General features: G+C 31.7%; 11 protein-coding genes across 12 annotated transcripts; 2 read left to right on the forward strand and 9 right to left on the reverse strand.

Moving 5' to 3' along the window:
* Positions 1-1909: 1909 nt before the first annotated feature.
* Positions 1910-4098, reverse strand: LOC110998774. The gene is made up of 4 exons (XM_022267554.2): positions 3862-4098; positions 2712-3385; positions 2146-2488; positions 1910-2020 (listed from the first exon to the last, which is right to left on the reverse strand). Exons 1-4 carry the CDS (start codon positions 3976-3978, stop codon positions 1952-1954), a joined length of 1203 nt encoding a protein of 400 aa, XP_022123246.2. The 5' UTR covers positions 3979-4098; the 3' UTR covers positions 1910-1951.
* A 651-nt stretch (positions 4099-4749) lies between these two features.
* Positions 4750-12596, reverse strand: LOC110998775. The gene is made up of 14 exons (XM_045630242.1): positions 12546-12596; positions 12174-12320; positions 11074-11162; positions 10485-10566; positions 10170-10251; positions 9500-9704; positions 8790-8919; positions 8015-8183; positions 7788-7884; positions 7104-7167; positions 6690-6748; positions 6460-6559; positions 5306-6106; positions 4750-4845 (listed from the first exon to the last, which is right to left on the reverse strand). Exons 1-14 carry the CDS (start codon positions 12555-12557, stop codon positions 4750-4752), a joined length of 2133 nt encoding a protein of 710 aa, XP_045486198.1. The 5' UTR covers positions 12558-12596.
* Positions 12597-14115: 1519 nt separating this feature from the next.
* LOC110998771 (acyl-CoA Delta-9 desaturase) lies at positions 14116-23001 on the forward strand. Its single transcript, XM_022267552.2, has 6 exons — positions 14116-14304; positions 17343-17595; positions 19219-19349; positions 20902-21107; positions 21742-21924; positions 22719-23001. Exons 2-6 carry the CDS (start codon positions 17352-17354, stop codon positions 22945-22947), a joined length of 993 nt encoding a protein of 330 aa, XP_022123244.2. The 5' UTR covers positions 14116-14304; positions 17343-17351; the 3' UTR covers positions 22948-23001.
* A 126-nt stretch (positions 23002-23127) lies between these two features.
* On the reverse strand, positions 23128-29273 carry LOC110998767 (cytochrome P450 4C1-like). The gene is made up of 10 exons (XM_022267548.2): positions 29132-29273; positions 28151-28240; positions 27858-27968; positions 27209-27394; positions 26366-26562; positions 25910-25976; positions 25463-25655; positions 24810-24961; positions 23917-24096; positions 23128-23444 (listed from the first exon to the last, which is right to left on the reverse strand). The coding sequence occupies exons 1-10, from the start codon at positions 29271-29273 to the stop codon at positions 23290-23292; spliced, it is 1473 nt and encodes a 490-aa protein (XP_022123240.2). The 3' UTR covers positions 23128-23289.
* Positions 29274-31438: 2165 nt separating this feature from the next.
* On the reverse strand, positions 31439-40913 carry LOC110998776 (MICOS complex subunit Mic60-like). The gene is made up of 17 exons (XM_022267556.2): positions 40839-40913; positions 39954-40135; positions 38947-39143; positions 38405-38443; positions 38086-38219; positions 37343-37469; positions 36741-36904; positions 36124-36249; positions 35802-35874; positions 35603-35691; positions 34916-35026; positions 34590-34707; positions 34016-34153; positions 33654-33757; positions 33222-33323; positions 32721-32809; positions 31439-31631 (listed from the first exon to the last, which is right to left on the reverse strand). Exons 1-17 carry the CDS (start codon positions 40881-40883, stop codon positions 31454-31456), a joined length of 2016 nt encoding a protein of 671 aa, XP_022123248.2. The 5' UTR covers positions 40884-40913; the 3' UTR covers positions 31439-31453.
* Positions 40914-41433: 520 nt separating this feature from the next.
* Positions 41434-85391, reverse strand: LOC110998758 (cGMP-specific 3',5'-cyclic phosphodiesterase). 2 transcript variants are annotated; one of them, XM_045629980.1, is made up of 20 exons: positions 85244-85391; positions 72275-72903; positions 64149-64262; positions 59174-59291; positions 55630-55756; positions 54477-54595; positions 54011-54276; positions 53438-53614; positions 52803-52973; positions 52037-52162; positions 51675-51792; positions 51130-51221; positions 50182-50505; positions 49542-49695; positions 48867-49026; positions 48260-48480; positions 47716-47887; positions 47123-47233; positions 46171-46203; positions 41434-45932 (listed from the first exon to the last, which is right to left on the reverse strand). In XM_045629980.1, the coding sequence occupies exons 2-19, from the start codon at positions 72818-72820 to the stop codon at positions 46185-46187; spliced, it is 3135 nt and encodes a 1044-aa protein (XP_045485936.1). In that variant the 5' UTR covers positions 72821-72903; positions 85244-85391; the 3' UTR covers positions 41434-45932; positions 46171-46184. The 2 variants fall into 2 exon arrangements, with proteins under 2 accessions (XP_045485936.1, XP_045485937.1); XM_045629981.1 differs by having other exon boundaries at positions 47123-47243.
* A 5767-nt stretch (positions 85392-91158) lies between these two features.
* LOC110998762 (golgin subfamily A member 7) lies at positions 91159-93204 on the reverse strand. The gene is made up of 3 exons (XM_022267541.2): positions 92870-93204; positions 92524-92676; positions 91159-92298 (listed from the first exon to the last, which is right to left on the reverse strand). The coding sequence occupies exons 1-3, from the start codon at positions 93020-93022 to the stop codon at positions 92122-92124; spliced, it is 483 nt and encodes a 160-aa protein (XP_022123233.1). The 5' UTR covers positions 93023-93204; the 3' UTR covers positions 91159-92121.
* A 3786-nt stretch (positions 93205-96990) lies between these two features.
* On the forward strand, positions 96991-98322 carry LOC110998764. The gene is made up of 3 exons (XM_022267545.2): positions 96991-97516; positions 97715-97861; positions 98052-98322. The coding sequence occupies exons 1-3, from the start codon at positions 97039-97041 to the stop codon at positions 98228-98230; spliced, it is 804 nt and encodes a 267-aa protein (XP_022123237.2). The 5' UTR covers positions 96991-97038; the 3' UTR covers positions 98231-98322.
* A 2831-nt stretch (positions 98323-101153) lies between these two features.
* Positions 101154-127504, reverse strand: LOC111002437. Its single transcript, XM_045630198.1, has 11 exons — positions 127391-127504; positions 112402-112958; positions 107356-107568; positions 106755-107008; positions 106273-106418; positions 105414-105511; positions 104595-104694; positions 104198-104291; positions 103560-103715; positions 102464-102636; positions 101154-102031 (listed from the first exon to the last, which is right to left on the reverse strand). The coding sequence occupies exons 2-11, from the start codon at positions 112856-112858 to the stop codon at positions 101887-101889; spliced, it is 1836 nt and encodes a 611-aa protein (XP_045486154.1). The 5' UTR covers positions 112859-112958; positions 127391-127504; the 3' UTR covers positions 101154-101886.
* Positions 127505-134343: 6839 nt separating this feature from the next.
* On the reverse strand, positions 134344-136585 carry LOC111002436. The gene is made up of 2 exons (XM_022272596.2): positions 136003-136585; positions 134344-135560 (listed from the first exon to the last, which is right to left on the reverse strand). Exons 1-2 carry the CDS (start codon positions 136544-136546, stop codon positions 135277-135279), a joined length of 828 nt encoding a protein of 275 aa, XP_022128288.2. The 5' UTR covers positions 136547-136585; the 3' UTR covers positions 134344-135276.
* Positions 136586-138927: 2342 nt separating this feature from the next.
* Positions 138928-141477, reverse strand: LOC111002439. Its single transcript, XM_022272599.2, has 2 exons — positions 140972-141477; positions 138928-139483 (listed from the first exon to the last, which is right to left on the reverse strand). Exons 1-2 carry the CDS (start codon positions 141453-141455, stop codon positions 139233-139235), a joined length of 735 nt encoding a protein of 244 aa, XP_022128291.1. The 5' UTR covers positions 141456-141477; the 3' UTR covers positions 138928-139232.
* Between the last annotated feature and the right edge of the window lie 2702 nt (positions 141478-144179).

A 144179-nucleotide genomic window follows, 5' to 3' on the forward strand; every position in this document is an offset into this window, starting at 1 on the left:
AGTTATTAAATGGTTTTATTATTACCATTTTTTTAATACATAGGAGTGTACATTGTTTGTCTGATGTTTATTATTATAAGTGAATTGAAAGCTTATAATTTAGCGGGTGCCTGCATGATTACTTATTTGTTAGGCTCAGAAAAGTACTAACACTATGACATTATGATTAATAATTTTTGGGTAGCATTTGAAAAATATAACAACCTGATAATATTGTTACGTTACTATTATAACGTAACAATTTGTCAACATGAGATAAACGGTAACTAAGCACTGCAGAGCCCAAATCATAAGACGCTACTGCAGTATGCTCCTACAAATTATTTGAGATAAACATTTACATCATACATTTCAAGTGTAACCCTAGCGGTTTAGGCAGCGCACGCTAGATTAGCTCGCAGAAGCCATCTAGGTATTTTTTACTTACTAAATAAAAAAGATATTTTGGACAATTTAAATAATAACTTTCTTAATTTGTAAAAAAAAGTACGTTTATTATGGAAAATAAAGAAAGACAGGTATCATTTATTCCACGTCATTAAATTTGAACCTGTAGGCATAGGCATTGAGTAGGGACTCATCGGCAAAGAACAGAGGGTGTAGGCCGAGAGAAAAAGCCGGCGTAAAAAACTCTCGGTACTCTTAAAAAAGCAAATCATCAAACAATACTTATTTTAAAACAAATATAGCAGTTATTACGTGAAAGAGTAACAAACATCCATCCAACTTACAAATTTTCGCGTTTATAAAACTATTAGTATTCAATTATATATTAACTGTTTATTTTTAATATAGCGTTAAAAGTAGCTATTTCTCTAGAGTTTTTTCTTTAGCACCTATAGAAAGCTAAGACAAATTTATTTAAACATTGTTTATTAAATCAACAATAAAGATTTTCAAATAAACATTCAAATAACTTTTGAATAGATAAATATATATGCTTAAATATAAATCAATTATTGTTATTGTTCAAACTGTGTTTTACTAGAACAAATTGGTATAATATAGGAATTGTAAATAACCTACTTATAAGAAGTGCTAGTATTTGATTGAAATATTACAAGAATACCGGTCCAGCTACAAACATTTCCCTATATTCCGTAAACAAAATGGATACCTACAAAAAAGCAACAGTTAAAAAGGATTTTAAAATAAGGTGCCCACGAAGTTAGCATAAAAATAAGTTCAATAACTGCCGTGCTTAGTGTCTGTCTAGTGTCTATAAGTGCTAATTGTAAATTACTTTCATGCTAATTAGACTAAGCAAATGTTTAATTTCGTTTGTATCGAATATCTTAATTAATAAGGAGCTGCTTTTGGCTTTCTGAGAGTTTTAAGTAGTTGTTATATTTGAGTGGCGGTATATATAAAACTATTGTTCATTAAATAACTGAAAATTATGTCAAATCAAATCAAATCGAAATATCGTTATTCATCTAGGTAAACAAGTACACTTAAAAAAAATCAATTAATTGTAAATTTGCATTTACTACCAGTTAGCAAGTCAAGGATGTAGAGCGGGCAAGAAGAACATATGGTATAGTGTACCTAATTTCTGGCTTTAATAAAGTTTTGAATTTTATTTAGATTAATAGTATCGTTTAAATGCAACAGATACGTAAATACCTAGGTAATATTTAAAGTTGAAACGAATAACCACTCAAATATCTAATGGAGCAATGTTGTTAGCAGCTTCTTTTATTTACTTTTCTATATTTTATTTTAAACGTGGATTTGTGTATCGACATAGATTTATAACATATAGCTATCGTAAGGTGCTGGCCAACGTAAGTAAAATCTTAATAAAATTTTGTGTTTTTATTTCCCTTTATGTATAACCGATGTTGACTACGAAGGGCAACACATTTATTATTATTTATTATTATAGTTTTGAGGTCCATGATTCTATATAATTAATCGATGGAGATGTACGAATTAAATATAAAAACTGTTAGTCTTCTATAACAGATCTGGAATTCGTCGTTGACAATTCTGATAACTTTTGCTTTATTTCCGTAATCTGAAATTAAAAATATGCTTAAAAATGTTTAAATTTTAATTATTATTTGGCGTACTGAAAGTTGTCTGTATCTTTGTTGATTAAAATCTGCATCTTACATATTATAACAAGGTAAGGTTATATACCTTTTTAATTTCATGCAAAAGAATCTTCTGTTCAGTACGCGGGGTCATTTCATTTGTCTGTAAATCGATTGCCTCCAAATTCTGAAACAGTTCTTTTATCTTCATTGCCAAGTGTACATCGTTATTACTCTTTCTAGGCACGGTGGGTTTTGAACGTCGAACTATTTTTTTCCTAAACTTATCCGGCAAATCTTTCTCTATGTCCTCCCTCGTCAAAAATGTCATATACTCTGGGTTAGTATCATAAGGGTATATTGGGTCGGTGTAGTTTGTTGTATCGTTAGACATAAAAAATTGTCTGGTTTTGTAATTTTTTCGCCAGTTGCGGAGGAGTTCCATGTTCCTAGGAACATCAAAACTATTTTAAAGAAAAATTGACATAATAATTATTTTCTATTTCAGATTTTTATTATGGAAAGACGTTAATAAATATTGTGTGATATTTAGTTTTGCAAATTCGTTTTATTCACCTTGCTGCTGGCAAGACTAGCCGGCAAATGCAAAAGTAATGTTCAGATGTTAAATATTTTCTCTCAATTCATTGCAATGAATTTCTGTTTACTTACTTCTTTTCCTGAATAATTTTATCGGCGCGTGCAATAAAATCCTTCCTCTTTTGCAGGGCTTGGTCTTTCAGATAGCTTTGCAGAATCCTCTGATCTTGCACCACTTTGTTCGCAGTTCTGATCGGCTGAAGGTATTTTGAGCTTTGTGTGTGCAACGTTTTTTGACGAGTTATAGCCAATTTTGGACATTTACCTTTTAGTTTATCATAATATTCGCTTGCATCTTTCTCATTAAAGTGAACTTTTAATCTGTTCTTCATTTCATTACTATCTAGCACCGAGTTATAACTTCGAGCATTACCCAACTCTTCTGCTTCAAATTCGCTTGTTTTATCCGAAATAGAATTCTCATCTAATAATGTACTGAGAAATTCATTATAAAGATGCTTAAGGATCTTATTTGTTCCTAAATTTATAATTTCTTTTGGAGGGTAGACTAGCGGATTTGCGTTCAGTTGCAACACTTTTAAAGTCATTACAGTGCCTAGTTCGTTTGGTAGTGATGATATTTTGTTGTCTTGTAATAATAAATGTGTTAGACTCGGGTGATTTTTTATCGATGGAGGTATACATTCCAGCTGATTCCCACGTAAATCTAGCCATTTTAGGTTAAGAAAAGTGTGAAAAAAATCATCAGGTAATAATCGAATTTTGTTGTTTTGTAAGTAGATCACCTGTAAACGTAAGTATAATTATTAGAAATATAAATACTACTAAGCATATAATACAGGATAATTATAATAATTCTTTCTAATTTTTTATCCTTAAGAAAATTATTTAAATATTACTTTCGTCAGCGATGGCAATTATGATGTAGGATAATGTTCGATCCCCGGCCATGCCCCTTTGGACTTTTTTTTATTTACCCATCTAATGTTTATACGGCGAAGTAATGAGTAATCGTGAGGAATCCGGCATGTCTTAAATCCAATCGACATGAATACCTTCCTGTCTTTGAAATAAGATTCAATTATGAATTTAAAAGATCACAGAAACGTATGCAATCTGAAACCAAGCGACTTGAAGCGTTTTAGGCCGGTAGATTCATTCACTTATTATTCTCGCCAATGATGCTCTGCGTCAAGATGCACTTTTAATTAATATAAAATAATATTACATAAAATAATTTGAATAGTTAAACTGTACTTACAGTAGCTGATTTATTATTATAAATCGAATCTGGTAAGTTTTCTAAATCATTCGAAGATAAGTCTATCGTCGTTTCACTATCGAAATCTTCGTAAAGTTCGTTCAAGTTAGTGGCCATAACACAATTTCAAAATAAAAGTATTATACAAAAGAAAGAAAGCATGTAGACAATCGTAGACAAGTGACAATGTTTTTGTTAAATCAATTACAACGATTGCTATGGTTTCCACAGAATGGGTAATTGTCACTGAAGGCTGTCGACATTAATAAGGTTGGTAGTGGTTTTAGTCAAGTCAAGTTAAAATAATGAAATTTGTACTGAAACGATCAAGTCGTTATAATTTTGCGGGTTTCTAAATGCAGCCGTTATTAAATATGAATGATGATGATTGCATTATGTAGCGCGACTGATAGTCAAATATCCAAAAATCTGGTATTTTGGTGTTTAATGTATACGTATCGTAATCTATATATTATAATCAAATTCAATCCCGGGTACACCTACACATATTGAGATTCAGTACTACTGGGTTCTAAGCAGTGTCACCTCACATACTGAGAAAGTATTCACGTAACCAAAAGCATTACAGCATCGCCTTTTCAATAAAATTAAAAAAGTACCAGTCTAAATGCACAATAACCTAAAGAATAGTATCGACGTCTGTATTTAGCGTAAATACGAATGGAAATTGGAAAGGAACTTAAGAGTAGGTTAAACTACGAGTATTTTAGTTATAAGTGTAAGTCTCTACAATAGCTAGCTTGCTTCATGGCTAAAAATACTTAGTTAATAATCAGAAACTATTGATATTCATATAAACATATGATCATAATTTATTATATTTTTTAATACACAATTTTTTATTAAAATAAAAAATAAAACCTTGCACTAAAAGCCATGTAAAAATCGGGCTCTATCAGGCAAATAGAACGAATTATCATCTGTTTTTGCTGGTCTGACAGGTCTTAGTTGTTCTTTTTTTACCTGCAAAAGAAATTTTTATTACTAATGACTAATATCTATCTTCTCGATTCCTACCAGGCACGTGATTCATTGCGTGGACACAAAACATTCCCAATCGTCTGTTGCTCACACATTTCAACATTCTATTATTTAAAAAAAATAAGTCAGAATAAAGCCATATCTGTCAATTGCGTTGGTAATGACAGGTAAATAGCAAAAGCGTTGGCGTTGACAATGTTTGTTTATTTAAAAACAAAGTTTTTTAAGCCTAGCAATTCCAACATCGTCCTTACATATCATTACAAAGACATGATTTTAAAATATTGGTATACAATAAAATAGGCTCTTTTCCATTCCGTTATATACCAAAGGGAATGTGCACAGGAAACTAGTCGTAAAAATATATTTTTATTTATATATCTGTTTCAATATTTTATTTCAATACGTTGCTTTAATATTATGTTATGTAAGGCATACTTACTGCGTTTTTTCGCTGATAACCGTGACTCATACTTTGTAATTGTCTTTCCAGATTGTCTAGTTTATCCTGATAAAATTTTCTCCTATCGTTGCTTAGATCACCTACACTATCTTCCCTTAAATAAAAGTTTTGCCGGATATCACCATTTCTTCTGTATACATCTTTGTTCTTTCTTCTGATCCCATACATGTGCCTATATTTTCGTTCCAATGCTTTATTTTTGTCTTTTTGTTTCATAGGGTAATTAAAAAGAGAATTTTTATTAATTCTATCTTCATTTATATTAAATCTGTTATTGATTTCACTATATCTAGAATATCTATCGAATGAATCCCGATTTTCTTGTAATGAATGATTGTTTATAGTTGGCATCTTCAAGTTTCTATCTAAAGAATTGAAAATTGATCGCAATTTAGCATTAAATATTTCTTTTTCTTTTCTATCGAATCCTATGTGTTTGACCTCTTCTTGTAAATTATCTAAAATATTGATTAATTTGTCTTCATCGTTTTCTTTGTTGAAATTATCGAAGTTATGGTCTTTTAAGTATCTATTCAGAGTAACATCAATTGTAGTGAGCTTTTCAGTAGTTGTTTCGTGAAGAGAGTTATTTAAGTAATCGACCTCATTATTTCCATTCCGTCTTCGTGTTAAATAAGTCGTAACAAGTTTTTTTACTTTAGTGAAATCTTTTCGAGGTACCACATCCTTTTTTATAGTTACAATAGTTTTAATAGAATTTTTCTTTGTGGGTAAAACAAAGACAGGAGTTCTTGTGAAAATGCTCGGCTTATTGGACTTCTAAAAGATTTTATTGTATTATTTTATAATATTTAACTCACAAAATATTGTGTGATGTGTTTATGTTTTTAGATTTGAATAATTTTGTTATATAAACATAGATGAAACGTGAGGGCATTATATTAGGGTTTTATATTTAGTTTAACTAATTATTTTTACGGCTAGTTGTTGCTAAGTTATATGAAACTACTGTTTCGCCAGAAGTTGAACCCAGGATCTTAGTTGAAGAGGAATAATAATTTAATTTCATTTTCGTTTCAGCAACTTATGGATCCTACATGGATAGATTTCTGTATCGAATACTAATTTGTATGGTAAACTGTGTATGGTAAACAATATTACATAAAGCTTACTTTAACTTTAGACGGGATAATTATTCGACTTGAGCGTGACACATTTTGCGGTTTACCAAAATAACGTCGACTGACATCGAGCCTCTTCGGCGTAAAGCTTCTGAAAACAATTTTAATATGATACTCGAGTATGTACTCTATACTATTTTATTGTAGTACCGTCTTGTAGTTTTATTAGTTATTTTATGGTATAAGTGTGTGTTATATTGTATAAAGTTTAATAGACTCACCTTTCAGTAATAAAGGGAGGCTCAGGTCGAGATAAATCAAAAGCTTTACGCGATTTTTCCTGAAATGTAATAATTATATAAAAAATTAAAAAGAATGACAAATGCACAAAGTCTCTCAAAGAACCTATAAATGTTGCTATAGTTGTTCTACCCATAGATGTCCAGCATATTATGACGCTACCAGTCTCAGATAAATGTTTTTGACCTACAGTGTAGGTATATACTTAAGAAAAATTGTCATAGAAATCACAGTGACCGCCATTACTATATATTTTATTTTATTCACCACAATTTTACCAAATATATTTTTTCCCCATTTTTCTATTTAATTAAATTTAGGTCCATAGTTTTGCAATCTCAAACCTCTTTTAAACATAAAATCCTTGGTACTAATTATTAAGAAACTCAAAATACCTTTTTATCCAATTGGTCCAATAGTTCAAATGAATCGTAATACTTGAGTGACTTGTTTTCTGACCTGAAAGAATATAGATAATAAAAAACAACGGAAAATGAGTAAAATATATATTTTCCGACGCACGTTAGGAAGTTTTGTTTTTGTTAGTAAAAAAAAAACTTTTAAATTAAAAGTAACACTTTAGAAGACTAACGGGCTACGTCACTGTTATACAAACGGAGTATTTATTTTTTAATATACAGAGCAGTGAACTCTTAGAGGATATTAAAATTGTCGTTTCTTAGGGAATGAGTCCCTAGGTCTAAAATCAGCAATATTTTCCAAATCCTTTCCACTCTTTCGAATTCTTCGCGATTTTAACGGGCTGAACAGTGCTTATCGGTAGTGGGCTGATCGCTTTTAGAGATAGCATCGTTGGGTGCCTTTCTCGAAGCCAATTCGCTGTTTTTCTGAACATATTATTAAATTATAATCAGAACATATTAGAAATTTTTTTTTGTAATTTTACTTTATTTCATTGTGTGTTTATTTTATCTTATATTGTATAGTTTTAATTGTATTTTTTTATAAGACTTTTGTTAACTTCAACTGTCGTACATTTCAGATGGAAGATTTTGTTAAAATATGCCGAGATTTAGTACTATATGTTGTGGTAAACTTAATAAATAAATCAATATTACCCTTTGTGTATCATTTTGTGCGCAGGCGCATCTTCTACTGTAAAAATTGGCAGAAGTACTACTGAGGGCTTGCATTTATCCCCCTCACAGGTGTTTGCTGAAAAGAAAATCGCCAGTATATTATAAGAAATAAAACATTAACACTATGTAAAGTTTCTAAAAACTTCAGCGAAAACGTCTTGTATGAAGTTGTAAGAACACGGCATGTATAAGTGTGCTATACATACTAAAGCTCCTATTAGTCTGATAGCAAAGACAGTTGTAATCTTCGTCGTATCCCACGGGACATCCACAGCGTACGGTGTAGCCCACATCATTTTCAGTGGGAGGCTTTGTGTTGTACAGTTTCTCCCCCTTTCGAGGTTTCGCGGAATAGTTGCACACCACGTGTACGTTCTGGAAGAAATAATTCAATTTAAGGTGAATAATTCATATTCATATTATATGAGTGATGTAAGTACGTTTGGAGTTAGCAAGGTTTTTTATTTATATATAAAATTTTGCCACTGACATTTGCTGTCGAAACTCAAATATCTAAGTTCTTGACGCTGCATAATTATAGTTGGTAAAACACAAAGCGAGGTTTTTAAAAGGGTCACCTAGTAGTTATAAATATTTTACTAACCTATGCATAAACTGTATTAAGAATATCATATGTCACAAATCGTATTTGTAAAAATAAATAAAATAGACTGCTAAGCAATGTATCATTTAATAGAGGAATTGTGCTCTATTTAGAAAACTTATAATGAAAACTTCTTATAGATCTAGTTTATGGAATTGATTTTTCATCTGTGTATAAAGCCGTTTTAGGACCTACTGGTGAAATACTGGTTTAAATTTGGGGATTTATTGGACATTGTTTATAAATTACCAGGGTTGATTGCAGATCTTACATTAGTATTATTAAAAAAAGAGATAATCGCGTAATACGAATATAATAAGAATATAATACCATACGAATAATAATATTACTTTTGTTTATTTAATTACATTACTTACATTATAGCTCAAATCCGCATTATTGGCGTGGTAAGCATATTCCGCATATGCGGATATGCCACAACCCATGTGAGTAGCTTCACCAGCGATCATCTCTAGATACAGTTTCCCAGCGACTTTATCGATATGACTACAAAATTTTCATTAAGACCTTATTATAGATGTCAAGTAATACAGCTTTCTATTTCTTTCTACTTAAAATCTATTAGGTCATGCCTACCATGTCATGCCAAAACTGACTAAACACCGATAAATATTTGTATGTATTATGAGTAAAGAGTGGCGGAGAGTTTCTTGCCTACTCTATGTCAATTTGCAAACTGGTAGTAAACGTAAATTTAGAATCAATTTTACATATTTTCTGAAGGCGTTCATAAGTGTACTCGGTTACCTATAATAAAATAACTGTATAATTTGAGTTTGAGTTTATTATGTGTTGATATATTGATTGGTGGTCATTTATGAAAATTGTAGTTACATACATTTTCACATAAGTAAAACTTTTAACTATAGTATTTTTAAGCTCACACACTAACTGTCACATTGTATTTAAGCGGTAATGAAAGAGAACGGAAGAGTGCTTCTTAACCTTTTTATCTATGGTCTGACTGAGTTACTACTCATCTACATCATAGATAAAAAGGGTTATTTAATAAAAATACTTCACGGCGGTACAATCTCCAGCGCAGGCGAGCGAAATATATACTAACTCTGGCCAGTTAGGATACTGATTCACCATCTCGGGAGTCACATAACTCTTTTGATCGTACCACGACCGCATGATGTGCCTGATGCTGTATAGAAGTTTTTCTTCAGAAAGGCCAGGCGGAAAGACGTCAGTACCACCTATGCTATACCATTCCGGGTAGCTGAACCTTACAACGCCAGTGGTTTGACCAGGGTCAGGGTATTTGCCTGAAAAAATGCAGCACTATTTTTTTTTACATTATACTAAGTTTCTAACTGATGTATATAGAAAATGTAAGATACATTTTCTATATACACAGACTCTTTGTGTATATAGAAAATGTATCTTACATTTTCTATATACACAAAGAGTCTCATGCCAAGAAGTACTTTCACATGTTTCTTAATTCATTATCATAATAAAAAAGCATATAATTTGAATCGTTGTGTTAATGAAATTTGTTTAAAAGCTAATAATTCCAGCTTTAGTAAGCTTAGTAACTTAGTCATTCTCTGACAAAAAGCAGGTCCTAGACCTATAGTAAACATTTACGGTGATTTAAAAAATTTTACTTTGTCTGTATAAAAGGCACATATAATTATGTCACACGGCTTTTATTATTGATCTCGGTTTTTTTTTATAGAACAGGGGTCAAACGGGCAGTTTTGTTTGGTTTGTTCTTTGGTACTTACTTGTAGCTCTACAGAGGTCATGCTTTAATAGACATGAATTTGCCAACACTTGCGCAAATGTCGCTAACTCTTCATCCCATTCCTGTAATCAAAATAGTGTAATAATATTTTAATCATTACAACTATCAACGAACATAACAACTATTTATTTTATATGTCAAAATACGTAACGTTATTATGGATATGCAGAATTTAATATTACAAACAAACATATTAAAAATCAATTTATTTACATTTGAGTTTCGTGAATATATTTTTTGTTCACTAACTACTGAGAGTTTTTTTTAAATTATATACGAAAAATGATTAAATTACCAATCTATACATGCCATAAGCACGAGGTAGAGGCTCTTCACCTCTTCCTGTTTCCTTTCCTCTTGCCACATTCCCTCTTATCCTTTAATAGATGACAGTAAGTTAAAAAAAAAAACAAATTATAATAATTATTAAGATGACTTCTTTTCTTTATCTGTGTTATATTTAATAAGATATTCTATGTCTATAGATTCCTGAAATTGCATATAATATGGGCAGCTCTGTAACTGTAAGATGTATTTCGATCAATATCCATAGTGATGTCGCGATACAAAAACTTATTTCCGAGAGAGGAAACGCTGTCGCTATTGCAAATTCCAGCAATGGAGTTGATTAATTTTATCCTACAGTCCTGCGTAGATTGTTATTTTAAATTCAATAAACTTTTATGTTTATAAACGTTATTTAACAAAATAAACAATAGTTCTTTTTTATAATATTACCGAAGAGTTATTCTAATAGATATCATTAACATTACAATAATTAGCCATTGTAAATGTAAATTAACAGAATGATAATTACATTTCGTTGTCATTGCACGAGATAAATTAACGCTAATAAATATTAGAAAATTCTTTATAGCACATACATGTTTGCTATATCCATTAGTTTATCGGCTTCGGATCGAGTGATTTGAATATCTTGAGAATCATGGCACTGCTTACTCATGCGTTCCCTCTATAACAAAATAAATTGCTTATTGATTTTTAACGTTACTCAAGCGATGATTACAGAATGACATTCCTTCATCTTAGAACTGCTTTTTTTTCATATTACAGCGTTTTTTTGGTTAGAGAGCAAACTTAAAGCGTCTTTTGACAGTAACTAAATGTTTATTTTATAATCCACGTTTATCTTCTATCAATATAATGTGGAATACAGTTCAAAAAAATTAAGTGACGAAATTTAATGAAGAGAAGTGCTGTGACTCCAAAGTACTGGACATTTTCCAAATAAGTTATGATTTAAAGGTCTATGTTACCAGGTCATGAAATAAAAAAAAATTTGTGGTGGTGAATATTATGTTTTAGAGAACAGGGTTATACTAGGGCACTAGGATTAGCTTGAGCGAAATTTAGGAGTCTTGTCTATGTAGTACACTCGAATGAGGGTCGGGCATACACCGATATGCAGTCCTTCTATATGTGCTTACTCAAGGTAAGACATATAGAAGGACTATATATATATATAGTCCTTATATATATATGTAGCTGCCTACTGAAGTATTTCCGAACCAATTCGACTTAGGGTCCTTCAAGAAAAGAGCGAACAAATTCTTAAAAGGCCGGCAACGCACTCGCGAGCCCTCTAGCATCGAGAGTGTCCATGGGCGGCGCATGGGTGGACTTAACATCAAGTGAGCCTCCTGCCCGTTCGCCCCCAGTTCCATAAAAAAAGGTACACAAAGTGGTTTCAATCAAACCAGCATACCTTAGACCAGTAATCAACTGCGTGCGTTAGGCACAGAAGGGTGATCACCAATTTGCCTATTTGAGCTATTTCTGAGTAAATGCTATTTCTTCAAGTAATATAACTTTTCAATGTATTTCAGAAAATTTTTAAATCGTATCGCACACGACTGAGTCCAGTAGTTTTGGGTGACATTTCTCCATAATCCGTACAATTCGCATTCCTTAGAGGTTTCTGGAATTCATACTTCAGACCTCCAAACATCTTTGAATAACATACCGGGTTATAATACATGCACATAACATGCGAACCTTCTTCACAATGTTCAGACTTTGGACAATAATTTTCGGCAATTTTGTTCTTGTCAAAGTGGGCATCGCGAACGTAGGAGCCTTGTACTATTGCGTAGAAGTTAATAATAATAATCTGTGGAAGATAAGCTTTTATAATGGGTGAGCGTTGCATTGGTGGCGAAATGAATTTTCAATATATAATAGTTTTCCAACGCCCAGAAACTACTTACTGTCCTAAGAAAAAGCTATCACAGACACAGTAATCACAGATAATACAATGCTTATTAATGCGTAGGATACATGATGTTTCAATAAACAAAGTAGAGGCTTAGCTATACAAATGTGACATTTTACTTACTAATTTATTCATACTATGCCTTAACACTTCATCATTGTAATCACTAACACAATACTTATTTCAACCACATAATCTTAAAAAATCTTAAAATAATAAATATGCCTGTTTACTAATAAATTGTACTACTGAGTTTTAAATATTTAAAAACACATTAACGGTGCTGCTTATTTCTCACAATTCGTGAAAAAATGAAAATGTCGATGTACAAGGAACAATGATGTTTATAGTTTGTTCCTTGCACAACGACATTTTGACATGATGTTTATACTTAGATTAGTTGCTTGTACTGTTTAACATTTTCGTAACGTTTTTTATCTAAATAATAATGAGTGTTTTTTTGTAGTGAATTTAAAAATGTTAGTAGGTTAGTTGTTCCTAGTGAAAAGTCTCATGATAAAGCAGATAGTCAGCATGTCAGTGAATCATCGTAATAATCATAATCATTGCGGCTAACCGTAGGTTACTGAAATAAACATTTAAGGCTGTATATTTAAATATATACTTAATTAATACTCCTTTTTAATCAGTCCACAGGCACATTAGAGTGATAAGTATAAAACATAGCTTTCTAGCAAACGTATTAAAAATAATGATAATAATACAATAAAAATGAGGTATTCATTTAATACGTCTGTATCAATTTTGATATCCCTTTCTGTTGATCATTTTTAAAGGTAAATTAGTTATACGTAACACTGCAAATGTTTAGAACTGGCCAGAAACATTGCTAATGAAAACTTTTTGAATTTCAAATTTAGAACTCTTTGGTAACCTAATTAAGTATATTGCATTCATTTGTCATTTGTTTTTGTGAAATGGCGGTAAATCTCGCGAGAAAATTTTCGGTCAATGATTTATTATTGAGAGACTTTCGTTGTGGGTTTATTGAACAACAAAGCTTTGATAGGCTGCGATTAGCATTTCTTACGATGTGTAGAAAGGAACGCAGATTACTTCGAAAAACAATTCGAATTAGCAACTTTCTACATTAAGCCGTTTATCATTTTCTAAACATTTTCAGTGTTACCTAGGTATCATCTAAAATGTCACTCTTGCCTCTGTCAATCTTTCAACTATTTTGGAGCCAACAGGGGTCGCTGGAAACGGAGACAAGCGGCCGCATGGGATGTCTTTGATTCCTTGGAGACGAGATTTGTTTTGGAATGCTACTTGTTGTGGAGTGTGGACACATCAGACCCGTCTCGTATAGTGCCACAAGGATTATTTTTTAAATTTACTTTAGTTTTCTATTCATCTATTTTTTAATTACTAGTATTATTATGTACGTTAAGTATATTGTAAATACTGTATATTTGTGTTTTAAATGACACGTTTCAATCGAGCGAAAATAAAGTTATGAAATCAAACCTCCTCTTTTGTGTTTCATGCTACTTCAGAAGTACTAATCAGCAGCCACTTTTGCAATAATTGATGCATATGTGTATATATTAACTAGGCCTAAACATAGCAACTACAATCACTGAAATAGCTAACATGATCATCGCTAATATGGGCTTCGGAAAAGTCACACACGACATCTTCGCAGAACAATCTCAGAAATATACCTACAACAAGAACTATAAGAACGATGTTATTACACAAGAAGTTTATTTAGCACGTACCAATGTTACGTGCGGACTAAGATCACATTTTTATTATATCAGTTTCATCAAAAATCACGAATCAATCGGCCGTTTTAGTTTATTGTGTTAATGTGATAATAATTAGGTAAGTTCAGCTGTAACAGATATTTCTTAAGGTAAGAATATGTCATTAGTATAATTCAGTCATATATGTATTTTCATTATTATTAATAGTCTAGTATTCTACTATTTAGTACCATTTGGCAATATATAATTTAGAGAAACATCACTTATTATTACTCTAAAAATTGTTTCAGATTTAAAAGTTTTTTCTATATTTATTATTAATTAAAGCGTTTATTAGAAATAATTTGCCAATATATATTATTTCTAAAAAGTCTGAATATTTTAAGCTTATTATATTATATATTAAAAGTACTATCAACTCCTTTATTTACTAGAATTATTTACCCTCATATGCTCGTATATTATACCAGCTTTTTGGTCCTTTATTTAAGTTGAGAAAACTATATATTTTGTTATTTTTAACCATCGCGACTGGCTAGATATTCACGCTAGAATTTGTTGTCTTTGAGAAGGGAGAAGATTGATATTTCCCGATAAGAAATTATTTATTTAATTAAAAATTATTAATTATTTCTAGGCTAATATATAGGAACTTGCTACTAATTTTGCTATAACGTTTTCTTTTGTTTACGAGATTTTGATAGATCTCTAATTGCATACACATGTTTGTCTTTGTATAGCACCTAAGTGTCGTCTATAACCTTCACAAGTTCGATTTCAACAAACTTTCATTTGACCACGCTAAACAAGAAACTGTTTATTCTTACTCACTGCTATTTTTCGAAGGTAATATACAGGGTAGCCAGAATAAGATTATTTTAAACCAACAATGTGTGTCAATAATTTAGAAATTAAAAGGACGAATAAAATTAAATGCAAATGAATAAATATTAAAAATAAATTAAATTAATTATATTAAATAATAATTTATTTAAAGGTTGAAAGCTAATCCGCTAATAGTGACCTCACCGGTTCTTTGAGAAGCAGAGTAGTCTGGTGTGGGTCTTGGCTCACATATCCCTGTAGCCTTGGAATTGCGGTTCAAATTTTATTTCTTCCTATTTAAACTAAAAGCCTTGTGGACACGGTAGCCATCTTATATTTTAATGTAGCTTTATTTTATAGTATAACCGTAAAAATATGAACATTTATTTACAGAGTTGCATTTCAGACACCATAAACACAAAATAAATATCAACAATAATAATATTATCAATTAATGTCTTAACTCAAAATTATACCATCTCCTTAAAAAGTCATTATGTAGCTAATAAGAATATCATCTGCCTATTTTATAGTCGCCTAACGCCTAGACCCAATATACCTATCTCAATCCATTTTCGACTATCTGAGATAGACATCAACATATAAAAGCGTGCCAATAACCAATCGACGGATTGTAATAGCCATCTGTCGATGCAAGCTATCCATGGTAGGTCGGATAGGTGTAGGTGGACCTTTGTATGACAGTTCAACTGTGCCAATATCCTAAGCTTCAAATACAGATGACTGTAGACCGTAACGGCCTACAGGACATGTTAATAAAGCACAGACCGTGCCTGGAACGGTTCTGCGAAAAAAATCATTCTTTACATAAAGGCGGCAAACAAAACAGAAAGAGCGGGTCTCGCGGGGAATTGCGCCCCGGCTCGCCCATGAATATTGTTAATAAAAATATTACCGATGTAGTCGGGGCGTAATTCACGACGCGTTAAATAGTAGCAGTGATACATAAAGTCCTTGGACACTATGGCAGGGGAGTAGAATGAAAATTTCAAAAAGAAAAAAAAAATATCCTAAGCTTTTAATTTACACCAGTTTTTAAAATAATTAAAAAGCTATTTGATACGTTTTTAACATACACATGAATATTTTAATATTATTTGTACGATTTTATATACTTAATTTGGTTTATATTGATTATGAAATATGAGTGTAAATAGCGAAGACTATCCGTCGCAAAAAATGGATTATCTTAGTAGGGGTCATGGCCCATCTCAGATTGTTTTAAATCAGATATTGTGGATTAATTATTGGGTTCAGGCGTTAGTGCATAATAATTTCGGTAAATGATTTGACATTTACACTTTTACTAAATTTGTCACATTTAAAAGGTGTGAGTCTTGCGTCAATAAAAGATTAATCAATTGAAAAACTGATATTTACGTGATATAAAAATAGCTCATCAAATAAAACAAAGGCAAATATTAGAATACACTAATATCCGGAATATTAACTATGCATTTTTTATTATTTTGCGGCTTCGTATAAATGAAACATTACAGTGTCTGTAATAATTCATTTGTTCTAAATTTATATAGCTACGTGAATTGTAGTTCATTCTCGCAACTACTGTATAAGGCTTGCAGGCGATACAAAGTTATCATTACATATTAACGCATTATATATAATATTTAGTCAAATATACATTTCCATGTATTTGTGTTTGAACTTCTATTTCCATTGGAGTTATCTATACTTCTATTTCCATAAAACTTATGAAAAGTAAACGACACACATATTGCGCCTGCAATTATTTCAAAGTAAAATCGGGACATATAATTTTCATGCCGGTTTGTAAACATGGTCATCATAAAGCCGAACCAAAAAAGATACGTTCACAACTCTATGGAAATAATCTCAAGTTTTTAAATCTGGGGACTCCGATATAGAAAGAAAAGAAACTAGCTATTATTACACACTAGCACAATTAACCATCATAGATACTCGTAGGAACCTTTATGTTAAATAGATATATATTAGTGTTAATTTTGACTCATTCAGTTTGCTGTGTTTGGACACTAGGGCAAGCATTGTGGCCACAGCACTGATCTTTATTGAGACTATTTAGGATATATAGATACAGAAGCATATACAGATAATATATGGCATTGGAATATACACAATGTTTATTAAATATGTATATTACGGAAATAATTATATTATTCGTATTAATTATAATAAAAAAGCATCCATAGAATTTATATTGTAAAAGAAGCGCATTAAAATTACATCTATTATTTCAATGAATATATTTGCATAAATTAAAGCTTTTAAACTGTTATCAAGACATTTTATTGACTGATTGATATAAATCAATCTGTGTTTACGTTATTAATAATTTCAGATATTCGTAATGGTCACCCAAACCACCACGATTCAGGAGAGAAAAATGGAAGAAGACTTTTATGATAGACTCTTAACAGAAGAACCCCGATTTTTAGCACCAATTCGTCGTTTAGAGAAACGAGTGGGATTTATAACACCATTAATATGGTCAAATGTAATCTTTATATCATTATTCCACATTATTGTACCGATTTGTTATATACACCAAATATTTAGCGGCCAACACTGTTCTATAAAAACAACTATTGTTCGTAAGTATTTTTTGGATAATTTTGCAAGCAAGTATAATTTATGGTTTTCTTTCAGTTAAAATAGTTTTAAGCAATCTACAGACTTACTCTGTAATAAATAAGGGCGACGAAATTAGGCTTCGTGGTGACTCTATAAATTAATCAGCTATAACTTGATTTTGAAAGAATATTTTCAAAAAGAAATTCATCGTAGTGATAAATCTACCTACTCACCGCCATATGATACATCTAAAATCACTTTTAATTTTATCAAGTTACTAAGTACTTGCCGTCTCCTTTTGTTAAATTATGTTTATGCTGTGTTGAAGCGATGACTTGAAATTGAAACGGTGCAATTTTTTTGAAATTCAGTTTCATTTTAATAAAAGTGGCGTAATAGCGTAATTTAAGCAAATTCAGGTGTTAGGACTAAGAATGTGTTATAACAATTACTCTAACTATTCACAATAGTCACAATAAAAATAAACTATTATTAACATCTGATTTCTATATACGAGGCCTAGTTAATAGTAGATTTCAAGAGAAATACAATAAGTAATAATCAAATTTATAAATCGAATTATTGTTTACAATTTGGCAAATTATGCAAACGTTCATATGGCATGTAGTTAACATTTATCACGTTTCAATTAACATTCAGTCCATATTCGGTTAAAATCACGTAGCTAAATCAACAGCGTTCGACAACATTTACTTACATCGTTCAACATGAATTTATATACAGGTACGAGTTTATTAATTGCGGAAAATATTAAAAACTATTAGTACCGTAATCTATCTGGCATCGAGAGTCTCTATGGGCGGCGGTATCACTTAACATCAGGTGAGCCTCCTGCCCGTTTGGCCCCTGTTCTATAAAAGAAAAAGTTCTATAAACAATTAAACTAACATTTTTAAAGTATATTAAATTCATTTACTGAAGTACTACGATTGTTGCCACAACAAAGCATAAATAAAACACAGCACAGCTGGGATTTATACGCACTATTAAATATTAATAGTGCTACATATACAAAGAGAAAGACAATACATAATAATTGGCTAAAATATCTGTTGTCTTTCCTCCAACTTTGTTTTTGCTTCCTTTTCAGTAGATAAAAGAGGCCCAAGGGGTGAGGTTTAAGTGCACAGGCCCCAATTAAATATGTATTAAGAAAATTCTGCCATGCCACAGGGCATGCACACATATCTTTTTGAATTTGTTTTAATTTTCTATGTATCAATTTTATGTTTACTATGTAGGTTAAGAATATTATCAATCCTTTATTTATAGGTGTTAAAAAATAATAAATCAGTGGTGCTACAACCTCTTTAGGTGTTGGCCTCAGATTTATGAATCTGTTTCATGATCATTTTTTAAATCTAATAGGCAAGTAGGAGATCAACCTCCAGTGCCTGACACACGTCGTCGACTTTTTGGGTCTAAGACCTAACGATTAACCGACATGGTTTCCTAACGATGTTTTCCTTCACCGTTCGAGCAAATGTTAAACGCGCACATAGAAAGAAAGTCCATTGGTGCACAGCCGGGGATCGAACCTACGACCTCAGGTATGAGAGTCGCACTGCACCCACTAGGCCAACACTGCTCATTCTTGGTTGTTATTTATATTAATTTTACAGAGTGCATATTCGGACAGATGGCAGGATTTGGTATAACTGCGGGTGCGCATAGATTGTGGTCCCATCGTTCTTATAAAGCAAGGATGCCTTTAAAACTCATTTTGTTAATGTTCTACGCCAGTGCTGGTCAGGTAATATATTAAAATATAGATTTAAAATGTTAACCTGCTATTAAATCTAAAGTGTGTCTGGTTTAGATGCGGCAGAGATCTTGGATTTATATCTTATAAGAGTTTGATTCTGTATTACTTGTCTAAAGCAGCGTTCGTAAGAAATGTTTTAGTTCGCCAGTTTTCTTCCGACATACAAACTTTCCGAGTTGCATGAGTTTTCATTTTTTTTACCCGGTAAATGTAAACATTAAAAATTTATCTCTTTATAGCAGTATTATACAAATACTAACGCTAATAAAGTGTAGTATAAATATTGCAAATAGTCAAATATACTTAAAGCGTAAACACGGCCAATATCGGGGAAGTGGTAGTGCTTGGATTGGCCCCAGGAGGCCTCCTAGGTCGCCTCGAGTATAGACAAATGGTACCTACCCTGATTTGTTTTAAGGGTTGATAATAAGTCAGAACATCACAACAACTTATTAAACAAATTATTAAACTGTGTGTTTAATAATTTGTCGTTCTATCGCATTAGTGATAACTGTAAGGATAGAGTAATGATGTGAAATAAAAAAATATATAAAGTCGGAAATTAGTTCGGGCGAGTTCACGATTTATTTATTTATTTATTTAATTATTCTAATTCTGATTTAGGGCCGATTATCGTCTAGGAAATTTTCCGTTGATAAATAATAAGTGCATAATATATAATAAACTTTATTTGCGACAAACGGGTTGTGACAAAATTCATTAATCGCTAGTCCCCACATTAGGTAGTCTGTGCTTTGGGTACTTAGAAAATTAGAATTAGTCCGTGGTACAAGTTCAATACAGTTTTAAAAAAAATTGTTAGTGTTATGACTATTTCTTATAATACATTAAGTATGAGTGAATGTGGTAGTGTGTGAATGGGTTTGTATGCACATTTGTGAGTGTAGCTGAGAGTTGTTATGTCTGTGTATCATCGTGCAGTGTCTTTGTTAGTTTTTGGAACCTCTAAGTAATGTCAAGATACGTAGTAAGGCTTCTGTAGATTCAAAATCCATTTGCCAGGTGTATGATAAAAACTTAAATAAATAAACACTAATAATTGCATCATATATAAAACGAATGCATTATTACTCTGTGGTTTGACACAAATATTTATCAATGTGCTAATGAAGAAAAGAAACGATGTATGTAGAAGGTTTCTTCAAAGAATATTTCATGTCAAGGCCCCTGCTATAAACTAATATTTGATACGTTGGCTAATCATTCAACTGTCACGAATGCACTTTTATTCTATAAACAAAAATTTTGATATGAAAAAAATTTATTATTAGATAAATGATTTTAATGTAACTATACATTTCGATTAATTCTTTCATTAGATCAATGAAAGAGTGAGTTATTCTATCACTATAGACATGTGAACTGGCTACCATTTATTCCCAAATAGTATAAAACCTAAATTATATTTAACCGTTAGCTTATATACCTTTTCACTACGTAATAACTATTGAAATGTACTCAAAACATAATCAGAGTTTGATGGTTCAAATATACGATTTAAAAAAAAATCCTTTAACAGAACAATCTTTATAACTGGGTCCGCGATCATCGCGTCCACCACAAGAGGTCTGAAACACCAGCAGACCCCCACGATGCTAAGCGAGGGTTCTTCTTCTCACATGTTGGATGGCTGATGATGAGGAAGCATCCTCACGTCATTAGAGAAGGCTCCAAGATTGACATGAGCGATATAACCAGTGATCCCGTACTGGTTTTCTTTAACCGGTAAAAAAAAAGTTATAATTGGTTTTTATCACATTTTTAAAGAATCTTTTATGTTTGATTCCTGCATTTTAAACTATTTATGGTGTGAAGAATAATTAATAGAATATGTTAAAAGGCTGGCAACGTACTCGCGATCCCTCTGTCACCAAGAGTGTCCATGAGTATCACTTAACATCCTCCTGTCCTTTGTCAAAAATACGTTGGTAATATCGCCCGTCGCGAACTAAATAAACAGGACAAGCTAGACAAGCAAGCAATGTGCAAGGTGGAAGGCTAATAAGTAAGACCCTATTGGGTTGGGGATCTGCCTCGCGGCCAAGTCACGACTCTAACAGTAATAAAGGAAACGACTTAGAAGAGTAAATTTATAAAAATTTAAAAGAAAGAAGAAAAATAAAGAACTTCGAATTAGGTTTTTCATGAGTTCGATAAACCTCTTCAGTTTCTTCATCCTTTTCAGTTTTACACTTAAGAAAACGTTTATTAGCAGGAGGGGCAACGTAATCTATTATATTAACAAACAAAATATTACGTATCGATTACATTTATGTGTTTACCTACGTATAATTTTTTCGGAGCTAATTTAATTACCACTGTTACAATAACATTTCATAATACATTTTTCCGTTTTCAGATACTTTAACATTCTGAAATTCCTTTTCTGCTTCTTCATACCAATTGTACTACCAATTTGGTGGTTTGGTGAGCCAGTTTATCAGGCAATGGTGGCTGCAATGGTTCGATACTTCATTACACTAAATGCCACCTGGTCGGTAAACAGTTTCGCACATCTTCATGGGTTGAGGCCCTATGACAAGTAAGTGGTCAAATAATCAACACCTATTTAGTATTATAATAGTTAATCAAAAAGGAGGTCAACCTTATCGATTTCGAGCGACCTCTACCAGGCAACAACTGTAAGATTTTTTTAAATTAGATAATGTGAACACAAGAAGTGCTTACCTACATAATACATATAGTTATTTAGACAAAACAAATCGGTTAGTACGAAAGTTAGGGCATGTGGACAGGTAATGGCTGTACAGTAGATAATTAAAGGAAGATAGAGAAGGAGCTAAGCTGGTAAGGACGGCAAGTGAATTCTATAGCCTCACTACTTGAGTACTTGAGATCTTAAAGAATTAGCCAAGAAAGGAAGAGTAATGATATAGGATTTTAAGGATAAAATTTTCGGAAGAGCGTAGACTGTAGCTATGGACAAATTTGAATTTTAAAAATTTGTAGCCATTCCTACTCATAATGTTAAAAATACAAATTATTATTATTATCACAGTGGCTTTGAAGTGTGAAGACATTTGCAATCTAAATAGAAGGTTTATTATTGTAACATTTGACGGTTAACTCTTGCTTCATACGTAGGCAATCGAGACTTCATCTAAAAGCAACTCTCAATTTCGCTGGATATTATGATGTCTCGTACAAATATGCATAATATACAATCAAAAGGATTTGATTGGTAATTGTTTTACGTATGTTTTATTGATTTTCTATGAATAAATTGAAGAAACATAGTCGTAAATAAAATTATAGACAAAGCCGGACAGCCATTTAGACTGTTATCGCGTCTTCATAAGTCAACTTTGCTTTCAGATCTATTCTACCGTCAGAGAACCTAGGGGTTTCTATCGTTGCAATGGGTGAGGGATGGCATAACTTCCACCACACATTCCCCTGGGATTACAAAGCAGCTGAATTACCGTACTTTGTGAATGCCACCACAGTATTTTTAGATTTCGCCGCTTATGGCGGGCTCGCGTACGATTTGAAAACTGCGACACCGGAACTTATAAAGGCGGTTGCGGAAAAGAAAGGGGAATAGAGAAATTAATTTTAAGGCAATTTTTTGGGATTTTATTAAAATAATTTTATTGTACAACGATCTTTTATTAAAAGTTTCGATAAAGTATAAACCTGAGTTTATATGTTTCTTGTTCTATTCTTAATCGAATAATTCATATGACATGAGTCATTTAATATAATCTTACATACTAATATAAAAAATTCATATACAATTTTATTTAAAAATAATTGTGTTTTCATAGAATTAAACAGGAATTCTTTTTACAACAACTTCTTTTTACTTCGGGCCATTTCAACAATCATGATTTATGTCTACTACCCTTGCCGGATCTTTAATATTGAGAATATTAAAGATCTACTATCAAGATCTCTTCTCAATGCTAATATGATGTCCTGCTTCCGGCTTCAGCATCACGTCTATCTTCAACGTGAGTTTTGTGTGGTCTCCCTTCACTTTATAGTGCCGCATCAGATGCGCCAGCGTTGTCTTCATTGACATGTAAGCGTACGATTTACCTGAAATATACACGTTTAAATGGCTTCACACAAAGTTCAGTCATGCTTAAAATAAAGTATTTTCCTTTCTTTCTACCTTTTCTCTTTTAAACAAAAATGATTTAGGTCGTATACTCATTTAAAGTTTTATGTTTTAAAAAGTTAATTTAAATTTAAGAACTTTTGAACATTATATTAGGTACAGTTTTGTATTTATTTATTAAGTCTGTCATCATACATAGTACTAGATCTCCGGATTATTTTACTAAATCTTCTATCAAAAATGTATGACAATTAAATTAAACAAAATTTTTACAAAACAATGAAATAAAAATTAAAAAAATACAATCAAAACATATAACATAAAATATATATACATATTTATTTAATATATTTACAACTATGTTGGATCGTAGGATTGCAAGATGTCACTTCTTCATATATTTTGAACTTATCGTTCAGACCTCTGATTTTATAATAGCAATGGACTCACCAATACAAATCCTTCGTCCCATATTAAAGGCGGCAAATGCTGTGGGACACTCAGGCAATCTTGCTGGATCTAACCAGCGTTCAGGCTTAAATTCCTCACGATCTTCACCCCACATGGGATGTCGATGAATGCCATATACGAACATAAAACACGTTCGACCCTTTGATAACGTGTATGTCTCTGAAAATAATAGTTTTATGGATGCATGGTCGTAATGTTTTAAACAAATTCCAGAAATTTGCCACGCTTCACTTTTTTGACGACAGATGATTTATTTCAATTAAATTTGTTTTGGATATTGTTAAGTATTTCTATGAGTGCGATACTTGCGAAAAAAATGTAAACCTATGTATACTACAAATGTTTTGTACTAATTAAACCAAGTAACAACTAAATTAGTCGACATTTATTTTTATATATGTTATGTGATTGTTCTCCTTCGAGGGGGGGAGATATAAAGAAAATAACGACTCTCATTTATATGAGACTATCGAATCATCTCTATGTTTGAATTTGCCGCGTTTCGCACAGAGTGATAGACTCGGGTTATCGATGGTAAAACATGAATACTCGATGGTCGGAATTCTAACCTAAAAATATCGAACATTGAAGATTTCAATTATTGGTTTAAAGGTTATTTAATTAATTTTAATAAGGAATAATAAGTAAATCACCTGGAGTAAAAACTTTTAATGTTGTTTTCTGTTTTTATTGCAGGTAAGACTATTTCTAAGTGTCTTTTGTAATTTTATCTTGTAAACAGAAAATAAATAAATGAATCTGTTTTTATTGCAGAAACCCAACTGAGTTTTTATTTCGAGAAGGAGTGGTATATAATAACCTTATTACATTCATATAATGTACGCGTCGAGAGATAAATGTGCCTTACTTACTCAACTTTAGGTCCCTGTCAAGTACTCTAGCGGTGACTGGTACAATGGGATAAATTCTCATACTTTCTTTTATAACAGCCTCTAAATAAATCAGCTGGGAGAGGTCATGTTTTGTGACGTCACGGTCATCGTCGCCAAATACATCTTTAATTCTGTTAAAATATAAAAATTTACGTTTAAAACCTCAAACCACACGATTTTAGAGGTGATGTAAAACCTAGAACTTATAAATACTATAATAATTGTTATTAAATATTTTATACTATTTGAGTATTTTATTGGTTACTGTCGTCATACTTAAAAATATCTGATAATTATCAAAATACGAGACGTAAAAGTGGTTTCAGGTTAGCGATACATTTTCAAGAAGAATTTTACATTTTGAAGATTACACTTTAGAATATTCATTAATGTTGACTGTTATATAAAACAAATAATCTACAGCTATTTATAAAACAAATGGCACCACAACCTTCTAGGTCTAGATTACTGTATCAAATTCGCGTTTTTTTTTCTTGATACAGGTCTAAGATCTGCGCCTGACACACGTCGTCGACATTTTTAGATTAAGGCATGCCAGTTTCCTCACGATGTCTTCCAGGGAGTGTTAATATAGCTATGTAGTTTCGTTTTAAAACAAGGTAATAACTCACTCTTCGACTATCTTGTCCTGGACATCGGGGTGTGAGCCAATAAGCAGTAGTGTGAACATGAGTACGCTAGCTGATGTGTCGTGCCCACCAACAATCATCGTGTCTACATGTTCTTGTATTTCACGGTCATTAAACGCACCCTTTTCCACAGCCAACTCCAGCAAAAGGTCCATAAAGGGCTTGAATTTTGTTCCTGTACAAAAGACATTACGACTTTTATTGCACAACGTTTTACGTGTTGATTTTTATATAGTTTTTTTTTTCTAATAAATGTTATATTTTAGAGAGTAGAGTTGCGATAAGTGGGACTCTCGGATGGCAAAAACACGACTTGATGCGGACGAGTCATCTTTCTTTCAGTTAAGTCTCAACTCCAAATGTTACATTACCCAAAGACTTTTCGTAAATTGAAAACTACGCAAATAGAAGAAAACAAAACTAAATTACCGGTTTTTTCCTCGACTTGACCTGTTTCTAGACGTTTCAAATAATCTGCCTTTCGTTTTTGTAATACCTGAAACAACGAATGAATATATAATTAAAATACTTTTCAAATTAATATCACGCGGGTTAAAATGTTATTATTCATTTAATTAAGTTTAGAATGAAAACCTGCACTATTTGAAAATAAACTGAAATATTTTATTGTAAATATATGCTACAATAAAAATTAAAAATTAAAAAAAATTGGTGACAGCGTTTTAAGCTTGTTATTGAAAATGCCGCATCGTGTTTATAAATGTTTTTTTAAAAGTCTTAATAATTTATAGTTTGCATTCACCAATGATGCATATGAGCTTGTACGCTTCAAATATTGATAACGTGTCCACTAAATCTTGGTATTTTGTTGGTTCTTGCATCCTTACACCACTTAATTAACAGAAATAAACGTTAAATACTTACGGTATATGACATATTATGTAATATCTCCAACAAACTGTCCTGTTTCTTTCGTAAGCCGGACCATTGGTATATATAGTCGTTATGAAGCCAGAATTTCTGGAACCTCTCAACAAATACATTGAATATCTGTTCGGTCGCTTTCACGTATTGAGTATTTAGTACACCTTTCTCTGTAAAATCTATTCCCAGAGCCGTTACTGAAATGAAAAAGCCGTACTTGGCTATAGAATACGATTTTTAATATTAAAGCTATGCGGTACTTTGTTAAATCACGGTACTCTCGTAGTAAAGACTCAGAGGAATTTTTTTTTAAATGTATAAGTCATAGTATAACTTGTAGTTATAAGGATAGTAACCCTAAGGGTTTCTCAACTAATTTTAGCTCGTTTATTGCTTTGTTTGATTGAAATAGATAGTCGAATAAAATAAGTTTATTGTTACCCATCCATTCAATTAATGAGTACTTAATTATATGTAAAGGTTTGTTTAAGGCGTAAAAAGTACTTTATATTTAGTGAGTAAATAAGTTATAAGCTGTCAATCCTTCTTAATAAAAAATATAAGCACCCAGCTAGCAAAAGATTTAATCTATGCTAAACGGAATTATGAACAAACATCGTTTAAATTGAATGTGTATCTGATACAATTTAATTGATTCGTTCGAACTGACAAAATCTTGTACTATCTTATTAGTTTGTATGGATACTAAGGGTACCTACAGAGTCACAGGCAATGTAACTTACAGGATTTTAATTAATATATATCTTTATCTGTCTTGTAACACATTTAGAAATAAAGAGGTATGAACCTAAAAAATCGAATATAATATCAGAACATACTTACAGCATATAGTTTCTAACGCATTATGCCGAGTGTATACCCAATGGTCGAAGGGTCCTTTACCGACCTCCTTTTTCAAATCGTCTACCAAACGCCGTGACTGACTGTTGAATACTCCAAGGAAGCTGTCGAGTACTACTTGGCTGAAAGCTGGGTTTAACAGCCGACGGTGATGACGCCATATTGATACTGGTGAAAATAATAGCAATTAAATTTACACGAGATTGAGCCATGAGAGTTTCTGTCTGTTCACATTTAACACTTGCTGGTACGGTGTGTGATACAAAGCCAGGATCACCACCTTGACTATCAGAATAAGCGAATGATAACGAAATACACATCGCCACTGGTTTATTTTTGAACATAATAAGAAAAAATAACAAGCATGCGATGTTATGCATATTTAGGAATTAAATATCCATCTCATCCAGGCAGTATGAAGTATACACAGTAGTTTAAATCAGGTAAATATGTATGTGATAAAACACATTACTGTAAAATGTCAAAAAAATTGTAGAGTAGTCTAACCCTTCTTAAATTTTACATAGTTAAATAGTTGTAACTAGTATAATTTTATAGCAAATTTATTACTTCTCTAAAATTTTGTTATATATAGTTCATCTTATCTGTTATAAATAAGTATTAATCTTACATTTTCCTGTAACCAAGCCCTCTCCAAGCCAACATTTGGCGAATTCGTAAAATGCATCTTTCTGTAGACAAGTATTTGCTACTGTCAATGCGTCCTCGGGATCTGTTAAAACTAAAAAAATATTTTATAAATTTAGAGTACATATTTAAAATTATACATATTTAAAATTATGTACATTAAACATGATTTTAAGTTACTTCAGGTTAGGTCATATTTTATCGCTATTTAATTTGGGCTAGTATAAATCAATAATTATTGCGCAAATAAAAGACTAGTTCTTAAAAAAATCTCACCATAAATAGTCCTAGGGCCGATAGCGGCTGAAAGAACTCCTCCTAAACGTAAGCTATCATACGAAAGGTCTACCACAGACTTCCAAAGTTCTGAAATAAATAAAATACAAATATTAGTCTAATCTAATCTAGTCCAAAAAATACCTAGTATGTATAAAGTTTGCCTACTTGACTTAAAGGCCTGTATTCATTCCTTTGATTAGTGCGAGTGCTAGAGATTAGTAATTGACATTTAGTGCAGGTGCGTAGTACAAGTAGTGTCCAATTATTTTAGTTGTCATATCGCAGTGTCGCACGCGACGCCACTACTCGCAGTTCACTCGCAAAAAATAGAACTCGCTTCTAATCATTTTACTACGCAGCCGACTAATCACCTGCACTAATCAGTTGCCGTCCACACGTGTTTTCTCCTCATCACTAATTAACTGCACCATACTAATCACTAATCAAAGTGAATACAGGCCTAAAGACATGCCATTACTTGACTGAGTCTAAGATTCAAAGACATGCTTCTTGTGAACTAGAACGTCTGGCAAAGTATATATGAACGGGAATCTAACACTAAAGTAATAATGTATTAAAAATGTTACAGTACAGCCATATATATAAGTCTGATATATAAGTCTGATATTCGTACTGTTATAATAACGCCTTGTTCAATTCGAATACTTAAAAGTACTTTACGTCTACAACAAGACAGGAGTCTTACCACTTTTGCTTATAAAAGTCAAACTTTACATCACCACTTTCTTTCCATTTCATTTCCATCTATATATCTTGCCATCATAATTTATCTTTCATTTTTTATCAATGAAAAGACACGTTTCTTAGTCACGACCAATGAAGGGATCAAATGAAAGATGACAATCTTTCATTTGATCCCTTCATTGGTCGATTTTTAAAATTATGTTTTGATGGACATTCAAACATTACCAGTTTTAAGCTAGCATATATAAAAATAGCAGTAATACATGTACTAACCAACACTATCTCCAATGAGCCGATGAGCATGTCCAATGAGTGGTAAACCCCCAGGGATGGAAGGAGGTTCATTTTTATTCCGGTTTAAGTGTGACCACGCCCATAGTGCACAGATAATAGTTATTAGGATTAAACCTATCATGGCCGAACATTAGTGTTTGTGTATCCTGGGAGAGAAAAAGATACTTTATCGATTTTCTTTATCTAATAATTTGAAATTTTCCACTGTGTTACACGTAAATACACAATACGAAGAACATAATTATTAATACAGTAAAATGGTTGTTATAAATTATAATGAATAGTTTAGCCGCGCTCTTCCTTTTTATAAATTATATAACAATCCTGTTTTTTTGTTTGCGTTGACATGTAAAATACAGCACAAAGCGATAATTTTATTCACTTCTTCACAGTAGGTACACTACACTTTATATTTAGGTCTAATTTATGATATTGATTTTTGAGTAATTAAAAATTACCTATATAAAAAAGATAGAGTACACAACTTAAATGTTTCAAATGCACAGGATTTGTGATTTCCGCTATTAATGTTTTATAAATACGAAGTTTTGTGTTACCCTTGGGGCGATTTCATATTGACTGGGTGTCACAACTCATTACAAGTGCGAGGAAAAATTATGAAGTATTATTATACCAACCGTGACCGATACATGTTTTTCAGTTTGGTATTTAAAAAAGAAACGATTCAATAACATACAAGAATCAATTTCAATAAAAATTGCAGTCGACATGGCTTATTATATCAAAGATAGATATTAAAACTGTGTTGCTGTAGGCAGCTGAATGCAGTTTCAGGTAACTCGACAGAAGATACAATAACGGGCCGATATTTTTTATTTTCTAATTAATAGTAGTCTACCTTCTCAGAACTTCATTACTGTTGAATACATTTTAACAAATCCTCCGTTCTGTGTGAAACGTGCTTGACACCCTTACGAAATAAGAATATTGATTCGATTTGCGTCAATATGAAGCCACTTCCTTTGCTACAATAAACTAGAACAATTGCCCTATCCGATAGTTAACACTGTCTCGGCCGCGGTGGCCTTAACAAATCACCTTTTTATTGAAATCCTTTGTAAATTCTCTGACTTGGTTTTGAAAATGCTCTTTTAGAAGTCTAATTGTATATGGAGTAAATACCTGAACGTTATGTAAAGAGAATGTTTGTGTGGGTTTACATATTTATTAAATTCCTAAAATTTTCTGAGTAAAACAGGTACAGTCGACTCTCGTTAATTCGAAATTAGAGGGACTCTTAAAATATTTCGAATTATCGAATGTTTGAAATATCACATGGTTCGAAATTGGTGAGAGAAAATCAAGTGAGTGTCATCAGAGTCATCAGGGTACATACATAAATCTATTCATAATGTGAATTAATTAATGTTTCGAAAGAACTCTGTTAAATACTGGTTTGCTTCAAAACACATTGCTGCTGCTCAGACTGCTCAATAACTTCAATCAACAATCATTCGACCTCTTTCTCTCTGCAACTTTGAATTGTCGAGTGTTGGACGCCGATGAGTTCGAATTAACGCGTCGTTTTATTATATAGCAATGATTTTTTCGTTCGAATTATAAGTGCATAAAAATGTATTGATTTAGTTCGAAATATAAAGAGATTTTGTAGGGCACTCGTGATAACTTTCAATTATAGAGAGGTTCGAATTATCGCAGGTTGGAATTAACGAGAGTCGACTGTACATATTTCATTGGGAAATATCGGTGTTTTTTACACGCGAACGAAGCGGGCAACAGCTACTTATGTTATAAATGTGAAAGTGTTGCGTATACACGCAACGTAAGTTATTTTTTCTCAATTCGATTCCACTTTGGTGGCTGTCTTGTGAATTAAGACTGAGGTTTCCCGGTCATGTGCAGTAACTGCACAGATACACAAATGTCCGATTATAACATAACCCTTTTATTGATAAGTTGGTGGTTGGTGGGACAAATATTAATAAGTTCTAAGTTAGGAAAAACATTTAAAAAATTGTATACAATATACATACTACAGTAAAAATCAGTCAGTTGTTTTTTAAAAAAACGGAGATCACAAGGCAAAATGGAATTACTGTTGTATTAGTGTACACCAGAGAAATTCATAAATTTATGCTATGTATATGATCAATATATATGTTTAAATATGTTCATATAAAACCTCAAATGTTCCTTATAGACAAAGAAAGCTTAACTGTAAAAAACGTTGAAAATTATTTTTTAAAACTCCGTTTAAATTTACAATTTTTATTACACTAGAATTTTTAACATCATAATATACATTTGTAACTACATTAATTAGATGTATTGTAGACCCAAGGCTGCGGCATGTGCTAGCACAGCCTCCGCAGCTTGTCGTGTTTCGAGATATGCGCGCGCGTCTTCAGTCCATGTGGCAGCTGCAGCCCGCGAAGCGCCCTCTAGTGCACTCACGTAGCGAATTGCAGCGGCCAGGTTGCCGCGTTCCATCCAAAACCTGGAAAAAAACTAAAAGTCTATAAAATAAAAGTGGATTATACTCTTAATATCCACCCCACTATCTTTCTTTAAACAGGGCAGTATACGTCTTTAAATATTATTTTAATCTTCGTCATAAGCAGTGCGCTCTTGACAAACCCTGCAACAATCATAAAGTTAAGGTGCCTTTCTCGTGGATTTATCGGGCCTGATTTGAATAAATCGGACCACCGCTTAGGCAGTAGGTATACCGCAAGCTCTTGTCCCTTCAACCCTCCTCTGCACCACTAATCTCTCTATGGATTCCTTTCTCCATCAGGATACTAAAGAAAGTAAGAATTTGAGTTTGAACGTTTAAAGATAGGAATTTCTTAATATGAAAGTATTCTTATATAATACAAAAGAACTCCTTAAAGAATATAAACTTCAAACGTATTAAAAAAAAGAAGTTCGAATTAAATGAAACAATCACAACAATGCATGCGCGACCACACGTGATGAACAACGTCCTAACCCACATGCGGTCATGCGCAACGACATATTACTACATACTCTCATGGTCGTGTACTCAATTATAATTTTCCTCGCGTGAAAATTGGGTGAAGCAAAATAATTATAGTAAAGTATACACGAATGCTAGAAGCGCTGAAATTATTCGTACAATATTGTATTGTTAGTATTCTAATACGTTAGCGATTGAAGGCTATACTTATGGTATTTTATTCAAGAATATTTTAGAAATACAAGTGATATGTATAATATAGACTAAAATATATCCTGGTGCAACTTTACTTTCTAAACCAAATATTATATATATGTATACATAAATATATAAACATAAAACACCAATTAGAATACAGTACAAATTTAAATTGTAAACTAAAGTAATCACAACCCAGGTTAGCCTTAATATATATAATTAAAATACGTTTTAAGGTAAGGTTTGCACAAAAACATGCAATTTTCGTGTGCTATTTTAATATATTTTGAGGTTGTCCTTCTTCAGTATACAGTATTTGCGCGGACTGTACATAGCCCTGTACTCAGGACGTCAATTATTGTACTGGTATGATTTCACTGTATGATAATATATCAAATTATATTATACCTGGCACGTTGAAGTAAATCAAAAGTGTCCAAGTTTTGAAATGGCTCTTTAGGAGGCTTATCGAATTCTTCTTGAGGTATTCCAGAAATCTGAATAAGGTGGATCAGAAAAATGCTATTAGAAAAAAGGGTCTTACGGAATTCTATGATTATATGTAGGGAAATATATTATTTTTATTATTGACAATTTTTATTTTATATCTCGGAATCTCAGATTAAGGCAAAAATTAAAAAAGTAATTCCACTCTCTCCCTCTTTTTAGTCGGTATCACGGTCACGTCTAAACTTTGTGGTCAATAAGGAAGCATCTGGAGCGGACTATCTGTTTCCATCGGTTTCTGTCTAGATATATGAGCAATCAGGTTATTACCGGCTGGGCAAACAACAAAATAACTTGAAAAATGTCTGGAAGTGGAAGGTAACGGGAAACTACGACTCCAAATCTTCCAAGAGATTCTCCCTGACATGTAAGTCATTCCACAGTTGATAAAAATTTATATACCTTCATAAAGAGAAGCGCCGATTGCACCCATGACAGAATATATACGGGTAATGGAGCGCCATCATGTTCTACTAAGGCTACTTTGAGCGCCAAATTCTCCATCTGAGGATTTATGGATATTATTAAAATAGCTTAACCTATAACAGACAAAAATAATAAATTTATCAAAGCTTATCTCTCTATACACCATCTATAACACACGTTGTACTGATCTAATGAGTCAAATTGTATTATATATGTTACTGTAAATAACACAAATGTAGAAATTTGGAAATGTAAAACTGTGATAATTTACTGAATTTTATTTAGTGAACAATGCATTTCCTAGATAAAGTATTTCCAAACTTTACAATGCGCTTGCACTTTCATATTTGTGAATTTAAAATTTTTCTCAATTAAATAATGTAAGGATTTTGTCATAATACAGCTTACCCGATGATATCTATCACGAAGAACACTTTCTGGTACAATGCCCTTCTCCCTGACTGATCCAGGTATTGCTTTTAGAACTGTTTCCACGAGCTTGTCACCATCACCTTATGAAAATATTTGAAAATGACACCATTTACCAGCGAAAATTTTACATATAAACACAATTATGGTGCCAATACGCTTTTGTTATTTATTTTTTAATCTCTCCTGGTCTTCATATTTCATAAGGCTTCCCAGCCTTTAAGAAAAAGGCTTTCGGCTGTGACTACCTTTTTAAAAATTAACTTAATTATTTTGTCCTTTGTGATTTAAAGGGTTGGTCTATAACCTGTATGTAAATTAGTTATTTATGTTAATAATACCAGATGCCTTTTGAATAGCATTTAGCTCTTTATTCACGTCAACATGGGGTGTGCCCTTCTTGGTAGCGGCTAGCAAAGCTGAACCAGCCACCCACAATTCCTGAGATCTTCGCGTTTCGCGCTCAGCTTTCAAATGAGCTAAAATCAGATAAATGAAAGCAAAACACTTATTGGTAAGAAATATATATTACCATCAAAAACATAACTTGTAAGAAATCAAGTCTGGAAACGCAATTCTTCTACCGTAAAAAGTTATGAGAAACATGTAGTCTACTTAAGTCCGAAGGAGGATCTGTTTAAAGTTATTTCGTAAATAGCTAATCTGACATCTTATACGCAAATGGCCTGAAATGCTTCAAGAAGATGAAAGCACTTGGCTGATGAGAGTAATTTCTATCTGGAGGCACGTTAGTGAAATATAAGTTTTTAAAGTGGGTAGGCAAAATGTATGGTGATTCAAAAGCGAAAATCGCACATTTACTTTTAGTATGTATTTGAATAAAACAACAATTCTTTGGGCAACAATTTCAACAAATTTTATCTCAATCTACATCAGAAACGAACTTGAAACTACCATTTAGTTTGTCCTCAACCAATTTCAATTTCCCCGCCATTTCCGCAAGTTGACGCGCAAAAATACTCTTTTCAAATGCCACCTTCTCAGCAACCATTTTATTCAAAGTTATTGTTGCCTGAAATAAGATTATTATAATTTAAAATCAAGTAAAAACTAAAAATAATAAAAACATTCAGATGTAAATAAAATGTTGTTTAATTAGATTGAACAATAATATTGACTTGGATTTGGTACTTTTTACAACGGTGTTACCTTAACAAACACTTATATGTATACCGATGTTTTTTAGCGAATAACAAAATATATTTTGAAATGAAAAGTACCTCTTTCTCCTTTTCACCAAGCCGTCTCTGCAACGTCTCATGATGTCTGTCCAGCTGTTTCTTCAACGAATCCTTTAGAATTTTGTCATTGTTTGCTATTTGGTCGGCGTACTAGAAACATTGTTAGGTATAAAACGCTAGAATCATAGAGTACCTTGATAATAGGAATGAAACTTTTAGGGCCTGTTTCACAATGTATGGATAAAGTGCCAAATAGCTATGCAACACATAAATTATTTGAAAGATAAAAGTTCCGAATAAGATACTTGGCATTTCATGACAAATAGCACTATCTGACAGTCGTGAAACGCAAAAATACTGTTATCCTACAAATAAGTAACAAATAGCTTATTTGGAACTTATCCGGACATTGTGAAACAGGTAAAGTTTTAAAATGTTTAACTTTACTTAAAATTTAAAAACCTTTTATTTATCAACGAAACAAATATAAATGAATTTACTACAGTCTCTTATTAAAGGAGTATCTTAATTTTTTTATTTGTCATCCTCTAAGACCCGAGAAAGGTTGAAAAATACTAAAGGAGGTTATAAAAGAAATGTACTTATGATGGTATTTCTAAAATAGGATTTATATATCTATAGTTATCACCACCCGCCAATTTGACGTGCCAGAAACAGTTATTAACAAAAAATAGTTATGCGTCTAGAAAGTTCATTGAGATTTACCCGTTTCTGAAATTCCCTATCTAGGTCTGCTTTTTTCTGTCTGTATACAGCGTCAAGCTTGGCATCTCTTGCTTTATTTTCTGGTAGTGCTGGGACGTAAAGGATTGTTAACATATAAAAAAAATCAATGTACAAGTGTAACAAAACTGGTAAATTTATCAACAACGTAATTCAAAATAAGAATTGAATTTGAACTCACTCTCCATTCCTCTGTTAACTCTGTCTGTCATACCAACTACAGCATTGTCCAGCTCTCCTCGTAACTTTGATGCCTAATATTAATAAATATATAGATACATTTTTGTAAGTATTTTGACACTAGGAAATATTTTTTCACAGAAAATAATTTAATGAATGTTTAAGAAAATTATCTAATTATTAAGGCCATTCATATAATTAACCAATAACAGACACAGGGAGACAAAACAAATGATGAGAAACAAAGACCATGCCCGATTTTAATATAATATGTCATAGGAAGGCCCCTTCCTTATAAATAAAAATTTGCTTATATAACTTACATATCTAAAAGTATGGTAGAGTAAAAAGTCGGGGTCATTCTGTAGCTGGAGTTTGTCTTCCTCGTATTTTATTTCTGGGTACATGGTTTGATTCTCAACTGTATACTTGTCTACGGAATTTTCTACCTAAAAAAAATTAATATTATTGTACAGAATTTACGATATAACTTAATAGAAGCACATTCTTGAATACATACAAACACACACACACAGACACACTCCCACACAAACCATTTGGTTCTCTTATATATAATTATTTTGTTTATGTTGCAGCCACTTACGAGTATGCATGAATAATAATAATTGTTTACTAAACAATTATTTGCTTATCCTAACTTTTGTGAGAAATAAATATAATATCTACCTATCTATACATTGTTCTGTTCCTATACTGATAACACATGAGTTAGTTGTATTTTAGAAAAAAATATTACACTATAAAAATAACGGAAATAATATACTTGTATAATATAATTCTTATTAAATAAGTAATTGGTAGGTATCGATAAAACCTATACATTTTTTTAAATTCTATTTTGTAAAACCATTTCCCGACGTAAACCACTCGCCTCTAATTTTTATAACGGAATTGTTCCCTTGATAAATATTTTATTTACCATTTGCCAATGCATATCCATAGCCAATGCTTTGTCATTCTCCCATTCATACTGCATAAGACTGGCTGTTAGCTTCTGTTGATAATCATTAATTAAACCACGCGTATTCGCTATATGCTCTGGTGGGGCTTTTACTCCACATTCAAAATATTGGATTAGATCATCTGAAATCAGTAATAGTTAATCTAACATACGATGTGTAGTTGAATACGTCACAAGTCACGCGTATGTAAAGTTAGGCGGCCCGTACTTGCTATACCATGCTTGTACAAAAATTATGATTTTTATACAAGCATTTGAGACGGTCATGCATGAGAGCCAAACATTTAATTTGTCTCATTCATGGTAAATCATGCAATGTGCTAAACTTAAACTAGAAATTGTTTTAGAATGATCACAAATGGGGAATCTATGACCCTGATTTAAGTGGTATTGTAGCTAGTTTTCTAGTTGTAAGAAAACTTGTTACAGATATGTTATTAATTGTTACGATAGTTTAATTGATATACGACGATATGCACAATTTAGCGAAAAAATATCAAATGTTTTAAATTGGTGTTCTATAAAGATATTCAAAATCTAATTTAAAATTAAATTCTCACTAAATTCAGCGAGTGCCTCATTAGCGTTAGCTATTGATGTATTGACAAGTTTGATTCTCTCTGCCAACTCGCCGTGTAGTTTACGCACAGTAGGTATTGTGAAGTTCTGCATTGCTTCTTCCACTACCTATAACATTAGATTGTTCCATTAATCAGATTCTAAACAATTATTAAAACACTTTTTCATTATAGCAATTATTTAATAGGTTTTAAATATTTGGAATTTTATGAACAGTCATGCTTCTATATGTGGAAGAAGGATGGTGTTGGTCTTCTACAGACCTAGAGGAAGTATCCTCTATCAGTCCAATCACTGGCCGACCCCAAACGTAAACGCGATTTTGCCTGAATAGGTTGATAGCGGAGTTCGGGCTGTTTTGACAAATGTAGCTCGGCTAGAATGGGCATTTTCTCGCGACTAGTGCAATGGCGTCTCATGCGAGACTCGGAACTCGGCCTGGGCCGCCTATTGGCTAAGGTCGAAAGGTCCCTTGTAATTTATATGTATTGTGTTATTTGTGTTTCTTTCTAGCAACGAAGTGTGAATAAATAAATATATCAGGGTAACACGTCTCCCAGTGATTGTAGCTGCATAAATATTCCTATTTTGTGTAAAAATTGTTGGTACGCCGAACCTAATTTAATTTTTCACTCAAATCTTTGTGACGCAGACGAAAACCTTTATATTATCACAGTTATAACTTTCCATATTTTTATCATGACTTTTATTAAATAGAACTTACACTGTTATAGTATGCGCAAGCTTCTTTAGCGGTGTAGTAATTGTTAAGAGCATCTTCAGCTCGATCTTTAACACATTCTTCTATTTCACAGATGCTCTTTGTGATAACAGGCGGCGGTATAATGACGCATTCACCTACAAAAGCATTATAATTTGTTGTTTATTTAATAAATTATTATTTTATGTATGGTATCAAAATTTCGCTTTAAACTCATAGAAGACTGAGTCAAGGAAGAGTGTAATGTAGTTCGTAAATGTGTTACGGTCAGAATAGGTATTTTAAAAGCCTTACTACACGTCAAGATAAATTTGAAATTCACCATCTTTTTTCGTTTCCACTTCATGTTTTTGGGGTACAGCTGTAATAATAATTAAAAATTAATATCTTTACGATTCATGATCTTTTGACAAAAAATAGACATGACGTGAATCAGGTATTTAAATATTTAATTCAGTGGTTAGACTTTTTATCGCAAGATCGATACATCGAGAGCAAATAACGTATATGGCGAGAGAACGTTGCGGTATTTGCTACCGCGGCAAATAAATAGTGTACCCAAGCAGATAATAGATAGCCTAACACTAACCAACATAAACTCTTAAATTAAAAAACTACTTTTACTTGCAATTATCGCGCTCCTAAATTTGCCTGCTTTGGTTACATTAAATCTCCAGAGGTTTTCGAATGTAACATTTTGTGATGTATTACATTATTTTGTAAAATAAAGAAAAAAATCTACTTCTAAATTATTATCATTAAATGCAAATTTAATAGTCGTCAAAATATAAACATCATATTTCAACATATTTTAATTAGACAGTGTTCGATAGTTCATTTGTATGATCGAATGTAAGAGTTTACTTATAATCGGTTTGCCATCCAAAGAGCAATTTTTGGGTTTGTCTTCAGTTCCGATTTTTGCGACATAGTCCTTAACGTCTTCAATGCACTTTTCGGCATAGTCTCTATAAGTCATGTTCTCCTCATACATAATGGCGATGAAGTCGTCAAACCAGGGTGCGTGAATCGTCAACCAGTCACGTATTTCTGGCGATCGTCTAGAAATTAAAATGTTCTGTCATATTTAGGCTGAGATTTAGAGACGTTGTAACGAGTCCTGGATAATTCCTGACTAAGCCCTGACCACAATTGTATTTAGAAACACTACAAAGTTTAGTTTCTACAGATTTTAGTTTGATTGATTTTAGAAATCTGTTTAGTAATATGTAAAAATGCGAAAAAAATACAAAATCAAAGTATATACTGTAAAGACTACAGCCATAAGTACTGTTACGAATGAAAATGCATTTTTTTTTAAATTAAGTAATTGTATATTATTAATATTTATAAATACAAATTTATTACAGACTTAGCAAAAAAATCTGTGGACAGTGAAAAAAATTCATATTCGGTTTCCTTAAATAGAAAAGGACAGTAATTTTCTATTTAAGGTTGAATATTTAATATTTTAAAATAAATGTAAGTACATTTGAAAAACTATTATAAAAAACACGATTATCTGATGACTATTCTTTAAAATTGTCTATTGATATCTAGATAACAACAAACTTGAACTCCTGGAACAATTAAGCCGAAAATAAAAAAAACTTCAGATCGCTTCTCACTTCACGTCATGGCCTATTCTGGAGTCATTCAGAATTCGTGGTGTCTCGTTACTGAATCTCATAGGAATCATATGTATGTTATGGCCTATATAGGCCAGGTTACATAAAAAATCTTATTACCGAAAGAATTAAGTGAAAAAACAAAACTGACAGTGACGAAAAAAGCTTAGCTTACTTCCTGTAATATCTGTAAAACCATACATAAATGAATTTGAGATATTTTTTATAGATAAGAGTTCTTACTGCGCAATTACAGCGAAACCTGCAGCGACAAATACTAGAGCAAGCGTGCCCCAAAATGCCGAGTCATCTTTGGGTTTTGGAGGAGGGGGTGCAGGTGGTGTGGGGCAAGTTTCCCTCTCCTGTGGCTTGTATTTGTGGAGTAAGGTGTGCTGAACAACCTGCACGTCGATTGGCTGACGACGCTATATATAAAAAATAACTTTATATCAGATTTCAAACCACTTAAAACTTGTAAAATATGTTTGAATTCGTTATTATTATTATGTTCATTTTGTTATACGCCAAGCTACGGGAATGACTAATAAGGGCATACAATATTGTGTCGGTCACATTTAGAACATGTCCGCATATTATGTATGGTGACACTAGAGACACTATTATACATAAACATAGACCGCAAACGTAGCTATATACGTTAAACCCTCTAGGTTTTGGCTATACAACTTCATTTTTTTTCTATTGAGGCAAGTAGCTGATCAGACTACGGTGTCTATCAGTAGATACACGCTGATGATTTAGTCTAAGGCATGTTGGTTTCACTCCAATCTTGCCTCACCATGAGTGTGCAGTATTAAATAAGAACATAGAATGTAAAATCTATTGGAGCCGTGATTCGAACACACATCTTATTGTCCCTAAGATGACAAGGCAGAATTCCTAATGTTTGTTTTTAATTTGTATTATGATTTTGGATAAATGCTACGACTCCTAAGTTTTTGTTAAATTTGAAACATATTTTACTATTTTAGCCACTACAATAAAATTTGTACTACAATGAAATTAGTGTTTTTCTATTTAGAAAGCAAGAATCAATTCTACGAAACAGAAACTATTTTATTAGCTTTATAGTAATGTCATATATGAACGTGAATATATAAAGCTTACCAATAAACGTCTGATAGTAAGTAACTGTCCTGTTATTCTAAACATTTTTGTGCTATTTTGTGAGATTGAACTGACATTTTGTGACGATTTATATAAATTGTCATTAATTATTCTTCTGTAACATTTTGACCTCTTTTGTCCTTTATTTAAACCTGTTAATGTATATTATTATGTAAGTAGATAGTTTTCTAAGGGTCGACTCGACCAAACAAGAGTAAATCTTAATCTTATAATAAATGGTCAGTTAATCGAGAGTAAATCAATTTTACGTTTTACCGCCGTTTCGCACGAAATAACGGAGCTATTCCTAGAATAATGAAATGGCGTCTGAGATTAAAATCATGGAATAGATAATTCCTGGTATAGTTACTCTGGTATAGTAATTCAACATAAATAATAAAGACTGTGAAATTACTACACACAAACAAATAAAATATCAATCCTAAATATTATAAATTTGTAACAATATAAAGTATATATATTAATTTGTGCCTATATGCACCTATTTCTTCGGGCATTGAATACAGAACCTCCACGATACCAGGCGCGTTAAGCAGCCAGGAAGGCGATAAATTTGTAAAATAATACACAGAGGTAGAGAAATCTCAAACATTTTAATACAGTAAAGATTTACATAGACCTAATAGTAATAAAACTACGTCACAACACCAGAAAATCTAGTTCGTCTAAATTCTAACAGTGAAAATGATACTAACAGAAATTATGGAAGACGAAACATTAAAATTCATAAATCCCTTTAGACCTAATAAATGCGAGGTTTTCAAGCGACATTAAAGAAAAAAGTATCATTTTGACTACTAGATGATTATAAATTAATTATATATTATAGAATTGCTCAAACTTGACGTAATATTTTAACAAATAACATTTTAACAATAATAAGGAAACTATTCATAAAAATTGCGGGGGTGTGTGAAAATATAGAAATTTAATGAACGTCAGGTAATATAATAAATTTTATGGCTTAGGTACTATAAATAAAAGATTTTAATGATAACTTTAAAACTCTCGCGGACTTCCACTATTACGTAGCACAAAAGTGTAGTTACATAAATATTGTAATAAAAACGCATATTATATTCGTTAAAAAAGTGTTAATTAACGTGTCTCGTAATACAATATTGCCTATTTTCAATATGGTTATGTTTTAGCATGTATTCCTGTGAGATTTTTCATGGCTTGCTCATTAAAGGACTTAAGTTGGAATCCCTAGACAACTGAGTTGAGACAACTAATGTTTTGTTACATACGGGAGTTCTAAGGCGAACAAAACATTAAAAAAGTACTCCCGTTTCATCTAACAATTAAAATAAATAGAATTTAAACAATAATTTAACATTAAATATGAATAAATGTCTGAATTATATTTAAGTTATTGGCTAAAAGATGCGAAATAATTAACACATTGTCGATATATTTCCGAGATTTTTTTGTAATTAGAAAAACAAATACAGCGATATATTTTCATTTACGTCGCGTAAGTATAATAGCAGCAAGTTTAACAAGTAAACTCAACGTTAACGTTGAGTATAACGTTGAGTTGTATTTTATATCATTGGCGAATTATAAATCCAAGGCAATGCTAAAACAATAGCATTAACGTTACGTGTGTTAAGTATGTGTGTAACATTGCGTGGTAAGATAAGCAAGAGTGAGATACGTGAACCATACTGGTATAAAAGAGGGAGAGGCGTGAAAGGGAATTTGGCCATATGAATCGCCATACAAGGTAACTATGATGATCGGGTCAGGCAAGGGCACAAAATCCAAGTAAACATTGGGTAGGTCAATTGTACTAATAACGAGCTTGCAGGAATGTCATTTGTCTGAACCGAGAGTATGTTATAGCCGTAGCAAGTGGAGATCAGTAGTCTTTACAAAGGCGTGATTATTGCAAATTTGCGTTACGGGTACTGTCTAAAATCGATCTTTTGTTGTTGATAAAATTTGTAATTAGAAAAACACGTAAACCATATTCATATAAGCTAAATAGCAACGCTGCTTTAACAAAACGAACAGTTTAATGTGGTTTAATTAATGTTTAATTGAAATAAATTAGTAGGTATATTAGTAAAAACATTGATTTACACACAACATAAAACTCTTTTAGTTTCGATGAATAAGGGGGTTATAACTTATTAATCTATTCATTTAACTTACTACATATATACAAAATAGACTCTGTAATTAAATTAAATATTGCACTTACATGGCTTTATAAGCGGACGTAAATTTTGCGTTGGTAACACATTTATATTTATACGACTAGCATCATAATACTTTTGCATTTAATAATAAATTATAGCGTATGATAAAAGTTAAATGTGTGTTTACTTTTTCTATGTATTTATAAATAAAAATACAAAAAGCTTGAGCAAAAAGCAAACAAATTAGAATACCAATAAATAATACGACAGAAGACTATGTACGTACGTCTTACGTCTTAGTGTGGTAAAGTTTGATTGTGGCCACCAAACAGCCAGTGGTTCAAAGCAACGCGATATGAATCGTATTTCCGTGAGACCAATCACAATGAAACAAAGTGAGTTATCGTTTCGTCTTTTGTTTATCATCGATAGGTAAGCGCCATCCTGAAGGAACTAAATTTAAAATAGGAAGTTATACAGATGTTTTAAATTGTGGAACAGTTTAGAAAATAGTTTTTAGTTATAACGATAACAATAGTGACTAAGATAATTCGCATTGTGTACAGAAATATTGTTATCAATAACACATCTACACATCCAACAATATGAATAAGTCTCGACACAATATTAGATGATTTTAAAAGGAACAATAAAAACTTTGTAACGTATACCTAATACTAAATGGAATAATTAATACGCGGTCCGCAGATGTAACCAACTGAACTAATTTGTGCCTAAAGTAGAATGTATAACGACTACTGGCGACGATAATTTTTAAAGATATTGCTAACTGTCTGTGCAGTATACTGTCATACCATGACCGTGCTAGGAAAAAAAATCTTTGTATAATCACCGCTCGTTATCGCTAATGTCCTTTGGTATTTCAATTTAAAATTTTATAAAAAAAGCAATATATACATTGATATTTGCATCTAATTTCGTGTTGAGACCTAGAAACTTACAACAAGATTTTATTTACAAATTAGAGTGAAGTAACACTAGATCACAGTCTATAAATACATTACACTATAGTTAATAACTAGTTCCTATATTTTACTTTGGGTAAAGCTTCAAATAATTTACTTATACGAATTAAAATAAATATAACGGTATAAGATAATAGATAAAGATGAAAATTAAATTATATTTAGGTAAGTTACCTACACTTGCCTGCAACCACCTTGAAAGATCAATGAAATTCCGAAGACTAAAAACTTGTCTCTGAATACACTTAATTCATCATTCAAGGATCAAAAAGTTTAAGCGCAATGCTCTAACAAATCCTGATTATAATCCTGTCAACCTATACTATTCCTGTCTCTTTTCCTCATAGCGTAAAGAAAATATGACAGAAGAGGACGACATAGTCAAAGAGAACTTTACAACGTTGTTGTTTTACGTATACAACAAAATGTTGTCTCTGATTCTTACGTCAATGTCAACATGCGAGGAGAAGTTAGTGCACATACATCACTTCTGCATACGTTATCCGTTCTAAATACGGGAACTAGTCATTATAGAAAACAAGAGCGTCAAAAAGACGTAGTAACTAGTTATTACAAAGATTTCAGAAAATTTTTTCACTGCGTTCTTGAAGCACTGTGTAGCTTTCTATTGCCAATGTTGTATTACTACGCGACCAAATGATTATTTGGTTCAAAGCTAAATTATTTTGCTACACTAATATGCATATAGAGTATCATCACTAGAGTAGTTTTATATTTTAATTTGTATTTAATATTTCGTGTAGGTAACATAACATTTCTGTAAGGAGAGAAACGCGTGCCATATGTCACAATTTTACAACCTTCATTTTTCATTTTAAATGTGTATTTAAGTATGGCAACAAAAATTTAAAGAACTGTAGTATTTGACAATCTACAGGAATTTTAACTCTTTTTGTAACAAATAAATAAATCAGTTAAAAAGTCACGAATGCAGTGAACAAATCTTAAGTCGAAGTACATATTAAAGTTAACATTTATCAAACTATTTTAGAATTTTTATCTATAGTCTTGGATTAAATATCAAAGACTATAGCTGATTTCAGTCACAATAAACTGTTAATATATGTCAATACCTCATGATATTGGACGTATGAGGAAGAAATTGTTATTGAGAGATATCTGCAAAAAACATGGCTTTAAAAACGTTATAGATTCAAATAACTTGTAAATAATTATTACTTTTAAACAATAAATCATAGTTAAATAATAATAATATGGCTTTGTCTGTCTAATACTAATACTATCTTGGAATTTAATTTCGTCGGAGACTGTTTTTGATCATAAAATAATAATGGTATTTGTGTAAAATAAGATTTAAAATCATAACATTGTTTACTTCCAGTTCCATTGTTTTTTTATCAGCGTGAAACGCCATCTTATCTTCATCTTACCTAAAGAGAAGAAATTATTAATGTTTTATGAATTTTTAGAATTAAAAATAACTATATGTATGGGTAATATATATGTAGTAGATAAACTGAAAAGGTTTTAAAAATGAAATAGCCAATTCATAAGAATTGGTTAAAAGTTTTCTTTTGTAACTGACATTTAAAATGTCGAAGGTCAACGTTTGGTATATTCTTTGACTTTAATGTTATAATGACAACGACAGCTGACACTAACACTATTGCTCCGACATTAATAATTTTTCCTATAAATAACTGATATTATAGACAATAAAATAGTCCTTACTTTTTACTCGAATCGAATGAACAACAAGTAATAACGGTTATCAACTGATTAGACTTTAAAGTTTAAAGTGGCATATTATGACAATGGTGGCTGACACCAGCACCTTTGCTTCGACTTAAATAATTAACAGTTTATTTTAAGTGAAACCACGTTAAGGACACAATTATTAATCGAATGACTGGGACGGCTTTATTATGTCCTTCTTGTCTGTGCTGTTTTCACTGCCCCTGAAAAGAGAATTAAAAATAAAGCGTTAGAGTAAGTAAACATTTGTGAGCATTTAGACTCACAGAGACACACTCAGAATAGTATTACAAAAATTAATATAAATATAATTATTCACCAGATATTCGTATATTACGAGAAATATAACTGTTTAATAATCTATATATACCAATAAAGTATCAAACAAAGTTTTGTTGGTTTCCGGAATAGGAATAAACAAAGATAAATTAAGTAACTCACCAGTTCAAACTTCGTCACAACATATGACACAACCTGTAATGGGACAAAATGTAGAATTAGTAACTGATTCCGTTTTATGAATAGTAAGAATATTAAACTACTTTCGAAAAAAAATATTATTCTATTTATGATTATTTGAGTGCAACATTATAATAAATATCATTTTAATAATATATAATGTTATGATTTTGTGAAAAAAGAATATAAGAATTGACTATAATGATTTGATTGATAACGTAATCTTTACATCTATGTAAAATTCTACCACTTAATTATGTAAGACACATTTGTGCCATTATGTGTAGCAGAATATTTGAAGTGTATCATATTCTTGCTAATAAATTATTATTATTAAAATTTAATGTAGTAATCAAATTCTATATATTAGCTGACTCGGCGCACTTCGTACTGTTACAGTTTAATTCAATTAAATTTATGATTTTATGAAATTAATGTCTGAACGTACGCATAAATATTTGACAACCAATACATAGTACAACCAGTATATATGCCAATTCATTTTCATTACAGAGATTAATTTACTTTTTTAAAAACGGAAATACGCCATTATTCAAATATTATGGATAGTCCTTGTTGTTTCGAAACTTTTATTTAAATACGTTCTTTTAATTTGAGGGCACAGTTTACGGTATCGACATCGAACATTCAATGGTTGAGTTGCGAAACTACAGATTTTGTATTGGATTTTTTTTTTAATTTTCCAACGTTATAGTACCTATTCTTCTACGACAAATACATCAAAACAAGGTCAGGAGGTCTAGCCGTTTTCGAGGTAGTAAAAGACTATGCTTAATACTCGTATATTCTGATAAAATAATTTCAATCAATACCAGATGAATCGCGTGTGACTTATCGGCCTTAAAAGAATTGGTACGATTCACTTTATGATTGGACCTGCGTTAAATATAAATTAATAGTATCAATAACTAACCTTCCTTTATGTTTAGATGTCTTGGTTTGCGGGAGCTGTGGCTGCGTCGGCGGGATCTCCTTCGCTGTTGGATCTTGGTCTTCGCGATTGTTTGGGGCCGCGTAGAGAGACCTGGAAGAAACTTTAATCTCACACTTTTTATATCATTCTAAATAATGATTATTAATAAGCCAAATATTTTGCCAATTAATTACTTATGGTTCAATGTTTTATGCAAAAGTGATAAATCTATGTAAGTACTGTTTGTACTGTGCCTTCAAGCAAATATGTTTTTTGGTGTTTATGTGCTCTTAGTTTATTTATTTATCGAGCAGACTGTTTTTTTAATTTTTAAAAGCAGAATATCGCCTTGATCCTTTATATGCCTTTTACCATAGATAAAATAAATTCATAAATGAAACCTTGTTAGTATTGTATATAACTTTTATTTAAAGTAATTTTACCAGTGGGGTTCAAATAAAATTTGAACGACAAAAGTTACGAACTACGTTCAGTTGCATTAACTGATAGTTGACACATTTTTTTAATGTTTTTTTTTTATTAGTGACATAATAGAAACACAAATTAATGGGTGGTTATTTATATGAACTTACCTCGTAAGTTTATTCCTCGAAGGTCTGACGTTAACACTGGAAGTCTTCCCTCGTCTGAGGGAGTGGAATGGGGTTTTGAAGGGCTTAACCAGGGCCACAGTATCTGATACAGGTCGTTGACAATTGAGAGTTGTGACTGTGAACTCAACATCTTTAATCGTGTCGTTCGAAGCTGAAATATTAATTTAAAATTTTACTACAATTTTTAAAATATTTAGTTTACTAGGTCAAAGGCCATATATACCTATTAGTTACTTAATTAATATAATTTTAAAATAATTTAGAAATATGTAAACCATTATTTTTATTTGAAAATAACGTCGTATCAATGAAAACAAATACTGTATAATCTTTTTAGTGTCGTTTCTTCTAGCCTCTAAAATTAGGAACAATTTGTTTTTAACAACAAACAAAAAGAACAATTTTTGAATTTGGAATTCGAACAAATTTGAAAATAGAAACTGTCACGTTGCTGCACCAAAGACCATACAAAGGCCATAAATAGGCTTATATTGAATTGGTTCGAGAAATTTTATGTACTCACTAGTAAACTCCTCAATCGGTTTATCAATTGTGTCATGATCTATCCAAGTGAGCCCCATTTCTACCTTCTCTGCCAGGTCCTGCCACCTCTGACGGTTCTCGAAGGTGCCGCTATATAGAGGCTGGATCCAGGGGAACGTGTCTGACAGCACACGGTAAAGCGGAAGACAGATCATGTCGATGAAACCAACTTGCATTTGAGGTAACTCGTCCTTTTTTTCTCTGAAAATTGTTGATATTATTCACTTTATTTACATCACAAACAATATCACGGAGCAGGTAACTTTTATGTCACAAGAGGAAAACGAACACTGAAAGGCTTGGATTTAATAAAAGCGTGGAATTGATGTTGGATCTTCAAGACCTTCTTACTTGCAGAGCAGCTTTTTACAGACAACTCAATGGGCAAGTTTAGATTTTACAATTTTTTTAAGTAAAATACACTAAAGTTTAATTCACTTTTAATAAATTTAGATACATATATATAAATATATATAATATATATATTTATTAAAAATTAGTGTGTAAGTGGACATGCTCGGATTATTTAGCAGAGCTATTAGCATAGCAGAAAATAACATCATAATTTCTCAATTAGCTTAAAATACCTGTCCATCATGGCGATCGGCTGCTGATTGAGCTGAAGCTTTTCAAGGTCACCCTGGTCGAAGAATTCATCAGCCACTAGTTTCGCCACCTTGTGTTGGACTTCCCACGGTTTAGCGATCGCTGACACATCACATGCTGTCATCATCATGCCACATAGCACTAAAATTGAATTGATAAATACGTTGTTACAGCCATTAACACTGTTTATTTTTGAAACGGTTAGCTTATTTAAAGTATCATTTATTACTAAAGCTAACTTTTGTTCTACAATGCTTATAACACTACTATGAACGTCAATAAATTTCAAATGCTTTATATATAAGGTATAATATAAGGATTAAAGTTAATACACAGTATTCAAGAATGTTGCACCAACTTAAATCTGCTTTCAAAATGTTTTTAATAACTTTTCCATATTTGACAGTGCCTTATTTTATTAAAAGAAGGGTGTAGAATGGACGAGAAGAATTCAAGAAAACTGTTTAATCGCTTAGTAGTAGAACGTATATTTTATAAATAAGATCTCGCGAGTGCGATAGCAGCCTTTTAGGTTGAGCCTTTAAGGTACACTGCCACAGGGACCAAACTATAAAAACTTGATTTTATTTTCTTTTGTTTTTATTACTATGACGGTTAAGAAAATTTTCAAAATTATAATATAAAAAGGGATTTACATTCTTTTTTCTCGGGACTCTGCCAGTCGAACTCTCCATTATCCACTAGGTCTAGGAACTTAGACTTCTTCTTAAAGTACATAGCAAGGTCTGTGGATAATATAGCAGTCTCTACTACGCGCATCACGCATTTATAATCCACTGGTGATAGAGCCTTAAACAAGATATAAATTAATGCTTCGAAAAATAAACTTAAATTAAAAGGAAACGGACGGCCAGGTTCGTAACAAATTCCAGGCAACCAAGGAAATAAATTAAGCGAGAACTCCTTCAATTAATAGTGAAAATAATCAGCTAATTTATTTTTTGCTGATTTTTATAGAAGAGTTTATTGGAATTAAATTATAATATTATTGAATGTTATATAATAGATAGGCTTATATTAAACAATATTGCAAATTATTATTTACTACTAATATAATAATTCTATAATATTTCTTTTTTTTATTAATGATCTAATTTATCAGCTTTAAACATATTCTCTAAACATAGATAATGAACCATTGTATTAGTAAATATTTTTTTTATCGATTGAGAAATTAGGTAATCCATTTAATATAAAAAAGACCCAAAAATGTTTTCTTAAAATGTTGTTTAGCTTATTAGCTCGAAGTTGCACATAAACAAAAATAATTATCACCTGAAAAATGTTGTTGCTCTCACTATTTAAAATCATGACGCACTGATCGAAGTGATGATGTTCCATCGTCGACGTCGAATACAAAATCGCGAGAGGACTTTCGGTTTTCGTCTGAAACGCGTTATTTGTGCCTCTATGGTCCAAATCGTGGCATAGACAAGCGACAAGGAGGCCCAATATTTCCAGATCTGACATGAAACGTTCCATTTTGCCGGTTTTCATCATAGCGAACATAGTCTGGGCTACGTTTAGTGCGTGCCTCCAGTTGTGATATTTTACTGGGCGGTAATTCTTTTTGACGCTTAAAGTCCAACGACAGAGAACCTAATAAATAATAAAAACTAATTATACAAAGTCTTATACGTAACTGTCAGCTATCATGTAATATATACAGCTTATGAATGAATATCATATCTTTTCAAACCACTACAACTAGTGGTTTATTTGGTAGTTCCATTCATGCCAGATCTATAAATTTCCGACAATTTGGTCGATAGTAATAGCGACTCCAGTCAATATGAGTAAAACTTAAATAATAAAATTTTCGATCAATATCAAAGTTCTCAATATACAAACTTCTCTCCGGAAGTCATTCCACGTTTCGCTAAATGTCTTGTGAAGCGGACCGTGGAAGACCTATATCTAGATCAACTTATGCCGAAAATATCTTGTAACTAATACTTTACTACAAATTATACTTTTTTTTCATGTAGATAACATAATGTACACTTATGAACATCAAAAAAAGAAATATACCTTACTAAGGGGTAATTATGTTAAAGTAATTACGTTTGATAATGGCAACAAAAGGACGTATACGGTATCGCATGTCAGCGCGTAATGGATTGGAGATGCTGTTGACCAATCACAATTGAACGAAGGGTAAGATGTCACTTGATTTACTATTACTTAGATTTTTTTTATATTAGAATAAATGCAAATACGTACGTCGTATGGTATGTGAAACTTTTCGACAAGATTGCATTCAAGAAACATCCGCAAGGTGGCTCTACATGTATCCTCATCTGATAGATCAAAGTCTGAAAAAAAATAATTTTCAACAACTTTTCTTAATCTATGTTATTTTCTGGCCTTAAAAGGCTAAAAAGGCCTAGTACATATATGCAAAAAAAGATATACTAATATTTTATTTAATACATTGAAACATTAGGCCATAACGAAAAAAAATTAAGTTTTAATGTGAAAAACACTAATTTTAGGCCATCACGAAGTGAAAAAATCAATAAAAGAAATTATAAAAATATTAAAAAAATGGAGTGAGCAACTATCTATGGACATCCAGAATTCTTTAATCAGAATTCTTGACATGATGCGTTTTGGCTACAACGTGATCGAAAAATGGGACACGTTATTTAAATTTATTTAAAAGGTAATTCCAACTAAGTGTGAAAAATGATTACTTTAAAGTTATTATTGGAGTTATTTTAATAGATTATATTATTATCTCAAATATGTCAAAATTATTTGCTTACCATGAAATTTAAAGCTATAAAGATTGTACGTTTCCGCTGAAGGAATAACATCTTGGCACAACTTGGTCGTATCCTCTGAGGACGCTGTCGCATGATATGAGAGACACTCAAGAGCAACCTGAAATAATTAAATAAAAAATCGCATTAATTATTTATTTATGTAAGAGCCGCAGACATAAATGCAGGAGTAATCACAAAAATGTATCTGAAAACTAATAATTGTCAACATTAATGAATGCTGACGAAGAATATTTTTCTAAAACACTTATAGAGGAATATTATTATTGGGCAACATAGTGGCTTTATAACTGAATTATTATGATGTGATAATTGTAAATAATAGAGGAAATAAATTGATTAACCTTTTGCTTTGCCATAAGTTTGCAGGCGTTTTCATACATTTGCGTATTGTGGATTCCCAAACCACAGAATATAGCAAACGCTTCAAATATTGATATATCACCATCAGTAAATTGAGAACCATTTTCCTGAAATACAAAAATATTTGAATGTGAATTACCGGTATATGTTATTAAATAAATATTAAATTATTCGGCGAACAATTTTAATTCTCGACGTTGTTCAAACTACGTCTATGCACCAATGGAAAGTCCAGTGTGTATTTAAGACTCGCTGGTACGTGAAGAAAAAATATCGTAAGAGAGAAGTAAAATAAGAAACCATGCTTTAGACCTGCTATCACCTACTTGCCTATTAGAATAAAGACAATTATATCTGCGGTTAAGATTATGTGTAATGCCATTGGTTTTCCTGGGGTAAGTTATTTGTTCATAAAACGAGAAAAAATATCTTTTATAGTAATTATAAATAAAAGTAAGTCAAATTTGAAAAAACCTATTTTTGGGTTTATTTAAATGATAGCGGAACAGAGGACAAGGAAACTTTTTCACATAACACAAATAATGAAGGAAAATTAATTTCTACTCGTATTTAATGAATTTATTATCCTCTATCAATTTTGTTTTTATAAATAGCTTCATGTAGAGCGTATTGCCACAGACAAAAAAAAAACAACTTCTTTCAGTCTCGAATCAGTCACATACGCGTACGCGTGAAGGTGCTTGTTCATATACGCGTACGTAAAGTACGTACTCGTTGCTCGTATACCTTGTTAATCAATTGTGCGACTCCAATGACGTCCTTGTTAGCATTGACAATAGGCATACAGAGCATGGTCCGAACATTGACTGCATCGTCACACTCTTTGTCAGTCATGCCGTTATCCTGACGCCAATCATCCACATTTGATATGTTTAAAGCCTTATTTGATTGGGCTACCTGTAATTGTGTGATTTTAAATATATGGTGAAATTTAAATTGTCCACACCAAAGTAACATGACATTTCTTGTTGTAGATAGCTCTATATGTAGATTAAAAATCTACAATTGTTAAATTTATATATAGTATATTTTTATCACCCAAATTGGTCCAATACGACCCGGGGAGTTACTCGGGCTTCCGTCCCGGCGAAAAAAAAAAGAAGAGTTGAAGCTTACGAATGAAGTACACGCGGGTGTGTCTGTATTCTCTGGGACTTTACTTAACAGTCATGCTACTTAATTTTTTATTTATGTTGTATTCATATTTTATAATAAAACATAAGCAAAAACCCAATGTACTTTTATAAAGCAAAATTATTAAAATATAAACTCTCCCACAAGCTCTATGCAATCATGAACATGTCTTGATTTGGTCGGGTAGTAAAAAAAAGTATGTGAATTAGTGTTAAATGAAAACTCACCGCCAATGCAATAGATGCCAACGTCGACTTTGTGTCGTGTCTAGGAGTCAATGTTGTTCGAGAGTGATGAGCGCCTAACTCGAAGAGGGTATGAAAGCGGGTTGGGGCGGGCGGTGGTAGGGCTGGATAGCCTGGAGGCCGCCCGCCCGGACGTTGTACAATACGCTCCAAGTGGCTCTGGATAACATCAATGTTTGATATAAGACAAACTAAAGTTTAAGTAATCATTGACACTATATTAAAAACGTAATCAACATAAACCTTTAGCTTAAGCTTTTTACGTTGCCATACAAGGTTGAGGTTTGATTCCGTAAAAAAGTTTACTCAACTCGACGCTAACTGGTGGTTAAAGTATATTTTATAAAAGTAGGAAACAGTTTACTAAAATAGTATTGTCTGTAAGCTGTTATTATAAGTATACTTGAATACTAAAGGTAGAAGAGAATATCAAATGTATAGCAATAGAAGTGACTAGTTAGTTAACATTTTTTGATAAATATAAAAAAATTATATTGTATCAATAAAAACTTTTACATAAAACTGTAATATTAAATCCTGAAGGAAAATTCTTACCGATTCACAATGATCTGTGTCTAATATGAATACAGCGCATCTTTCACACTTCAACAGCTCCCGCGCTTCGGTCATTATCTTCGTCACTAGACATTCCAAATTATTCTGTTCCTCAAATATACTTCTAGCTAGTGCTAGAAGGATCTGGTTCCTTTTATACTCCAGCACGGAAGACTCGAATAGCTGAGCGTTTTGTATGCCAATACCGCAGAAAGTTAGATACCGGCGGAATACTTCTACATCTCTAGCGGAAAATTCTTTGGAACCTGGAAAACGAAACACTGTATAATAATGGATCCTATTTACACTAAGTACATATATTGGATTATGCTGCACGCGATTATTGTAATAATTTTGTAAGTTGCCTTAACAGTAGCGTTATAGGGCACAGTCTGTATAGCGATACAGGCGACTATTTAAATTACTTAAAACTGAATAATTTTATAAGTAGAATAAATGGTATTACCATCGGTTTTATTTATAATCTGTGCCACACCGACGACGTCACCTTCATAGTTACATATGGGCATACAGAGTATTAATTCCGTCTTGTAACCAGTTTGGGCGTCGATTTCGCTGTTAAACCTGAAAATTATTTGAATGCTTAAACAATGTTTTGTAGGTCCGAAGAACATTGGCTTGTATAAACGGTTATTCTCTATGTACATGTATATGACATATCGAGATATTATAGCAAGAAAAGAATGAAAATTAAAGCTCAATATAAATAAAAAATGTGAGTACTTATTAAAAAAAATAACCGAGAGTTTTTTCATAGTAAACGTATTTTATTTTTTTATATACAGGCGTATCTTCTTTGACCCTAATACGATAAAAATCTTTTTAAACATTTTATTTTCCGTTTGTGGAAAAAACGACATTAACAAAAGAGAAAGGTATTTAATATATTGAAAGTTTTATTATAACGATATTATCCAGTTAAATGAAATTTATTTAAATATCACAAAATAACTAAAATGTTGACTATAGCTAACTTCAGGGTGTGTTTGTAACATAAATAAAATTTATTCTCATAGTTTTTCCCTAACGCGCCAAAAGAACTTTAAAAAAATATAGAAGTCGTGTTAATTTGGCTTCACTCAGTACGCTCGCTGCGAAAACTCGCACAAACTACAGAACTGATTATGAGTGAGACCATTGACTATATATGGATAGGAACGTACAATGGAATGGTTAAATAAATGAATATATACATGTTATTAAAATAGGCACAATGTATATTAAATATTTAGGTGAATTATTAAATACCTAGATTAAGTACATATATTAAGAAAGTATGACAGCCTAAAGTTTTATATATAGTTATATATATATAAGATTATACATTGTGCACAAGTCTATGCACGAAGACACAAGTGCGCTCTCCCATACTTCATAAAATGAAAGCTCTAGACAACCATCTGTGTTGGACATTTAAACTACTAGGAATGAGACACTTCTGTGCATTAAAAACATCACTGTACACATAGGAAAGATGTTTTACAATATATGTTGCCATTTATTAAATGAATTTAATTAATTCTTAACCTCGGCGTCTACGCACAATTAGTTCCCGACTATTATTAGGAATTCTTTTAAATAACATTAATGCACCTTACCTAGGATCTGCATAAGCATTTTTAATATTAATCGGGTGTTTGGTCTGAGCAGCCAAGCCTGCCACTCCAACACCAAAAGGTATCCTTATTTCTTGCGTCCTTGCCATTCGTAACGCGTCGGTTAACTCTAAAACATTCATTTTATTTTAAATAATAAAAAATGTTAGTTTTTATTACAATGCTTTTAAACAGCAAGTGACAAACATCAGATCAGATATCCGGACGAATATTAATAGTTGTATTTTTTTATTGAGTCGTTCTGATAAATCTATAAGCCTTGAGGTACGTCACCTAAGGAGATGTTTTTGTCACCGCATATAAAAGTATATTTATTTATTTAAATTCACTTTCTTTTAAACGCAATTTAAGATTAGAGGATTTTTAAAATTTTCTCTTTCTCAATTTATGAAACTCAATTCAATATTATCCAGTAATTGTCCAATGCATTGGGTGAATTAAGTTTCAAAATAAATCGCCAAGTTTTTCTACACAACGATTGTAAGGAGCTGTAACCATTACACCATGTTCCATATGACATCTTGAGTAATCAAGAATAATAAAATAATTTAAAAACAAAGATTTGTCCTCTATCAGCAGGAGGCATGGTCAAATAGATGCACGCACTTACATACTCGTGGGAACAACACGCAAATATGTTGTAGAAACAACTAATATCACCGCATACACGAATTCAAGTACGACCAATGCATTTTAAATAGGAAAGCAACTATAATTTTGTATTTCATTGTCCACGTTCTTTATTTTTTCTATGAATGTACAGCATTTTACCGGCTCAGCGACTCTTTGAAGTAAGCTGAAATTAATGTCTTTTATTTCACATCAGGCACTTGACCCAGTTCTTGCTTAATATTAACAGTGCAGTTCTGAATGAAAATATTAAAATCGCTTTGTCCTCGAGTGGAGTTTTATGTTAATTAATATTATCTGTTAGAGGAGAATTAGGGTAAAATACAGCCTATTTAAATCTGCGTCATGTTGGGTATTTTATAAATACAAAGATATATTTGTTACGCTGCAGTTATAGTTATAAAGAGAAGAACTAAAGTGAATTAAATATTAATGTTTTCTTTTAATTAAGATTTTATACTAAAAGAATTTACGAAAGGGGTATATATAAAACATAAGACACAAAATAGTTTATCTAATACTAAAAAATCACTGGCACTGCAGTCAGCCTCAGACTTCTGTATCTATTTTGTGATGATTAGGTTTTTTCTAATGGGTAAGTTGGTAATCAGCCAGCTGTGCCTTCTTAAAAAGAACGCATTAAATTTGATATCTTTTAAATCTCTAAAAAAAGTCCATGAATAAGAATAATCCCGTACGGTGTATAAAAAATATATTTCAAAGATTGACGTCTTTAGATTTCCTGGAAACACGTTTTTGTGAGAAATCGCACGACGACGATGAAATCGGTAAACTTCAATACGAATTTTTCCATACCAATTCGATGTGGCAAGACACGTACGAATATTCAACTATTATATCACTTCGAGGAACGGTCGTTTTCCTTAATGATTCCAAAAACATTAACCCACACAATAGGAAAGACAATGAATCATCAAAATATCGTAAACAACCGCAAACGGCCACACGCATATGAATGGGATTGTAATTTGTGTTTAAAATGGACTCACTCTCATTATGTAGCTTATTTAATATGAATACTCTAACCACTGCTTAAAAAACGGTTGTCTGTAAAGTCGGTTTACTGACGATAGTTGAACGTGACAACGTCATAAGAAAATACTGATGGAATGGTTCCATTTTTCTAAAGAAAATTTTAATTTTATTTGCTTGATAGATATTTCTTATCCATACAGGATATATGTAGAGATGGAATAAATGGAAACCACAGTTAAATTGATCAAGTTACATTCATTTTTAACGAACGAACGCTGCCGATTGTGCCTCTTAGTCGCTCGTTCCGCGCTCTCGCTTGCACTTCAAGCCTTAAATTAAACAGAGGTAACGCCGCATGCGTCATAAGCGAGGTAACGCCGCATTCGTCATGTTTTTCGTACGTGCAGCCGGCTCCTTAGAATTATAAGACGTTGTCACGTCAAAAACGTAATTATAAACACAGTTACAAACAGAGTATAAGCCAACAGAATGCCCAACGAGTTTTGTTACAATATTATGGATAATTTCAACATATTTATTCGAGTGCTTCAAAGCAGTTGTAGTCAGAGACTTGATAACCTGTAATCGTTTTATATACATGGTTAACCCCCTTAAACTAAGAAAACGTTTTCCAACCTATCTATCGGTCTTTTACCAACCTGAAATAGGGCTGAGAATCGAACTCAGTAACGATTACAGTTTATCTCCCTGACAGGTTCACTCCCAATCAGAGGTTTTATAAATATTAAGTTATAAATTCTCTCATGGAAGCCAAACATGATATAAAGGATATACATTAAAATACCACTAAGGTGTTAATAATGTAAATACTTAAGACAATATACATTAAAGCGGTCAATAAACCATGATGTATGTATGGGTCATATGATAACATGTGAATTTCCATTTATTAAGATAAGGACAAAGCCAAAACGATTTATTTATTTATTAGATTTACCAGGTGGTGTCAAATTTCTTGTAAAATGTTACGAATTTAAAAATTATATTAGGTGGAACGATAGAACATACTAGTAAATTGATTTTTTAGTTTGAAAATTATCTGTCCATTACTGAACATCTCACACCTGGCGCAAAGTTTTTGTTAGTTTTAGGTGGTACATACGTTGTGATGACCCAGTAATATTGAGTTTTGTATCAAAGCATAATTCAGCTCAAAAATTTATGACTTATAGAGCAGAGTAATTGGCATAAGGAACCGAAAAATGGAGCAACAAAATATTAAATGGGCACTGAACCTACTGTACAGTAAATGCAAAAGTGAAAGACAATTTAGAAGGTGGATTGACCAGATTAAGGAAACAGAAATGGCGGCATTTGGAGGAGGTCTTTGCCAAAAGACACAGACGATAGAAATGTAAATGTTAACTATCTAAAATAACAGACTAATATTATTATTATTCCTTTTTGTTGGCCGTGTTATGTTATGTTATATTATTTTATGTTATATTATATTTTTTGGTTCAGTAATGTTGAAATACCTACATACTATGTACTTAAATTCTTAAAAGGTGGCAACGCACTCGCGAGCCCTCTGGCATTGAGAGTGTCCATGGGTGGCGGTATCACTTAACATCAGGTGAGCCTCCTGCCCGTTTGGCCCCTGTTCTATAAAAAAAAACTGATACATTTTTACAACATTAGATAGTTAAGTAACTTATTGTATTGTATAATTAGGCAATAAATAAATAAATAACTATGTATATAGATATTGGGTAAAGTTAAAAATTGGGATATTGCTATTGGGAGTGTACTAGCACTGTTTCAGGAAAGAATCGAAATATGTATTCGGGTTATGTTTTTAATACGAAGTGATGGTGAAAATGGAAAGTGTTTCTTGCTTATAAGTAATATTATTTCAGAGTAAAATAAACTTTAGTACCTGTAACCCTAGTAACGTCAAATAGTTTGGCTTGAAGGTATCTGTTAGGTGGAGTCCCTTTAGCCAGAAATAAGCTGCCTCGGTCCGCTGATGTTAGCAAACACACATTCACAAGGATCTGAAAAAAATAACGAAATAAGACCAAAAATTACTGGTGGTGAGAGAACGCTTTTTTATATGTTATGCAAAACAAAATATATTAATGATTTTAACTAAAAATATCTCACTTTATAATAATCTTAATTATTTAGAAATACTCTAACGCCCGAACCCAATAATGTAGCCACAATCTCAGATAGAAAACAATCTGCGATTGTGGATTGTCAGACCGTGACAGTCGATTTATCTCCTATCTGCATCCCAATAACCAATCCCTACGAAGACAATCCAAATTTTGGCGACGGATAGAATGCAATCTCTTCACTCTTTGTCGTTCCATTTTACCGAGTTTACACTCATATTCTTTAATCAATGTAAACCAAATAAAGTAAATAAAACATATGCACATTGTTTCACCCGTCAAACTGTAAAAAAATTAAGATAGAATATTGGCACAGTTGAACTATCATTTTCATACAAAGGTCTATCCACAGATACCGATCCGATCCCCCACAGATAGCTTGTATCGACAGCTGAGTATTATAATCCTTCGATTGGTAAATGGCAAACTTTTTACAACATTTGGATAAAGATGTCTATATCATATGGTCAAAAATGGATTGATATAGGTTATTGGGTTTGTGCGTTAAAGTATAGAGCTGAGGTTAGCCAAAGCGAAAAGCCTCCGGTGAAAAGATTCGTACTTTATTCAGCAATTTTCCAACTATGAGATATTATTGTTATGAAAGTTAACAAAGCTTTTTATACTGAAAATTAAAAAGAAAACTTCTAAGAGTTTTCCCAGCTTACAAAGGGGAGCCAAATAAATTTTCCAAGTAATTCGCAATGAAAATAAGTATCAATTAATTTTGTTGGCGCTCGCCTTGTTTTTGTGCCGTTGAGTAAACGTTATTGCCTTTGAAACTTCGTCAAAATATTTTAATAAGATTATTTTTCAAGGTATTGCCTTCAGGTGTTTGCTTTAATTATTTTGTTTTTAGAAGTCCATAATGTTTTTTTTTGGTCCGTATTACTTACTAATAATGAAATGTACCAACATTTGTTACTGAATTTAAGTTATTGAGATTCTGAGAAAACGTAAAAATTTTAAAACAAAAAAACCAATAATGTGTGTTCAGTTCTCGGAATAGATTATAAACAAACTCTTCATATAGAATATTTTTTTTCACATATTGTCCACACTCAGATTAGCACTTTAGAAAATTGATAAACTTGTTTAATTGAGTTAAGTTCTTAATTTTTTTAGGTCGATCGAATAACGTCAAATGATGAATAATTATCTTTAGTCGTTACCGTAATAGACCAGTGCCGAAGCCTTCAAAAATAGTAAAAAACGAAAAAAAATTACAGTAGGATGAAACCCATTAGAAATGCAGGGGAATATGATCAAAATGAAAGGAAAAATAAATTACGGTCGATCCGAGTTCGGGAAGTGGGAGGGGGGTGACTTTTAAGGGGGAAAAATTGTTTATCTTGATTTCTGGCGAAACTACCAGTCCTATGGAAAAAAGTTAAATGGCAAAGTTGTAGGTCATAAAAAGATCTACAACTTTGGTATTTACAATTTTTTCACATAACCTCAAAATTTAGGTGAAAAATTCAAAAAACCAAGTTTTTAGTTTTTTATTTATATCTTTTTTAAAAAGTTTTTTTTTTCTACGAAATTTGGTGAAAACTTACCTTATTATGTCCCAAATATACTGTAATTTATTTGATTAAAAATATTTATTTTTTCGCCTCATTTTAACTTAATATCAAAAAAGCACCCTAATTTTCAATCGAAAATTCTGACGTCAAAATTTCGGCTTTTTTCAAAAAGTTTGGGGGCTTTTTGTTCGTTGAAATATCTACTTTCTGATGGTGTAAAAAAAAATATACATTACTATAGGAAATATTATTAGAAAATGCAAAAAATTGAAAAAACCTCAAATTCGCAAATTTTCTTTTAATTATGTACAATTTTGAGGTATTTATTAAAATTTACACTTTAATTACTCAAAAAACGTAAGATTTCATGCTTCATTGATAAACGAAAAAATTGCAAATTAAAATATACTTCTATAATTAACAAACAAATAAGTTAATAAAGTTAATATTTAATAAGACATCTACAATATTTGAAAAAGTTGTAGAATCTTCTGTAAATAATATTTGTAGATGCCTATTTATTGCTGTTTTAAGATAATTTATATACCTGAGTGACCTTCGGTGAATTTTGAATTTTTCTTTGAATAAAGTAAATTTCTCACAAATCACTTAGAGTAACTCAGCCTGCAGGTGTATTTTTAAAAACGATGTTGTACACTACTCTGTATCTCGAATACTGGCTAACGGTTTTTACAGCTGCTACGAAATAGCAGGTATGTAGTAAGGCCCAGACCCTCCTAGGTCCAGCCCCACTTCTCAATGAAATAACTTACACTGGGCTAAAATTCACCGAAGGTCACTCAGGTATATAAATTATCTTAAAACAGCAATAAATAGGCATCTACAAATATTATTTACAGAAGATTCTACAACTTTTTCAAAATATTGTATATGTCTTATTAAATATTAACTTTATTAACTTATTTGTTTGTTAATTATAGAAGTATATTTTAATTTGCAATTTTTTCGTTTATCAATGAAGCATGAAATCTTACGTTTTTTGAGTAATTAAAGTGTAAATTTTAATAAATACCTCAAAATTGTACATAATTAAAAGAAAATTTGCGAATTTGAGGTTTTTTCAATTTTTTGCATTTTCTAATAATATTTCCTATAGTAATGTATATTTTTTTTTACACCATCAGAAAGTAGATATTTCAACGAACAAAAAGCCCCCAAACTTTTTGAAAAAAGCCGAAATTTTGACGTCAGAATTTTCGATTGAAAATTAGGGTGCTTTTTTGATATTAAGTTAAAATGAGGCGAAAAAATAAATATTTTTAATCAAATAAATTACAGTATATTTGGGACATAATAAGGTAAGTTTTCACCAAATTTCGTAGAAAAAAAAAACTTTTTAAAAAAGATATAAATAAAAAACTAAAAACTTGGTTTTTTGAATTTTTCACCTAAATTTTGAGGTTATGTGAAAAAATTGTAAATACCAAAGTTGTAGATCTTTTTATGACCTACAACTTTGCCATTTAACTTTTTTCCATAGGACTGGTAGTTTCGCCAGAAATCAAGATAAACAATTTTTCCCCCTTAAAAGTCACCCCCCTCCCACTTCCCGAACTCGGATCGACCGTAATTTATTTTTCCTTTCATTTTGATCATATTCCCCTGCATTTCTAATGGGTTTCATCCTACTGTAATTTTTTTTGGTTTCAAAAATTATCGACACTGGTCTATAAGAGCTACTGCAAAGCAATACAACGATTGAAAAATAAATTATTCAACCCTGTAAATTCTTGTTAGAAGTCAGATAAAAAGACAGACCCGTATATCTGCAACAGTTTCTGTATGATTATTCTAATTATAACAATGAAAAATTTCATAATACAATTTTCAATATATAACGGAAGATTTAAAAAATCTTTTAACATACCAAAGGCTTTCCTATAAAATTAGGTGACAGTCCAATTTAACCTAGTCCTAGTCACACTCAATTTTCCAACAAAAATAGTTTATGTATATTAAATAAAAGGTCTCTTTATTTTATACGTACTAAGTGAACTCTATTTGACCTATTATTTACTATAGTTATCTCAATACAATCAGTAAATGGATCACGTCTGAGAATATAACAATACTCCATTATTAATTCAGCTGAGTGTCCATTACGCGAATTATAATTTACCTTGTCTAGTTTGAAAATCTTATTGAAAGACAGTTAAACGTAAGAACGGAATAAAACGCTTTGAAAACGCAGTAACGGTTTTGCGATGATATAACTTAAATTGGAACTTTTCAAAATAAAAGGATTATTATATGTCAGGGTCCTGATGAATATGTTTTTCTTGTAATGATTTTTCATTATCACCAATGTTTACAATGCCAAAAACAATCTCTTCTCGTACAGTTTAACAGAAGTTTTTCTTTTTCAAGTTTTACAAGTTATAATTAATATTTCTTGCTTTGGAAATCATATTTTTTTTGTAATAATTCTTACAAAAAAAATATGATGTAAGTAAAAATAATATTTGCCTGTTAAATATTGTGTAATTTGTTTTTATGGGTTTGTGTTCCTAGCTTTAATTGTAATGCTCGTTAGAAAAACTTGCTTAAATAAATAAATATCAGTAAATTGTCTTTGGTTTACGTGCGTGCATTTTATTAAAAAAATATCAAACTCGCGTTATATCAGAATCCAACTGACTTGTTTCTTATTCTAGACTTAATATAGCTTAGAAGCCTGTGTTAGATTTTCATTTCTTTGAAGTGTGCTTTGAATTTAAAAAACAAATGTCTATGTATTACTATGTAAATTTATAAGGCAATAACCCTGTCGGATTCTTCTAGGACACTTTTACGAAATGAATGGCTGTACTTAATAAATAATAATATAACCGATCAAAGTCGATTTTCATAGGTCGTATTTCTTTTTTAAACATTGACATAATTAAAGCCAAGTTTTATTCAATTAAATTGATTCTAGAGATAACACAATGCCGATTATTGTGTTCTTTAATTAAGACAATTTTTAATTGTTTCAGTTCAATTTAAAATGGTTTTATTCTTTTATAATGGTTTGCTCGCTTAACTCACAAACGGACATTATTTATTTACTAGTCAGTTTACATGAGTTACTTACAACTAAAATATTACTTACATACAGAGCAACCTTATAAAAGCAAAGTGGATTAGAGGATTAAAAGATTATAATTATATATCTTTAAATATATTATTAAATAAAGACCGATAATACCTTATGACAAAGTACATCAATGTCCAATTCATTTGCGACATCCTTGATAAGGTCCATGAAAAGATCAGCTTCATCGAGCTGTCTTTGAGCTGAACTGCTTGGCGACCGTGATCTCTGAAAGCAAATACATAATGTAAAAATATGAACAGAAACGGCTGTGTTCATGTAGGACATTAAATTCTCACCACAGAGGCCGGCTAGTAACCGTCATTTTAAACAAATTAAACAGATGTTATGTAATTTATTTTATACAAATGTTGTATAAAAGAAAAAACTTGGCGATTAAAAAAAAAGGGCGGATAGTTTATTGCCAGTTCTTCTATTCTACGCTCTTGATTTGAGCACTGGCGGTAAATGTAAAATTAGAAGCATTCAAATGTATTTGTTTTTTCACGTTCATTAGTGTACATAGTGTACCTAATAGATTAAATGATTTGATTTGATTTGTTATATTGGCTTTACATGACGAACCATGTCGTTGTCCGTTGTAAGCGTTGTCCATGCGTCGTCATCGAGAACAGGTGCTATGTACTTGTGTTGACTAGGACGTGAATTTGTGTTACGGGTAATGGTTTCCTACTTCAATGCGTTTTTGTAAGTGCGAGATCCTATTTCACCATGCCTATTGCTGATAAAAATTAAAACGAGTGCTGTTCTTATTTCATTATTCTAGATACGAGGAGCTGTAATGGTTGCAAAAGTTTTAATTTGAGTATCATTTACCGAAAAAATTATCGATTGATAACTTGTGGATATCGAAAAAAATCTCGACCGACAAATGTAGCATTACGCCTTACAGCGGGGTTTCTTTTAGTAGTTATTCAAATATTAGGCATCCTTTTCATAACACGAAGGCAACACGCCACGCGAGATATTTAATTAATCCCCTCGTTTACTGTGTTGATATAAACATCTGCTGTGTTGTTTGTTGCTCTTATCTTTATCGGATCTTTAAATTTGGTGATAAAAGGAATATTTAAGTGTTCATAACTCCACATCTATACATATTTCTATATCCAAATATTTCTGAACCAATTCGACTTAGGGTCCTTCAATGGAAGGGCGTACCAATTATTCTTAAAAGACTGGTAATAAGAACGAGCCTTCAGGTTTTTTTTTTTATAAATTATTTATTTATTTGGTACCTACTCCTACAGCTAACATAAATTATATATAATTACAAACAAATATACTAAGAATATAGCCAAAGATGGAATACATGATACATTTAACAACAAAAAGATTACTAAAAGGGAACAAACAAACAAAAATTATTTAATACATTTGACTAATTGTGATTTAATTTATTTAACTAAGCCTAAATTAGTTGTGTTGTGTGATGATGTAAAAGTGTGGGTTTGTTTTTCTAGATAATTCTCCGACTATGTAGCCGTCGGAGGTATTAAGAGAGCGTTCAAGTATTGTAAAGTATTGTAAGTGACCATTGGTCGGCGGTAACATTTCACTTCAAGTGAGCCTTACCATTAGTTTTTGTATATATAAAGAACTATTTTTTTATAGAACTGGGGCAAACGGGCAGGAGGCTCACCTGATGTTAAGTGATACCGCCGCCCATGGACACTCTCAATGCCAGAGGGCTCGCGAGTGCGTTGCCGGCCTTTTAAGAATTGGTACGCTCTTTTCTTGAAGGACCCTTGATTCATTGATTACTTTTTTATCGTAGAAGTTATATCAGACACATAAAACACCGACTTCAGTAGTAGTAATGGCTTATCTGAATTTTATGGATTGTTCCTGTTTAGGATTTTGTGTTTTTACGATGAATTAAAGAAGCATTAAAATATATATGTCTTAAATCATTGAATACTCATAAAAGCTGTTCTATGCCCGCACGTCTCATTAGTAGGCGGTAAAGGAAAACATTTTCCATTTGTATAATGTTGAAAACCTACGCAGTCTGTTGAAACTAGCGATGTGTACTTTTAATGAAAATGTTATAAGTTATTTAAAGCAATATTTATGAATTTTCTACTTCAGTCGTATATTTTTTATAACATTTCAAACAGATAATTATGGTTATAAAACTGAAATATTAAGTTGCTATAGAAAAACATAATGATAATATTTTAGTTCATATTTCGCGATGAAAAACTAATTTTGTTTTGAGCAGTAACCTTGAAATGGCTTTTTCGTAATTAACGCTTAGCTAAGTGGCTTAAAAACTAAACTTAAAAAAAAATGTCGGTTAATATCATTTATTTTAACGACTTCAACATCGACGAGTAATATAGGTATATATTAAACATAAATAATTTAGCTGGTAAAAAGTTTATTTATTATAGTTAATTAGCTTCCAGTAAATTAGCTAACCTGCTTGCGCTTTAAGCTCACAACTTAGCGTAGGCCTATTTAAAAATTTTAAAATAAAGATTTACTGGGTTTAATACCCTGTGAAATATATATTATAATATTATTTTGGCTAAGAAACACACATATAGAAAATTTGTGAAATAAACACTAAAATATAACAGTACATTTGTTTTTCAGGCAAATGTAGTGTATCATAAATAACCTATTTTTTATTATATCACCATCTTAGACACCTGTTCCGTTCTTTGTCTTTGTATTTTCTGGTTATCTGTGGTAACGATTAAAATTTTAATATATTTCCACTATCAGATACAAGTCTTGATAAAGTATTGAGTTAGGCATGGCCTTTTTCTTGCGATAATTTCGTTCTCTGTACGGGTGTTAAATATAACAGTTAACTCGTACCAAAGAAACAAGTGGAGATATTAAATCAATACTTGAATAATATATGTCTTACTAGCTGACCCGGCAAACTTTGTTTTGCCATGTTTTTGTGCCAAAAAATTAAAGTTTATAATTCACAAAAAAAACATAAGGGATGATTGTAGAGGGGAGAAAAATTAGGGTTGCATGTATTTTTGTATTGTATGGTGTATCGTAAAAAAATAAAAACGAATTAAATAAAAAAAAATTGTCTAAAAAATAAATAAAAAATTTAGGAGTGGACCACCCTTAACATTTAGGGGGATGAAAAATAGATGTTGTTCGATTCTCAGACCTACCCAGTACGCACACAAAATTTCATGAGAATCGGTCGAGCCGTTTCGAAGGAGTTCGGTTACTAACCCCGTGACACAAGAATTTTATATATTAGATATTCTATCAGTTTTCCGTTTAGCTATTAATCCAATTTAGTTCGATTCATTGATCCGTAAGGATTAGTGAATCTTAACTAAACTAGTGAGTCAACCCAAGCCCAAATACATTTTTCTTAAAATGTCATTATAATAGTAGATATTGTATCTTTCTCTTTCATTAAAACATTTATACGTCGAAATGTCCATTCCGAAATCAAATGCGGCGAGAAATACGTGCCTTAAAGAGCTTGTGGTGAACTAACAAATGAGCAAAACTGTAGCCGTACGATTGAGTATGTACTAAATGGTTAAGTATGCGTAAAACATTCTCAATTAAAATACTTTTACACGTAGATATTAAGAGCGCTTTGAGATATTTTTATTTATTTGGACCACAAATTAGGACAAACACATGTCAAAATTAGCATACATACGAAAATATAAAAACTGGTGTCCCTAAAACACATGGGCTCGACCAGATATATAATATATTACTAATATTATGTTACTATGTAAGATCTACTACTGTTTTACGTAGAAATTGGCGTTTAGTATAACTGAATGCAGGGCGATGGATAATTAGTCAAACGATCCGCTACTAAATTGATTTCAAAAGTGCCTATAAACCCGATACAAAAAAATAAAGATTTTTCATAAGCCGAGCACGCTTGTTTAATATATGTAAAGGAAGAGACCATTGAGCAAATATATGCCTAGTCATTTTAAAGTTAGCAGGACTTAAGAGTATAAGAATTTTCAATTAACGAACCGTTTGAGAAAGGACAAAATTGTAAGGCCCTTGGCAAATTACCCAGCTCCATTTCTCACTTCCTTGCACGTGCCTTTATGTGAGATTAGATGGTAATCCCCTTTGTGCCTAGTTAAGTCCATAGTAAACGGTCTAATATGTGTACGTCGCTATGTGCTTTATTTTCTATATACAAAGGTTTTTAATAGAATTCACCAAGTTCAACGTTTTATTTCTCTTTTTCTACGGATTGAAGCTATGTATTATTATAAACTTATAATTATTTTTCTTCATTTTGCGTTTGCGCGTGCTTTACAGCGTGGTCACAATGACACAGGGTGTTGAATGTCAAAAAGTATCACATTTGTAGTTATATCATCTGTATTTATTTCCCTGGAGTTGATATCGACTAAAAGATCTGTTGACTAAAAAATCAGCTAATTAGAAGTTTACAATAAAACATTCAACAGTTCATGACATACGTTATAATAATACCATTTCGTTTCCATTTCCGTCTAAACTACAATTTAAAGTTAATACATGGTTGGGACTTTTGAATTAGTATTTTGTATGTTAAAATTTGCAATGCAAGTAAACCAATGAAACAAACCATATAAAATATATGAACCTTAACAACAGCCCGATACCAAAGGAATAATAATTTTCAATCCAATATTATTCAGGTCACGTCGGAAAAAACTGGTCAGGAACGTGTCTGGCTTGCGATAGTCCTAAAGTAATGTTTCATAACCAAAAGTTTTTTGGGATTATATGAGCTTGCCTACTACCTACAAAAGTTATTGAAAAAGTAATAATTTTTTGCCTTAAAAAAAAGTTATAGGTTTGGGATAGAGATTTCTGTATCTGTTTCTTGATCGTTTGATTTTTTCTAATAAGGAGGTAATTGGTCTTCTGTGGTCGACACACGCTGTCTTCTTGGGTCCAAAACGTTCGAGTGAGTGAGTGTTAAATGTGCACATAGAAAGTTCATTGGTGCACAGCTGCGGTTCGAACCTATGACCTCAGGGGTGAGATTCGAACATTGAAGGCCGGGAATTGGCTAACATTGCATGTTTGTTTTACCTTTGCTAATATATTTACAGCCCGCAATACACGGCGTGCACAAAAGAATGCTGAAATTGTGTTATACATAAAGGTCGCAAAGGGAGTTTAATCAAGTGAAAATGTGATGTCGGTGATATGTATTTGTCAAAGCAAAGAGTTCAGTATTACTATTAGCTTAGTTAAATAAATTAAATCACAATTAGTCAAATGTATTAAATAATTTTTGTTTGTTTGTTCCCTTTTATAAATCTTTTTATTGTTAAATGTATCATGTAATCCATCTTTGGCTATATTCTCAGTGTATTTGTTTGTAATTATATATAATTTATGTTAGCTGTAGGAGTACTAAATAAATAAATAAATTAGTATTACTAGTAGTACTATTAAGTACGTAATTTTAAAAGCTTGTTTCGAGTTACTGTATATGAAACACGTGTTACAGCTATTACAAATTTTGGGTAAAACGATATTTTTATATTCGATACTTGAGGTAACAAAACATTTTTCTTTAACAGAATGTCATACCTCTGAATATATTTTTGCTCTACTTTTATCTAAAAATAGAGATTAATAAGAATGGTTTTCGGAGAATTTTTAACAGATCGTCTATTATTAAAAATACCGAGAAATATTGTTCTGTCTAAAATCGGCGCAATACGAAACGTTCCAGATTAATCCAATTAAAGCATTTCCACGGAGCTGAGAAAATCAAATGTCAATTAGTAAGCTCACGTCAGTACAAAAATAATGATATAATATATTATTTTTCATATAAAAGGAGAAATAAATGTTATTATATAATTGATACCATGAATCGAATGGGATTTAATTTCTTATATGTTACATGAATATATTTGGAACCAGAAATACATCACCTTGAAGACTTTGGTTTAATGCGTTAATTACACATTTCAGAAATAAATAAAATAATGGCGCTACAACCATTTTAGGTCCGGGCCTCAAATTTTTATACCTGTTTCATAATTATTTATTAATCTATAAGGCAAGTAGGTAGACAGCCTTTTTGCCTGACGCACTCGTTTTTTTGGGTCTAAGGCAAAACGGATTCCTCACGATGTTTTCATTCAAAATTCGAGCGAATGATAAATGCATACAGAAAGAAAGTCCATTGGTGCACAGCCGGGGATCGAACCTACGACCTCAGGTATGAGAGTGGCACGATAAATCCACTAGGCCAACACCACTCAAAAATCATAAATACTTGAAAAAAGTCTAGACAGAAAAATCTTTTTATTATTAAAAACAGAAACATAATACAATATTCTCCCTAAATATATACCAGAACCCGACGAATACGGTTTCATTTATTTAAGTGTTGGTACTTGAAAAAGATAGATTGTCTTTGTCTTATATTTCCGCTTTGCTATGGGTAATTTCCTCGGAGAATTATAACCCAAATGTATATTCTACTGTTATTGAGGTTTTCCGTGTTATTATTTACATAAATATATGCTATTTAGTCTTTGTAAAAATACTATATTAGTATTCCTAGTACTCCCCGTGGATATGGAGAAACAGTTCGTGCGTTTAAATGGCAAAAGGGTGCTGTAGAAGTTAAAAATATAGACTAACCTCCTAAGCTAAAGTTTATATAATAAATCAATAGCAGTTCTGATTAATACAAGTTATTAGGCTTCAAAAACAACCGAAGCATGAGGTCCACGTGTATTATTTTGTATGTAAATAAAAAGCGTCTACCTGTTTTGAAAGTTTTTATAAGTTATCAGTATAGTTAGTTAGAGTAAATTGTACGCCATTTATACTGCAGTGTAGATTTCCATGTTAAATGGAGCATGTTGGCTTAATTTCATCAGCGTGCGAATCACTTCTTTGCGGTCGTAGGTTCGGCTCCGGCTACACCAATGAAATTTCTGTCAAATGTCGCTCGAACGGTGAAGTTAAACATCATGAGAAAACTTGCTTTACACCCAAAAAATCGACGCCGTGTCAGGCATAGGACGCTGCGTACTTGTCTATTTGATTTATTAATAATCAAGAAACATACAAAAACCTAAAAAAGTGCCACTGGCTTGTTTTGTGTACGTAATTATAATTGTACAAAAACCAATTATTTAAGTATATGGATATGATGTATTATACACATCACAGAACACATAAAGGTAAAATATATACTGAAAAAAATACAATATAAATTTTTTTAGTGTATGTCGTAGAGTGATATTTGGATACGTGAACTATAATTCCCGTATGTCCAATTCCATAACACAGGACGCAGGCTTAGCGCTGTTGCGTAATGCAATATTTAAGCACATTATTGCTACGTCACAGGCATTTGCCTGGCGGGTGAAAGCTTATTTGCAATGAGCCCTGCGGTTAGGCCATTGCCGGCTCAAACGTGGTTTCTACTGTTTTTTTAAATTACATGTATATGGTAACATTACACACGTTAAACATAAATAAATCTCTGTGTCTGTATCTCTAACTAGGATGAAAAATTCTTCTTGTTCTTAAGTAGGTACATATTATTCGACATTAAATGCAAAAAAAATTAGTAATTCTTTGTTTTATAAACTTAAGCATGCTCCAGGGAATGATGAATTGTGACGGGTATAGGTTCGATTCCTGGTCGGAGCGCAAATTATATTTAAATTTGTAATTTGTTCTTCGCCTCGTGAATACCTAACCGATCATCTGTCATTACGTGCTGACTGCTGCTGTCATTAATTACGAAGAAACCTTTCATTAAAAAAATATTTTCGTGGTGTATGTCAAGAATATTGTTTATAGTTTGCTATCCAAGGTCCTCGGATTGTATAATCCTATCTATCAATATCTGAAGCCACTGTCTGTCGCCTAACATTAATACTTGAAGCTCCATTTAAATTATCTACACAAGTATCAAAACTATTCGATATCTTATCACCTGTCAAGTAAATGTGATAGTACTGTTTGTAACTACATTCACACTTCTTTGCTCTTAAAAATGTAGTATTTTCTGCTTTTTCTGAACGGTGGGTGAAAAGCCTTTGATCCATAATATAATTGTGAGAAATGTTATGCCAACACTGGATCTGGCGAATGTTACATTTAATATCTGTTTAAATAAGCCTAGTCTCAAACACCCTTAAAATATTCTTAAGGATGTTAATGTTCGTGAACAACGTAATCCTCCCAATTAGTTAGACGTTAATATATTAACTCACCTTGACAGGAGACGACGACAGCCATAATTGGAAGAGATCTGACGTCACCGACGTACTTCTCGCTTCGTGTGTCGGTCTTGGAGATAAAGGTCCACCAGACGTTATACAATGCAGTCTATTCACCTCCTCCAGTGACGCACAATCCCTCAAATACCTCTCTAAAAGCCTAGGCTTGCTGTCTAATAACTTCTTTAATTCTTCCAAATCTTCCTCTGTACAGTCATCTGGAGTTGTTCTATCTATTTCCTTAACGTCTGGACATTGTTCATCTAAATCGTATACCTTATTGCCTATTTCTGGACTAGTTTTATAACTATCACATAGTCTGGCGCTGTTTAGCTCACAACCATTCTGCTCTGTGATTTCTACAATCGTTATCGGTGGGGCTTCTTTCAGCATGTTGCCGTTTGGTTTTATGTCGTCAGGCAACTCGTAGAATAGTTTCATAAGCGTATGAGTTTGATTCTTGTCTTTTTTGTTTGTCTGTTTGTCGTCTGACTTTTTCACGTTCGCATTTTCTACATCTACTGGATTCTCCGACGTCATCTTAGATTCAGTGATATGGGGGTATATGTATTGTTTCACTGCTTACTTCTGACATTGCTAGTTTGTTGTGACTTATGTTGTATCTGTAAAGAGAAAATTTAGTCATTAAAAATATTATTATTTGGTCGTATTTTTACCAGAATCAATGTCGAGGTTATTACTCAAAGCAATTCACTACAGAGATCTTTTTATATTGAAACTTGAATACGCTTGTCTTGTCTATAACTGTCCGGTATTCAGCCTTATTTATATTTTCAGTAAGTTTTACTAGCCGAGTCATTTACGCATATAGTATACAGTAGTTACATAAAAAACTACATATATTTTATAGGTTACTTCTATCAAGAAGGGTTGAATGTAGCAAAAATGTTCAGTACATTTTGTACAAGAAATGGCTTTAAAAGATATTGAACTTCCTCAATCCCAACACTCAATATGTGAAAGGGTTGATCCCTTCATTTCATTTCGAAAGGATCGAAAATAAAATCGTAGAAATCTGGTAATGTAATCCGCGAAGGCTAAATATATAAGAAAAATGGCTTGTAAATTCAAAGCGATGTTGGTTTAGAGGCTTTTACGTGCGACTTTCGTCTCTGAGGTCGTAGGTTTGATTCGCGGCTGTGCACTAATTTTTATTTCTATATGCATTTAATATTAATTATAGTTCGAACGGTGAAGGAAAACACCGCGAGGAAACCTGCTTGTGATACCGGACTTAAATCAAATGAAAAAAATGAAGGTCGTGAAAATTTGCTTTTCTAAATTAGTTATATCAAAACTTGATTCGAAAAGAACTTTAAGTTTTTCAAGATAAAAGTAAATATTGTAACAATTCTAAATTATATTTAAAACATAATATTTTTATTTATTTAATTAAAACTATGGGGCTTGATAGGCAGTGTGAAAACGCCCGCGCCGGTACATTCTGGCTCTAACCCTGCCTTATACAGGAAGATTAGCCCGTCCCTATTGAAAATAAAAATAAGGTTAGTAGCCATTGATTAAGATATAATCAGAGAATTCCTCAATTTTTGGAATATGTCAGAACTACGGTGCTTACCCATTATCATAAGCACTGTGTATTTTCTTTGCATACGAATAGACTATTTACGCAAGCAATCTCATCTTGAGCAGTTTTGCGTTGATTGAAAGGGACGTTATGACGTCACTTCAAACTTCGTAATGAATACATAATGAGAAGACTGAAATTGCGAGTCATTACGTATTTAATGTCAGTACTTTGTACAAAATTTTATAGACGACTTCTACTTCGTTTTGAGGATAAGCAAACGATAATGTGTTAATATATTTTTTTTTACAGATTTAAGTCGGTGTACATTGTGAGTGAGGGTGAGTACTGCTGGCGCTTTTCTCGCTCAACGAATTAGTAAAACAGCGAGGTAATGCTGACAGAGTTGAAGGTAATCAAATCATTCGAAACAAAGAAATCAATTTATTGAAATTTGTTTTTATTTTCTATTTATCCATTTTTAATTATTAAGTTAATATTTATGTTAAAAATGTTGTTAGCACGATATATTTGTGTGTTGGAATTAGTATTAGTAGAATACTTTAATATTACTAGTCGTCTTTACTATAGTATATTTATACATGCATTTAAAACGCTACTTACCGCCATTTATATCTTGGATGTTTTTATACGAACGAACGCAAAATGACGCGGACTTATAAAAACAAAAGGTGTTATCGTCTTAATTTCGTAAGTTTGTATTTAAATACGTCAATTTACACTAAAATTGTAATATTATGTAAACTAGTTTTAACATAGAATCATAGTGATAACCGCAACGTTCTGATTTATAATGCAATATTGTGGCTTCAATGTAAATCATATTCTAGTTTCATCGATCGTCTATTATGCAATACACACGAATCTTGGCTTTGGCGAATAGACAACTTATTATTGGAAAACATAACTTAGTAACTCACGTACACACGCACACATTGACACCATCACACAACACAGCCGAATTATGTATTACTTAGTTAAATGTGTTTAATAATTTTATTGATTTTTTCCTTTCGTAAATATTTGAACGTTTTGGTGCAGTAGTTTGTATTATGCATTCCATTTTGCATAATACAATGCATCTTAGCTATAGTACTACGAAATTAATAAATAAAAATTAAACATTAAAATGATCTTCAATATTATCCTCATTCTAGGAAAAATTTACATAAATAATAATTGTTGTTTCCAAGCATTGTTACGATAAAAAATATACACGCATGATAAACATTAATGAAATTAGGCTTAGGCATAAAGAAACAGACAATAAACAAAGGTATGTACAATTTGTGTAGATCAGTTTATGTTTTATCATTGCTTAGTACTTTTACACAACGGAGTGTTAAATCAAATGCATTCGTGAATCGTCGGATATTAATCTCAAAAACAAAAGACTGCTCAAGCATTGACAATATTTTACTTATCAGTACCGTAGTGTGATAAAGAATTAAATGATAAACATGAGATGCTCTGACAACAGTGCCTTGACAAACTGATTCGTACGTGTTTTCTTCAGGCAGGTGATAACGTTTAATACCTTTGAACCGTAATTACAATTATGTTACTGGTTGAGCACGTGACAGCTTGGGCCATGCAACTACTGACTACAGCATGACTAGGAACCAAAAATTGTCGCCACATAAAAGCGATTATAGTGTACGATTTAGTTATAATCAAATTTGGTTTGAAGAATAAGAATAACAAAACGGAAAGCCCAACATGCTGGCAGAGATTATGACGTTGTACGTTTCGGACAGCTATTTCCGTTGCCGGAAACATAACCTTTTTGCTGTGTATTAGACTCGTACAGTCCAGTGTACGACGCCCAAAAAGCTCCTACCCTCTCTTAATGCCTAGCCTACCTTTTTAGTAGTACGACTGTTACATTTTCCGAAATAAAAAACTTTTTAGGTTTTTCTGTGATTTTTTTCAGAGTTCAAGTTATAAGTTCTTAACTAGGAAATGAAAAATAAGGGGGGATCGTAGAGGATAGATAATGTATTTTTGTATGTTGTATAAAAACAAAAAATGTAAACTAAAAAATAAAAATATTTTTTTAAGGCGGACACTCCTTATCACTTAGTTCGAAAAATATTTGGTAGCCGATTCTTAGACTTAATGAATATGCATAAAAATCGGTCGAGCCATTTCGGAAGAGTATGACACGAGAATTTTATATATTGGATTTAAAAAAGTACTTAGAAAAGATTAATGAACAGCAAAAGGTTTCTTTTAGTTCAATTTGGCAATTTTCTTTATAGCGGTAATGTTTCTTTCCAACTCATGGTACAATTTGGTATTTGATTTCACAAGGGCGACAATTTTTTAGGTAAATAAACGTAATTCCATACGCGCTTGGCATGTCTCCAAACACTTACTTTGATAAGCCATATACAAACTAGATGAGAAAATTGAGATACATAACTTGTAACGCTGCTAGAATATTCAGAACTGCTTCAGCATTCTGGAAACCGGGTTATTAAATTTAAGTTCACATATGCCCCGATAGCGTTTACTTACTGAATTTACGACAAGAAATTCAGTACTATAACGGTGTTATTAAATACATAAATAATAGAGACCGTCTTTATGCCGTTTCACTTTTTGAGGGTAGTCTTTGTCGGTCTATGACAGTGGCGCTTTCAAATGACTCGTTGTTCTTTACAATACAGAAAAAACCCTACATCATGCTTTGCATTATTCCAATTTAATATTTTTATTTGAATTATAAAGCATTATACTTTTTAAGTACGAATAGGCATAACCGATCGCAATACCCAAGGTATAATTTTCGATTTTATGATTAAAATTAATCATGAAAGTTTATTTATGAAATAAACAACAATACAAACTGGACTAGTGACTTTAGCGTGCAACTGTGCACTAAAGACTATCTATTGGTGCAGTCTCAAACGCCCGAAACCAATAATAAATCCACAATCTTAGAATTGAAAACAATTTGATATCAGACCGTGACAGTCGAACAATCTCCTATCTGCATCCTAATAACCACCGTACGAAGACAATCCATTTTTGGAGACTGATAGAATGCAATCTCTTCGCTATTTACACTCATATGATAATCAATATAAACCTAATGAAGTAAATAAAACCATACATATAATATAAAAATATATATGTCTATGTTTAAAACATATAAAAAAGCTTTTCAATTATTTTAAAAACTGGTCTACGTTAAAATCTTAAGATGGGATATTGGCACAGTTGAACTGTTATTTTCATACAATGGTTTATCCACATACTCCGATCCTACCTACCCTGGATAGCTTGTTTCGACAGATACCTACTACAATCTGTCGATTGGTTATTGTCACACTGTTGTCAATATTTGGATTAAAATGTCTATCTCAGATGGCCAAAATTGACGACATGTTAGAGGCCGAACAAAACCTACTTGTAAATGAGATGAAAATAATCAAAATGCGGTAAAGTCAAGACCCATATAGGGTTGTAGTGGATTATTATTTTTAGAAATAATATAGTATAACGAATATATTTTATTACTACTACTAATTCATACAATAGGAAACTAAAATATAACTAAATCCAAATTTTCCCAAGTTAGTTTCAGTGTGTCCGATCCATTCGACGCATTGTCCATTCTGTTACGTAACAATCAAAACCGAGCAACGTTGAATCGTGATTTTATAAACTCTGTCCTATAGTTGACCACACACTTCCTAGTTCTCTATTCACAAAATATATATGTACTTTAGTAGGTCATATATTACGGTTACATCTTGAATCACCGACACTTATTAAAATGTCTCCTATGCGATTGATAATTTGTTAAGTGTTTTATTTATTTAAAATTTTATATATATAATACGTAAGCCGAGCTGTTGTGTGATGTATCGCTTATTTTTTAGTTGAGGGCTTCCGTTTTCGCTATTAGACAAACAAAAATCAATTTTGCGTGTTATTCAAGCCAGTCCAATTATTTCCGGTAGCGATTCCATGTCTATTTTAAAATTGTTGCATAATTTAAGCAATAAAATCTGTTTGTTTTTATATCGAAAATTGCCAGACTGTCGCAAATAGATGGCCGGTTTGCGTCAAACGTTGAAAAAGCTCAAAGTTGCCAGGAATATAAAGTTTTCTTTTTACCGTAAACAAACATCAGTTGTGTGTAAATAACAAAACTGTTACATTTTGTGATTTGATAACGGTTTGCTTAAGTGTTAGCAAACATTGTGTGAATGGCGGGAGATTATCTTTGATCTTCTGTATCGTTTGGATTTTATGTTTTTTCCTCTTATTCTGACTTGGAATGTTACGTTTCTTTATACAAACAAAGAAACGTCAAAAATGAATAAAAACTTAAAAGCTATTAAATTGGCTACTGCTGTTAAATCTTGAGTGAGTGCCTGACACACACACAGGTTTATCATCATGACACAGGGTTACAATGCTAACGACACGATATATAAGTAAAGATATTAAACAGATATAACCCACTATAGGAAGTTTTCGCGAGTGTTAAAATGATATTAACTTGAGCCCGACAGAGGAACTTTGAAATCTCGTGTCAACTTTCATAACGTATGAGAATGCGGATAAACATAAATTCGTCTGCACTGCCGAAGTTTTGACTAAGAAAATTTAAAACTATAATCAAGTTTTGGCCGTAGTATATTGAGCTCAAATTATTGTACTAGTACTATATTCAAATCGAGTGCCAGTCATTTGAAGTTGTCACAATCTTAAAATGTCTCATATATATAGCTTAGCTTTGTACCCAATTAACACTGGCATGTTAGATTTAATACAAAATATGTAATCATAAATTAACCGTATCGTCGCCGGTTTAGATATACATTTTTTAACATTTAAAAATGTTTTATGTCTTATTGTATGTGTAAAATTGTATTCGAAATGAATTACTGGAAAGTCAATTGTTTAAAAAATTGCTACCGAATGAAACTAAAAATGTTCTTGTTGAAGTTTTATTTCACATATCCACATTCGTTTATTTCCTTTAAATTATAGAACAAACGCCTAGAGTACTATTTGGGCCAAATACAGTAGAAGTATGTAGGACATAGCGCTTTTATTTTTCTATGGCAGTTTCCTGTTATTCGTCAACGCCATAAAAGATGGCTGTGAAAAACGTTTAAAGACGCTGACCAATAACGAGTATTACGTCAATGCCAGGCCCTATCCAGAAATAAACTAGACAATATCGCGTAATTGCTAACCGGAACAGGGCCGTATTTACCCCCAATGACACAAATGATAGTGACTTGGTTCGTACATAGAACATTTTTTGGGAATATCATCTTTTTAATTCTTTGTAAGATTGGCTTAGTGGCTTTCGTGTACGACACGCATCTCTGAAGTCGGAGGTTCGATCCCCGGTTGTGCATTAATGGACTTTCTGTGCGCGCATTTAACATTCGCTCGAACAGTGAAGAAATCGGCCCTATAGACATAAAACAGACAAAGAAAACTGATGCCCAGACCTAAAAAGGGTGATGTTTTTTTTTATAGTTGGCAAATATGAAAACCTATATCTTTCTATAAGATCCTTATCAGGTTTCTTAATCTATAGATAGTAATATGGTCATTGTACAAAGTAATGCTAATTATGCGTTGAATTATTCTATAAACGTTGCCATGATTGTGCGATTAGCAAATACGTAGATAGATGTTATCTGACGCATATAAGGAGATCTTACGTTTGAATCGATGAAGGGCCTGAATAGATCAAAATGACAGGTTACATATAATAATGATGGGTAATGTAAACAAATCTGTCAGTACGAGCCTGGCTTAGCTGGGCTGTTTATCGACCTTCGCTAGCTTTGCAAAGCCAGACTTATTGTTACGATTTGTGTGAGGCTCTATTAAGAACAGATAACACGTTCAAATCAAATAATTCCTACCAAATTCCAAAAACTTTTCGCGTAGTCGCAATATATTTTACTGAGAATAGCCAAAATCATTTGCCTATCCAACGAGTTTTAACATCTACAGATCCTGTGTTGAACCGATGCGCGATAGTTTCTTAATATAAACCAAGAATAATTTTTATTTATATTAACATGACAATTATCATAGTATGTGATGATATATGATACGTTGAAATTAATATAGTACTTTTTCCCTGCGACAAAGTCTCAAATCTATGGCGTTACAAAATTATTGTGTGCAAATTCAAGTGGACATGATTTCGTAAAATATTTTGTTTATAGACACTCGCATCAACCTTTTGAATCTACATTTAAATTTAAAACAATCGAAGTTGTTACTGGAAGCTGAACCCAGGACTTAGAGGTGCCTGGATTGTTCAGTATCAAGTGACACACACATATCTGTGATATTTTAACCCTTTAGTTGAACTCTTGGAAAGGTTAAACGCAACATTTATCAACAAAATTACTATGGTTAAATATGATTGAGGCCCTTAAATATTGACCACAATATGGTTTCCTCATCCCACGTCATACGATAGCTTATAATTAACGGATTAATAACGTTTATTAATTAATTCAACTAAATTACTTGCCAAATGTATGTATACGTGATATTAATTTATACTTACCTTGAAAGCAATTTGGTTTTGATATTAATTAGGTCTGAATTATATGAATCTTAACCGTTACTACTATAGTAGCAGGGTAGCAGTAGGGTAAGTAAGAGAATTTTGTTTCTTAGTTATAACACTCACAGGAGAAAATGTTGATAAATCCTGAATAAATCCTAAATATTATCCATTAAACACTCAATACTAGTATGTTTTCTACATCACAATTTGTAGGATGCAACATTGTGTTTTTATTACAATTTTACTCAAACGATAAAAACCTAAAATATAATCGGAAGGAAATGAAAACAATACATTTTTATTTGGTTCTCGACTTTACAATGAGGCGAAAATTAGTCTAAATTATGGATAGCGTTTGTACTTTTTATTTTATATCGTTCATTAATCACAAAAAATTGAGTTAATTTTTATTATATCCCTTAGATATGGGTAAGTGAAAGGGTATTTTTTAATACATAATTAATGTTAAAAATCTAGTTAAATATAGTTTACAGCATCGGAATAACTTGTCTTGTAATATTCGGAATTAATTTATCAACACATTTACTTTATGACGTTATCGCAAAAAAACATATTTATAAGTTAACACAGGCGCCAAAACTAAGCATTGCAATACATTAGACTCCGATGCTGCCACAGATAAAAAATTATCAATGCATTCTATAATCAAAAAATCGTATATATAATATTTGGTATACATGATAGTTTTTACATAGACTGAAATATTTGACTCATAAACGTTAATTTAAAATAACTACTAGAGAATCTTTTGTTACTTTAATTTTGTTACCTAGGATTGCGTCAATAAAGTATCTCATGTCAACATGTAGTTAGTTCGTAGTTAATACATGTCACTCTGTATTAAAACATGATAAATATTAAAAAAGAATTATGTTGAAAGTATAATATGTAATTGTTTTATTAAAAGGTGGGGTTGTATTAAAATTCGAAATGCCAACGCTGGTGAAAACATCATAAAGTCAGAAATACACCTCTTTCATCTTATTCCGAGCCAACGCATCTTATGATAATATTTTCTAAAACGTACGCTTAAACGTACATAGTCTGAATATTTCTGAATTATGATTGATGAAATTATCTAAAAATAATTTTTAAATGGGGATTAGTTTGAATTAAATGTTTATATAAGGTGGCGCATTCGCACCCGGACACCAATAGACTTTTTTCTGTCTCCAACACGCTCTTTGTACGATAAAGAAATATAGCTTTATTAACCTGGTATTTAATCGAAATGAACAAATGCTGATCTTTTTGCATATAAAGAAAAAGTAGTAATGAGACAGATATATAAATATTGGACTGTATTAATATTGTTTGTACGTTTAGGAAATTTTGGTTGCAAGTTGCCAATTGATAATTTAAATATTTAGTAAGATTATAACGGGCAAATCCAATTGGAAAACCCGAAGTCCACTCGAGGATTGAATTGAAGAATCATGGATCAATGTCATTGCAAATTATCCAAGGGACCAGTTAATTTTATTCAAATGCAAGCTTACACGTTTGGTTATAGAGTTGTATTTTCAATGATTAAACTAAATCGAGTGTCCACTACGTACGGACATTGTATATTGTAGGGCACGAAATATCCATAGTAATATTATGAAACTACGACTTACTAATGACCTCAATTCGAATGTATATTCAAGAAGCTAAACACTTAAAGTCACATGAAAATCTGTATCCCATATACTAAAACATTATATCGAATTCAAAAATTCGTTTCAAATAAAAAAATATTTTGTTTTACTCAGTATATTAAAGACGTTTAATTATAAGTTTAATTTATTTAGAGATACCAGCTAAACCGTAATCGTAATTTTCCAATTACCATATACCTACGAGATTGGAAAAATATGGATATGTTTATCAAAGCCTTGATTAAGGGCAAATAGAATTTAAGATTTAGATAGATTTTATAAGAGTCTACGAGTCTATGGTTCTATCTGGTACTGAAACCATTCTCTATTTGACTAAGTAAGATTGTTTAATCACGTGGTATTCTTTATATTAGCCGTACCTGTATTATACTATTATTATGGTAAATTCCATTTTATTGATATTAAAGGGTAATCAATGAAGAATATGAACTCATTAAAATGTAAATATTAGTTTAACCTGTGACCATGTACGATTCATTCGGCGAAACAAAACATTTATCCGATCATAATTGAATAAAGCCTAAGAGCCATGTAAAAAGGTTTTGGGATAAATTAATTTATTCACTATTGACATATTGACAGGGCCATCTAACATCCACTCGAAGATATGGTGATAAGATAGCAGATATCAAACACGCGATGCTTGAACAAATACTGTTATCAATTCTAGTGAGGACTGTATTTTTACTGAATGTAACAATAACATGTGTACCATCACTACTCAAATAGAATTAAGACACACAACAATCTTTGAATGACACGTTGGAGTATTCGGCATTTTTGTATCACTATTCCAAGAAATACAAAGACCGCAAGAATTACTTTTTTTGTATTTTAGTTAAATGGGATTCAAGGCGAGTGCTTCTAATGCAAAATTCCATCCCTACGGAACTTTTATCCTCTCTATAGATGATGTATTTTGTTTATGTTTTAGCAATGAATAGCTATGTACCAAAGCGATTTTTATACAGCTGGATCGAAGCAAATATATTTGAGGAAAACGCATTAAATAAATCAACCATGTACCTGGTTACGTAAATGTGATGCATAAAACAAATTTAACTTTCATCTCGTAGTTTTGAATCGCGATATACTCAGAGAATAATTGAGTTTTAATCTGTGAAGGGATATGAAAACTGAGCCTGCTAAGCGTTTACAACAACTAAACTGTTAAATACTTATATAATTTTCAATTCCTATTGAAACAAAAGAATATTTTATTTATATTGAACATTTATGATTAAATTTAGTTCGAAGCGCATTTCATTCATTGTTTCCATTGTTATTTGGGAAAAAACTTGCCAAAAGGACCTTTTCTGAATTTTAAGTAAATTTTGGAGTTACGTAGTTATTGTATATTTTTAATATGTATTTATGTTTAGTCTTTATACCTGCTTTTAACAATATATATAAACAGATACCTGGTAGTTGAGAAAAAGGGATTCAATTGCGTAACCAATTGCTTAGGACGCAGTTAATACACTTTATAACTGGCTATTAAATCCTGTTTTCCATTTAAAGACGAAGAGGTTAAACGAGCTGTTAACTGCTTTAATTATGTAATAGTTTCCATTGATATCAATAGTAATCGCCCATTGTCGTTTCCGTCTCAAAGGATAATTGTAAGAACGCTATTCTGTGAATATTCAATTCCCGCGAACTAATTTTATCGTCAATTATATTTAATAGTTGCAGATTGATGCTAGTGTAAAAGCTTTAAAACGAGTCTCTTTAGAATGTGTATGGAGAGTCCCACAATGTAGCAGACTCATCGACATGTCATTGGTCAAGTGATAAGCCTCAATAATAATTAATTGGTCGGATATGAAGACCCCCTTTACGCCATATAATACACTCGTTGCGTTACAAACGATTGTTATAAAAACTGAATTTTTTGTACGTTAGCAATTTTTGAATTGTTTTATTTTAAAGATCTTTAGTGCCATGTGTAAGTTTTATTTATTAAAGTATACATAATGCAATATCAATAGTTTTAAAATATAATTATTCGTAAGATTTTGTACTTAATTAATATCTTTTTATCGGGTTTTATTTTATTTTATATGAATTGTTAATTTAATTGATATACTAAAATGTCGTGTCAGATGTTTTTTTTTTAATTTAAGGGCAAATACTATCCACACATTACAGTATACCTATTATAGAAGTGACTAAAATTTAACTCTTTCTAGCTTTTAAATAATGTCTACCATGCATAAAAAGCATAAATTTAATGCAATATAAATTAAACCAAGTAAAAAAAATAAATTAAATAAATTGTTTTCGGAGGCTCTAAGTTTTGATGCTGTGATGGTATATAACCAGCATGAAAAGAAATGATATTTGAGTGCATGCACTGATTGGTACTTTAAGATACCTAATTATTTTATAACCCAGGGAACTACCACTGCTAATAAGATGCGTAGCACACAAAGCCAACTGTCCTTTACAAACATTAATTATTATACGTAGTCCTTCAGAGAAATTCAATAATTTATAACTAAGTTAACTTATATATAAATAAGAAGAATAATACAAATAGGCATAACTTGTAGAAATATAAATTACGGCTACATTCCATTGCTCCAATTGACCAAAAGACCAGAGCTTTCAGATTTGTGCCTATAATCAGCCGGATAATAGACGAGACATCGTGGGGCAAAATTCTGCAATTAATCCATCATAATACCAACTTGCTTTTTGTTTGTATTTAAATTCATAACAATTTCAGTTATTAAAAATACGGTTTTAATAACTGAAACCTAAGTTTTTTTCATCTACATACCAGTTAACCAATTATACCTACGTAGTTGAATCAGATTGAGACAAAATTAAATTTAAAGTCATATATTTACCAATTTTGTTAAAATTAATGCCATATATAATTACACAAATCATTTACAATACAGTTTGTGTATTTAGTATAAATGAATTGAATTCGATTTAGTTCTAGGTTAGGTTAGGTTAGAGCGAAATTACTTTTTAAACGATGTCTTATTATCATTTGTTTACATTGGTTTATATCATAAACATTAAATTTAATGCGTAATTTGAGCCATCGCGATTCCCAATTTCCATTCAATCCTCATACCATAAGTCAATTACTTAACAAAATGAAACAGTAAAATCCCAAAAGTACTTACTTGTGTAAATCACCCCTCAAGAAGGGCGTCAACAAATATCACTTCTTACGTCACAATACAACACTGCAGAGTATTTATTACACACACGTTTTTATTGCGGTTTTAAGTTAAATTTGAAAGATAGAGACGCATATCCTCTCCCTACGGCGACTAGCCACAGACTGAGGAAAATGAAGGCTACGTTTTTGAGGTGAGCTGAGGCGCCCCCCGTACCAACGCCCGCCCAGGCACGCCGGCTGGGAACAGGGTCATAGATTACCTAATTGGAGCTAACCACAGATATGCCTTTTATCCTCGTTCTCTCGTTTAACATTGTAACGTACGTAAACATTCGTTATTCAGAAAAACCCACATTTTTCTTTAAATTTTAAAAAGCAAAGAAAACAATTTTTACCCAATTATTGTTAATATGTAAAATACAGGCATTAAAATTAACTCTTATATTAAGATTTTTAATATAAATTGTATGATGCACCATACTTGAAAATTAAGTAATTTTTAACGTAGGTAAACATGCGTTAGTAAAATTTATATTATTAGTAAAAAAAAACGCTTCACAAAAATGTATTTTTCACTTTTAGACTAGGTGCGGAGTTTACATAAACATCAAATTTTTTATAATCTGTGTCCAGTAACGACCCCCACTGTTTTCGATCAAGCCTGAAAGTATGTTTCATTCATGAAACAATTAGCTTTAGGCACTTATTCTAAAGATGGACGTTCATGAGTATTTATTATTTTTCTGGCATTACTAACGTTACATAAATATTGCTTTTATGTATAACATGTACATTAATATGTACATCAATCGGATTACGATTCGACATCGTTCGACTCTATAAAAAAACTTATAATGACCATAAATCAATTCAAATGAATAGTTTTATTCTGAAAGCCTGTAAAATGGAATGTGATGGTTTTCATAATACGTGAATATTTTTTTTATTCAATTAATATTACTTCGAAAATTGTGGAGCCATTGATCAAAGATTTTGATCTAAAAGCTGTTCAACGTATAATACAGCCGGATATACAGCTCGATGACAATATTCATAAAGAGATTGTGGTTTTATGCATTCTATGCATTGTTCTGTTAAAGGCTAGGCTCGAAATTCACTGCTTTTTTAACTGCACGTTAAAGTGATCCAAAAACAAGTCGGCCTTTAAATATTCCTGAATGCAGTTTTTAGGTTCTGTACTAAAAATACACGTTCGAATCCACCACGTAAAATCTTCTCTAAAAATCTTCAGTTAACGTGTTATTTATAAGCACTTTATTGCAAATATAATAATAGACAAGAGAAATCTATGTAGTGATTAGACAGCGTTGTCGCAAAAAATTTACTTCTAGGTACCGTAAAAGGAAAATTATAATAAATTTCAAGAAGTGCGAGTTTTTTTAAATTAATAACATGCCTTACTCCGTTATTCAGACATATCAAATCAGTTTTCTTTTTAACAATACCATTCCTTTTCAGCAGACTTAGTAAAATTTGGCAGAAAGAAACGACTTTAGTTAATAAAGTGCGATTTAACTAATCTTATTAGAATAAATATTACAGTTTAGTGAACGTCGGCTTCAATAACTGACCGCTGCTAACAATGCATATGAGCACAGAATAACTACCATAAGCCTTTTAAAGCTAGTTTAATATTGCATTTCCAAGATACTTAAACAAGTCAGCTAGTTTTGAATAAATCCCTTATTGATTGCTTATAAGATCGTTATTTGTTAGTTGAATAGAATTCGCCTAAAATAATTTTAATTATGTTTTTTCCTTTGGTTTAGCTATTTGTTTACGGTTTATAATGAGGAACATTTCAACCAAATTTTCTTTGTAAAGTGTATATCAATTCCATTAAGCTATCAGTGACTAAACACTTTGTGTTTAGTTTTTGTGATACCGTATATATATATATATATATATAGACGGTATCACAAATGGTATGTATATACTATATAACAGATGCTCGTGAGAGCGTTGCCGGCCTTTGAAAAGTTGTTGCGCTCTCTTCTTGAAGGCCCTTAAGTGTAAGGTAATAAGTTATTATAATATCTAACAGAGCAGTTATTTTCTTATACGAGTATGGCTCTTAGTTCGATTGAAGGTCTAAATTTGTGAGTTCAACGAAAACAATATTGTTTCATGTTGGAAAGCACAGGAATGTCGCCTTGAGATAATCTATGCAAAACTGCCTTTTTTAAAATAATGTACATTATATTAATAACGGTCTATACATATAGATATAGCCAGGAATTACTTGCGTAAATTTCGGAAGAGCGATAATCACACGATACATCTTCAAAGAAAAGTATTTCTCCATATGTCAAATAGAGATGACTCGATCAATCAAAACTCCCTTGGCGTATTAAAATCAAGTCTGTAAGGTCATAAATCAAAGCGATACACTCTGCAATTCAGTAGAGAAAATATTGAACTTATTCAATTTGATCGACTTTGCTTATTTTATGGACTACGTCGTTTCACAGCATAATTGTTTAATGTACAGTTTTGTTTGATTTTTTTAACTAATTCTGTTGTTTTTTTCTTAATAGGTAATCACACACATATCGCCAGTTTTCTGGGTGACATGCCGATTCCCGAATAACGTTTTCCGTAACCATACTAGCCAGTGTAAAATATAATGAAAAAGGAAATGGTACCTACTCTGCCGTGATTCGAACGCCCCAACTAAACAATACAGCAACTAAATTAATTCTGCACCACTATCGTCTACAAGGTATAATATTAAGAGGCGCTATCAGAAGCTACTAGACTGTTAACAAAACACTGCGAATATTAAACAGGACCTAAGTCTTATTGGAAGACCTAAGACGATATAATCTTCTTAACTTCTACTTCCTTTATCAAGAATATTAAAGCTTCGCTTTTAAGACTTTATAAGCTTTTCTAGAACTTTATGTCTTCAGTGAGCATTTCTATTCAATATAAATGCTATTGTATACGTAGATAATTACAATACTTTTCAGTAATTTGCTCTATAGTTTATAAATTATTGATTTTCAAGTTTATAATAAATAAGGTCTTTTGACGATTGGTTATTTCATTATAAAAAACCTTACAACTCTGAAGCTATTTAATGACGCAGCCAATGCAATTAGAACCAAGATGTGCTCTACAAATCATAGTATAACATTTTGCAGCAAGAGTGGACGAGATCTAATTATGTTGGCGTCATCGCTCTGCCTCAACGGACGATAAATTTAAGTTATAAGCTTATAATTATGAGTAATTAGAGACCAAATTACACTTAAGATTTATCGTCATGAAATCTGAATTCGAGGATTAGGTATTACAACAACAAACCTCCAAACGTCGAAAAACATGTTTTAAATCTGTCTTACGAAGATTTGTTTCTAACAGTTGAACAAACAATAGTGGTACAACTACGAAATTACCCGGTTTACTGGTTTCTTTGTTCTTTACTAAGAGAGATACTTTTGTCCTATATCATCAATTTAAAGGCGCTCTCCATAGTACTTTACACAGCCTCAGTTGGCAGTTCAAAAGCAATCCATTTCTCAGTCTCTGAAAGGAAAAGGTAAATTGGCTTTCAAAATCGTGGGTGGTTTGGGTAGGGCTAAGCATTATCTCGCTGAGACATATGCTACAAGTCTCAAGCACGCCCATACGTGGAGTACTGATCACAGCTATATTTATAGATTAACTGATGAACGCAGACCCTAAACCACAAGGGTGAGAATATTATCAGATGAATTTTACGATGAAATATCTAATTAAGTACCTATAAAGAAATCTTCATCCATTGTACCTAGGTAATAGTCAATTATGCGAAGTACAGTTTGAAGAAAGTAACTTTTCGAAGAATTTTTCAGAAATAAATGTTTGTAACTTAGACCACAGTTAAAGGCACCCCCCACAGCCTACGTAGAAGCAATAACCTCTTGTAATTAGATGCTATAAAATAGCATGTTTACGAGCCCTCCGAGATTTATGCGAGATCAAATTTGAGATACCCATAAAACACTCAATTGGTTATCGCAAGTGCAATCGATAATGACGAATAACATACATTATGAGCTAGGTGACGTAAAAATACACAAACATCTGTAAAATCTAATCGTCTATTCGCTACAATGATCAGTATTAGCAGGGTTTTTAACCTGCGATTCAGTCCGATTCAGTCCCTTCGAATCCCAGTGCACTAAACGTTTATATTTACTTTGAGGCCCAAACGATGTTTCTTCGTTAGCATGTGCGTGTACAGGCATATAAAAATCTGTAAAACAAAAATATGTCCCCTCTTCTTGGTATTATATGATTTACGGGGTAAATTTGGCGAAAACCTGTGCTGAATAGGAAACCCATTGTGCAAAAATCCTGATAATTATAAATTTTCTAAATTCATAAACGGCTTAGCTTTTTTTGGATTAAAGACGTATGTACAGGACAACGTCTATCGATCAATATTGAACAAATGGTTTATCTTACATAATAACACAGGTTTAATAGTTAAGTACAGTATGTATGCGTTGGATTATGAACGCCATTTTGAGTATAAAAACAAAAAAACATTTTTTTTTTCAAAACGTATATTTACGTCAATGTACAATAAAGAATTTACTTAAAACTAAACAATTACATATAATAAAATCACACTCGATTTGAAATAAATGTGCATTTATACAATGATTTAATATTAAAAATTACAACCAAAACTCGACCAATCATATTGACCACCTACAATTAAGAGATGGGTTTTAAACAAAGTACTGCATTATTAAAGGTATCTAAGCGGCTATCCTAAACACTGAAAATTGCCCAAAGTATACATAATAAACATTTTTAAATAATCGGAAACTACCTTTAAATGTTTTCTTTCGCTTTTCCACACTTTTTGTGCCGAGTTATTAATATAAAATCCGCGCCCCTGAACCAACACTGACAAATTTATATAGTAATAGGGATTGCAACTTACAATAAAAGTCTACTTTGAAAATGCAATTAAATCTATGTTAAAATAACATTTATCATACATTACATATATTACAACTATAATAATATTACTAACAACTAATTAAAATACTAAAATAATGTATTAATCATGATGATAAATACAATAAATATTGAATACACTAATAAAATGATTAATTAAAAAAATTACTCGTCAAAATTTCATTATAACATGCTAAATGCTATCCATTTATGTCATATTTATTTGACATATGAATAATTTATTAATGGTGTTAAATACACCACCATTGAAATTTACTACTGCCCAACTTTCAACTATCTTAATAAATTTTTATAGTCACAATAATAGCATAACAAGACAAGAAGCAGTTGTATTCATTGAATTGCAAGTCATTCAGCATTCAGCGGAAGGATTCTGTCTCGTTCCAAGAATTCTACGCCTCAATTGTAGAACATATATCAACACAATCAAGTTCCAAGTTATAAGCATTAACGGAGTAGATTATAGGAATTCTATGTCCCATTGATCATACTCTTATTAAAAATAGTTGTTGTTTATTTTGATATAAAATTTAGTTACATTTAGGGTGTTTGACATTCAGATTTCACTTTTGTTTCAACTAATTAATGTTACTATTATAAAGACACCGAGCGATAGATAAATTGTACAATGTCTTCCTCACCTCATGATTAAGATATACTGTTTACAATACAAGGCATAAAATATGGACCTAATGGTCAATCCTAGAAGTGAGTCAAACTCGAGCTATAGGTGACACACAGCACAGAAATGCAACCTAAAGCTATGTGTCTATTTGATAATATTATACACTATTCACACTTGTTGGAAGAACATTTTGGCGTGGGAGTCCCCTCAATGCAACTACTTAATTTTATAACCAATTTAATATTGAGCTATATGTTGAGAATCCAGTGATGTTATGTGTTTGGTTAAAAAACCAGCTAATATTGTTAGAAAATAAAGTATTCACTTTTTCTATTTACTTGAATATAACTTGTAAATTCACTAGAATTAAAAAGAAAAAGAAAAAAAAGTTTACTATAACTTAAAGATGTAATATGAATCCAAAGGATCATTAGCATGGCAACAGAAATGTTTTCTTTTGTCCTACAAATTATTCACTTTAGCTTAGTATGAAGTGATACTAAAAATTAATGTCAATTTGTGATTATTTTAAAGTCCACATCTTATTTAAACTGCAAACTAATGTGTGGTCTGTTAAAGAATAAATAAATAAATCAAAATATTTAAGATATAAGAACTAAGAAATGGAATGGTTCTCAAAATAGTTCAGAAAATATTAAACAGCACTTATATAAAGTAGAAGTGATCAGTCTTAGAGACATACCAATGCTAAATAGAAAACAACTAGACAATTAAATGTCTCTTTTAACTTAGCTTAGAGTGGGTTGTTTGCACATCTTAAAATTTATAATTAAATATTTACTTAATTAGCACCTTATAATTTTTGTGTAACTAAAATAAAAAAATGTTTAGATTTAAAAAATAATATAATATATTGGTGCAACAAATTTTTGCTGCCCACAAATGTTGGTTGGATATATCACCAGGTTGCATACCTGTGTTTCATATAAGGTTTCAGAAGGGTTTTTTAACCTCAACAAATAGGTAAACTTTAGAGTTACCTTTATGATGGATGTTTGTAAATCCAACTTTCTATAATTTATTATGATTTAAATTTAACAAATAGTCTTAAAATATTATCTTTTGTGTTAGAAAATGTACTATACATTGCCAGTTACTTACAATGGTAATAAACTAAATAAAGTGCATTATTTACTGTTTAAAAAATATAAAGCAAACAACCCACTTTCAAAGCACCGTTAAAACCAATACTTTAATTGTTACATAAAGAACTCCCGATTTTCTTGTGGTGGTCAAGTGTGCCGAAGTTGAGTGGAGTTACCAGTTGGACTCTGACAGTTTGGTAAGTCTATAATTGTGACTTCTATTACTCGAAGACCTCGTAGTATAGGATCTGTTAAATGAATTCCTCGTGGGTTGTACACTCTTTCATTTTGCTGGGCAATATACTTTGATATCTTTCGAAGATGCTGAAAAATATAAACATTTAATTAGATACCTAAAATTTACCATATAATCTTAATTTATATAATTGATATCTATTAAGTACTGAACAACAAAATTTTATTGATTTCTGCAAGTATTGAGTAAACAGTTGATTTTTTTGTTTTTCAGCAGGCAAACCCATAAATATAATAATATGGTACTAAAATTATAACAAATAAAAATGACAATATTTTGATAATCTTTACTACCTTTTCATAATGTGTCTCAGTACAAATATATATGAAATAAGCTGTGAGACAGGCCAAGCATCCCTCACAATATGTGCTGCAGTCAGCTGTTTCTGCCATGTCAAAGTGCTCATTTAGCTTCTCTATTGTATACTCAAATGTTTGTCTGTCTATCTGTAAGGTAATTATAGCATAGAAGTATAACTGCCTTCAACTCACATTATAGTTTTATTTAAGAAACCTATTTACTTTAGTCATAATCAATATTACGATGCTTGTAAAGATAAAATTATACACTTAAGAATGAATTCTAATCTAAATGTTATCAAGCCTAGTGTTAAGGCGTGTAGACATTTTCTAAACTTACCCTATCTTCTAACTCTGGTGGAAATCTTGTTTGGAATTTAACGGCTGTACCTTCAGAATAGTCTCTTTGTATGAATATCTTAATACCCTGTTGTGTAGGAGTCTGTTGACTACCAGGTGTGTTAGGTCCCGAGGGAATTCTGTTGTTAGCCATTGTAAAATTTTAATGTACTAAGAACACACTAAAAACGTTACAAATACAACATAATCTGCACTTTCAATGTCTATTACAACATAAATTATAACAACTTCCTATTATTAAAATATTTTTAAATCTTTTTCTTACGATTTCTCTACTTCTGAAATATCTAGATAGTATGAGATACAAAGATTGCTGATTGGCAATAAATCACTGGTCAAATAATTGTCAAGAACATGACAACTGACAATTCACAGGAATCCAAATTTTTCAACTTATAACATTTAATATAAAAATTTAGTAAAATAATTTGTAGTACATTTCAATATAATTATTATTTAGTATTATATCCCTAAGTAATGTTAATAAATAATACTAAATTGGAAAATGTTAATTACTTCATATACTTACTAAGCGCCACCTAGACAAACTAGCATTTACATCATGTTTTAATATGTACAGTGCTCGCTAGATGGCAGCAGCTACTACAACAATTAAAAATTAAAACTGTTTTATACACTTTTATAATTCTAATAGTTATTTAATAGGCATCATATAACATATGTTTTTTCTGGATTTAAGATATCTAATGGCTTAGATTTAAACGGACTAAACTGGACTTTTTCTACAGATACAACAAATATCTACAACTTCATATGAGAGTCAATTTATCGATATGAATGTACTTTGGTATTTATTCATACCAAGCCTCTGGAAGGAGTTTCCATTAGGCAGGATGCCGAAAAACACCTGTCTCTAAAGAGATAAATACATAACATTAGCAAGTACCTCTGGTGCTAATATAGTATGAGTATTGAGTAGTAATAAGTATGAAGAAATTTTTCATTTTCTATTAATTAATAAACAGAGCTAAAGTTATACAACAGATATAGAACCTTTTTGATTTATGTTTGTACCTACCGTTTAAAAATATAACTGGCGCCAATTTATTATTCAACTAACGAAGGCGAAATCGGCCTGAATATTTTGTCGTCTGCCAAACGCTAATTCAATCCCCATTCATCATAATAAAAGTAACTTTATTTTCTATTTAAGTTTGATTGGGATTTAGAAAAATGTTTTGATCTTTGTATTCTAATCACTTATAATTCCGTATCGTTTGTATCTTATAAAATACCTATTATGAATACTGTAGTTATCAATGTCAATAAAACTCAACAAAAATAATATTTCTAATGTTTCAACCGTTACCTAGTATATTTCTGCAATATCTGCGCGTCCATGGAATTTTCACAAACTGGTAATGCTGTGAGCAACGTAGACTTTTTTGTCATAATTTAATTTTCAAAGGGTCTATTTACCGAAAACCTTAGTTCCTAAATTTTGCTAAATTTATTTATTTTAGTTGTTTAGTAACACCAACTGTTGGTGATAAATCGCCTGATAGGAAATTCATTCTTTCATTGATCAACTTCAGCATCTAGGTAGGTTAAGTACGGAACATTATAATAAGTCACCATGAATTACACTAACATAATACAAGTACAAATATCATAATGTGTTAGGTTATCAGTGTCTAAGAAACACTTTCGGATTTATGCACAGTATATATAAAAGGATCATAACTTTCTAGTATCAACACTCTGACCAAAACTAAATATAATTATTGAGCCATTTTAGTAATCAGCTGTTACTATGTAGTGTTTGATTAGGAACCATGTCACGCCCTTTAGCATCCGTTTTGCAGTGACATCTTTCACTATCGCGTATGACTTGAATGAAATATATGAGAAATGCGGTTTGTATTACGTAAATACAAACGCAACATAAGACAATACTTTCCATCTTGTGTTCTATAGTGACCATTTTGTCTAAATATTTATATTAATAATACATAAATCTAATTAAAGAACCGATACGACACAAGCTTTAATCAAAGTTTAAGAACTGGATCTAAAGTGCTTTAGCGCCCGAAACCAATAATTAATACACAATTTCAGATTGAAAACAATCAGATCGTGACAGTGAACGATCTCCTATCTGCCATATAAGCAATCCCTACGAAGACAATCCATTTTTGGCGACGGATAGAATGCAATCTCTTCACTCTTTACACTCATATTTTATAATCAATATAAACCTAATAAAGTAAATAAAACCGTAAGATAGCACAGTTGAACTGTCATTTTCATACAAAGGTATATCCATACACACCGATCCGACCTACTATGGATAGCTTGTATCGACAGATGGGTAATACAATCCGTCGATTGGTTATTGCCACACTTTTTCAATATTTGGATTAAATGTCTATCTCAGGTGGTCAAAAATGGATTAAGATAGGTTTAGGGTTTCGATTTATTGGATTTGGGCGTAAGACTTTAGAATCTAACTCTTCTATGGTCTTATTTCCCCTTGCCTCCCCTTTTTAATATCCCTAAACAGATGTTTTGTAATGAGCCGCCGTACAGCAATTCAGTCCTGGATAGTCAGGTTGTTCCTTATTGCCCATAAATAATGCTAAGCGAGGGCTTCAAAAGACGGAGTTGTAATTGCTTTAGATGATTTAATTTGATAAAACAATTGTTTTACTAGTAGAGTCTAGATTAAGTTGAGAACATGCTCCGGAGAATCGCCAACGCGTTTTTATTAAATTGTGGTTTTATATTATGTTATATCAAGTATTATATATTTTTAGCAGTCGTTTAATGAAGATTAACGTCATACTTTTTTACCTAATTAATGTTATAAAATTTCTACTAGCAATATTAAAAAAAAGTTTACCTCTATAATCATTTGTAATATTATTATTTCTAAAAATAGTTATTATCTTTTAATTTCCTTTTTTCACCTTTTCGATGCATTTTCTCCGAGAATCAAATACCTACCTTTTTCACCCAGAAAAAAATCCCTGATGCGCTCTGTAGAATTATGAATTAAATTCTGTAGAATTTATACAGATTAACAGGGATTTTTTTTTATTTCGAAAATTACATAAAAATCCGTGGTACGAGTATAATAAAGGTCACAACCACTTACCATAAGTTTGTTTTATTTTCAATCTTGTGAACTTATATTTTCAGTAAACTTGAAGCATTTTCCTTTGACTCTCATAGTCGTTCTCAAGTCGCTAATAAGTTTGAATTACCATCAAACAGAATACGTCATAATAATCACAAAATACAGTCATGAAATGTACCAAGTTCATTCTAAATAAAGTTACTTTGAGATGAGTAATGTGTAGTATTGTTAGTATTGATAACAAATATCATCTAATATGCGCCTTTCGTTTGAATGTATGAAATTTTCCAGAAACTCCTTTTACACAACGTGGTATCTTTAATTCAATCGTAAATAAGTAAACGTATACTAAATCAGGAGAATTTTTAAATCTTTAAGTGTGGCTTCATTAATGACGTTAAGTAATTATATTTTTAATTGAATCGCTTAATGATACATTCTACGACAATTAAAAAAAAAACACACATAACTGACATATTTTAATGCGTTAGGTAAACAAGTATTGCTTCAATTTGATTAATTAAATTTTATATTCAAAATAAATAAAATATATTAATAATAATATTACAAGAATTACGAAAATTACTTTAAACGTTAAAGGTACTGTTTGTTTTGTGAAACTTTAACTATTAGTTAATGCTGAAAGGGTTATTTTCAGTTGACAGGTTTTTTCCAACAGTCTCCAGCAGAACTACTAGTTTATACAGTTGATTCGTGTAAGCTTTATGTAAAAGAAGTTTTAGTTTACGTAATACATTCTAAAGCTTGCAATAGTTTGCATAACTGTAACTTTAACCCTTTCTTGTTAAGAAAATTGAAAGCCTTATTTGATCACATACTTTTAGTTTGAATTAGGTACGCCATAATTAAAAATTGTACTACAGCTATAGATCCACACTAACACAAACATACACCTTAAAATAATTAGGCACCGCGTCACGTATTAATGCCAGTATATATACCCAGCCCTGAACTTCCTTAGCATACATTGTGACCGCTAATCGGACGGCAGCAAGTCGCATCTGCCGTCAAGTGCCATACAGTGCAAAATGTTCAAGTTCGTAGTGTTATTATCAGTGACGGCCTTAGCCAGTGGCCAGTCCGCATCTGGCTTAGTGAAGAACATTTACAATGAATGCCTAAGCCAATATTCAGTGGAATGTGTGAAACCGAGGACCCTGGAATGGATTTCACAAGTTGCGAACGATGATGAGATCAAGATCACGGATAATATGTCTATCTTCAGAACAGCGATAGCTGAAGAAGAAGATGATGATCCAAGGATGGCTAAGGACCCAAATTACGCGATGTTTAATAGTGTTGAACGTTTTATTGAGACACATTCTTTAAGAGTGAAGGTACCTGATGAAATTGCCCGCAGTGCTGCTTCGGAATACGTGCCACGATCTCTTCTGATGGACTTACCGTCTGAGTTGGACATGCCATTGGATGGCGAAGAGGAGGTGGAGACTTTCGAAGGCAGGAAGAAGAAGATCAAGCTCCCTAAGCCTTTGAGAATTAAGAGCAGTGCGTAGTTTTATTCTTGACTATCGATACCAGAAAATTTTATTTCTGCATAAGTAAACGAATGCAACAAGCTTATATGAAATTTAATATAATATAATTTGAGAAAATAATTTTATCGTCATCAAAATATTCGTATTATCATCGTATTTACATATAATCTTCTAAACATGTGGGTTGTTAATGCGTTTCTTTTCTCAGAACATGGATTCATCAAGAAGGTGATTCTGCCCTTCCTCCTGGGTCTTAAATTCAAGACTGCTGTTCTCGTTCCTTTGGCGCTGGCTCTGATTGCTATGAAGACATGGAAGGCTTTGACTCTTGGACTCATCTCCTTGGTTCTTTCTGGTAATTATTAACATTAAATAATTGCTGTTTTCTAAATTGAACTGGACTCAAATTACTCATATCATTGACTAAGGCACAATGCTACCAATGTTATTTGGTCCTATTATTGTATTTCTTTACTTTAAATAAGCTTGTGTTTTTTAATGGCAAGCAGTTATTAAGATGATCTTAATTTTTGTCTCTGTTTAAGGTGCCATGGTAATCTTCAAGTTCACCAAACCCAAGGTTGTGAACTACGAAGTAATTCACTACCCTCAGCACCATGTGGAACACCATGTTGACCACCATGCCCCAGCCTGGGATGCTCATGGGCCATACCAGCGATCATACGAAGATGCCCAAGACATAGCTTACGCTGGGCAACTATAAGTAGCTTTAATGCCACCGGACCTCTGACTAATTTATTTATTTATTATTTATTGTTTACTTGTAAATAAATTGTTAAATAAGATTCAAATTTATTTGAGGGGTCTTTTATTAGTGTTATCCTAACATCAGTTAACAATGTGCTATAATATTATTTTACTAATAATAATGAGAAGTTATATAAGTTTTACAATTTAGCAGCTTCTTGTCCAGAAAACTGTTTTTTAAAACATAACGAAAGACACATTAGAATTCACAGAGACAATAAGAGTGACAGTTAAACAGTGCCAAGTTGGATCAATTTGCAGACTATTTAACATAATGAAAGTCTTATTAATATTCCTATCACGTTATAAACCTACATTATTATAGTATCAGCATCTTGGTTATTAATTTCATTGAACTTATTTAGATCTTGATTTTCATCATTAAACAAATGATTATGCGCCTTTTTCTCTTTAATAATTGATACCGTATTTGTTTCATTTATACTGTCATCTAGTAGATTTACCACGTCATTATCTTTAGAATGTATTGCTTTGGTGTTATTTGTTATATTTGTATGTTGATAATCATTTGTATCCAAAGTAGGCTTGGCTGATTTAAATATCCCTTTTTCTTTAACACTTTCATATGAATTAGGATTCTCGTCATGCCTTCCATCCGGTCGTGGTAAAAGTATTTGATTAGAAAACTTTTTGAATACATCGGAATGCTTTAAAGGATTCATTTTATAAATATTCAAGAGAACGTTGAAGTTGTCGGAGTGTGCTCGTTTGATCCTTGCGGTATATGATATTTGGATCTGAAAATGCACGTAAATTATAGACAAAGAGCGACATTTTTGACAAACATTTAAAAAAAAAACTTTCATTGAAACAAATAAAAGCAAAAAATATGGGTTTACTTTCTGAATTATTAAATATTCGCACTACCTACAGAGCAGCACTAAAATAAAGTTAGACCTTTAATGTATCCACATTATAGATATTATTTAGTTCGTTACTACCATTATATCAACCTGGCACGAATTTGGTAGGAATGAAGTATAATAAAATAAGTTTAAACTTTATCATCACAATAATGGAAAATGCATGGTGATTCGTCAGTGAATATGTGTCTTTACCGCGAAGTCTCTGAGCAAGTTAGATCCCGCCCACACCGACTCAGCCTGGTATAGGTAGTTTCCGTGGCACATGCATAGTATCAGTTCTAGCCCCAACCTCTCAAACACATTTGCATTATGTTAAGATATGCCACGATATTATATTAAACACTTAAGAACTTAAAAAATGAGATTTCAAAAAATTACTATTGTGTCTATTAAATCAAGAGTTATCAATATATGTTTCCATTCCATATTTTTTATATTTAGTTTATATATTATTTAATGTTTAACTTTAAATTATTTCCTGATCCACTTATATCTGGTTATCCTATGTGTTTACTATTAAAAGTTAGTATGTATCAGGAACCCTCTCCGGTAAAGGTCTCCTTCAAAGCTTGCCGTCTTTCTCTATCCCTAGCTATTTGTATCTATTGAGTACCCGCGATTTTTTGATGTCGTCATCCCATCAAGCGTGAGGTCTGCTTCTGTACCATTTGCCTGGTGGGCCTCTCATTTTTGAAAAATGGGTACAAGTAAAAATTTTAAGATTCAACACTTAAATACTTACGAGAATAAAAATACAGCCTATTGTTACTTGACTTCTTACTTCCATGTTTCTGAGTTAATCAACCACCCAATACTGCCGTAATTTATAAACATTGATAACTGCAATGTATGTCGTAAACCTATATTTGGCAATAATATGGCTGTAGGTACCGATACCAACAGGCTTTGTTGGAATTGCAAATTGTGTTACGCCACGAGTTACGCATGACTGGGAACTTGTGGGTTCGGCTCCCGGCGAAACATTTAGATTCAAATAGAAACTACATATAAAATAAACTGTGAAATCTGTTCTGCTTTGCAAAACTATGGACAGGATCATATATATCATATATATTCATTCATCATATATATTAATATGACTACATAAGAAGCTTAAACGGTCTCAGGTAGTTTTGGGAAAATAAATCGAATTGTTATATACTTTTAATTTAATAAGAATATTTCAGGCAAATAACTCAAAAAAACATTATAATCGAAAGTAATAATTTATTTTTAAATAATTAAATTCAATAAATAATCTTAAACTAAATAAATATTAATCTAGACATGATATTTTGAGCCCCTTTTCTAAGAATAATCTACTTTATTGTCCTACTGACTTGATGGCTCTAATAACTTGAATTTTGGAAAATCTAGTTTACCAGTACTAAATAGCAATTTTAATATCCAAAAATCAAGTTAACATTTTAAATTCTATATATTAAATATAAATATTTATCAAAAACCACTATTTGGACATAGCTGTAGCTTATAAATGCAACAAAATTATGTACAATTATGTAAAAATAATATATTTCTTAGGTACAATATATATTAACAATATATTACTCATACATTACGTATTCTATTTGCTAAAAAGTGTTACAAAAATATTTTTCCGTAGTAAAATGTTTCAAGTCAATTACCTCATTAATGCTTTAACTAAATGTTCTATTTTCTTTACCAATACAGTATGTAATAGAATTTTTAATACCAAAATAAATGATTGTTACTACTAGATTAGCACTTTGAGCAGCATTGTCCGGTATTATGAACCAATCTAATCGATGATATTTTAATGACAATTGAAGGTAATTTTAAGATTTACTTTAATTAATAAACCATTATAATCACTAGAAAAATCTGATCTAAAGAGAACTGAACGTCGTTATAATGTTGCGTTAGTGAAAACTTTTTTTAAAAGTGTATATGTACACTATGTTCTCCAAATCGGAAGTTGATAAGTAGAATCGAACACAATAAATATGTTTTAATTAATTTTATACCTGTCCTTTTTAGTTCCTTAAACTCACGATTAAAAAATATTACAGTAGCTATAAGTACTTACTCCTAACTGAATTCGATTCACATATTCGAAGTATAAATGGATTCATTCACTTTAAGCGTCGTTTTAAGGACGGAAACAGATGTCAAAAGTGATCTATTAAATTGGCCCTATTACATTTTTTGAAGACATTGAATTTTATAAAATTTAAACTATAATTGGTTATACTTGTTTCTATTAGCTCACGTTCTGAAATATTTGTTATACGCAATGTAGGGTTTAAGTCTTCGGGTGCTTTCATAGAGGTTTTTCTTTTACTCTACAATTAAACTAAATCCATAGACTTTATAACTCATACGTTACAAACATATCATATTATGTCCAGTGACAGTTTTTGTATGTAAGCTCGCTATATATGCCAATATTTGGAAGTTACAAAGTGACCGTACTATTATATTTTAATACAAACAGGACGGAGATTTTCTTTTAATTTGACCTACCCTACCTTCCTACCTACTTACATAAAATTGAAATAGTAATTAATGTTTTATCCGTGTCAGTCTGTGGCGTTCAATATTAGACAGAACAAATATTAAGTAAGGCAAACTACATACAAAGTTGAGCCTTAGCACTAAGCATGACTTCCGTAAGTCAAAAAGTAGATTCGACATACGGAAGTTTAATTTTGCGTTATCAAAAATCTCGATTATGTGGGGATAATTACTTTCTATTATAATTGATATTACAGTTGGGGTATAAACTCATACAATCTTTTTGCTCCTGCCCATCTCTAGCCGCCTGTACGTATCTGTAGTAGCGTAGCGCCATCTTGCTGTCAGCTGGTGGTACTAACTCGCTTGAATCCCTGTAAAATGTATTTTATACAAAAATGCCTCTACAATTAGCCAAGCTATTAACTTATACAACTAACTATTTTATATATAAGACATATATATATATATATATTTAATTTCTTTACATACACACTTACATAAAAAATTTGCTACCCTTCGCGTTAGTTTTTGTATGATTAGCAAATCAATCAATTTGAAAGAATTTATAACCTTTAAAGCGATCACTTTTAATATAAATTGGATCCTTTTGTGTAATAAATAGGGTTTGTCACTGGTACTTAACTAACTTTTCTCTACTGTAGAAACTCCTGGATTTGATCCAGGTATGTACCACAAGGCCTAGCCAACTCTACTTCACCAATTATCCAATTATACTATTATATATTATTTATATATATAGTAATTAGGTAAACATTTCCCTTTCAACTATATTTAATACTCACTTGCTAAGCTCATTGGAGACTAAATTACTATATGGCGCATGTCTGAATGGATCTCTGTATAAGGCACAAATTACTCTCTCTCTGCATCCGATATCTACCGCCCCTAGTGGAGTTAGTATGGCATCTACTTTTTCTAATAAAGTCCCGTAGAACTGCTCAGCCTGTATTGTATCCTAAAATATACATATCATCAAAGACTGCAAGCTTTATCATCAATAAAAACCAATGAAAAAAATGACGGCGTATGTCAGGCACAGAATCATGATCACCTACTTGTTAAAAAAGTGTTAATAAAAACAGATACATAAAACAGAAGTCCAGAAAAAGGACTTTAATTGGATTGGATTTTTTTCATTCAATTGGAAAAAGGACAACGCGCTCAAAGAAATTCAGAGTCGAGACGAAAGGCAAGATCTATAGAGCGCACTTATGTTTAAGTCCAAGTCATTTATGTTTTCACTAGAACTCGACCTCCGACGGAGTGAAGGCCTTCTCCAAATTTTTCCACTTGTCTCTATTCCTTGCAACAATTTTATATACTTTTTATTTCATCTTCCTAGTTTTTGGCGGGCATCCTCTCGTTTTTCTTCCCATTGGGCTATTCTAATTAAGGGTCTTTGTGACCCATCTACCATCACAAATGCGGCCAATGTGACCGGCCCATTTCCATTTTAACTTTTTTGTATATATTATATCTTTCATTTTTGTACGGCTTCGTATCAAATCGTTTTTTATTTTCTCTTTTAGTTAATAATAATATCACATATGCCATGCACATACCTTTTGTGATAACATTAAACATGTTGTTTTAATAATTAATCAATCTGAATGTACCTACCACTTTCTTAGTGATGGTACTAAAGTAAAGTAAACCTAAATAATATTTTGCCGCAGCTAATAAAGAGCTGGTGATACGCCGGAACATTCGTAAATTCCGAGAACCAAATTTTATAAATATAAAGGATTTTGACTGAATATCATACGAATACATAACGAATATATATTTACATTATTACAATTATTCTTGAATTATTTCCATCAAAATATTTAAAATATTCCACGCAATTCAATAAATACATAGGAAGAGAAATATTACCGGGTCCTCGGCAGCCAATATTTCCTGTTGTTGTCTGACTAGCTCTGTCTCAGTTCTGACCCGATTGTTTTCATTCAGCTTAGCGGCAGAGACGCGCAATAACTCATCTCGAACGGGAGACGGCGGCGCGTGGGCAGCTAGCGTTGCAGCTCGGATCTGTACAGATGAGCGTGTTAATGTCGCAATCAGCTATCTTAATTACCCGTTCTTAATAATTAATCTTATATAAAAATTAATTATATATAAATCTTAATAATATATTGTCTAGCTTAAAAAAAAAATTAATACAACTCCCCTCGCAATACAACCCACAACTATTTTCACAATTATAGCCTGCCCCCACAATTGGAATAATTAATAGGTTTGTGGAGGAAGGTGTGTACAATTCTTACAAACTAAAAGGAGGATTGCGACCAGCCTAACCAATGACTGTCCGACTTAAAGGCCCCATCGGCTAAGGTCGAGAAATTGTATGAATTCAGCGGCCGGAATAAGTTCGTTAGCGCGTTTCGGGGTATGACGTCATCGCAGTGATAATTGCCGTAGAAAGTAAGTGTGGCTACTGGTAAACGTCGACGATGTATATTGCATAGGAAAAGCAACACATTATCATGCAATGGAAGTAATTATATATTTACCAATGCTTCCTTTTCAGCTTGTATCGGATCCTGTGGATTATTTTTCTTATTCCTATAATAAGGATTTGGAGCCTGCGCAGGAGGACCAACAGGTCTGAAAAGTTATGAAATTTTTTTCATTGTTATAATATATTTAACAAAATATATGTACTACTACATACTTAAGTTTTCGAACTATAAATTTAATCTGTAAGCAAATTCAACTTTAAACTTTAAAATGTTAATAAAATTGAGTTTTCTGATTTTTCACATTTAACATTTATATTTATCTAAAGATGGCAATTTGCCATTGGGTTCTGTTAAGTTCGGTCTAGTTCATAACTATTGCAGTAGGTGTCGCTATTGTCAAATAAAATTATGGTACCAAAAATAATATTAAAATATGTGAGAAATTTACCGGCCATTATTATTAGGAACATTATTCCCGTGAGGCGGAGGTACTGCGTTCGGGACGTTACTGCTACCAGCATACTCTCCTGCGTTTAATGAGCCCGAACCTGTAGAAACGTAAAATGTGTCTTAGTTTCTTTATTTTAATCTAGTTTCTATTCTAATTAATAGCTATTCAAGTCACAGTCCTATTGAGCGCTGTCAAACGTCAAACTACAATTTTTTTAAATAATAATAGCTGACTCCTTTTCTTTTCGCTTTCCGCCTTCAACCACATTTGAATTTGGAACTTTTTCGCCCGCGAAAGAGCTCACAAATTACCTAAGCACTGGCAACTGATAGCTTCATATTATAGAGATTAAATCTTTAGCAATGACCAAATTAAATTTGAAAGAAACTTATTATTGGATATTTTAAGTAATAGCTACTTTGATTTTAAAGTTTATCTTTACCTCAATATACCTAGAATCTGGATAGTAAACACAATTTTTAGATAAATTGATTTTAGCACAACAATCCGTTTCATAGAAATGATTTTTTATATGATATTAATTATATACCAATTTCTACTTAGTTTAACAATTTTTTTATTAAATACATTTTTAATTGATTACTTAGAAGGTTGATTGTATGTGATGTTGTCGTATCATAACGAGTTAGATTATCCTGATTTAAATCGTGGTATAATCGAACCTTTTACGAAATATGTGGTGGGTAACACTTTCGGTGAGGGAAATGTAGGTAAACAATTTCTAAATTTGAAAGATTCGGTAACCTACCTAATTGCTTACATAATAGTTAGAAATGTAAAGTATTTATTTTATACCTGGAGGAAGCCCAAGACCCCAGGAATTGATATCATTTCCGTCATTTACTTGCGGCTTGAAATTGGCTATCGCATTCCGGTGGATGTCTGATAGGTATCTGGAATAGGATAATTTTTAGTTAATATACAAATTACAATTACCAATAAATACCTATAGAAACATATTATATAAACATATATAGCCTATAGAAACATATTTTTAGTACACTTCTAAGAAAATATAGGTCTTAAGCCCTATTAGAATTAAACATATCGTAACTTATACCAGCTTGAATGACCAAAGTATTAAGTGATCCAGGTACAAAGATTTTATGCACAATGCCCAGAGGCTTGGAGAAAATGATCGCGGTAACACAGAAGGCAAGGCAGTTCACCAAGCAGATAAACCGTTATTAAATTTATATACTGTTATAAGAGGGGCACTGGATAGAAATCCTTGGAAACAGATAGTCCGCCCAAGATGTTTCCTTGCTGACTACGACGATTAGACATAAGCTACCGACTGAAGAGTCAGACAGCATGTTGGTTTCCATTCCGTAAAACGATAATTGTAATGAAAACAAATGTAATCTGCTGCCAAGGGCTTTATCGCCACTACATTATTATTATTATTTTTTCCTTTCGAAAAAAGTCCTATCTATATTTTGGTCGAAGATGTGTATGTAGTTCACTATTCGCCCGTGATTTGGAAACTGGTAGTATGTTTATTATTTTTTACCGTTCATAAGAGTAAATTGTGTTACATGAATAAAGAAAAATTATTTCTAGATTAAAGGAAACTAACGACTTTAATTCAATTAAAACTGTGATTTATTTTGCGACAGCTTTCTTTACTTAGTTAATAGGTGAACATTCTTACTCGCTTCCAAGTCCTGGTCCAGAGAGCTCCCAATCTTGGGGGTAATGCTCGAAGCTGGGTCCATGGGTCTCTATGTGGGGCTTGACCAATACCGACCCGTGAGAAGGAGGGCCGTAAACAGTAGGGGGCGGGTGTCCGTGAGGGGTCTGAATTTAAGCATACAAACTTTACATATATATAACACATAAGTACTTAAAGTTAGGCGAGGTTTGAAAGGTGTATGTCGTAAATATAATTGATGCAATAAAAATTATAGGTATTATTCAAACAAATGAATAGCTGTACTCTTAAAAGCATGGTAAAGGACCATCCAGAAGTTGCTTCTTCAATAAGAAGTTTATGATTTTTTTATCATTTAAAGTGCTCTATATCTTTATTTTAAATTGCGTTTAAAGGAGACAGAGCTGGGTTATGAATTTATCAACCGCCTTTAATGAAACGCGTCTTGTAAGACCTTTTTAATGATATCAAACACTATTTACCTTATGATGATGAGTGATCAAGTGATGGTGATGATGATATTTTGTAGTATGGTAATTCTGGTGATACCACGAACACAGTTTAAATATGTGACTTAAGGCCGGGAACATGAAAAGAAGCATTTTTAGGAACATTTTCTTAGCCGTAGTCACCCCTAAAACTATGGGCAGTACGAATATTAGTTTTAGTGCTATCAGCTTGATGACCAATATAATAGCTAGGGCTGCCATAATCAGCTTCTTTCTAAGGTACTTTTCTGGAAAGAAAAAAAAGAATCAAACGTATAATTTGTGACACATTATAAGCTCAGATCATTTCTATTGATACACATTGTTTTTAAAAATGAAATTGAATAAGAATACAAATAATCTAGATCCCAAATGACTAAATTGATTGTATTTATATTGCATTTACTTAGCCACTGAGGCCAAAAACCTGGAAATAGATTAGTAGGCAAATTGTTCACGATAACGATTTGCTGTGACCAAACTGAATATAAAAATGAATTATAATAAATATATTAATAATTTATTTGTTAATTAAATAATATGAAAATTAACTCTTATTAAATAGCGCTTTTACTGAAGTAATAAATCTCCTTACTTATTTTATGGAAGAACAGCCGTCCTTCACCATTTTCCTTTGGCTCCAGATCTATGTGTACTAGTGCTCCGGTCTTCGTCAATGCCCTTGGAGAGACCTTCAGAGTGGCCCCGTGGAACATTACTTCGGGGAGTGTAAGCTTCATGTCATGAGTCATGAGGAATTTCACACCCTTGTTGTATAAGGCATCAGTGACTTCTTCTAAGGGTGTTTCTGAAACTGAAAGTTTATAATTAAACCGGTACTTCTTCTAAAAATTAAAAAAAAACTAAAGGGTCGTTCAAGTTATACGTAACCAACATAAGGAGGCTTTGATTGTCATATGTCGTAATTACTTCAACGGTAATTATTTACTTTTTCAAACATATTACCGGGACATTGTCTATGCTTGAAAAAGAGATGCATTTTCCAGGATTCCTAGTATAAATGAATACGTTTATGTACTATTAATTTTGAGAGCTTTGCTTACATATGCTAACAAGGGGGCAAATTGAAGTAAGTTGACAATTTGAATTAAATTAAAAAAATAATATGTTTATTTTGATTATGACAAGAGAAATGTTCACGTGTATTGCAAACAAATTTCATTTTATTTTTTATTATTTACTCTACTCCCCTGCCATCGTGTCCAGGGACTTTTTTCTATCTCAAAATTTTGTCAAAAAAAAATACATATCATTGCTTCCAGTACACTATTTCACAAATGACGTGTTACGCGTAGGGAAATACGCCCCGGCTACATCGGTAATATTTTTATTTACCATATTCATGGGCGAGCCGGGGCACAATTATTAAATAGTACACAGAAGTAAAAAACAATTTTAAAATTAAGTACATTTTGCTAACGCTATCTAACAAAGATATTAATTATGTATTTTATGCATTAAACAAATTTCTATCTTCATTTGCAATTTTACTTTACAGCATAGAAAATGTGGGGAAATCACTTTTCACTCATCACTTTTACACAAAGCACTCACGTTCCATATTCAATAGTTTTCAATCTAATTGACTAATCGATTGTTTCACGGAAGTATGGAAAACAAGTGATAGTGTGAAAAACAATGGTATGATATAACGTGAAAAAGTTTTGTCATGTGTTTCCATGTTCACATGGAGATGAAAAATTTTTTAATTAACTTTTAAGCTATTTGAATCTAGAAAGCTGGTAATACGCAATTTAAGCAATTACATCCGATGAGAATAACTTGCTATTTTGGGCATAGATAGATTATGTTTATGAAGACATAAGTAGGATGTCTCATTAAATTCATTGCAACTGAAATCGGTCCAACCCTCATACAATGCAGTAGAAAAAGTTAAGGGTTGGTCAAATTCGTAGGAAACATTATCTGTGGTGAGACGAGGATAAAGAGGAATCGGTTACCTAAGCCACTTATTAAAAAAATGTTCAAAATAAATAAATATCATAACGAAGCTATAAAGATCTTTCACTAAAGGTAGTGTATACATTGATAAGACAATGGGCAGCCGGGCAACATTTACAATTATATTTTCTAATCCACTATTTATTACATACAGTGCAGTTGTAAAAAAACAATATGTTTGAAGACCTTCCGACTCTGACAGATATAGTTCAAGGCAAGTTATGTAAGAATATAATAATAATTAACTTCACTATAACTATTATATCGTAGAAATGAAATGTGTCATAATTATTTTGGTGAAAGTATAAACATTACGCACGCAAGGCCACACAATTATAAGTTTATGTAATTAGTCCGGCTTTTCTTATTTTAGTACGGATATTTTAATTTTACTTTGATTTAAATAAAGATTTATCGTTCTCATATTTATTAGTAAATAGGTTGGATTCCACTTAACAATAATTTAAATGTTGCCGGGAAAATACATGCAGCGTAGGTAAGGCGTAGACGTAGTCTCACAATACCTTATAAAAACTTCTATATTTTATATACTTAACTTATATTATATTAGTTTATTTTTAATAATATATCCTATCTAAAGTAATATTACATTTCGTACCACAGATTGGTAATTAACGATGTAAAAAAATTCTATTGTAATTCTCTAATAATTTAATATTATGAAAAGAAGGTCCCTATTTATCTTGCAACTTTTGGAAGTACAATTATTTAAAGTTTTGTGTTAATTCACTAAGATAAAGCGATTATGTTGAAGATTACGCTAAGGCACAAAAAGTCTATAAAACAATTCTGATTTCTGCGGTAAGACGTTAAATGATATTGTTTAATAATTAATTTTTTACTTAAATTTTACATAAAAAATATATGGGTTGCACCGCGCGGCCTTATCGCTTACAAAGTGAGTTGACTCTTCCAGGCAACTAAGCATCCTTAAAATAATAAAAAGGATATATTATGGGTAAAGTACAATAAGTACATAACTTATAGAAAATCATTATATAATCATCAACCTTAATCTAAAATAATCCAAAAGAAATTAATAAAATCAACTATAACAAAAAACCTAATATCTCACTGATTCATTAATTTCGATGCATTACAAAAGAACAAGTAATACCTACAACAATTACAAAATTCACGTTTGAGTAGGATAGGATATTGTGAAAAAATTTCATGTGTGTAAAGCAATGATGGGCAAAGTACGGCCCGCAGACAAACTACGGTCCGCGAAAGTCGAGGGTCCGTCGACATGGATAGATGAAGAACGATGAAAAAACAGTAGATTCTACTTCTAATGTTGTAATTGAAAGCTTTAACACACAATGCATTTATTTTTATAATTCTGGCCGTCCTCTACAATTTCTTTAACTTTGTGATCCACCATTAAAAAGGTTACCAGTGCTGTAGTGTAGTGTAATTAAACTTAAATATAAGGAATATCACTAATTAATTTCAGCTGATTAGCTGCTTTAAACATTGGCTTGTTAATGCAAATTGTTAGCATGACTAGAGAGTAGAAAAGACGAAAATAAACACAATGCTTTAGTGCTTTAGCGGTCAGACGAATGACAGGTGAGATTTCTATGCGGATGTAGCACAAATTCTGAATAGTGTATTGTTTAAACCATCAGGGCCGCAGATTTCAAAGTTATAGTAATTTAATATTTATAGGCAAACAATCTGACACATATCCGGATATTGAAGATCTTTGTATTTAAAAAAAAATCTGTGGCGCTACAACCTCTTTAGGTCCTCAGACCTCTGATCTGGCCTCAGATTTCTGAATCTTTTTCATGTTCATTTTTGAATCTAATAGGCAAGTAGGTGATCAGCCTTCAGGGCCTGACACACGTCGTCGCCTTTTTGGGTCTAAGACATGTCGGTTTCCTCACGATGTTTTCCTTCACCGTTCGAGCAAATGTTAATTACGCACATAGAAAGATATTCCATGTGGACAACCGGGGATCGAACCTACGACCTCAGGTATGAGAGTCGCACGCTGAAGCCACTAGGCCAACACTGTTCTTTGTATTTTTCCTCAAGCTAAAATTCATTTAAAAAAATCTTCTTCCCTTTAAAAACCGTACACCGCCGTGATACTAAAACATCTTAAAATTTATGACATCTAAGATTAAACGCGGAAATATGTAGAAATTAATAGGCTAGGTCCAGTGAATATCGGGCGTGTATTAATTCGAAGCCAGTTTTTTGTATGGTAGCCATCGCAACTCTGGACTTGTGACTCCGCGTTACAATAACGTCTTGGTAAAACAAAACTACAGAGAGTATGCCACGCCGTATCGTTCAGTGTCGTGCAAAGTAATAGTAACTCCACGATTTAGGTATTCCGTTATTAACTAATTGGTGGTCTAATTCGCCAAAGAAAATAGGGAGCGCATAATTCCAAGAAGATGTTTCAAAACGAACGTTTAAAATAGATTCAAAAAAAGCTTTGAGCTTTGAAAATATCATTACGTATTAGAACTGAATGTTTACATAGAGGTACAAAAGACGGTTTTACAAGTCACATCCGCTATTAATGTAACTTAATTTTTTTCCTGAATTTAAAAATTCAATAAAAAATTAAGTTTACAAATTTATTTTGTTATATACGGTACGATTGTACGGCAAGACTGTTAACGTAAAAAGATAACGTCGCAATCATCGTTATTTAATTAATTACACTGCGTCAAATGTTATCAAGCACGGTTTCCGCACATACGGTACTTTTACTTGTCATATTGTATCACATGTTTTGTAGCAAATCATGAATCATTCGCTAACAAGGCACGCGACTTAAAATGTAATTAAATGTATGCTGTCTTCAAATTGCACTACGTTAATTATTGTTTGGTTATTATATCTTAGGTTCGTATAATACTAATTAATAAATTAGATATTTCAATTTCAAGCAGTCACTTATATTACAGTCACTTTGGTGAGTTGGGCACAGAATGTTACAAAATCAGTGAAACGTGCGATAAATGGAAAGGCGTCATATTGGCACTGATATAATTTTTTTATTGAACAGGGGGCTAACGGGCAGGAGGCTCACCTGATGTTAAGTGATATCACCGCCCATAGACATTCTCAACACCACAGAGAATGCGTTGTCGGCTTTTTAAAAAATGGTTTTGGGTACTGTATAAGATTAAATATATTTGTTTGATTTATTTTCATTCAGTAGGTTGCCTGTTGTTCCCACAAGGATATAATTGCGTGCTCCTATTTCACCATGCCTCCTGCTGATAGAAGACAAATCGTGGTTTTCATTCTTTTTAAATTAACTATTGATCACTTAAAGATGTCATGCGGAACATGGTGTAATAGTTGCAGCTCCTCACTAGCATTTTGTAATACAAAAATCTTTTTTTTAACAAAAAAAATAAAAAAAGTGGCGGACAGTTTATTGCCAGTTCTTCCCCTAGTTTCACGCCCTTCATTTGGTATCTGGCAGTAAATGTAAAATTAGAAGTATTTAATATGTATTGCTTTTTGACGTTCATAGATGTACATTGTGTTATCAAAATTAATAAATGATGTTGATTTATATACGTAAGAATTAGTTGTTTGTTATTAATTTACTGTAAAGTACCAAATATTTTAAAAGCTCATTAAGCTTCGCATACAAACATACCTGAATCTTCCTCGTCATCAATTTCATTTTCAGCATCAAACGACCGCTCATCCTGCCTATCATTGCTTCCAGTGAGGTAAATTATATTAGCTTCTTTACTAAATTTATTCATATCCACACTATTCTTCCTAAAACTCACACCACTTGCCACATTAACATCACCATTGAAATCTAAACTCTCATCTAAATACGAATAAAAGTTATTTTGCAAACAACTGATCGATGGATTTACTGCGCACTTATTTAAAATATTGTCCCACAAACCATTACCAGTTCTAAACGTACCATTTTGGTAAACATCACTAAAATGACGACCAGTCACTGAATCTACGAATTTTAGTTTTCTAGATATATCACTTTTAACGTCTTCAGCTGAACTATAACATATTAGAATTATAATATATATCACAAAGTCTGTCCATCGGTGTCGATAACAAAACCGCCGTGTGGCTGACATTTTAAACGTATGTATCAAACACTAAGATACACTATAATCGCCATTATCCAAATGGAAAGTTCGTTCCGGTCCCGAAACTAGCTCCAAATTGTCATGTCATCTGCAATAAAGAAAATCAAATTAGCGACATCATCATATAATTTGTAATGAAGACTGAATTGATATTAAGAACACGTTGGTAATTTAGATAATTGGAGCTTGATGTTACTCTTAGAGTAAGAGACGAGTTAGGGTGCCAATGACTCCCTGAAAAGCGTATTGGATTTCGACACACGATTCATAGATACGGCTAACGCCCAAACCCAATAACCTATCTTAATCCATTTTTGACCATTAGAGATCTTAATCTTAATATTGATAAAAGTGTGCCAATAACTAATCGACGGATTGTAATAGCCATTTGTCGATACAAGCTATCCATGATAGGTCGGTGTATGTGGATAGACCTTTGTATGAAGATGACAGTTCAACTGTGGCAAAAACCTATCTTAAGATTTTAACTTACTCCAGTTTTTAAAATAAGTAATAATCTATTTGATATTTTTTAAACATATACATGTTTATTTTAATATTATTTGTATGGTTTTTGAAGAGATTGCATTCTATCCTTCGCCAAAAACTCGGACTCGCTGTCACGGTCTGATCTGAGATTGTGGATTAATTATTGGGTTCGGGCGAAAGTAACGACCCGGAAGAGTACTCTTAAGTATTAACTGGTATAAAGAAAACATTTTTAGCACTAAGTTTCATATCTAGATCTTACTTTAAATCTCAGTAAGAAGTATTCAACGCGCGAATTTAAGTTTAAAAAGAAAGCACTCGAATAACTTGTTTATTGAGGAGTGGAATCGTTCAAACGTTCGTTCTACACTAAACAAAAAGTAATAAACTATCTCGAAAAATTTTCTAACGGATTAAAACTATCAGTGACGCAAAGGTGTTATTATTGTTAAAATTTGACAAAAAAAAACGAGTTACCTATCTTCCAAGGAATCAAAATTGTTGGTATGCTATATTCAATACCTTATACCTTCATACCTTAGTTTTTATAAGGGTTCGACGATGGCGTAAAATTTTTGGAAACTGCATATAATATACCAATTCATTAACTCAAGGTCTGGAGTACCGCGAGAGGTGATATTTTGTATAATTACATGACTTTCATTTTCGTTAAAGTGTGGGTTTCTGTGTGAGGAAGGTGAATGACCGGAGAAATTATGTTATTCCAATATGTCAAGCTTATTTCTTTCTAAAAGGAATTGAATATCTTTTGGAGTCTGGTCCCTTGCTAAAATGCTAAAATTTATCTTCATATAGTATTTTATTTTCTATTAATATGATAGTAATACATTTTGATTTTCCAAAATTGTAGATAAGATATTTAAGAATTACAAATAACTGGTCAGTCTAGTATGTAAAATAAGCAAGCAAAATGTTATTAAAAAACAATGAAATAATTATTATGTTAGTATTCAACAATCTTTAACCTGTAATTAGGTATATAAGTTTATTATTACTTTAATATTTCCTTGGCTGACACAATGCTTGTTGACAACGTGTTGTTGTTGTTAAAAAGAAGTTTAACCATAATAAATAAGCCTTTAAAATATCACACTTCACTAAATTCAACAATTTCTTTGTTCTGAATAGAAGGGTTTCCGGATTTTTAAGAACTTACGATAATATCACATTTAGCACAGATTAGGGTCAAAATAAGAAAATTCAATATATTTTGCCTTTTTAAATTTCGAAGTTTGACGGATTCCAAATTCAAATCTAATGTTATAACCAGAGTGAAGATATTCTATGTTGATCGTTTTCATATTAACATTTGCTGAAGAACTGATTGTGCTTTGTATAATTTTAAAATATAAAATGTGCCTGATTGATTTTAAATTTATAGCTAATGTGAAGTGTTTGAAATTAAAATATGATTGATTATTAAAGGAAAGCTAATAATTTATTTTACCATTGTTTCATTCATTCATTCATCTAACGAATATTTGTTAGACAGCGATTGTGGTGTCTAAAGTAACACATTTATTGAATTAGAATTAAGTAAACGGTAATAATAAATATATACAGGGTTGTTGTTGAATCGACGTAATCCCCTTAGGAGATGATAGTGCTACTATTTGCAATGTTTTTTAGCTAAAAGTTTTTTTATAAAATAAGTATAAAGCAACATACAAATAAATTAAATAATCAATTTCACATTTTTGCTTGTGATTTTTAAACATTGTTTTTTTTTTTGAAAATCAGTCAGTCTAAATTTAATAATGCGAAACGATGTTATTTTATATTATTTTCCGCTAAAACCCTATCAACAAAATGTTATGAAACCTCATATAAACCAACAAATATGTCTAGTTCAAGTTAACAAAAGAGCTTCTGTAATGCTGAATATTATCAACACTTTTATTTTCGTTTCACCTCACGAAATCGATTCGTTCACTTTCACTTCGTATTTTATTGAGCTATTTATGATAATTTTATATATTTTCTATATAATTCAAAGAACTAGTAATAAAATACGTAAACAACAATGTTTTGCAACCAGTCTTCAAACATAAAAAAATAAGTATTCACAACATATATCGTTCAAAATTGCTTTGCTTCAGTTAGTGGTTCCATCGAATGCGACGATGTGTAGAGAGGAACGGAGATTACTTCGAAAAACAATAAAAGTATTGGCAACTTTCTATATTAAGCCGTTTTTCATTTTCTAAACATTTTAAGTTTTACCTAGGTAAAACTAAAAATCTTGATTGCTAATGAGGACTATGAACATGAGTTATAAAATAGTTTTTTAAAGGCAACTCACTCTCTATGAGTGAGACTTATAAGTAACTTATAAGTCCAAATAGACTAGAATTTAAGTTATTCAAAAATGTAGAAAACTTCTGCGACACTTAGGCGTCAATCAAACTTAAATCTGGTTTTAAGAGCTAAGGGTCTTTTCTATATGAAATTTGACATATTTGAGAGCACACATGATTGTGACTTGAGATACGGATTGGACTATGGACTTGGACAATTTTTGCATCTACCCTACATTTTGAATTTAACATACCTAAGAAATGGTCTGAAATATCTAAGTCTATATATCACCGTACGAACTAGTCTTCTAGTTGTGCACAAGGGAAACAGATCTAATAATACATCAGGGTTGGGATTTATAAGCGTTAAGCTAGCACTGTTACAATGTAAGTTATTAGATGCATGGTCAAGTTACTAACTTGCCCTCTAGTGGAACAGTAGGTTGCTTTTACCAGTTTTGGACTGATAAAAACTAGTTGTTGACGGCTAATGCTAACATCTGAGTGATATACATAGCGCAGTTTTCCTGTTAACAAATAATTTATTAATTTTCTCTTGTCACGTTCCGAGCCGTTGACTATCAGACGAACGGGCGGATATCGCCATTATGAAATTTGTATTCTACCGGTTTTATTTATGTTACATACATTATTCGAGGTTTTGGTAGCCTACCGCTAGCCAGGTTAAGTTGGCCCGGTTTTAATTCATGGTATGAAAGAGTAGCTCCGCTTTTACTAACCACCGCTGCGGTAGCAAGGTTCGGGAAATTACAAAGTTGAATTTTTCTTCGCAAATGAAAAGTATAGGACTTAACATTGCATGCACTTAACATGCATTTTAATACGCGTCTATTAAACTATGTAGGTACATATACTTACAATACATTGATTACAATCTACGTAGCTTATAATAAATAAAATAAAAATTATTTAATGCTGTTTTTTTATAGAACAGGGGCAAATGGGTAGGCTCATTTGAAGGTATACATAGACACTCATGCCAGAGGGCTCCCGAGTGCGTTGTCGGCCTTTTAAGAATTGGTACGCTCTTCTTTTCTTGAAGGACCACATAGCGGTGGTGCGCGGCAAAACTGCCTTGAAAAATGCTCAGTTTGGTAAAAGTAAATGTAACTAAAGTAATACAATATTTAGTGCCTATACTGTGTATCGACAAATTAAAATCCCTCCTCCTCTCAGGCATCCTTTCAATTTATTCAATCATAGCGTTGTAATCCATATTGGACTTAAATGTAGGTATGAAACCTCATGTCAATATAACCGATTAGTATTGATGAACCTTGATAAAAAATAAAAATATTGAGGTTAATAACGTTCAAATATTCTAAGTCATTAATATGTATAACTTTCTCTCACGGGTTATATTAAACCTACTCACATATTTTCCGATCAATAAAGATTCTTTGACTCTTAAATAATAAAACTCCTTATTCATTTAAACATAAATCTATGTACAAAAAATGCTCAATTATCTGTTTTCATCACAGTGTAGATGTCATTTAAACGAAAGCGTTAAAAAGTTAAAAAATTTATTTCAGCATTTTTCAGTTTATTTTTAATTATTATTAAACCATCCCGACGATTTGGTTTAATTTGATTTGACGTTTTGCACGCATTTCATACGCTTCTTTGGAGAATATTTTATACATAACAATAAAACTAGTTTAATTATTATAATAACATACATAATAATAATTATATTTACAATAACTTATCAATTTGAAGTCGTGAAATTAATATCACAATTACACAACATAAAATGTATAAAAATTGCTACACAATAATTTTATATTTTCTTAATCACTAATTAAAATAACAAAACACTATCTGACCAATTGAGGCCGAGGTACTTGCATTTATGTTATTTTATAAAACATGCGCAGAAGACTCACCGCCCCGCCATCTATTAGACACTCTTAATGCCAAAAGGCTTGAGAATGTATTATCGGCCTTTTAAGAATTAGTAGGCTTTTTATTGACGGATCGTACGACGGCATTTAAGTTCAGACATAGCATATTTAATCTATTTAGAAGTTTTTTAATCTATAGAGACATTTGCAGAATGGACATTCATATACGCCAGTGGAATAACAAATAGAAAGTATAAAGATTAGAAAATGATTGCAATATTATGCAGGCTATATACGAACGAAGTGACGACTAACGAATTTTAAGTTATGTTTTCACTTAAATGTTTCAAATGAATTTAAAGTAACAATAATTTTCGAACAATATTGAAAATTTTGATTGTTATGAATAGAAATATTATATTGTTTATGAATACTATAATACAGAATGATGAATAAATTATTTATTTTTTATTAATAATACTTTTTATAAATAGAAACACACTTCCCACTACAAATAAATCCTGTTTATTGATTTTTATAATTATCTTAGTACTACACTCGCATTCGATATAATTAAAATTAAATAATATTCTTAACTCTTTAAGATATTTACTTTAATCCTTAAATAGCTAAACTTATAACATTTTTACACTTAATACCAAATAAACACCAGTGTCACTTGGTCTTGGATTTCCGAATATGTTTCTATAAATAGGTAAATTGTAAAGTAAAAGACGCGGTTTAGTTTGTTTCTGATTGGTCAAATTGATTGACGGATCGTGACACGTGTCTATGATTGGACTAAATGAGATGTTTATAATCGATCTAAGCGCGTGTTTGCATTAAAATCATTGCCAGACCTTAAGAACATTAAAATTTTTTCCTTAAGTAGAATTAGAAAAAAATATTAGTTGGGTTACTAGGTGAGCAAGATACATTGCATTGCCAAAAAATTGCACAAATTACGGCAAGAGTTGCTGAAGTTTCAGGCACCGCAACTATTGAATGGACTGTTTTTGTCGATTTCAAGTACCAGACAGATGACCGATACCAGAGAGATTTAAGAGATAATAAGGCGTGTTTTATAGCTGATAATAACTTATTGATTTGTGTGTTATTTGTTAAATTACATCTAATTTCGTGTACTGTAACTGTTGATCATCTGTGCAAAGATAAATGTTTCTGTGTACAAAAAGGTTTAACGGAAATGTTCTATAACCATTTAAGTATTCATATACTATAATGCGATAAATTTAGTTTTTCACTCTGCCGATTTTCCATTCAAATTATACTATTTATTCACAGAAGCTTACATTGTTCGTGCTCCCGTTTTGTTCCAAATACGCCTACGGGAGTTCATCATAAGTTTCCATATAAAAATATACTACTTCTTTTCTATTAAAATAGGTATTCAATTATTCGTATTATTCCTGTAGTTTGGAAACCAGCAAATGTTTAACGTTAACTTTATTTATTTATTTTTCTATTTATTTATTTATTTATTCAGAAGATTCACAGAACAATATAGAAATAGATGTATATATACATATAACAAGAAGGTAAACATTTCAAACATTTTTAGTGTTAAACAAAAAAAGAAAAAGAAAAACAGAATTTAATTTGTTGACAACAAAAGGTTGTCAATACATTACACTTTATACGCTTACACTTAATAATCCACAAAAACCAGTTTGATAATTTAAGTTTTAAATTGAGTTTTAAGCAGTAAAATATAGGAATTGGACACAAACTGGTGATATATTTGAAATCGTCAAATAACATCTGTTTACAAATTCTCAGAGAGTGTTTATCAACTTTCTCCGGGAAAGTTCCACGCGTTTTGCTGTAATTTGATTAGAGAGGTTTCTTTAATGTTTCGAACACCCATTCATGTTTTTCATTCATTTAATACACATAATTTCAATGCCTTATCAATTACGGGGGATGATCAGATATACTGTTTACACACCCGAAATTTACATTTAGGCGCTAGAATCTTTTAGGTCTCGCCCCCATTTCAATATCTGTTCCATGATCATTTAGTGCCGCCCATGGACATCTGCATCTCGTGCGTTACCTTTAATACAGTAGTAAGCTCTTATTTGAAGAACCCCAAGTCGTAAAGTTGTTATTATATTACGTTTCCAAATATATCGTAAAGTGTAATTAACACTGACAAGACAATATAAATCTACCAAAAAGCTATTTAATATTATTTTATTAAACGAATTGTTGATACAATTAAAAATGCTTTCATCTGCTAATGATTGCAAAATTGCCGATGCCAAATGAAAACAAAACGATCGATTTCTGGGATTTATCCTCGTGTTTTTAAGTAGGCGGTGTCATAACAAAGGACAAGATACGAAAGAGGAGCCAAATTATCGAAATATTATAATAATTAATGGCTTTTCTGCTGTCACATTTTATATTCTAGAAAGTAGTTTTTAATCACAGGCTATTAATTGGTCAGAAGATTTTGAATAATACTTAATAAAAAAAATATCTGTAGAAGAATTAAGAACATTAACAAGGACAGGCTTTAACTTTTAATTTTTTGTTTTTATTTGAATTTTTTGTATGAATTTATAATCTGTTTAAAAACTTGATCAATTATTTTATTATGTACCTTCTTCAATATTGTATTGTTAGGCTGTTTGACCCATACGCATTACACATAAAACGCCAGCATTGTAAAATAAAACAAAATAATTTTTTTTGTTGATTCGTTAGGTAAGTGGGAGCGAGCGGTCAATACAAAAAAATATTTAAATTACTTTAATTAATTACCAGTACAATTATTGAGACTTAACTAAATATGATTATTTAATCGCCTCGATATGTGATAACCAAATAAATAAACATAAAAAAGCCTTTTCATTCTTACAGCAGAACAAGAAGTTACATTAAGTTTACTTACATACTAGTGTTAGTTTTGTTAGTAATCAAATTTGTATCCTAAATTTAGTTATACTAGTTTTTCCTATTTTTAAACTATTATTCTTCTGTAAAAGCTCCTCTATATGTGAAGGCCTGCTCCACAGATAGCCAGTCCTCTTTCGATTGGGCTACTTGGATCCAGTTGGGACCAGCTGTTTATATGAGGTACACGACAAATAACCTATATTATGGACTTATTGCTATTTGAGATTTGAGAATTTGACCGGTCTGATGTGAGGTGTCCGATCAAAGCGATTGGTATCTGTATAATTTATAATGATGTTGCGTCAGAGGGGTACAGGTATTGGTTATGCGGGACAAAGGAAGTGCAATGGATATATTGTATATAAAACGTTTGAATTTTGCTTGTTTAGCTATATATAATATTTAAAATCTTACCAATAAAACCGTATATCACGCTTGAATTAACTAACACCAATTTTGTCACATTTTCTAGCATACGTATTATTATTGTCTCAGATATTTATTCAGACGAGACAGAGATTCAGAGATTCATACATTTAAATAAAATTTAAATAATCAAATCCACCAATTAAAACAGAAATATCGGTCAATAGCCTGATTAAATATTGAGATTATAAAACTCTTTCTTTTTGTTTATCGATACTCTCAGCTAAATAGTGTTTAAAATCTTACTAATAAAACCGTATATCAAGCCAAAATTAAGTAACACCAATTTTGTCACATTTTCTAGCATACGTATTACGATTATTATCTCAGATATTCATTCAGACAGAGATTCATTACATTTAAATAAAACTTAAATAATCAAATCCACCAATTGAAATAGAAATATGGGTCAATAGCCTGATTAAATTAGCGATAATAATACTCTTTCTTTTTGTTTATCGATAAATAAATTAGATGTACTTTAAAATGGGGTGATTCTTAATACAACTGATGTGGTTTCAATTATTAAAATATTTAGTATTTTAATTTTTTTTTTGTCTGATTTTAATTATTATTATTACTATGAAGGTTAAATATATTGTAAATACTCTATACTTATGTGCATAAAATAAATAATATTCAATATATACTGTCTAGATTTTGTTTCTATTAATTGAAGAAACTAATATAACTATGTTATATAATTTATTAAAAAATACTCATTTTTGCAATTATCTTATGAATAAAAAAACGTATTTCCGTATGTATTACGTATGGTATGTGTAAAAAATGCATTGAATGAAACAATCTCACCGGAATGTGCTTTTGAAATTAAAAGTCGATCAAGTGGTCACGCGATAGTAGAAACGATAATACTAGATGCGACAAATTAAATGTCACAAAATATATATTTAAATTTAAGTAGATCATGTTTTGTGTTTAAAGCTAATCACATTTGTCATAATACTCGTGGTATTATGAAAATATTTATAAAAACAGAGAAGCTAGACAGAGAAGATAGAGAAGTACTATTGCATATAGGTATATTATAAATTATGAAGGTAATTTAAGTAGCTAAAAATAAGACTTTTTGAATATTAGCGAAATGACGCAAGTGAGTTACCGGCATTTAAAAACTTGGTACACATTCAACTCACTCTAAAACTGATTTTTAACAATGTGGTACTTTATACAATGACCGATTTTAAATTTCACTAAATACTTTTACCATTATTGTATCCTTGATTTATTTTATTTTATTTACTCAGATAGTGGTTTTGGCAATTTTAGTTACAAACAACAATAACAAATATACTCTTTATAATATTAGTATAGTTACCACACAGTTTGAATTGAACTAAACTTAATTCAAAAATATTTCAAAAATAACCGTCATAGTTACTGCTTAACTAAAGGCGTGTACAGATTTATATGTATGATACATTTCTTTAATTTCTTTATTCAAAACAAATAATATTATACATGAAAATATACCTAATAACTAACCTTAAAATTTCATAATTAAAAAATATTATTAAAAGGAGTCCCTTTAGGCAAGGTTCCGAAGATACTGGCAGCGTCTCACGTTGAATAGCTAGACTAATTATTTCTTCAATTAATTTATAAGAGAAGTAAAAGTATAATTAAATTGGCACATCTATAACTCTGCATCCACATTACGGAGGCACGCGCTCGAAAGCGGAACGGATCTCGCTAGTTTCTGGACATTGTTCATTCATCTGTACTAAAGATGCGTATATTGTCTTCAACAACAAAGGAATCGATTTGGGACCTTGAGTGGAAAACTTTCAAGAACCTGTCGCTGTTTAGCATTTTGAAACAATAAGGAAATTTAGTCATTGTCAGCCGTATGCTCGGACGCGCTAAGGAATACAATTATAAAAACAATTATCGGCAACCATTGTGTCCCCACCACATTATTGAAGAATAAAACAGACAAAAAACTATATCTATAAATTATAAATAAAAAAATTATTCATTTGTAATATTATGTGTATTTCCGTCGATTTACGTTGAATTGATTTTAAGCAAAGATAATCACGATTTTATCTCATATATCACTAACCACATATTTTCTTAATATGTATTATGGTTTAGCAACTTTAATACTATTTTAATAGAATGTTTAATATAAAATATAATTGTTAATATAATCTCGCAATATAGCGAGCAATAATATCGCATTTAACAACAAAAATGCACGAGATCTCACACAATACAGATTCAAATCAAAATGCCAGTTTGACAATTTTCTTTACTTACTTAAACTTACTTAAACTTATACTTTCCTAATCCCCAAATTTCTTATCAATCAGTATAAAACGAATTGTCTGAAAACCGAAAATCCTATACAAATATCTAAAAAACAAATAAAGAATTAGTTTTTGGCTCATTAGATAATAATTTTGTGCTAAATAAATATTTTGATAGTTCTAGTTTTTTTATTTGCACCTCGGATAATATTCTACTCTTAGGGCCTGTTTCACAATGTATGGATAAAGTAACAAATAGCTATGCTACACATAAATTATTCGAAAGATAAAAGTTCCGAATAAGATACTTCGCATTTCATGACAAATAGCGCTATCTCACAGTTGTGAAACGCAAAAATACTGTTTATCCAACCAATTAGTAATAAATAGCTTATTTGGAACTTATCCGTACATTGTGAAACAAAGACCCTAAGAATGATAACTAAAATGTAGTGAAAATAAATAAATAAAGTGATATTTGAATACTGCTTTGATTTCTAAGATAAGAATTAAAATTATAACGTTTTGAATGAAGATTACATGAAATAAGGTTAGCAATGAAGCTAGTTCAATTGTCTTTGAATTCCTAGCAACTGTCACATATAATAACTATGTCAGTAAACAACAACAATGTTAATGACTATATTAGGTATTTGCTTTCCCTAAGACAAGAGTTACCGATTAATTGGTCCGCGCTCCAAATATTCCGTTTTTTTCATAGAACTGGGGAAAACGGGTAGGAACTTGATTAAACCTGATGTTAAGTAATACCGCCGCCCATTGACATTATCAATGCCAGACGACTCGCGAGTGCGATGCCAGCCTTTTAAGAATTGACACGCTCTTTTCTTGAAGGACCCGAACCCTAATACCCGAACCCAATAATTATTCCTAAATCTTAAATTGAAAACAATCTGATATTACAGCGTGACAGTCGATCGATCTCATATCTGCATGCCAATAACCAAACCCTACAAAGACAATTCATTTTTGGCGATGGATAGATTGAAAACTCTTCGATCTTAGAACTCATATTTGATAATCAATATAAACCTAAAATATACATGTCTATATTTAACATATATCAAACTAGCTGACCTGGCAAACGTCGTCTTGCCAAACTACTACCTTTAACTCAGCGCCATCTGTTAGAATTGTATCAAATAATAAACAAATGTTAATGTTATCGTAATTTTAGTAAGGATGCCTATTTTTTTGAAAATGAAATATAGCCTATGTCACTCAGGAATGATGTAGCTTTCCAACAGTGAAAGAATTTTTCAAATCTGCCAAGTAGTTTCGGAGCCTATTCAATTCATACAAACAAACAAACAAAAAATCAAACCTTTCCTCTTTATAATATTAGTATAGATAGATTTTTAATTATTTTAAATTTTAAAATTATTTTAAAATTGGATATTGGCGCAGTTGAACTGTCATTCAATCCACTCCACATTAACCGATCTTACCTACCATAGATAGCTTGTATAGACTGGCGGCTATTACAATACCTCGATTGTATATCGGCACACTTTTATCACTATTTGAATTAAGATGTCTATATCAGATGGTCAAAAATGGATTGAGATAGGTTATTGGTTTCGGGCGTATGTCGATTTGGTTCAGAAATATGCACTTAAGTCGGCAGATGATTCCACATAGGTGCGAGGCCAAACCCACCGTAAAAAATGCTTCCTAATTCGTACTGAAGCATTTTACACTAATTTAGGAGTCAGATATATTACTCTTAGTTTTATCATTTATCACTATGTGCACAATTGAAGATCGTAAATTATAAAATAGCAACGTAAAGAATATTCCTGTAAAGTCTATTACTTAGACGTAGACAAGGGTTGGCACAATTTTGATGGTTTTGAGCTGGCGGGAGCGACTGCCGGTAAATATACTATAGAAGCCCTCAGACCCCTGCTCCAACACTGGGTAAGGAGGCGCTGGGGCCAGCTCAGCTATCGTCTTGTGCAGATCCTGTCCGGACACGGATGTTTCGGTAGTTATCTGCACAGAGTAGTAGGGTGTGAAGAGGCACCAACCTGCCACCACTGTGTCGGAGACAGCCCGGATGACGCCCTGCATACGCTGAGAGACTGCCCAGCATGGGACGTGGAAAGGGGACCGTTGCTGGATGCACTCCAGGGCGAGGACGCAACACTTCCAAATGTATTGAAGGTTTTAGTGAGCGCGAGAAATGACGGCCCGTGGAAAATATTTTATAATTTCTGCGAGGCGGTCATGAAAATAAAAGAAGAGGCGGAAAGGACCAGGGAGCTTTGTCCCGATGCCCATCCGCGACGGCGAAGAAAACCGCAGGCCCGTCGCATAAACGCGCGACGCGCTCACCAAATTCTCGCCGCCTAAAAAGTGCCTAAGCGGGGAGCAGGGGTCCATGCGTCTAAAAGAAGGGATGATGACCCATCCCTGCAAGTACTGGACCCGATCTCCCCTAGCTATTTGTAAATGCGTATGGCCCGGTCTGTGAAAGATGCTTGCTGTGTCAAGCATCCTCACAAATCAACAATGGGCGGGAAGAGGCGGACGCAACCGCCGCATCGCGTGTTGGGAAGCGGATAAGGCTCTGCTGTTACCGCATCCCGCATAAGGCGATTGTTGGTGGCACCTTGGGGTTTTAGTGGGTATGCACAATGGCGAGTCCCACATAATCCTTCTGCACCAAGCAGTCGCGCCGCGCCGCAAAGCATTTCCCCAAGTAAAAAAAAAAAAAAAATTTTGATGGTTTCGAGATAAATAACAAATATACAGTTTTCAATATTGTTAACGTACATAGTAATAATAATAATTATTATTATTGCAATTTTTTAAATAGAAATTTAAGACAAATGAAAATTTTAGTTCTGTGCGTACCTATAATGCTTTTTATTCATTCATAATGCTTTCATTTCATATACATAATATAATTTCATTTCCTTGCTGTATTGCGACACTGTTTCGTTGTAAGGGTTATTCTCTGAATTGAGACGTTACAAAATGATAATATTATAGAGGTTTGTAATAGTGCCCTCTTTTGTGGGTGAGTCATGCAATAAAAGAAAACATTGCAATAAAATTTCCTTATTAAGAAAACAATTGTGCGTGCACGATCTTTACGAAGAATGTACAAAAGTGAAACGCTTTTACCAGAAAAGAAAAAAGAATCTCTGCAATTTATAGTCTAAGTTAAAATCTATTGTTAAATACATATATTACTATTGCATGAAATATGTTAACAACTTTAATAAAATGTATGTATTGTGAGAACTAAAAATGAAAGTGCAGTGAGATATGTTTTCATCAAATTTTAGTCTCATTTTATTGCTGCATATACTGGTCAATAGGTTGACAGACCTTACACACATAGATTTATGAAGATTTACCGTTTTGCAAACAATTGACAAGAAACAAACGAACACCCATCAAGTTTTCAACACGACAAGTTGTACTTAACCTCACTTATCGATCGATCTATTTAGTCGTTAAGCTACGCCTCATTAGGATCATAGCCACCCATAGGAAAGTCTCCATGTCCTTGATAAAGTCATTGGAGAAAGTTAATTTGTAGACTTAAACCGGTCGTGGTGAAAACTGGCGAAAATAAAATTTACATGATGACGCAATGGTTGTTTGGGTCATGCATTTTTGACCCCACCTGTTCCGGTTCATCGAACACTCCAATCAATTAAAACAATTGAAGGCGAATACAATTATGTCATCCCAATATTGTTGTATATTTACAATCAAATTTAGAATTACTATTTTGCATGTAAATTTTATTACAATCGCAGCTTTATGCCATTACAATAGAGTAGATTTTAGAACACACCAATGTTAATATTTGTGTTCATATAGGAATCATTTTATAATTACAGCCAGAGCAAATGCTAGCATATATATCTTAGATAGATTGATTCGAATTAACATTAGTATTACCTTAATAAAAAGAATTTACTCAACCAATGAATTTAAATAATACAAAAAGAAAACCAAAAGTTTAGAAACCTTACTTTCTTTAGAGTAAAATTAGGTTAAAGTCATAAAAGCTAAAATATTCCTTACTAAAGTTGTATTACAGGTTAAATAAATATTATGTGTAATATGCGAGTGTATAAGCCATACAAGGAAATTAATAAATGCCGCCGTAAAGTTTGTAAAAGCGTGTATCAGAAAAAGTAGACTGAGAAAATTTAAAAAAGGAACTGTAAAGATTACCTATTTCCGGTGGAACATCCGCAAAAAGTTGCCAGTAGCACAACACTGAACTCGTGTTTACGTATGAAAAGAGGTCAAACTTCAAAACCGGACGTGGTCTGCGGAACAGTATCGCGGACTTACTAAGCTTCGCGCCGACTTTGTGGTACGGAGAATGTATCTCGCGTTGATAGTGATGTGAGGGGCTATCGATAGAATGTTCTACCTATCTATATATTTATGTTGACTGATAGTTTTTAAAATCTTTATAAAACTGTTACTTTAAGTATCTATTTAAAGACAAGAATAATAGGAGGAAAGTATGTTACGAACATTTAAAACAAAACAATGACATGTTTATTTAAACTTCGTCATACCTAGCTTAGTTATTATATACATTTTGAAATGGGCTTATTAATTATATTTAAATAACTATGGATCATGATCAATTATTCTTTTATATGAAAATGCTGCTTCATAACTTTGTTTAGCTTTTTAATTTTTTCTACTTTATATTATCGATAAATTATAAACATCACTGCAGTCCAAACGTTCAAGAGCAAGGTGAAGATCTAGGTCTTTGACCGTGTACACGGAGCAAGTTTACTATTAATTTTAATCCTTGTTTAAAGCTCGGTTATGAGGAAAGCACTGTGTATAACATTTTATAAACTTAGGTTTTTCATAATCTTCTTTTACTCAAGAAGAATTTATATTTTATATATTTAATTAAGCTTGCTCATATTATAACAGTAAATAAAAGGGTAAGTTTAATGTTAAATGTAAAATATAATATAAATCCTATACTATGTCCCTAATAACATGTTTGATCTTTCAATAATTGTTACATTTACTCTGAAGTATGTTTTATATGGTTTATATTCATTTTAATAAGTTTCTTTCAATCTTAGTTTAACCGGCGGTGATGCACAAAATAAACGTCTGCTAAGTTGCTTGTGATACCGGCCATTTTCTCCATGACACGCGGTGACAATAATCTCCCAAGTGATATGACAAGAATTATGGAAAATTGAATACAGCGATCGTAAGATTTATCGTTATTTTAAAAATATTTTTATTAAAAAGCGAAAAAATTAATATTTTTTTTGTCATTGCTTCTCAAGATTATATCGGCTATCTTTTGAATTTAAACAAATTATACTTCACACCACTACAAGTGGTGCCATCTCTATATTAATAGATAAAATTGTTAATGATATTATATTATATACTAAATCGTTCCATTACTTTCTTATACCTTATTTTTTGAATATTTACTGAAAGATGGCAGTATTTTCTTAATAAATAGTCTGAATTTAAAATAATTTAATTAATAACTTATTGAAAATATTAAATCCGGATTAAATTGCCACGGAACGTAGATTTTTTAAACGGTTCATATTTTTTCAATATATCATTAGTATTCTGGACTTAAACAGATAGTGTTCAGAAAATAAACGAGTTTAACATATAGTATCTACTTTACACGAGTATTAACTTAATAGGTACTACACTATCATAGATACGAAAACTCACAGAAATATATACGATTTAAAGTCTGTTTCAACTATGTTTTCCAAAACATAGATCTTCATTAGGTAATATAGTCATTCCCAAGGATTTTCTTCTACAGCCTCTTGAACGTTTTCTTTCATTTTATTAAATTTTCTCCTTGTCATTCTTCCTTCTGGACCTTCTACGATCTCTCCTTTATTGAATTCCTCAGTAATTATTACCGGTTTTTGATTTTTGACCACTTTAGGGACTCTTCTGTGTACTCTAGTAGGTTGATAAACATATTTTATTCCGTTAACAACTTTATACTTAGGGTTATAGCGTCCACCGATAATTTTGCTAATCCAATACATGTAGGCGTTATGTAATGTGTCTATAATTCCACGCCTTTTTCTTAGTTTTGCTTTATCGGTTATATTTTTAAACGTATCCATTTTTGAATATGGAATTGATTTGAATGGAATTTTAAGCTTAATGTTTTCATCCTTCAGCTTTTCAAGAATCGACCTGCTCTGCCATTGACCATTTGAGTCGTATCCACCGGATCCATAATCTGCACCTATGAAGTTTTTAAGTTAAAATTTGGCATAATCAATTTCAAATTGATTAGTTAATAATATGTTAGTAAGTAGTGAGTAAGAAGTATGTGTGACAGATTACAATACTGTTGTAACTAATATTTATTTGGAAAATAATGGAAAGGTACCGATTTCGGAGTCATCTAAATTTTTTTATATATTATAAAGTGGAAAGATTATATTGTTTCTTTTCATTGGCTCCAAAACTACTAGATCGATTGGGGAATTTCTATTACCATTAGAATTGTATATTATCCTTTGTATATACCATAGGCTATAGAATATTTTCAAAGTTATGGATCGCTTAACGCGATCGCTTAACCGCGAGAAAAAATCTTATATCGCTTACACTGACAATAGAGCATAGTGACCACTAGTTTATAGAAGACTATTAATATCTACGCTAAACTTTGCGATATCAAATGTCTATTACATTTTAATAAAAAAAATATGATCTTCGCCTCTATAAACTAAAGCGAATGTTGATCAAGATATTCAAATCTAAAATTAATTGAAATATAAAAAAAACCTTAGGGAGGATTAGGAAGAATCTGGCATACCTGTAGGCATCCAAGCTCCTCCACCACCACTTGACGCCCAGCCCTGTAATATAAACAAACAAACTTAATAAAATATATCTCGAATATCCACTCGCCTATGTACAGGGTTGGATCAACCTAAGGGCTTTTTGTGCCGTAGCCTTTGTTTTCGTGGGGGATTGCGTTACGCATAGCCTCCCGCGGCGCGGTTGCCTGGTGGTGAAGGGTTATGTCACTAAAACCCCACGGCACCACCAACAATCGCCTGAGGCAGGACACGGTAACAGCTTCGCCTTGTCCGCATGTTTGAGCTGTAGCCTAGGGCCCCATGGATACAAAGAGACCCACTAAAACAATGGCTTGATTTGTAATTGGGACGGTATGTCGGCGGGTAGCACTCACTGCTGGTGATGTTTGTTCATACAGCATAGTATGTTTTAACGCAAAATAACTCCGTTTGTTTTATTGTAATCAACGTTTTTTCTATTTATATGATCATTACTGATGGCATAAAATACAAGAAAAATACGAAGGATGAATAGTAAATGTATTATAATTACCCCATCACCGCCAGCATTCCAACCAGCCCCTCCGCCTCCACCACCTCCTTTTTTCTCTAACAGCTTCATTAAAAGCATCATCTGGAAATTGTATTAAAATCCTCTTTATTCTCCTCACAACTATAACAATTTTTCAGACTCATGCTAGTTCAAACAAATGAACCCTAGTCTCTTCACTCGTTTACAATGTATTTTAATATTTAATTATGGTCTACTAAGGAGCTTTAGATACTGAATAGTATTTAACGTTAAATTTCAGCTGGGACCTTTGATTTTGTAAATAAATATCACAGTGATTCTTTTATCATTACGTTCCTGAAAAGAAAAAAGAAAAAAGTCCATATAAATACCTTAGACACCATGAACGACATCATGCTGAACATCATCCCTTTGAATGACATCATTCCCATCATACCCATCATGGCTGGCACCATCTGTAATTAAGAATTATTTATTTCTCAATGCAAAATCACTTTAGAACTAAAAATTAGGCAAAAAGGTAATCATTAATATGATATTTTGTTATGTTCCAGTACCACTGTAGCAGATCAATCCGTAGAAATATAAGTGGAAATTTCTTGGCTATATGAGTAATAGGATTTAGTATGTTTATTCATATGACCCCAATAGGTGAGGTCAACCCATGGACACTGAAACCCCTAGGTGGGGCAGAGGGCGTCCACAACGAGTCTCCATCGCGTTCGGTCTTGGGCCTCGTATTTCACTTCGCTCCAAGTCTTACCAGCTCTCTGAATATGAACATGATACAATAAATAAAAAAACAACTAACCACCATCATTTTCATCTTCATACACATCATGGCCATCATGAACATCTTCTTCTTGCCGCCGTCGTCATCACCATGGCCACCACCACCTCCACCCTTGCGCTTCTTTCTACCAACGAACTTTTCAACTGTGGGTTTAAAAAATCATTCAATATATTAAAAAGTAAAATTTTAATATGCAATAAAAAATAAGGGAGTAAATAAATTTTGTCATAACTTGGGTACCTGATTTGCGCCCGCCGAAATTTCTAGATAAATTTATTATACGTATATATATTTATTTCTTATTTTTTATTGCATAGTAACTGCTGGTAGAAATTTAATGAAATCAAATAGGCACTTCCCGGGCTATATATTTTTATAACGTTATAAAATAATAAGAGCATGACAAGTATTAAATTCCCAGAATTCGTTTTTATGTTTTCTACTAAAGGTATGTACTAGATGTGCGAAATACCTTCAACTCGCATAATTAAATCAAAATAATCCTCACCAGTATTCGGCATTAAAACATCTTTTCCCAAGGCACTGAATCTAATAAGATGATTCTCAAAGAAGTTGTCCACGGTCTTATCAATAACCACTGAAAGTTCATCTGAATTGTCTGATTCTATATCTTCTTCTTTCGATTCTGTGGCATTTATTTTAACTGTAAATAAATAAAATTAGTTTCAGTAAAAAAAACAGTAAATAAAATAAACAATATTTTTTGAACTTTTTACCGCATAAAACTATTTATGTCAAATAATAATATTTGGATTATAATTTTTGTATTTGTTATTTAAAATCAACTGATTTTGTCTGAACTGTATTTTACTTAAATGCACACGTGAAGGAGTGTACGATTACTTTGATAGTTAATTCAAGAATTAAGCTATTAAAGTTCAGCATTTTAAAAGCTTTTAATATAAATAGAAACTCGCAGCTAAGTTACACCATTATTAATCTACAGAATCTATTAAAGAACGTCTTTTAAAAAGTAATATAAAAATCTTAATAAAAAGAAGTTCTTACCAAACTTAACATAGTCACCAATGACAGAAACTTCACTTAAACGATTTAATGACTTTAAATATAGCAACGTTTTTCTTTGCAGGCATGTATACGAAAATTTCAACAAACACTCAGAATAAACTCCGTCAAAAATACTTTCCACGCTCACTGCATTTGCATTTCCGTCAATATCACCTACGACGTTATCAATTAGGTGATAAACTATTATGGCCGCAAGTATTTTAGTCACAACCATCTCGAAGGCAATAAACAAATGAAAAAGAACAGTAGGTTTTTGTTATTTTATTCAATGTTAATAGGACAAGTTAAGTGCAGGCTATGGGTGAAAACTTATAATTTTTCCTGTGGTTTTATTTATACTGTGTCTATACAGTGTGTTCTAAGGCAACCCGGATCTTAATTTATAAATTGTTGTATATTGTTAGTGTTTTGAGTGTTCGTAATGAATAAATTAAATAACCTATTTGACAAACTCTTTCATAATTTTCAGGAATTTTAAAAATAATTTAATATTTTCCAAATTATTAAAAATTCCAGCTAAGCGGCTCCGCGACATATTTTGACTTCTTTTATAATGTCCTTTAATATTAGTTTTCCTATGTACGCCAAACACTGCCTGAAAACTCTTATTTGTGGATCGACTTTGTCGAGGTGATAGGGGTGGAGTACTCGGCCTCGACGCCCAACGATAAAACTCAGCTGCAGGTCAACAATAATTTGAACAACTCCTCCACGGTAAATGAGAAGATGCAGACAGATTCTACTCTACTAGATCTCCTAGATCTCTAGATCTACTAGATCTCTTCGCAACATCATGGGATCAATCCGCTCGGAAAGGAATGGGTCGTCGACGATTCGAACCGGTTTTCGTTAAACTCAAACTCAAAATATCTATATATTTATACAGGTAAGCAAGTAATTGTATATTTACATTAACTACCAGTTCGCAAGTCAAGGGCGCAGAAGAAGTATAGTAGTAGAAGGGCGTTAAATAAGGTGAAGTGGAAGGAGTGGGTGACTACTGAGGTGCTCCCATTTATACAGTTGCAAGCGACAGCGATGACCAGAAGTACAGAACTATTTATAGGTATAAATAAAGAAAATAATTAATAAACATTATGAGGAAGAAGGGCGATACCAGCTAACTACTAAAATATCATATTTTGCATCTCCCAATACGATAAAAAACGCTGATACAGAACTCTTTATAATATCCATGTAAGGTTGCACACACTATCATAGAAACATTCTAATGATCTTGTAATTACGAATCGCTGAAATATCGAGTGGCGCTACAATCCTTGGTGTTGTTGTTATCTGTGTGTTGATATTAATTCTTCTATTAGGCCAGTTCGCGATCATTTTAGTGCCTGACTCACAATGTTGATTTTGTGTAAGTAAGAAGCATGACGGACGTTCGCTTTAGGAATTTTATGGTATGGTTTTGTAACTGGTATCCCGTAATATTTTGCTACAGTAATCCTGAATATAAAACATATGCTGATGATTCCTTGACCGTACTACTGAATGTTAAATGATTAATTACATTGAAAACTGAAGAGATTAACGCTTCATCCAATTCTGCTCTATGAATATCTACAGTACACTTAGTAACAAAATACAAAAATTATTATTTGATCTCGATCAATGAATATAATTGCTTGTTTAAGGAATCTTAAATTGCTTGCTAACTTTATTAAGTAAAGGATAATATAGATTGGGGAGTTCCAAAGATCAACGTCTAGTAACGATTAAAATTAATACTGTTGTAATATACTATTTGTATGAAGTAAAGAAATCGAAAGAGACAAATTTTGATAAGATTAAATTATAATTCATCGTTAAATACGCCTCGTGTATGTATATGCTGCGTTAAAGATGCTACCTACATTTATTTAGAATGAGCATGACCTTTTGTAATAGGTTTAACGAATACAAGGACAAAAAATAAATACAATTATTATATCATATATTTTTAATAATTTTATTTTTGATCCAGAAACATTCCAAAATACAATATGTAAGATATCACAGTTTAACATACTGCTTCTCAAGATAATGCTTAAAATAAGCCGTAATGTGTACTGTATGTTAAATATTTTTTTTTGTAATAAATATATAGCTGTAATATATTTTCGACATTAAAATACATATGAAATTTCAATTGTGATGAATGTGTATAAATATAAGTTGCAATATAGGTGGGTTTATAGCGCTATTGATAAAAAAACTTTTGAATTCCCGTTCTCAGTAATGGGGTTTGGGACAAACAAATTAATTGACGTATCATTTATCTTCCGAAGTTATTATTCACAATAATAACTTCGAGAAGTTAAATTCAGAAAAATACTTTATGGCTAGTGTGTTAAACTCAACCACAAAGTCGATAAATAAATTTAATGCAAATATATATGTATATAAGAAAAATAACTTAAATGAACTACATCAAGTTACATATTATAAAGATCTACTTTAAACTATAATAAATAAGCTTATATAAAGGTAATAAATTATTTTCTTAATCCTATGGCGAAAGAACGTAGTATCAAAACTTAATTTTTTTTAGCTATACTTAAAAATGCAAATGTATTTTAAGCTAAGATTGTAAGCGCCTAAGTTTGTAAGTAAATCACAACGATTTAAGAGCAAATGTTAAACTTTTGGTACGTCATTTATTGCATTTTACGCACCATTTTCTGCACTAAATTTTTATCACTCTGTGAGATATAGTATTTGATTTCATTAGGTGAAACCATAGAAAAATGTAAAGATTTATAGTTGTGTATGAATCAGTTATTCAAAGCAAATAGCAATTTGTTCTTACAACTAGTTAAATATAAAACAGGTAGGCGCGTTTTAATGCGTAAAACTTAAAATAATGGTGACAAAAGGTCTACATCTTACTTTGACACCTTTAGCTCGTTGTACCATCATATGGCATATAGCTATTATAATTCAAGTCATATGCTCGTTTGTACCCGCCATGATGCCCATGTTCATGTTCGTGATGTTCTTCATGGCTGTGGGAATGATGATGAGATACTTCCGGTTTAGTGATGATCTCATATGTAGTTGATTTACCACCGCCTCCACCCTTAAGACCTACAAGAGCTGATAAGAGGAGAGACATAAGAGCTGTCATTAAGGCTTTGCCGGCAAGTAAAGCCAGGGCGCCGAGAGCTGCTGCAGCGAGGGTACCTGACAAAGAATAATTAAGTTAGTTAATCATACATTGATATAATTACTGTTAGTATGTGGAGTGTTTAATCTAGCAAGATACGAGGTACTGAACATCATTGATTTATATCAATATTTGAAGTCATCTTATATATGTAACGTAATAAAATTATTAGCCTCTGTATACGAAAAATGTGTTCCAGTTGTATTTAATAGTCTGTATAAAATTTAATAAAATGTTTGACTTTCATATAATAAGGAATCACATCCAAACGATATTCGGCAACAAAAAAAATTAAACTATGTATCATCAAAAATAAATTTTAACGTATCGGACCACAGTGAGTGTTGTAAAACTTATATTACAGATCTGCGTGTATTAAAGCATTTTTGATTTGATTTGTAGTTGCTGCAATAATCAGCTCGTAATTTGATTGACTTTATTATATTATAAAGTTCTCACCTTTCATCATCAAAGCTGCCGCCAAGAGTGCTCCACCTCCTCCCTTTCCTCCCCCCAATCCTCCTCCACCCTTGCCCCTCCCGGTACCCTCAGTATTAGCCATATTTAATGCATCCTTTGTAGTCTTTGGATCCAATAATCTGTACCTTAACGAATGGCTATCTAAATAACTTTGTAATCTATATAAAATGAATCTGTTCAACTTTTCCTCCGGTTTCCCGGGAAATTGTCGTGATATTTCAGCTGCCATTTCTTCCGCAGAGCTGCTGTTGGCTTTATCTTCTTTGACAATGCTTAATCCAGGGAGAAGATTTAGCTCATCGCGAGAGCCCAAATCCTCTAGAAAGGATAAAACATGTATTTTGAGGCACTTGGCGTTCAGACTTCCGTTGCATTCCTTGTGTAGAGCACGTCCTGTTCTTACCGTACTGGAAAAGTTTTTCACTTCAATAACTTCATCATTCTTTGGTTTGGGTTCACCTATAGCCACCTCAGCTGATGCAAATAACACAAGAGCGAGAGTAATTACACTTTTACGATACATTTTCACTACACTTTTGTTAATGGTTCAAATTCATTGCGTTGGTTGATGGAACTGATAATGGCGATACAATCACCGTTTATTTTATACTTTAAACCAAATGATAAAAAAGCAATGTCGTTACTAAAAAGAGCAAGTATTGTTACGGAGAAATGATTCTACTTTCAAATAATCAACTTCCGATCGGTTTTAGAGAGTTTTCTCTTAATTTTTGGTGGTATTGGATAACCTTAATTAATCTTTATTGTTGTTGTTGTGTACCTTTTATCAATGCCTATACAATTCATTTTCTATACTAATATTATAAAGAGGAAAGGTTTGATTTTTTGTTTGTTTGTATGAATTGAATAGGCTCCGAAACTACTTGGCAGATTTGAAAAATTCTTTCACTGTTGGAAAGCTACATCATTCCTGAGTGACATAGGCTATATTTCATTTTCAAAGAAAATAGGCATCCTTACTAAAATTACGATAACATTAACATTTGTTCATTATTTGATACAATTCTAACAGATGGCGCTGAGTTAAAGGTAGTTTAGTTTAGGTCCGTGTCGTGGTACCAACGTTTCACATAAGTTCTCCTACGGTTTCCCTTGATTAATTTACTACTATGTAATATAACAAAAACCTTAGCCACAGCAACGCTTGGCCGAGTCTGCTAGTAAATTATAATTTTATTACATGTTATACAAAGCTTTTCAATCCAGCCGTCGGACTTTATAAATTATTTACCAATGATAATGTTTTTAAGGTCCCTCACCACAAGAGTCGGGGATATTGGGAAATTTATGAAAAAATATAATGTTTTGTTCAGGCAACACGACAAAATTAAATTTTTTGGCACTACGAAGGTATATTACCGTAGCAAAGTAAGTAAGTATTCTACCATAGCTTATATGTTTATTGACAATCCATTGTCAATAAACATATGGTAGAATACTTATATGTTTGTAAAACTAAGTTTTAATTGTTTCCAAATTCGAATTACTAATCAATTATGAGATGTTTAACTGATATTCTGAGCGAATAAGTGGAGTTATTTTAAGAATATAATTATTACTATCGTAATTGTGAATCACCTATATATTTAGAATTGGGTGAAATTAAAATATTCTGACAATTTCCATCTTGTACCAACTGTGATTTTAACTGTCTACTGGTCTGTGAAGTCCATGAATAAAAAGTAAATTTTGTGTGCTTTTTTGTACTTATATATTTCTTTTTCGAATAGCTTTACACTATATTATATCTAATACTATTTATTTTTACACTATATAGATTAGTTCTTGATATATATTTTTTCTTTTAATAGATGATCATCCTATTGTGCTTGATACTCACCGTCGATATTTTGGTCTTATGACAGTTTCCTCTTGATGTTGTTTGTTGAACAAAAATAACGCAACTTAAATTGAATGAATAAAAATATTAGTATATAATCTTGAAAAACCTGTTGCATCTTACGTATTGGTATGCATTATTTAATTTTGCTGTTATATTGACAAATAAACGTCAATCAACCTCACTCTATTTTTATATTCATTTAATTTAAAAATACTCCTAGACTTAAAAAATATGGAACAATAATTAATGAAACGAAAGAAGAACCGTTAATTGATTAGCATTTATTAATTTTTCGGTGAAGTCTTATTTTTTTTCATTATCTCCTTTATTTAATGTATGAATTACTTAAATTTATCTTTCTTTAAAAATTGGTTGTCAATATCGTCGTGTATTTGAACATAATATGTCTATTTCATATCATAACAAAATAATTCATTCCATATCTTTAGGTATGCTTGGAGTCTATCTACTCTCTTGGAAATTACAATTACTTCAGTGGTAATAGACCGTAGGACTGGGTAAACTTCGAAATAAAAAAATACATTGCCATTGAATAGATATATAAATATAGGAGGCTAAAATATTAGGTGGTAACTCAAAGTGGCGACACAGTTCTAGTAGAAAATTTGACTAAAAGTTTATCTAGTATGAATACAGTAACCAAGTAGTATAAAGAAATAAGACAAAGTAAAGGATTAAAAATACCATCATTTGCACAAATTATATTTATTTAATTTTAATAATATAAGTGTTTATATTAACAGCACGAAACAAATCACAGATATAATACATAGAACTTAATAAAATAGTATACAACTTTATAAATATTCGTAAAACACTATTTACATACACAACACATAATTATGAATAATACTGACATGATTTGTACTTATTTATCACTATATAATATATTTAATATGTAAAATATATATAGTTAAACATAATTTAGATAATGACAATGGTATAATATAATTTTAACGTATAAATGTAATACTGATTCGATAAAATAAATAATACTTTAATAAATATACAATACTGAGTGGTTTATATAAAAACTACGAAATAAATAATGTTCTTAAATATGTTATTTGTAAACGTTTTTAATAAATGCATTGTTTACTTTAATCCATCTAAGATTGTTTTGTTAATATAATAATGCAACGTACTGTAAATATACAACTAAGATATACTTTCTCTTACCCATGATCGATATTTAATGTAAAGAAATTCTTCTTTAAAACTTACGTTTGCTTACAACAACACATCGTGGATTTCATAAATAAATAAATAAATAAATTAAACTTAATATTAACTGGATTTTCAAAGAACCTTTAAAATACAGCTATCAACGTCTTGCATTTATGCTCCTACCATAACCGGAGTGTCCATAGCTCCCTGCATCTTCATGTGCAGTGGAATGTGAGTGTGAGTGTGAATATACAGGCTTAGATACTATTTCATATGTGGTTGACTTCCCGCCCGATGTCAGAGACTTTAGGCCGATGACAGCTGACAGTACGAGTGACATAACCGCTGTCATCAGCGCCTTTCCCGCTAAAAGGGCGAGTGCCCCCATACCCATTGACATTAGAGTACCTGAAATAGGGAAGAAAATATAATAAAATACCATTACTTTAAATTTTATCGACGTTTAATGACAACGACAACGGTGTTTTTGCGGTCTGACATGTGACATTTTTGATATTTTATTTTATTGTGATTTTATTTATTTATTTATTAACACTTCGTTACATTACAATATAAAAATTTAACATATTTTAATGAAAGGGAGAGCATCTGGCGGCCTTATCGCTTTCGAGTAATCTCTTCCAGGCAACCACTACACCATTTTACTGAATCTATAAGCATTTAATTAGGGTACGTTTCAATTTTGTAGAAATCGTCTATGATTATTTCATTAGTATGTACCGCGTTTATTGATTGAATTTGGACGCTTATAAACATAGTTTTAAGCGACTTAACGAAATAAAAATATACAGTACATAAGGTATAGAAACAAAAAAATCAGTCTGTGAATTATATTCTCAACGTTGCACAATACAATGGTAAACATCGTTAAATGTCGAAATATGGCTAATTCATGCAAATGTAGTGACGGAGACTTGCTAGTCATATTTAAATGATGCACGTTGCATCGTAATCAGTAGAACTATCTAATGAAAACTATCACCGACAAGGGTGTAATCAAACGACACTTTCTGCTATCATTTTACGCTCTGCTTCACAAACAATCTATTATTAACATAACATGTCAGTTAATTAGGATCATATTTTTATTTTCATGACAATCTGTTAATCATTTCTATATATAATGTTGTTAGCTGGTTCTCGCAGCCTTTTTTAAGAAGGTATAAATAACATCTTGCTAATATAGAATACAAGAATAATAAGTGTCATGCCTGGGTTAGGGATAACGGGTAAAAATTAAGAATAAACGTCATTACGTCAAGAACAGTCACAGTAAAAATATCGCAATACATATGTTACAATATTTATATGAGTTTGTTGTAATCACATACAATCCAGTGCAAAATGTAGGGGTGCTTACAAAAAAAATGAAATTGAGTCTCATCTCTACGGTCGATCACCAGCTGCAATGCACCAATAGAATTTCTTTGTGTGCATTTAACTTTCGATCGAACGGTGAAGAAAAATATTGCGAGGAAATGTCTTGACAGTCTTGTTTTAGTGACAGGCACTTGAGCACTGATCACCTACCTGTTAGACTGAAAAATGGGCATACCTAAAGAGGTTGTAGTGCCACTGGTTTGTTTTTGTATACCAAAATAAATGAAGAATGCATTCTTCAGATTAAGATAAAAAAATATCGCAAAGGTGTGTGTGTGACTTTAACAACGAAAATTACCATTAAAAGAAAAAATAAGTTGTATGTAAGACATCGTTCTAAATTCGAGCTAAGCTTTTTTTAGCTCATTAACTGATCTTTATCAAGAAGTAATAATGTAGGATCCATGCATAAACTTTCAAGTATAGTTAATCGTGAACCGTTTACATTCTACTATTCATTGACTTGATAATAAAAATAACCTTTCTGACTCTTACCTTTCATCATAAGCCCGGCAGCCATTAGTCCTCCCATGCCACCCTTCTTGCCACCACCAAAACCACCACCCTTCCCTCTTCCTTCACTAATCAAAGCTCTTGCATCCTCAGAAGCACCATCATCCAATAACCTGAGCTTCACTGAGTGGGTATCCAAATAGGTTCCTAATCTATAAAGAAGGAATTTATCCAGCCTCTCATCAGGTTTTGATGGCAACGCTCTGGCTAATTCCGCAGCAAACTCATCAGCTTTGCTGCTGTTCTCTTTTTCTTCTTTCACAACACTGACGCCTGGGAGCAACTGTAGTTCTTCCCTGGAATTTAACTTCTCCAAAAGCGATATGGCCTCTATTTTTAAACATGTAGGGCTGAAAATCCCGTTGGAGCAATCTTTGCCCATAGCCCGTGCTGCGGCCTCTATTGGCTCTGCCTTTTCCGTTGGCAGTGCGTATGCCACAGTTAATAAAAGACATAAGTAATACATTTTAACGTCTGTAACGAAAGCTCCGCGGTTACACTTTGATAAACGAATGAAGTACACTCTCTTTTTATAGACACATAGCATTATTAGTACACCATTATTTTCATAGAAGGCTGATTCTGAACTGTTGTGCGCAAATATAAGTTTAATATCTAGAGTGGTAAAGGCGAAATTAAGATCAAGATTCAAATCTTTCGGTATATTATTTGAAGCAGATAGCGTGGTGAAGGAAATTGATGGACGTTTATTTTTGTTATTTAAATTTTTATAAAATCATTCGTATAATATCAGATAAAAACTATAGAGTTTTGTAGTAAAACAATATTTCTCGAAATGTATATTAAATAACAATATAACGTTATATGCTCATTCGGAATATAATCAATTTGAACGACAATGAAGTGAATGAATAAATAAATAATCAGGTTTACACTTTTTTACTTTATGTATCCTTGACAAAATATCAATAGTCAAATTCAACTTTCATTCAACACTTAATTGTAGACGAAGAACAGATGCAGAAATCAGATCCCAAGAAGCGTTTTAAACATCAAATATATACGTACGTATAAATATATTAATCGCAAGCCTCGAAAATCATTGTTACAACTAAATCATAATATTTTCTTGTAATATATGTAAGTGCAACTGCCTACGTCATTTAGCTAAACATTACCAGTGAAAATACTTCGATACTTGCTTGTTAAATATATTACAACTATAAAACTATCTTGTATGTAACACAACATTGTAATAAAGTAAGAAGGAACTTTGAAAAAAAAGTACAACAGAATATTCTGCATCTATGATATAACGACCAAACGTCGTAGTCAAGTAAAGTAAATTAAACGTACCTTTTTAGTTCCAGGATTATTTCCTGTGATAATTCTCATGAGGAAGTTTTAGCTAATTTCATGCAGTGTAGCCCGTTGAAGCAGTCATACAATTGTCGTTTTTGATATCATAACCGACCAATAATACGACCTACATTTGATGCATAAATAGGAAATTAAAATCTGCCCTTTCCCATGGTGTCTAACGCACTTTACAACTGAAAATTCGCGCATGTGTCTTTAACGACGTCAATACGCGCATCGACGTTATCATAGAACACGTGTCGTTAAATTATGATTGGTCAAAAAAAACACGAATGTTCTGCCGTGTATACAATACAAATTAAACTGGAAATGCTATTGACCACAACATCAAATCACACCGAGAACCAAAAATCACCGAGTATGAAAAAATGAAAAATATTTTACTTCTTCAAAAACGGTACAAAAAACATTCCATGGTTGCGACCCTCAATTAAGTGTAAAAACACCTGTGTTAGAAGGCCACGCTCTTCCATAGCAAAAAGATTTTCGTACCATAGGTATATTTATAAGCAAACTTGTAAACAAGAATGTAGTTGTGATTTCTGTGATTCATGAAATGAAAGAAATGTGTGGTGAGTGTGTGTGTGTGTGTGTGTGTGTGTGTGTGTGTGTGTAGGTAACAGTGCAGTGCGTGCAGCTTTATCTGGGGTACATCAAAAGATCCTCAGTTTCTGCATAATCTAATGACTTTAACCATTCAGTCACCCTATGCTTAACTTCATGTTTATTTAGCATGTAGATACCAAGCCTTCCATTTACCACTTTATACAGATACAGATAGTATAAGGATTAAATTTATGAATCTCTTTACATATTTGCTTTGATGATCATTCAGAGGAATAATAATTGTCCAACGAATCATCTTAAATGAAATGAAATGGAAAGGAATGAAATGCAATAAAATCGTTTATTTTCTTTCATTCTCATTTAAATACTAAATATTGTTATTCAATACATTTTAGTGCATTTTGAAGTCGGTAATATGTTGTGTAAAATTAATGTATATAACATTAAATTAGGATTATATTCTATAAATTCCTTTCCTGGATCTTATACTATTATCAGCTCTATCATATTATATTTTTTGCCATACAAGTGAATTTGCCTTTAAATGTGCAACATTAGTACAAATGAAAATGCGAATGTGAGTGTCGGTTTTACATTCATATGACTAACCAAATAAGTTTTTATTAATGATTTTTTATGCTTGTTGTTTGTATATATCTGTTGTTTGTATTTCTGTTTGTAGAAATTACTCACACTGTAAAGTTTGAAAATCGAATTGTTAACTTCAAATACTAATACGAGTAAAAACATATTTTCGTTATGATATGAAAAACAGCAATAATATAAGATATTTATATTTTAAATCATTAAATCATTACCACATCCAATTATATGATTAAATATACAGACTATTACAATAATAAATTAGGCTAGCTTTTAAGTTATGTATAGGCATAAGGCAAGAAATAGAACTCTTATTAGAGAAACATACAGAAAGTACAAATTTCAATAATTTCGTATTCAATCAGACGTATTTTTAATCTTTAATAGTATCACTTATAACGCGACAAATAAAGTTCAAATATGTTTTCAATCCGCTAATATTATTTTATAAGCATTTGAATATTAGGACCTGTAAATACACAAATATACACAATATACACTAAACAAAACAATGCATCTCTAAAATAAATCTTAAGGTTAGGTATAGTACAGGCGACCCGACAGTTGTTGTCCTGTTATGTGTGATATTTCAAGCCATTAGGATAATTTTAAAGTATGAAAGTACCTACTGCAGCGCCATCTTCCAGGCTGATTCAAACCATCCATGGCGCTACCCAAA

The sequence above is a fragment of the Pieris rapae genome, chromosome 11, assembly GCF_905147795.1.
Source record: "Pieris rapae chromosome 11, ilPieRapa1.1, whole genome shotgun sequence".
NCBI lineage: Eukaryota > Metazoa > Arthropoda > Insecta > Lepidoptera > Pieridae > Pieris > Pieris rapae.

Coding starts and splice junctions, on each gene's coding strand:
- LOC111002436 (XM_022272596.2), bottom strand. CDS start 136,546: ATGTATCGTAAAAGTGTAATTACTCTCGCTCTTGTGTTATTTGCATCA. Junction 135,561..136,002: donor GGCAGCTTTGATGATGAAAG/GTGAGAACTTTA, acceptor ATTCTTTGTCAG/GTACCCTCGCTGCAGCAGCT.
- LOC110998762 (XM_022267541.2), bottom strand. CDS start 93,022: ATGGCTAACAACAGAATTCCCTCGGGACCTAACACACCTGGTAGTCAA. Junction 92,677..92,869: donor CACCAGAGTTAGAAGATAGG/GTAAGTTTAGAA, acceptor ATTACCTTACAG/ATAGACAGACAAACATTTGA. Junction 92,299..92,523: donor CTGAGACACATTATGAAAAG/GTAGTAAAGATT, acceptor TATATTTTTCAG/CATCTTCGAAAGATATCAAA.
- LOC110998775 (XM_045630242.1), bottom strand. Junction 8,184..8,789: donor ATGCGGATTTGAGCTATAAT/GTAAGTAATGTA, acceptor TATTTCTTCCAG/AACGTACACGTGGTGTGCAA. Junction 6,107..6,459: donor TTATCCCGTCTAAAGTTAAA/GTAAGCTTTATG, acceptor AAAATCTTTTAG/AAGTCCAATAAGCCGAGCAT.
- LOC110998767 (XM_022267548.2), bottom strand. CDS start 29,273: ATGATAGGTTTAATCCTAATAACTATTATCTGTGCACTATGGGCGTGG. Junction 25,977..26,365: donor TACATAATATGTCATATACC/GTAAGTATTTAA, acceptor TCGTTGTTTCAG/GTATTACAAAAACGAAAGGC. Junction 23,445..23,916: donor GGGACGAAGGATTTGTATTG/GTGAGTCCATTG, acceptor TGTATATTTCAG/GTAAATCGTACGCTTACATG.
- LOC110998764 (XM_022267545.2), top strand. CDS start 97,039: ATGTTCAAGTTCGTAGTGTTATTATCAGTGACGGCCTTAGCCAGTGGC. Junction 97,517..97,714: donor GCCTTTGAGAATTAAGAGCA/GTGCGTAGTTTT, acceptor TTCTTTTCTCAG/AACATGGATTCATCAAGAAG. Junction 97,862..98,051: donor CATCTCCTTGGTTCTTTCTG/GTAATTATTAAC, acceptor TCTCTGTTTAAG/GTGCCATGGTAATCTTCAAG.
- LOC110998776 (XM_022267556.2), bottom strand. CDS start 40,883: ATGTTTAGAATAACAGGACAGTTACTTACTATCAGACGTTTATTG. Junction 38,220..38,404: donor AGTGGAAACGAAAAAAGATG/GTGAATTTCAAA, acceptor ATGCTTTTGTAG/GTGAATGCGTCATTATACCG. Junction 33,758..34,015: donor TGCTATTCAAAAGGCATCTG/GTATTATTAACA, acceptor TATTTTCATAAG/GTGATGGTGACAAGCTCGTG.
- LOC110998771 (XM_022267552.2), top strand. CDS start 17,352: ATGGTCACCCAAACCACCACGATTCAGGAGAGAAAAATGGAAGAAGAC. Junction 21,108..21,741: donor GTACTGGTTTTCTTTAACCG/GTAAAAAAAAAG, acceptor TTCCGTTTTCAG/ATACTTTAACATTCTGAAAT. Junction 21,925..22,718: donor GGGTTGAGGCCCTATGACAA/GTAAGTGGTCAA, acceptor CTTTGCTTTCAG/ATCTATTCTACCGTCAGAGA.
- LOC111002437 (XM_045630198.1), bottom strand. CDS start 112,858: ATGTCAGCCACACGGCGGTTTTGTTATCGACACCGATGGACAGACTTT. Junction 107,569..112,401: donor TGATGACGAGGAAGATTCAG/GTATGTTTGTAT, acceptor TTTCAGTTTCAG/AAACACCCTTAGAAGAAGTC. Junction 103,716..104,197: donor AAGCTGAAAAGGAAGCATTG/GTAAATATATAA, acceptor TCATCTGTACAG/ATCCGAGCTGCAACGCTAGC.
- LOC111002439 (XM_022272599.2), bottom strand. CDS start 141,455: ATGTATTACTTATGTCTTTTATTAACTGTGGCATACGCACTGCCAACG. Junction 139,484..140,971: donor TGCCGGGCTTATGATGAAAG/GTAAGAGTCAGA, acceptor TCCCTATTTCAG/GTACTCTAATGTCAATGGGT.
- LOC110998774 (XM_022267554.2), bottom strand. CDS start 3,978: ATGGCCACTAACTTGAACGAACTTTACGAAGATTTCGATAGTGAAACG. Junction 2,489..2,711: donor AAAATTATTCAGGAAAAGAA/GTAAGTAAACAG, acceptor TGATGTTCCTAG/GAACATGGAACTCCTCCGCA. Junction 2,021..2,145: donor TTTTGCATGAAATTAAAAAG/GTATATAACCTT, acceptor TTTTAATTTCAG/ATTACGGAAATAAAGCAAAA.
- LOC110998758 (XM_045629980.1), bottom strand. CDS start 72,820: ATGACGTCGGAGAATCCAGTAGATGTAGAAAATGCGAACGTGAAAAAG. Junction 54,596..55,629: donor AATGCTTATGCAGATCCTAG/GTAAGGTGCATT, acceptor AATAATTTTCAG/GTTTAACAGCGAAATCGACG. Junction 51,222..51,674: donor TTATAGCTTTAAATTTCATG/GTAAGCAAATAA, acceptor ATTTTTTTTCAG/ACTTTGATCTATCAGATGAG.